Consider the following 140,847-nt stretch of genomic DNA (forward strand, 5'->3'; position numbering starts at 1 on the left):
TGTAGCTCGAAATTCTGAGGAAAACTGTATAAGTGCTTGCTTTGTAAACCAGAAACCACTTCTCCTCCACGATAAGTGTTCTGCATTCTGGTAAATTTGTCTTTGCTCAAACCAAAAAGTATTTACAATTTACCTAGTCTGTTTCCCTACGGTTTACTTATTGATAGTTTTTATAACTAACCACATGAATCTTTATTCAACAGAGCATTGCTGGACATATGAATGGTTTGTTACATTGCTGTATAAACTGTTTGTTTGGGGTGTTGGTGAATGCTATGGTGTCCTGGTATTTCATCATCGTGCTGATTCCCATGGCTCTGCTTTACTTCCTGCTCTTGAAAATCTTCATTCCCACATTCAGGTATGAGGAATTATGTATGATTTTTAAAAAATTATTTACAGGGTGACCGAGTCAAAAAGAAGTTGACCGGTGATTTTTTTAAAAACAAGCAAATGAAACTCAAAAGTTCAGTAAAACATATATTTAACGAGCACTCTCTCCTGTTTATTAGTAAATAAAGAATGAAAGGAATTAATCATTCCTAAGAGGAGTTATGTCTTATTTAATCAAGGTACTCATTTTGCAAGGTGTCCCCGGAAACTTGACAAAGCAAATGATTGACTTTTTTATACCCTTTGCTACTTACTCAGATGTTTAGATGCAGTCTAGCATTAACATTCCATGGACAGATACAAACATGAGTGCTTTCAGTTAAACACGCAACTTCTCTTAGAAATGATCTATTTGTTTCAATCTTTTTTTCAGATAAGTAGGAAAGAATGCTTGTATGTGCTTCACTTGGGTTTTGAGTGTCAGTTGTTGTTTTGTTTTTAAATCATAAATCTCGGCCAACTTCTTTATGCCTCACCCTGTATTATAAATCTTTAGACTTGTACACAAGAAATACAAGTTGAATATGGGCTGGCAAGGTTATACAAAAGTATAAAAACTGTCATCGAAAGATGTGAACAACTAGACCTCTGCCAACAATAAAATATGATATAAAAGATAATAAATTTGCATCGGGGATAAAGAATATATCGTTGCGGTACCCGCTGCCAAAACATAGGATTCGAACTGCCTCTATAGCTACCGGGCAACCTCGGTCGTCTAGTTGGTAAGACACTGCTCAGAATTGCAAGGGTCGTGGGTTCGAATCCCACCCGAGTAACATTCCTGTGATATTTTTTCACAGGACTCGGGAAAGTACTGAGTATACAGTGCTAACACACATCGGTGTATGGGTAAACACCAAAATGAATAATAAAATATGACTATATACGTACTAATGAAAAATGGGGGAGATTGCACACAAAAGGCTTTTAAAATCACACAACAGTCAAACATTAAAACAAAACAAAATCCAAAACCTGTCAGAAACAAAACACCAATTGAAAGACTCTTGAAGCAAAAATAATAGTAAACATAGAGGCGAGATGAACATTTTGAAAACCCAAACAAGACTAAGATCATAAGATCCTCCCAAAGCCTTAATAAAAACTTTAAAAACGCTTCAAATAAGAAATAACAATATCACAGAATTTCACAGTTTTTAGTCATTCCTAAAAATACAAAACAAGATTTTTTATAGCATTCCAAAAATCATTAAATTCAAAAGTGGTTAATTCAATTCAGCTCAAATAAATATTGGTAAATTATATACAAATACAACACCAAATAAAAAGTCAAAGACAAAGGGAAACGTACTTGGTTTACAATAAAATTACATTAATACTGTACTGAGGAGATTTAGCGAAACTTTCCAAAAATAGATTCTAGTTTTTATAATAGTATGCCTGTCTTCTTTTGTGTTTTATTCAGAGATATTCAACGCTTAGACAGCATCAGCAAGTCTCCAGTCTACGCTCATTTCTCAGAATCACTTGGAGGGTTGTCAACCATCAGGGCATATCAGTAAGTTGATAGTAAATTTCAGGACAGTATATCCATACAGTTTCATGACACTAAGGGTACCTTGGAATTATGTGTGGAATAGTTTGAACTCTTGAGCGGAATGTTATAACGGACATTTGGTATTTTAACTTGTTTTTAATGCATTTGTTCACCATTTAAATGTAATTTTGAAAGTGTAAACTTCTGAATTTTTCGTAATTAACGATTAAAAGAATCAGGCCCCATCCTCAAGGTTTTAAAATTGGAGCTCCCAACTATGACGTAACATGAGTGATTACGTAACAGAGCTTTTTGCAAAGCTTTTAGAAAAGCGCTGGATAAGTGTATTCAAAATGATTTTTTCTTTTTTTACACAATTAAAATCTATTTGTAGTCGTTTGACTCAATTTCCTTATTGATTGAAAACATTTTAAATAATATTCAGCAAAGTTTACGACATGCCTTTTTGTTTAAGCAGGACTCTTTAATAATATGTTTGCCAAAGGCTGGCAGGACATGTGAGCGATGCTTATTTTATCAGTTCTTGTCTCTTGTTCAATGAAAATTGGTAACTTAAAAAAAGATATCTGCAAATAACTTTTGGCTTAATTGTAAGTTGTACCCATTATATGACAGGGCCATGGAGCGATGTATAATGTATTTTTTTAAAGTAACTTTTCATACATTTTTCTGCTTTAGTCTTTTTATCAAGCTTTGTTTTATACATAGCACTTTGAGGCTGTTTTTTGCGGCAATACGGCGCTTTACAAATTTCTTTTAATCATTCTTACTAGTAGTGTTATTATGTCCTTTCTCTGTATAAAGGAATAATTTAGGTTTAAGGAATAATTATCAAAAATAGTAATGAGTCGATAGCTGCATGGTAATGACTGGGTTTGTGGCTGGTCGCTGTAACAAGCAAGGCTCATACACACAAAGAAAATATTTGATTTAATGGTTCCCCTACACAATAGCCACACCAGAGCGTACAGAACTTTTACACAACAATATGCTTGTATATTTTTTTCTGCTGATGTCAGCTCAGCTATTTGGCTTACGGCAAGCAGAGCCATGAATTTGACAACAGGTGGTGGTGGTATTTTTTGGCGACATAAACTTTTTAAAAGTCTCCATGTCTTAAGCCATTGGACACTTTCGGTAAACAGTATTGTCCAAGGCCCACACTTCGTGTACCACAACTTATATATAAAATAACAAACCTGTGAAAATTTAGGCTCAAACGGTCATCGGAGTCGGAAGAAAATAACAGAAAACCCACCCTTGTTTCCGCACGTTTCGCCGTGTCATGATATGTGTTTAAAATAAATCCGTAATTCTCGCTATCGAGAATTGATATTGTTTTAATGTTTTCTCAAAAAGTAAAGCATTTCATGGAATAATATTTCAAGAAAAGTCTTTCACCATTACCCTCTGTTAACCCTGTAAATTATTTGTATATCTGTGAACTTTTATTTTTGTTTCTGTACCGAAAGGGTATAATGGCTTTAATTCACTGCCAATTGGCAAGGCATTTTAAAACCACATGGTTTTCTTTCATTAATTATTAGTTGATAAACTGTCATTGAATTTTTTTCTGCTTCTTTTCAACACAGGCAACAAAACCATTTCCAAGACAGCATTATTGAGAAGATTGATTGTAACAATCTGACGCATGTTTATTTTGATACATGCTACATGTGGCTGCATTCAAGACTGGTAAGTGACATTAAAGGCACTGGACGTCACTATTGGTAATTAATCAAAATAATTGTTATCATAAAAACTAACTTGGGAACGAGCAATGCAGAGCTGTAGAACAGCTCCTTCTAAAGTAACAACATTTGTTGAGAAAGAGGTAATTTTTGACTGTCAAATATTAAAAGACTTATATATTTAAAGTTATTTGTGTAGGCCTGAAGCATTTTAAGCATCTGAATGTGTGCAACAAGGGAGTTTTTTACCCTGCATTATTCTCTTGCAACTTCGATTGACAGTTGAGGCAAAATTTTCCCAGGTTTGTTATTTTGTGCCTTCAAAGAATGATCAAATACAATAACAGCCTGGTTACAAGTTCTTTTTAAATATTGTTGTCATTATCATTATGATCCTAGGTGTTTATTTAAAATACTTGGCACATTTTGTTTTCATTGCACATGTTTGCAGGTTATTTTTTGGGCTAGGAAGTTGTCAATATAAAATAAAATATAATTGAGCATTTAAATTTACTAAACAAAATCTTTTGAAAATGTTGGCCTGTTTTGGCTTGTATCTCCATATCAGTATTCCCTGACAAAAGATTAATTTTGTTTGAGCGCATCACATTTAATGCTGCACACTGCTAATGTCTACAGCTAAAATTAAAATAAAAGTTATAATAACAGGTTAGAAACTCATCTTGATAAAAGATGATGTATTGTGTGACACAACGGATAACATTCGCTCTTTTCACTACAATTTACAAGTTATTGAATTTAATGATTATATTCACCCCATTTGTTTTATCCAATTTGTTTTCCTCTCAGAATTTGGTTAGTTCCATCATCGTGCTTCTCGCTGGAATGTCTGCCATGATCACTGCTTTGACCACCGGTACCCTGGCTCCAAGTCTGGTTGGCTTGGCCATAACCTACGCCCTAAGCGTAAGTCTGCAATTTACCATACTTTTAACCGCATGAGGGCGCTTTTATCAGGGAATTATGTTTCATCAGTGTTTTAAGAATTTCCTTTTCATTTAATTTTAATTGCCTGTTTGTAGTTGCATTGCATCAATGATAATAACATAATTTAATGATAACAACAATGAACAAGAAACAACCAGTTTATTACTTGTCACATGAACTTGCCAACTCAGTTCATGTCGACATTGATTTAATACTGCTCTTCTCGAAATATTGGATATAAATGAAATATTATATGCACAAAAGACCAAAACAAAAGTGTATGAATCTGTTGGATTGAGCCAAGACTTGTAGAAGAAAGCCAAACTAAGAATGTGAAGATAAAACAAACGTGGCCTAATGCAAAACAAAAATGGCTATAGTGAAAGTCATTTATTTTAACTACTCAATTACCAGAATGCAATAAGAAGTGAGAAATATACCTGAATAAAATGAAAACTTCCTATCACATATCATGCAGTAAAAGGTAAGTCAAAGATAATGTGTGGAACAATCTCCCTCCTTGCATTGACTACTTCACTTAGTGTGTTTAAATATAAGTTAAAACCCCATTATGTTGACTTCACCCATTTAATTCATTCTTGCTCTGTTTGTGTATTTGTGTATTTGTTTTTTCATTTTTTTCTCTGCACTTGTTGTGTTCCTTGGAATGCGCAGCAGAGTATAGTTATATAGGTCACTGCGCAATATAAACGTCCGTATTATTATTATTATAAAAAAAACATACTCCCACGAAACCTAGCTCAAAGTAGATTGACTGTAACTGCAGTTTGTCTCTGTGCAGTTCATGATTTTTTGTTTGCACCATTTATTTGTAGTTGTCATCAGAGTTGAGTTGGATGGTTCAAGTCTCTGCTTATGTAGAAGGAAACATGAATGCTGTGGAAAGAGTACACCATTATACTTCCATAGAAGTGGAGAATTCTGATGGTAGGTTTAAAGTTCTTTATTCAAAGTACCTACTGGCCCATAATTTTAAACAATTATATTGATTAAATAGACGTTAAATTGTATCGGAAGGAGTGTTTATGGTATTGTTTAAATTGGGTTTAAAGACAGTGGACACTATTGGTAATTGTCAAAGACCAGTCTTTTCACTCGGTGTATATCAACATATGCATAAAATAACAAACCTGTGAAAATTTGAGCTCAATTGGTCGTCGAAGTTCTGAGATAACTATGAAAGAAAAAAGATTCTAAACTTGAGGTCTCGAAATCAAATTCGTGGAAAATGACTTCTTTCTCAATGACTTCTTTCACAATGTTTTTTACTACCAACCTCTCCCCATTACTCATTACCAAGTTAAGTTTTATGCTAATAATTATTTTGAGTAATTACCAATGGTGTCCACTGCCTTTAAGAAACAGATGATTTTACTTGTAATATCACTTTGTTTCATATTAACCAGACAAGATACTGAACACATTATTTTAAACAGAAGAGCATGTTCAAAATAACAATGATAACGTTGGTAAAATGATGTAGCTTTTGAAAACAAAGCAGACTTGGACATAAATGAGAGAATTCCTTCTGTATGATTCTTATTATCATTTGATTTTCTTTTCGTTAACTAAAACAGGTATCGTTGATCCGGGTCCTACTTGGCCAGATAAGGGTGAGATCGTATACAGCGGTGTCTCGGCACGCTACGCCTCGGACCTGGAACCTGTGCTCCGTGATATCGATATTCGGTTCCAACCCGGGGAAAAGGTAACTTTAAACTTATAAGATTTTTAAACTACAAAATATAAATAGCTGTTAAAAACAACTTACCAACCAAAAAGACCGATGGTATACAGGCAAAAAATAGTTAATGGACCCTAGCAGAGTCTTTCTCAAAGCCTTCGAAAAAGACTCTGCTAAAGGGTCAAAAAATTAGGCCATTCAATATTTTTTTCATAGGTAAACTATGTCAGGTTTCTTGATAAAAAACATAAAAATGGGTGGCCGGGCACGGGTTGGTGTAGTGATATTTTTCCTTGCCTTCCATGTTTAGAGGCGGCCGGCTCGATTCACGCCGGGGGCACTTACCATGGATTTGGTTTTCAGTCCCTATCTGACTGTGTGTTGTTTTTTCCCAAAAATAATTCTCTTAGGTTTTCCTTCCACATCTAAAAAAGAATTTCCTTCCTTGTCTTTTCTCCATTTGTTTCTTGGCTAGTACAGTGATTAAGTTAAATTTTCTGAGAGTCCTTGAGTTCACAAACAGAATAAATAAAATTAAATTAAATTAAATTAAAAATAAATAGAAATTAAACAACTAAGGAAAAGATCGGGAATGTTCATGTAGCTTGCGTCCTCTCATTTTGCGCAGATTCTCCAGTGGATTATGCATTTCAACATATTCAATTAATGTTTTTTCTTATTAACAGATTGGTATTTGTGGTCGGACTGGCAGCGGTAAATCCTCCCTTACTTTGACTCTCTTCAGGATCATTCAGACATTCAAAGGTAACAATCATGGGGGGAATTTGTCCTTTTACTGTCTATACATTTTAAGGCAGTGGTGAATTTTGCAAACTGTATGGGATTTTTATGGGAAGAGCATATCAAATACCATTTTCAACATTCCTCCAATGTACCATTAAAATTATCTAAATTCTCTCTAATTGCGGCAAACTTTACTCTTAATAAAATGCAGCTTGTGTTGTACAGCAGAAATGTGTAAGTTAGTCATCGTCTTAGTTATCATGCCCCTATACTGTATTTCAAAAAGACTTTTTCAATAAACAATTGTTTATTTTGAGGGTCGATAAGGAAATGTTCAAACTGCAGATTTGTTTAAGATTTGTGTAAAAATGATCACCAAAGATTTTGCAACAACTTTGTGATTTGTTTTAAAGATTTAAAAATGTTCAGCAAGTGGTCCCCAGCCAAGAGTCTGTAGTGAGCAGTATTAATTAGAAATAGTATCAATCTTTCAAAATTGTATGTGCAAAATGTACACATAAGAAATAGTCTTATACCTTATAATTTAGATGGGGTAGTTTTTGTTTTTGGTTTTTTACCAAAGAATAGTTTTCTACTTTTGAAATGTATGCAATTGAATGTTTATCTTTTGTGTGTTAGGTACAAATCTGCCACCTATTTTTTAAGGTAGTGAATGTGTTCATTTCGTTGTTTTCAAGCCATTTGGCAGTAGCCTATACTTGCATTGTTTTAATAAACCAGAAATACTGATATTGAATCAACTTAATTCAATTGAACAGGAAAGATAACGGTGGACGGCGTAAGCATTGCAGATCTTCCCCTGGCAGAAGTCAGACGTCGCTTTACAATCATCCCCCAGGACCCTGTACTCTTCACTGGTACAATCAGGTATGTCTACATCAAGCCCTGGCAGCATTTACACTTTTGTATTAGGCAAAAAAAAAAAAAAATTACCAGTTGATCATCTGGATTTTTCAAAAAAGAGGAGATTGAGGGCCTTATTATTTATTATTTACTATTTTTTTTTCAAGATGGTCGCTTAGTATTCCAAATCAAACAGGCCACCAATTCTTCAGTTTGAATCAACCGCAAACTTATTTTATACCTATTAGTTGCATAAGGACTTGTGTTTTAGTTAACACTAACACTGACAGGGTCGGATAACACTAAAATGATTTGGTGGTAGGCATTCACTGTTATTGTTTTATGAAACAGATGGTTACAAGTGTTTGAGAGCATCACGTTAGATGATTTTTTTTTTAAATAAAAAAATAACAGATTGTAAAAAAAAGGATGCGGCCCCAAAAAGGATGCAGCGGGGACGATCAACTGGGATTTTGTTTATTTGGCCTTATACTACTGTATGAATCCACCCATAGACTGATGCTTTTATTATGAGCCATTCAGAATAGGCAATATGTTTTGGGGCTTTGGGTTTGTTTTTCTTTCGAAATTGTGTGTAGGTCAGAAAATCGAAATTCAGTTTTTATTTGAAAAATTCCTTGTATCAATTAGGCCACAGCCGGGTGATACGACAGCTTTATGAAACCAACTTTGTTTTTGTACAAGACCAGGACAAAATGATACTAAGGGCTGCCTTGCACAACATGCTCATCCAACATTTCCAGGTTTTTATTTGTTTTGTTATTTAATTTTTCAAGGTTTAATCTGGATGCGAGGGGTGAGCACGACAACGATGCGTTATGGGACGCTCTTGAGGTTGCTCAGCTGAAAAGCGTTGTGTCTGATCTGGATCTCAAACTGGGTAAGAAAAAGATGTCATGCCAATAATAACATTCCCAAAAGATGCCCTCTGAACTTCTGCTTTCAAAGATGTCAATGTTCAAATGACCCTTACACTAAAAATTGTATTTCTGTAACAGATGCCATGGTGACTGAAGGAGGAGAGAATTTCAGCGTTGGTCAGAGGCAGCTCTTCTGCTTGGCTCGTGCCTTCTTGAAGAAGACTCGCATCCTTGTCATGGACGAGGCCACTGCATCCATAGACTTGGAAACGGTAGGTTGGTCAGGTTTAGGGAATTCAAAAGTGGAATTAGTGGTTTATAAGAGAGTGTGATGTTTTCTTGTATCACTTTGAGAAAGTATTTTTTATCATCATTTTTGTTTTTTTGTTTTCAGGATGGTATTCTTCAAGATGTTGTAGCTAATGCCTTCAAAGAAAGGACGGTCCTTACTATCGCGGTAAGACATCTCTATAACTAATGCACAAAGGTGTATAGGGACCTTTTGGTTAAGGGGGGCAGAGGGATTGATTTACCCGAAATTTTACACAGATAAAAACGAAAGCACCCATTTCTAATACTGAGTAAAATTTGTCTTTGCTCTCTCTTTTATTTTGTTGCTGTTCCTGAGTTTCCCAACTGTTTTGCCCCAGAGGTTGAGAGAGCAGTTTTTACTTTTGAAAAATATATCTGGCTATCAGCTTTCACCTTTCTTTAAATTCCTGAACCTTTATCTACTTGTAAAACAGAGTGATCATTCTCAAAATGTAACTCTGACTGATTTGATTTGATGTTAACAGCATCGTGTGCAGACTATCCTGGACTCTGATCACATCCTGGTGCTGAATGAGGGTCGGATAGCGGAGTACGACACCCCACAGAACCTTCTAGCTCAAGAGGACAGCATCTTTGCCTCCCTGGTCAAGGCTGGTAGTTGAGAATCTCAAAGCATGCCACATCTTTCAGATCAAGAGGTTAACATTATTTTGCCTCCTTGGTCAAAAGCCGGTTAGTTAAAAACCTACGAGACACTTTGCTCTATCTTGTTGAAGAGAACAGCATTATTTGCCTCCTTTGTCAAGATGGGTATAGTCTTAAACAAAGACACTGTGTCTGTTCTTTGGATCCAGTTCTTTGTCAGGTTTGATAGTTATAATGAAAGCAATAAAACCTCCTTTTTTGTCACACCTTCTGCAGTCGCAACATGTTATTCTCCGTCTATTTACTGTAATTGGGAAGGACATGTACAGCCTCATAGAACTTTCTTGACACTAAAGGGCATGACCACCATCAAATTATGCAACTGTGGCAATTACAGGGTCGATGACTAATCTTATGTTTATTGTTTTCTGAAGCAAACTATAGTGGAAGCTACATTTGTAGTCGGAATCAATTTTATAAATAATACAATTTGATTGTATTATTATTTTGTTTGTGGGAAGTTTTTTAACCACAATTTGGCTGAAAATTAGTGTATTGATTTTGCGTATGAATAATTTTTCGGGCATGTATGGGAAGTTTATTATGCAAAATTATACCCTTTTTTTTATAAAAAAAGAGTTTTGTTAAAAGCCATCTGATTATTTATTATGTAAAATGTAAGCTTAGTAAAATGAGTATCATTTTATGAGGATAACTCTTTAGCATTATTTCAAACAATTATTCATTTTGACATAGTTAGACATTTACAGATGTCAGAAAGAAATTTATCATTCTTATATAGATAAGAGTTTAACTAAGTTTTGTCATTTTTGTATAAATCTGAATAAAATTTTGCTACAATTTAACAAACTTTTATAAAACTAACTACATATTTATTGTTTGAAAGATAAAAATATTCAGCTATTTTCTTTTTACTTTTGGAGCTCTATTACCATTGTGAAATAATGATTGTCTTGCAGTTTTTACCAATTTGCACCCTTTTGTGTAAAAATCTATTTTTTTAGTAGGCCTATTCTGTTATTATTACTGATGTACTACTTGAGTTAAATTCAGGTCAATTATGTAAAATTCATGGGTGAATTTTGCACTGTAATAAACAGCTCTAGTTTAATTTGCAGGGTTTTGAAAGTAACTTTTTAGCACGAAAAAATACTTTTTCTAAAAACAACATTCGTGCTTTTGCCCAAAAACAACAACTGCTTTCGCACTCGAACAGAAGCATATTATATTTATTTTTTAATTGTATAGTTTGAAAAGGGAACCATTCAGTCACATGGCTTAAAAACGAATTGCTAAGCAGTTTTAGACACACAAAAATACTTTGTAACTATATTGGAAATGTAAATCATTAACCTGAAAAATACATAATATTTTTGCAGCTATTTGAAGAAAATGTTTAAACCTGAAAGAATATGTAAGTTTGAAATTTATTGTACCCAGATTTATACCTTCAAACTTTAAAACTTAAAAATAATGTTTATCATAAAAGTGCTTGATGTGTGATTGTATTCCGAGAATAATATTTTCATTAAGAATAAATGTCACAAGCCTTAATTATTTTGTCTTGTCTTGTTGAGTGTGAAATGTCAAAATATTTGTTTTGGTGTTTGCATTATTTTTTTTAAACAAATTTATATTTAATAGGCAATTAGCACTTAGCTGATGGTGCCTTTCTGAAAGTGAAATTATTTAACTCAAAACGCACACCCCCCCCCCCAAAAAAAAAGAAGTTATTTGCCCATGCATGCAGGTCCATAAACAGTTCAGCAATCGGGAACATAGGGGTGTCAGAACATACAGGCATCGGATTAGGGCACACATTTTGCCTGTTTGATGGGTACAACCCAGCTCATCAAAGCCAGAGGCTTGACAACCAGTAATTTTTATTGAGAATGCATGTCTCTAATTTGTTCTTGCGGGATTTGAGGAAAGGACAAAACTATCGATATGAAGAAAGAATTCAAATGTGGTAATACATTAATTCGTAATCGTCTCAGTGTTTGGTCGTGAATTGATACACAACAATCACAAGGGCATTAAATGAAAAATGAGTATAAATTTAACAGATCAAAATCAGAAATAATGGCAAAACACATGTTGTTTTTATGCATGTGTTGTAAAAACAGTTATACTCTGGAAACCACTCTTATGTTTAAATTACAATTACACTACTCTCAGTAGGTTTGTTAGACCTACTGGGATTACAAGCATACCAACAAGTTATGTAGCACACTGCCACCATTTTAAGTTTTACACCCTGCCCCTGCTATTACCCCGGCCCCCCCCCTTGCATTGCAGATCCCCCATCCCCCCGCCCCCCCAAAAAAAAAAAATTCAATAGCGCCCTCTTTTGAACGTGTAATATCTATCTCCGGGGAAGGAGGAAGGGTCATGGAAAGTGGACGTGTGGACGTACGTGCGGCCCCTGTTGTATCTCAAAGTTTGTGAATTTTGGTAAGTGAAGTAGCTCATTCCATCGTTTATTTGCTATGTTTTAAACCATTGCATGGAAGGTGTGGATAATTTTCCGCGCGTCGCCACCAATTTATCCGCCGTTAATTAACTACTAATGAACAGTGACACCGCAACCGGGCGTGCGCTGTTGATGCAGACGACGAGTTACGTCGTATCGTAACCGCACTGAAGTGTTGCGGACTGCATGCTGGTATTCTAGCTGAGTGGTAAGTGTTTTAGCGTCCAACTTGGGTTGGGGCTACACTGAGACGACACAGTCGACAGTCACCCGCTCGAACCAAAATATCCCTCAGATCCTATCCGTCCATATAATTATAATTAATAAATCAAGGGGCAGAGCTTTTGCTTGAGATTGACGTTTCGTTGATCTGATTCTGACTGAGTCGACTTCTTCACCAAATGTTCTTGAAAGTTCAAAGTTGAATCTTGTGATTCTTGGTTTATTTTGTTGCAGCCCACTGGGCACTGCGGTGAAACTTGCATGAGTATTGAGTATTTAGTATCCTTTCATTGCCTGGCTGTACATGGATCCAACCAAGTAAGTACACTACATAATCATTGTTAATATGAGCCGAGACGAAAGTCAAACGAACGCCATAGTTCTAGGAGTAATGATTGTACAGTGTACATGTAGATCCAGTTACTGGGTCTGGGACACTGTGCTTTTTTAAAATTTGTTTTTAAACCTTGTCGTACTAGCTTCCCAGATACAATTAGTAAAAGTCACCCTCAAAACCACTATTTTCTATAATTGAAATATTAGTTGTCACGCAAAAAAAAATCCCAAAAATTACAAAAATAGTAAAATACCAAACAAAATAGTTTGGAACTGCCTACTGAAACTGTACTCACGGTAACTTTTTGTGCTAAGAAGGTATGTTTTTTAAGACAGTCGCTAATTAAGTCCATCCATGGAGGTTGAAACATGGTCTATCCATCAAGTTAAATGTTCTTAGATAACTCTCTGATTTAGAAGGATGCCCTGCCTGTTGCTGTGTAGCCCACCTTGTTGAGCTGTTAATGGCTCCGCTTTTAACATCGGTCTCATCACTGTAATGGCGAAAAGCTGAGCCATTAACAGCTCAACAAGGTGGGCTAGCAGGGATGATACTTCTCCAGAAATTCAGACCTCTGGGCCTCGTGTTAGGACTCCTCATTTTTGGCCTCCATAACGCTAGCAGTAATATGTTTTCAAAATGGTCATTGATGGTACAACATTTTCTGATTTGTAGCCAGCTCAAACTATACCGAAGAAACCCTTTACTTGTAATTTTGTATTTTTGTTGCCAACCTCGAGAGAAGATGTACACGCCTACCAAATGGCTTCGGCTGGTCCCCACAGCAGGCATCAAAATAACCGACGGCACCCAAACTAAATGTCATACTAGACCCAGTAACTGGGGCTCTCTACTCCTTTAAAAAGACATTCACATTTTTGTACTAGAATGCAAATGTCAACAAAATGTTAAATGAGTACCGAGCCCCAGTTACTGTATCTAGTGATGCCCTGTCCTTTTGCTGTGATGTCCTTTGCAAAGTTCCAATAAAAATTTACATTTTCCTCATAGGAGTGCCAATTGCTATCCTTCAGAGGGAAAATTGCTGTTCCCCTTTAAAGGCACTGCAGGACACTATTGGTATTTACTCAAAATAATTGTTAGCATAAAACTTTCTTGGTAACAAGCAGTGGAGAGCTGTTGATAGTATAAAACATTGTGAGACACGTCTCACTCTAAAGTAATGTAGCTTTTGAGAAAGAAGTAATTTTCCACTAAAATATTTGAATTTGATTTTGAGACCTCGGAATTAGATTTTGAGGTCCTGAAATCAAGCAGCTGAAAGCACACAACTTCGTGTGACAAGGGTGTTTTTTCTTTCATAGTTATCTCACAACTTCGACGACCAATTGAGCTCAAATTTTCACAGGTTTGTTATTGTGTACATATGTTGAGATACACCAAGTGAGAAGACTGGTCTTTGACAATTACCATTAGTGTCCAGTGTCTTTTTGAACGACATTCAAGGCCTTCAGTAAGGTAGAGGCTAATATAAAAATTTGTATTTGATGTTCTTTTCTCGCAGGCAATCTCTTGTAGTATACAATGGCCCAACAGCAGCTGATGGAGAAGTTCAACTGGTACTGCGGGGTGAACAACTCTGCAAACTTTGACAACTTCACTTGGGATCTGAAGCACACCCTCTACAATACCTGCTTCACCGATCTCGTCTACACCGTGCCGCATCTTCTCTTCATCCTCCTCTCCGTCTTGGTGCTGTTCATCCTCGGATGCTGCACAAGAATTCGCAAGGAGAAATACCAGTACCTCATCCAGTACCCAGGACACAATTTCAGATGGGTGGTCATTCTCTTGCTGATAACGCTTGCCGCGTGTTTGATCGGAGAAGGCATCTTGACTGACTTGACTAATTATGCTAAGGTGCCAACCAGACCCCACCTGTATGTCCCAGCAGGACTGTTTCTCATCTCGTCCCTACTGACTATAGTCTTCTATACCAAGATGGAGGTATGGAGTCGTCGACATATGACGTGGCTATTATTACTCTTCTGGATTGGAGCCCTTGGTGGTGAATGTACCCGTTTTTTAAATTTCTACTATGACTTCAACCAAGAGTTTAACTACCTTTTGTTGCGAGTGGACCTCAACATTGTGGCCATGGGGGTGTACTTTGTATTCTTGTTGCTTGAACTCAACGTCATCCGGATAAAGGTAAGCTCCTCAATGAATTTTCAATCATATTGATGAAGAAGAAAAGTATAACAGGGATAAGATGGTTCAGACTTTTGGCTGAACTCAGACTTTTTATGTCGGCCGGGTGAAGAAAATCAGACAATATTTGTTTCCACAAACAAAGAAATCCTTCTCATTGGTCTACTTCTGTAGTGCTTTGGATACTGTTTCCAAAAGCTCCTTGGAATCTATAACCCCAGGGGTTACATGTTCCAAAGGGTAAAAACAGCATTTCAACATATCTTTGAATTTGTATCCAAGTGTAAGTTTCAGACTCTTTCGCTAGTAATGACTCTCACCCCTGCTATAAATAAACACTTTTTTTAGTTAAACTTGCAGGTTCAACCATGTATTAAATTTCCTTTGTGGGAAAGCTGGCTCTGAAAAGATTTGGTGTGGTCTCGACGTTTCGAACAGTATACTCTGCTCAAAGATTCTCCTGAAGACGAGCAAAGTATACTGTTCAAATCCTCGAGTCCACACCATCTCTTTTTAGAGCCAAAACTCCCACAAAATAGATCTAATATACATGTGGTTGTACCCACAAGTTTACTCTTTATGTTTACACTTCTTATTTTTTACACCATGCAAAGCTTCAAACACCTACATTGGTGAATATTCTTTTAAATATCTCACTTAACTCCCTAAGTTGGAGACTTATAAAAAACAAGCAACCAAAGTAGAAAACCGAAAATAAAGTGATGTAGTAAGCCTTACCATCACTAGTCGAGCATAATGGTTTCAGGGAATACTCACAGAGACGATAGGCTCTGGAGTCCTGATGAGTCACCATGAGTAAGGTGATCAGCATTGGGGCACCTTCGAGTGAATGTTTGTACCTTTGAGTGAATGTTTTTACGTTTATCCGCAAATTTGGTTACATTTATGCGCGTTGATGATGCAGTAATCGCATTTCAAGTGTTTGAGCAAAAGTGATGTAATTAGTGCTAGTGCTATTGCCATCTGGTTATTTAAGATTGTCTTCCGTTGATTCTTTAAAGATCTTCTCGTGTTGTTCGGAGGAGGATGGCTTCCCTGAGGATCTGATGAAGGAAGACATGCATTACATGCAGGGCTACTCAAGTCTCCTCTCCTCGGCATCCTACTTGTGGATGAACTGGATCTTCAAGAAAGGATACAAGAGCACTCTAGAGATGGCTGATCTGGGGAGTCTGTCTGAGGTCCACACAACCAAATACCAGAGGGAGAATTTTACCAATGCCCTCCTTAAGGAACAGGTATGTGGAAAGTATGGCAGTAGTCTTGATTTTCCTTTTCTAACCTGCTACCCAAATGAATGACCTCACATCTGCTGCAAGCAATAAATCTGCTTAGCAAAGAAGGATCACGCTTAGCCTAAAAAGTATACAAGTTACCCTCGATTTCACAAAACCCTTCCTAACTTTAAGACTAATCTTAGGACTTAGGATGAGTCCTAACCCTGCGCTGTAGCATGCATTCCTTAAGATCAATCCTAAGTTATGAAGAGTTACTCGTCCTAACTCGAGATAAGACGAGTCCTAACTCTTTGTGAAATCCACCCAGTGGTGTACATGTATGTTGAAGAATGTCCAAGAAAACCTCAGGGTTTTACTGCTTATACCCTTACTCCAGAGCAGGGGTGGTTGTTCACCAGGGTTTCGCCAGGGTAGATCAGGGGTAAAGCGGTCCAAGTGTGAAAAGTCCGGCCGTTAATCCACGGGGGTTGCCCCCAGATAATAGAGTAGTGTGGAAAGGGCTTAACGAGCTTGGGTCTGGTACACCAGATCGCTCAGCCACGACACTCTGAATTTATCTAACTCTTTATTTTTCAGGCACTTGCCAAGTTGTACAAGAAGCCACTAAGCCTGTACCGAGTGTATGCGCGAGCATTCGGTGCTCGTATCGCACTAGGTGGGCTTGTAAAGATCCTTGGAGACTTATCTACCTTCATACCCCCCTTGGCCCTAGCTGGTGCCATTAAGTACGTCACAGGCATCTACTACGGGGACAGCACCCCAGATGAAACAAATGTAAGTTCAATTAATCACAGTTTATCTGTAGACATTGTCAGCATTTTGAAAGACCATCTTATACTTTACTGAAATAAGAAGATGAAGCTAAACATGTTGTTATAAACAGGTCAAATTTCTTTGCGCTTCCCGATTTAATGCACTGTTTTTTACTGGATCAAAAAATGTCGGTGGCTTTTACTACATGTGTTTGATTGATTATATATTCATCTTTTTACTTGTTCATGTATCTTTTTGTTTTATGATCATATTTTATGGATCTTAATTTTGGACCTGAATTAATTATTTAGTTTTTTGTGGTTAAAATTTTCTTGTTGTAAAGCACCTGGGAGCATTTTTAATGGATTTGGCGCTATATAAATGTTTATTATTATTATTATTATTATTATTATTATTATTATTATTATTATTATTATTATTATTATTATTATTATTATTATTATTATTATTATTATTATATTATTATTATTATTATTATTATTATTATTATTATTATTATTATTATTATTATTATTATTATTATTATTATTATTATTATTATTATTATTATTATTATTATTATTATTATTATTATTATTATTATTATTATTATTATTATTATTATTATTATTATTATTATTATTATTATTATTATTATTATTATTATTTTCAATGAATCTCAGTACTGGTATCTTTCCTTGTCTTCATTATCTAGGATACCCGGTTAGAATCCCACCGGGGGCACTATGTGAAATGGGTTTTCAGTCCAAATGTGAAAATGTGGAATAATTTTCTGGGGGTTTCCTGCCAAATGTAAAACTCAAGCTTCCTTCCTTGTTTTCTCTCCATGGGGTTCTTGACCAGTACAGTGATTAAACTCAGTCCTTGGCTTCACAACCAAAGTAAATGAAATGAAATGAAGTTTTGGCTAAAAGACTAAGACCCAAAATTTACCGAAAGAGACCATGACCCAAACCACAATGAACCCAAGCGTCAGTGAACACAAGTGCATTTTGATATAGCATTTCTTGTTTTCCATAGTACATTCACGAGAAAAATTCTGCAAAGATTTGCAAACTTTCAGCAGAAATAAAAAGTAAAAGAGATCATTTATATTTCTAGTTTGAAAAACAAAACAAATTGTATTACTCAGTCAAGTGCTGGTAGCATATATGAACAGTCAGGACACATGGTTGTTTGTGAACAAACACTCCCTATCAATATGCTATTCCCGTAATCAGTTATCACTGTTTGAAGAAGAATTACAATGTTGGGCAAAGGGCTAAGGTACAGATAAGGCTGTAAATAATTCCTGCAATCTGACCTTCTCCCCTTAAATAAAAAATAATAATAATAATAATAATAATTAAAAAATTACCATAGATATAAAATATAAATTAAAATAAAAACATATTCAGGATTCAAAAGGGCTTACTTTTGTTTTTATTTACCCTGAATAATTCTTGTGGAGTATGTTTTAACACTATAAACGTCAACATGTGAACGTACTGAAAAGATATAGTTTGATTTTTAAGTCAAGTTTCTAAAACATTGTTCTCGACCAAAACAAATTCTTACCGTGGATTTCTGATTTTTTCTTTCTTTTTTTTCTGCCTGAGTTTGATAGATTCCACTCTGCACACTCTGTCTCATCATTCCTCCCATATTTTATACTACAGACCAAGTACATCACAGCGTTAGATTTCCTTAGGAACGGTTTTGTGTTGGTCATAGTCATTTTCTGGTCCAATATCATCAAGCTGTTGGCCCAGCAGGGCCATTATCACATCGTCATCACGGAGTCCGCTCACATCAAGGCCGCCCTGCAGGTAAGCAACATGGATCAAATTTAGGAAGCGGCTAAAACATTATTTAAAGCAATCGCACAACAGCGGTAAACAGTATTGTCCAAAGGCCCACACTTCGTGTATCACAAGTTATATATAAAATAACAAACCTGTGAAAATTTAGGCTCATCATTTGGTCATCGGAGTCGGGAGAAAATAACGGGAAAACCCATCCTTGATTCCGCACGTGTCATGACATGTGTTTAAAATAAATCCGTTATTCTCGATATTGAGAATTGATAATTGTTTTAATGTTTTCTCAAAAAGTAAAGCATTTCATGGAATAATACTTCAAGGGAAGTCTTTCACCATTACCTTCTGTAAACCCTGTAAGTTATTTGTAAATCTGTGAACTTTTAATTTGTGTTCTGTTCAGAAAGTGTTCAATGGATTTTAATAAGAATATTTTTCAAATTTGGATAGTCAGTGGACAATCATGGAAGTTTCCTTTCTGCAAGCTAATTAGCAAGTACAAGCGCTTTTGAGATTGGAATAATATATTTGGTTTGCGGTAACACCGTGTGTGTATCTACTTGCCAGGTAGAGTTTGTTCTTAGAGAATTGTCTTTTTTCATTGGGAAATTGGAATTGTTATGAGGTCCTTACACCAAAAAGCTTGCAAGGCAATGTTCTAAAAATTGCAACTATATGTGTTCATCTGGCCACCCATCCAGTTGCCCTCCCATGGAGGGCAATAATGATTGACCATGAGCAGTAACCAGAAGGCACCCACAGAGATAAATTTTTTTCCTTCACATTTCAACTGTCAAAAATTTGGACTCTTCTTTTTTGGTCAACAGGCAGCTGTTTATGACAAGTCACTGCGTCTGTCCAGCTACACCATGACCGGTGGCGCCATGACGATGGGTCAAATCACCAATCATATGTCGGTAGATACAACCAACATCCTCAATTCAACGCAGTGGGTCCACTATGTCTGGTCAATACCCTTTGTGGTAAGTAAAAAAAAAAATTCAGGGGAGAGATGAAAAGGTAGCTCAGCAAAACAAAAATTATGCTTTACTAAAAAAGGGTACCGGTCAATGATGGCATGTCACATGTATCGTATGTGACTAGTATTCTGATGAAAGGCTCCAAAACAGAACACTTAAAAACATACAGTTAGGTATTGAGGTCATGACCTTTAACTTTGGCCTTTTGGGTTGAATCGAAGTAGGTCAGATCTTACAGCCGCTATGGGCATTTTGGTTGAAGCCGTTTTGGGCTGCTTTGACCTCCGAAGGGTTAGTAACTTGCCCTCTCCTCAAGAAGTGTCATGACTGAGCGGTAAAGAGCACTGAATTCAAACTCTTCAGATTAGCAGAGTGTGGGTTCGAGTCGCAGTTTGTGACACTTTTGCCCTTAAGCAAGACATTGTTTCGTCCTTCGGATGGGACGTAAAGCCATTGGTCCAGTTTGGTGTGTAACGCAGGTGTAAAAGAACCCAGTGCATCTATTAAAAAGAGAAGGGGATTTGCCCCAATGTTCCTGGCTGGATTTGCACTATATTGCGCCACAGCACCAAACCATTACATGTCGCAATGTAAAAGGAGTAGATCTCATAACAAAGTGGCACATACCTTGCAGGAAATACTGTAAGCGCCTTGAGCGTCAGTCACTGAATGACGAATATGCTTCTGTTCAGCAGAGTGTGGGTTCGAATCCCGGTCGTGACACTTGTGTCCATGAGCAAGACACTTAACAATAATTGCTTCTCTCCACCCAGGGGTAAATGGGTACCTGTGAGGGCAGAGATGGTAGCGCATATTAATGTTGCACAGGCTGCATACTCCCCACCTCAGATGGTTTAAGGAGTGATTTAAGGCCCAGTGACCAGGGGTAATAATGTGAAGCGCTTTGGGACGCCCTCTGGGTGTGAAAAGCGCTGATATAAAAACGGGTTATTATTATTATTATTATTATTATTATTATTATTATTATTATTATGCGCACTATATAAGAAGCCACTGTTATTATTATTATTATTATTATTATTATTAGTACGTCTTATTATTAAAAGTGACTTTTGTCTTCTTTTTTGTCCCTTCAGATTACAGGGTATCTAGTCATTCTGTACTTTGAGTTGGGGATAGCCGCCTTGATTGGTTCTTTAATCTTCTTCATTACCCTCCCAATTCAAGTTATTATCGCCAGACAGACAGCAAAGTATCAGAAGATATCCATGGTAAGATAGTATCCCAACCCCCAGTGATAACTCAAGAAGCTGTAATAATGCTGCAATTTTGCATGGAATTTAGGTGTAGTTTGCACCTTTGAACATCCTCTGATGGAAATGGTGCACAAGAAATGAAATAAATTATTATAACCAGAATGACTTTTGAAATCAACTCGGAACTTGGTTAATGTATTGGTCTTGGGATTCCCCCATATCTGAATTGGTGGCTGTGGCTTCGGCTTCGGCTAAGGATGTCCTATACTTCAATGCATGATGATGTGACGATCGAATCATAACCCTAGCCAATGATTGGTGCGCAGGATAACATCTACCTGATACTTGATGAATTAATCCCTTTACAGCTGGTGAAAGCCAAACTGGGATGATGCGCTGTGCATGACGCTGTGACCAATAAAAGTGTAGGACAAGACAAAATAAACATTATACACGGTACATTGGAGGGAGAGTCTGTCGTGGCTGTGGGTGTTTTTGAATGATTGATTTTTTCTTTGTTTTAGGGTTGGGCTGAATAAGGGAATCAATGTGTGGTGAAGAGGTTTTCAACTAGTGGTTTAAACCCAACGAGGCATGGTTTAAACCTCGGCAGGCCTCGGCGGGTTTAAACCACTAGTTGAAAACCGGTTCAACACCCTTGATTCCCATTCATAAATACCTTTTTTGGTCAAAAACATCAACACTTTTTGGTCAAAAAGTAAAATAAATGCAAAAATTATAATTGTTCAATGATTTCTTTCAACACAACACCCCTCCAGCTATGAAATGGTAAGGCCCTCGGGTAAACAACTCCTTATAAGGGAATGCTGTGTGCGTCGCGCGATGTGGTTTCAGCCGTTGCTCTCGACCAAAATGAATGAAGAAACTGTCTTATAAGCACGGGTGCAAGCTCGCGTGTCACGCCCATGTTTCAACACTTTTTACTGGTCATAAACAAAGGTTTATACACATCCATGGGACGCGCGCTCTCCACCAATAGGAATAGAGAAACTGTCTGAGGTATTTATGAATGGCGTGTCAAGGCATGAGTGGCCTAGTGCACTGAACTCAAGGTGGTCACAATGTGGGCTCGAATCTCGGTCCTGGCTCTTGTGTCCTTGAGCAATAATTGCGCCTTAGCATTTCTATTCTAATGTATGGACCCTGCCGAGTAACAAAGTACTGAAGTAGAAGTAGAATTACAAGTCATTGAATTTAAGTCACAGTTAGATGTAATAATTGTTTGTACCCATCCCTTTCCCACTCCCCCCCCCCCCCCCAAGGCCAAATCTGATGAGCGACTGAAGAGGACCAATGAGCTTCTTCAAGGCATCAAGTTGATCAAGCTGTACGGATGGGAAGACATGTTCTATACCTCCATCAGTAAAGTACGAGCTCTGGAGATTTTGACCATGATGAAGCAGATGGGATGGAGGGTGGTGCTCAGTAAGTCATGCTGTCTAGATACATTAAAATACTAAAAACAGACATTTACTATTAGACATTTTTAAAACCCAACTATCAACCCAACTTACCGGGGCTCAATTTCACACAGCTGCATAAACAAAACAATATTGCTTTAAAACAATGTCTGCTAAGTAGAAATGAGAAGGACACCAGTCACAAGTTGTACATGTGACATTGTAGTTTAACTGGGAAACTTATTCTGGAAAGCATAGTGTTTTTGTGCTTAGCTACTTTTTGTGCTTTTTAATATTAAGCAGCTCAATGAAATTGGGCCCTGATGTTATCCCCATAATACGTTATGCTTGTCAGCTAGTGGAGTTCTTCAGTTGCCCAGTTCGACCCGATTCCAAATTGAAAACGGTACTCGTGAGTCCACTCTTTCTGTGGAACCGAGTACCCGCTTTTGTCGATTCCGATTTCAAAAGACTGAGTGCCAATTATAAATGGCTCTGTAGAGCTGGTCCTAGGACCGAACTGACTTTAAAAGTTTAGGACTGAGTTTAGTTTAGGCAGAGACACTGCGTAGGCTTCAAGTCAACATCGGAAGTATGAAATATATGCAAATTAGGCATCGCACACAACCACACCGAGTGACAATGAAAATATAAGCTATTACAAACGCTTCGGGCCTTACATAATTTTCTAATGCTACAGTGAATTTGGTTTCATATCATTATACTGTTGAAACAAATTAATTTACAAAACAACTGTTATGTTAAAGGGTCTATGTACTTTTTGGGGGACAAAAATACCATGTCCACAGATTTACATTAAACTTGCACAGTTTGAAGATAATGATAGTAGAAAGCTTCCCTGAAAATATTACTAGCTGAGGTGCTGTAGTTTTTGAGAAATGAGTAAAACAATGTCATGAAAATAATTTTTGTCTCACTGATCATGAGACGAAAATTATTTTAGCATGTAAAAACGTATTTTCATGACATTGTTTTACTCATTTCTCAAAAACTACAGCACCTCAGCATCTAACATTTTCAGGGAAGCTTTCTACTATCATTGTCTTCAAACGGTGTAAGTTTAATGTAAATCTGTGGACATGGTATTTTGTGTTACAAAAAGTACCCAAATTCTTGAAATGATTAAAGGCAGTGGACACTTTTGGTAATTACTCAAAATAACTATTAGCATAAAACCTTACTTTGTAACAAGGAGAGGTTGATGGTACAAAACATTGTGAGAAACGGCTCCCTCTGAAGTGCCATGGTTTTCGAGAAAGAAGTAATTTGCCACAAATTTGATTTCGAGACCTCAAGTTTAGAACTTGAGGTTTCGAAATCAACTATCTGAACACACACAACTTCGTGTGACAAGGGTGTTTTTTTCTTTCATTATTATCTCACAATTTCGATGACCAATTGAGTTCAAATTTTCACCGGTTTGTTGTTTTATGCATATGTTGAGATACACCAAGTGAGAAGACTGGTCTTGGCTAATTACCAAAAGTGTCCAGTGTCTTTAAATGATTAAGTAAGTAAGTACAAGGCAGTTTAGGTGGGGAAATCACCTCTCAATCAAACACAACAGAAGTTATATGAGCTACTACAAACAGCATTACAAATGGTCGATGTGTGAATAATACGACACATTCTGTTTTCTCTGTTTCTAACAGTGTCCATCACTAATGCCAGTCCACTTTTGGTGACGCTAGTGGTAAGTAACAAACCGGGTACTACCCTATAAACCAGATTGAAAAACTGTGGCTGAGCGTCAAGCGTACTAAACTCCAGCTCTGGTGTTTCTGATCAGCAGAGTGTGGGTTTGAGTCTCGGTCTTGACAATGGTGTCCTTAATCAGAAAACTTAACAATGATTTATTCCTTCGTCCTTCATATGGGACGTAAAGCCATTGGTCCGGTGTGTTGTGCACTGCACATCAAATAACCCAGTGATCGTTGCAGAGGATTCAAACTCAGCTGCGAGACTTGTTTCAAGAACTAAATATCGAGATCACATACAGCCTGTGCTCTTCTGTCTGCACTGGTTGCCTGTGGCACATAGAATTAAATTCAAACTCCTGCTACTACGTAACATAAACTTCTCTATGAGCTCACTCCTGTTTATCTGAGTGAGATGATAACTCCATACCAACCGAATCGCACTCTTCGGTCTTCGTCCAAGAATCGTCTGTGCCAACCAGTAATGAGGATCAAGCGTTCTCACAGTCAGCCCCAAGTCTATGGAACTCTCTCCCGGAACACATACGAGCATCAAATTCACTGGATCATTTTAAGCCAATCCTGAAGACTTATCTTTTTAAACATGTTAAACTGGCTTTTATTTAAGTACATTGCCAACTCCTAACAGTATGTGAATATTTTCTTTTCTCCTGAGTGACATTTTTTATGTCATTGCTGTTGTAACTTTAACATGCTTTCATTTGTGAGATATTTTCATATCTTTTTAACTTGTTGGTGTGTTGTTTTAAATGATTAAGTTAATTGTTTCTCCTGGGGGTGGATGTCATAGAGAGTTAGGGCTAGTCTTATCTCAAACGAGGACAAGTTACTCGTCCTGATTTTTAAGACTGGCGATACATTTTAATATCTCTTTGGACTAGTCTTCAAAGGGCTGGTCCTGACTTTTTGCGGGATCGACCCCTGATATGATATAATTGCAATTGTCTTTTTAAAGTATTGTAAGTTTAACTAATCTTTTTATAGTAGTGCTTTTCCATAACTTTTAAAATTTTGAGGTTTGTGGTTTTATTATTGGTTTGGCCATTTTTGTGGTTTAAATTTTTTGAAATCTTTTATGCTCTTTGGTTTTTTGTTGCTCTTGTTTGCAGCTATTGTTTAATGTGTACAGCGCCTTGGGGTCCAGGCATGGATGTAAGGCGCTTTATAAGCATTATTTATTATTATTATTATTATTATTAAGAGGGGTCTACCCCGGTGTTTCTGGCAGAGACAGCTGAACATGCCACAGCACCTTGAAACCCTTACAACAAGGTCCTATGGACCTCACAATTCTGGAAATAAAGAAAAATAAGCTCTTTGAGACACCCGTAGATAAAGCGCTATACAAAAACTACTTATGATTATCATTAAACCACTTTTTGTTTTTTTGTCCCAGTCGTACAGTCTGTACACCAAGCTGACAGGCAAGCCTTTGACCCCCGACATCGCCTTCGCTGCCCTCTCGGTCTTCAACCAGATGTCAATCCCATTGTACCTGATGCCTAATGTCTTCATCTTCCACATCAATGCTGTAATCAGTACGGGTCGGCTCAGGTTGTTCTTCGAAGCCCCGGAGATTGAAGAGTCCGAAGCTGACAGTGGGAAAAGTGCTGCCAGATTGCGTGGAGAGAGAACTGTAAATCCGGAGGTAAGCAATGAAGTGGACTACACAGTCGACCAAGGACTTTGGCCATAGATTCTCAGAGTGTTTAACCTCCCCACTCTTGAGAACTGTAGGGAAAGCCTTAGGATTAATCTTAAGGTTTAAATGCAACAGATTAATCCTAAGTTAGGACTAGTTACTCATCCTAACTCGAGATAGGATTAATCCTAGCGATTAATCCCAACATATGCATAAAATAACAAACCTGTGAAAATTTGGGCTCAATTGGTCATCGCCATAATAAAAGGCTTCAGGCCTGAATGAGTGAGAAATTGCCTCTTTCTCAAAAACTATGTTACTTCAGAGGGAGATGCTTCTCACAATGTTTTATACTCATATCAACAGCTCTCAGTTGCTCATTTCCAAGTAAGTTTTTAATCAGTTGAATACATGATTTCCCCTCAATTTGTTCGTGTAGGTCGAGGTTCGTCAGCCAAGACGTCAGAAACGAGAGGACAGGCAAAGGTTGTTGTCCAGCAACAGCGACGACGCACACAGCACTGTTTCTCGCTCTCCGTTACATGAATCATTTGGGATATCTGACAATATAGCATTGAGGGTAAGAGAACACACTTCTAATCTATGTTATGATCTTGATGTATATAGCGTACCATAAACAAGCCCCTGGATTTATCACGGACATGCTCAAGTTGAGATCTCGACATTTGTCTACCTCGTTCCTTTTTAGTTGTTCCAAAGAACTCGCTATCTTGCAGAGAGATCATTCTCTGTATACAGCCCCAAAAGTTTGAAATAAGCTTACTGTACAAACAAGTAACCCCATCTCACTCACTCAAGATGCTCCTTAAAACTGTTCCAGCATTCATCTGTGCCTTGGCGCCTTTAGAGCAAAACTTTGATTTTGAAGCTCTATAAATGACGTTTGGAAGTCAATGGTTTAAACCACGAGTTGAAAACCGATTGAACACACTTTGATTCCCAATCATACTTTTCGGTCAAAAAACATCAACACTTTTTGGTCAAAAAGTAAAATAAATGCAAAAATTTTAATTGTTCAATGATTTCTTTCAACACAACACCCCTCCAGCTATGAAATGGTAAGGCCCTCCGCCGCCCTCGGGTAAACAACTCCTTATAAGGGAATGCTGTGCACGGCGTGCGTATCGCGTGATGTGGCACAACTGTCCCGGTCGTTGCTCTCGACCAATAGGAATGAAGAAACTGTCTTATAATCACAGGTGCAAGCACGCGTGTCTCGCCCATGTTTCAACACTTTTTACTGGTCATAAACAAAGGTTTATACACACCCACGTGACGCGCTCTCCACCAATAGGAATAGCGAAACTGTCTGAGGTATTTATGAATGATTGGTTAATCTAAATAAGGAAATGTTTGATTAGCACATAATGTAACAAGTGTTGCCTAGAAGGAAAGGGTTACCAGCTTGAATACCATGTTATGCATATTGCATAAATCACAGGTTCCCTGGAAATCGTAGCTTACCTAATCAAGTTTTGCTAATTTCTTTTTTTGCTAACTTATGCAATTGTACATAATCACATTCCAAGCAAAGTTTCCAAAGAGATTTTGACAAACCAAGCACTGGGCTAGAATTGTATACTGAACCACAGACCAGAGGCTAGTAATTTTAGCTTCGGGTCAGTAAACTTGTGATTGAACAAGTTTGTAGGTTTTGTGTTTATTCAAAATAAACAATAATATCTCATGGGAATGTAATTTTTCCCCAGTTTCTGTAATTATGATTATTGTTATAATTTCTTATATTGGAAATACACCCCAGGCAGACCAACAGCAAAGGGCTAGATATCTCCATTGGTAGAGCGCTAGTACATTCAACTGAATGTTGTTGGTTCAAATCCCGCTCTAGTAAATTTTTCTTTGTTCAACCACAATCAATTAACATTTACCCAGTCGGTTTCCCTAGTGACTATTTTATCATATGAATCGTTTTATTAGGTCAGAGGGAATTTCATCTGGGACGAATCAGCCAACACACCCACCCTGAGGAACATTGATCTAGACATCCCAAAAGGTAAGTCATCCACAGCATTGTAGCCACGGTGGGCAGCGTTGGGCGAGGCTCGCTCAGACTCAAAATTTCCACCCAGCACTCTGAGTAAAACGCCCTCTGCCGCCCAGCACAGATTTACAGAAGAACAAACCAAAATTATGTCTTTCAACTGTGCACTGTTTTACAACTTTGAAAAAATTGTTTTTGTATACATTGTAAATATTTTCTATCGTTAACCAATTATGTCTTAAATTTGTAATGGTGTAATTTTTTTCTAATTTTTAATCTCTGTATATTTTCCTGTAATTCGACCTCTGGTTGCCATGGAAATATTTTTTTAAAGAGTAAACCAAAAATGAATGACTGCATGAGATAATGCTAAGGTGATAATAAGAAGCTTAAAATATTCGAGAGAAAGAACACATTCCAAAGGCCATTCAACTTATGCCCCGATAACATTAATAGTTAGGAATTCTGACATCATGCCTACCTGAAGCTTCCACTTCAGGAATGATGGCCACATAATATTAATTATTTGGGTGCGTTCGTTTAGCTTCCCTGGGTCGACCCCAGTCTGCCCCAGTACATTCAAATAGCTTTGAAGGGGCTCACCTGGTCAGCCCCCAGTTCCCTGCTTGTGGAGTGGGTCACTTGGGGGTAACCTGAGGTGCATGCCGTCACCACGAGAGGGCGAGTGTGTTGTTCGTTTAGCTCTTGTCAGGGGCTCACCCGAGTGAGCACCGAGGGGTAGACCCAAGGGAAGCTAAACGAACGCACCCATTGTTACTCCACTTGCGCTTGGTCTGTTGGTGGACTTCAACAAATTTGGATTCAGATCCCATCACTCAAATTGGTGTAACTGAAACCCTGGTCTATCACTGTCCCACCCTCTGCATTATTGCATTTCAGTTTGTTTGATTTTAGTTATTGATATACCTCAAACATATTCATGACCGAGAACTGATTTCTCACTGGTCCATTCACCATCATGCGACAGATGCTGTTTTTGCCGTTTACCAAGCATTGCATGGACAACATGCACAGGGTAAATGATACGCTCGTGTAGTAAACTGTCCCTCCAGAGCGTTGTATTTCCAATGCGTTATAACAGTCAGAAAAAGGGAACCGATCGTCCTACATAAAAAAGGGGACCAGACTGCTCTTCCTTCCAGTCTCGTTTTAGAAACTTCAATTTAAGTGGATGGGTAGGCAGTGATGAAGGTCTATTCGCCAAGTTTCAAATCCTGAAACTCAACCTGGTGTTAATAGAGTACAGAGACCGTGCAAATTTAATAAACCATAGTTTAAAATGTATACCTTCATGTCACTACAGGAAAGCTGACCATGGTCATTGGTCAGGTTGGGTCTGGAAAGTCGTCCTTGCTGTCGGCCATTCTTGGTGAAATGACCACAGTGTCTGGTGGAGTACAATGGAATGAGTAAGTCAAGTTGCCCTCACACAGTGGGGCAGCACTCCCGCTAACTTTTAGAGCTCTCTCCGACCAAGCTTCTCCTTTCATCATCAGAGCAGTGACTGACTCTGTACTGAAACCTCTGCATCCCTTTAACCTCCAGTTAAAATGGTGTAAAATGCCGCCACTTTGTTTAATGTGCAATCCTATTAAAGCCATTATACACTTTCGGAACAGAAAAAAAAATAAAAGTTCACAGATTTACAAATAACTTACAGGGTTTACAGAAGGTAATGGTGAAAGACTTCTCTTGAAATATTATTCCATGAAATGCTTTACTTTTTGAGAAAACATTAGAACAATTATCAATTCTCGATATCGAGAATTACGGATTTATTTTAAACACATGTCATGACACGGCGAAATGTGCGGAAACAAGTGTGGGTTTTCCCATTATTTTCTCCCGACTCCGATGACCAATTGAGCCTATATTTTCACAGGTTTGTTATTTTATATAGAAGTTTTGATACACGAAGTGTGGGCCTTTGGACAATACTGTTTACCGGAAGTGTCCAATGGCTTTAAGTGCAATCTTAAAACCTTTCGAGGACGTCAAATTTAGGGTCTGTACTTTTTTGTACAGAGAATTTTCAGTTCATTCCTGAATTTTGAGTATATTCAATCAAAATGGCATTGAATTTGACCTTTTGACTGGCATAAAAGTTCCTTTACTTTGACAATTCTTCAGTTGAATCAATTGAATGGTTGACCAGCTCTTGCTGCTGGCTTGTACGAAATTGAATGAGTCTTGGGGCCGAATGAAATTGAATAATCCTATTTGGCCAGTGAATGCTATAATAATAATAATAATAAGAAGAAGAAGAAGAAGAAGAACGCTTATAGTGCGCTGGTATCCACCAGAAGTGATGCTCTTGGCGCAAGGAATAAAAAAAAAAATTAATGAAATGCTGCTGTGAAAAAAAAAGGGTTTTGAGGGCCTCTTAGAACTCATGAATAGAAGACATGCTAAGGATATTAAGAGTCAGATTATTCCAAAGTAAAGGACCAGCATGAGGAAAAGCCCTGTCACCCCAATTGTTGTGGGTTTGGGGAAAAAACCAGTAATGAAGAAGTGGATGATCTAAGGCGTCTAGAAGGATTGTAACAGGTAATTAATTGACAATTATACTGAGGAGCAGAACCATGTAAAGAATGAAAAACAAGCAGAAGTAATTTGTATTGAATGGAGCATTCATTTTCAATTGAATTTGAATGAGCCGGCTGTTAAAATGAATGAGTTTTTGTTGCAATTAGCCAGGAAAACCTATAATAAGTCTTCTACTTTGTATTTTTTGTTGTAGGAATAACCAAAGTATTGCCTATGGAGCTCAGAAAGCTTGGCTGCTGAACGCTTCCCTTAAAGATAATATCATATTTGACACGAAATATGACCACACAAGGTAATTCATTCATAGTAACAGTTTTATGAGATTGTCTTTTTTTTTAAATATGTAAACCACTTCACGTCGGATGACCTGTTTATCTGCAATGTTTTTGGCGGGCGGACGCTTTTAAACACCTGGAATATAACTTCAGATTTTGCTAAATTTTGTTGCCATCTTATGCCATAAACATGTAAAAGTACAACCCTGCTGCTTTGCAGACTAGATCGAACAACTTTTATTAGTTTAGGGGGTATACGCGATTCGTCCTCCGCAGAAAAATTTCAGTTCTGTCACTTTTGTTGCGCCATAGTTTTAAGTTGCTTTAGAGGTGGATTATAACGGCTCCTTTAAACGTCTTATTGTCCATGATAGATATGATGTGTGTGGTGGTAATGTGACATACCCCCGTAAGTGATACACATGTGTTTGAGAGCGTCCTGATGCGGTAAACAAATACGGCGCATTGGCATTGCAAGATGTATTTTCTTTCCCCATCCCCTTGGAACGGAAATCACGTCTTACTTTGAGGACACCTCTTTGAACAATTCAAGGGTCACTTAAAAACAGCAGTGCATCGCCAGCAGCATGAGCACAAGTTTGTCTTTGTTGCCTCCGTGAAAAGTATCGGGCCTATTTTTGACTGTAAAAAATCTCTCTCTCTCGTTCTGGTACAGATACAAGAGAGTGATAGCTGCGTGCTCCCTGCAGCCAGACATAGACATTCTCCCAGGAGGTGACCAGACTGAGATTGGAGAGAAAGGAATCAACTTGAGCGGTGGTCAGAAACAACGAGTCAGCGTCGGTAGAGCCATGTACAGCTACAATGATGTGGTAGTTCTGGTAGGTCACAATTAACATTTACTTTAGGAAGAAATTGTAGATAAATAGTAAACTCGCGGGTGCAACCATGTACTAATCTCTTTTTGGAAGTGTTGGATAAGTGGTCTTGACGTAACAGTATACTCTGCTTGTCTTCAGGAGAAGTCTTGGATTATGACTAAATTCTCCTTACCTCCATTCCTCCTCAGGATGATCCCCTCTCAGCTCTTGACATGCACGTTGGCGCTCACCTCTTCAAGGAAGGCATCGAGGGATTCTTGATGAGAAAAAGCAAACGTACCGTCGTCCTGGTCACTCACCAGATACAGTATGCAGAAAAAGCAGACAAGGTACGGGAATGTGATTTCTCTGTTTTCAATCGGAAATCCTTTTTTTTTTTAAATCCCCACTCGAAAAAAAAAAAAAAAAAAAAAAATTGTAGTTTTATTTTATAACTTAGTTCAAATCAATAGAAAAGGAATATAAAACCATATGGAACACCCCCAGATTGCAGAGTAGGGTTTTTAAAACCAAGAATAAATGTATGAAAAAGTAAGCATGGTTCATACCCACGAGCTTTCGCACTTGCAAGCTTCCACACTTTGTGCTCACAAGCTTTCACGCTTTGCGCTCATGGTTCAGGTTATTTTTTTCAACAGCCTATGGCATCCCTGAAAGTAAGATCATCAGAGAAAGCTACATCCTTGAATTATGGCGTGTTGTGGCCGAGCATTTAAGAGCACCTGACTTAAGCTCTGGTGTTTCTGACCAGCAGAGTGTGGGGGTCAAGTCCCGGTCTTGACACTTGTGTCCTTAAGCGAAACACCTAACCATTTTTGCTTTGTCATTCGGATGGGACATAAAGCCGCTGGTCCCGGAGGTTTTGTAACACATGTAAAAGAACCCAGTTACCACACTTATCACGAACAGAGCTGAATGCACCCCAACGCCTTATAAGGTGATACATAAATCGATCTCATAATCAAAAGAAATTCAAAATCCTATCTTAATGATTCGGTTCGTTCAAGCGCCTTTTAAAAGTACTTTGTTGGTAGATACTTGCGCTCAATAAGACAATATACTATTTTTAATCAACCCAGAGACTTTGATCTCTGCCATTATTCCTTTGACAACCAGTATGTATGGAATATATTTTGTGACATCACTCTCTGTTGTTTTAATACTCCCAAATTATTCTGAAAATTTCAAAAATAAATTCAACGTACTGGTTGTGGAAATCTCAGCGGTAAGTGATGCATGGTCTATATATTTGGCAAACATGGAGTCGTCTTAGCACTCTTTTTCCTTATTTCTCTCTCGTTCCTCTGAAGATTGTGTATATGAAAGACGGCTGCATCCTCCATCAGGGAACCCTGGAGGATATCCGAGATGAGAACCCAGAGCTCGTTGCCAACTGGAGAGCCACGATGAGGGAGATGACAGAGTCTGAGTCGGAGCTGTCCGCAGCGGAGGATGTCGAAGAGGAGAGGGCTAAACTGGTGCGACAAATCTCTTCTTCCAAGGTCATAGATGACAAGAAAATTGCCAAAGGTAGTTTTAGTTTTTGTCCACAAGAGGAGAAATTAGAAATAAGATTTGGTGCTAACTAGCGTAAATGTTTCCAAGTAAAAGCGTTATACTTAATTATTGTGATGTTGGGCCCAAATTCATAAAACTGCTTTGGCACAAAAAGTAGCTGAGAGCAACACAATTTATAAGGTTACCATTTATACACCTGGATTAAGAGAAGCAATTATGGTTAAGTGTCTGTACGCAGGCTGGAAAATACCCATGGCTGGTCAGGTTTGGATTAAAACCAGCATTCTGAAGACTCTTCCAAAAGAACCTGGTGGGCTAGACCTCGGCAGCAACATTCCATGATGTAGCCTTGTACTTTAAAGACACTGGACACCTTTGGTAATTGTCAAAGACCAGTCTTCTCTCTTGGTGTATCCCATATGCATAAAATATAAAATCTGTGAGCATTTGAACTTAATTGATTGTCGAAGTTGCGAGATAAAATCACCCTTGTCACACGAACTTGTGTGCTTTCAGAAACTTGATTTTGAGACCTCACAAATATCAATAATTAATTCAAATATTAAAGTGAGAAATTACTTCTTTCTCAAAAACTCTGTTACTTCAGAGGGAGCCTTTACTCACAACGTTTTATATTATCAACAGCTCTCCATTACTCGTAACCAAGTAAATTTTAATGCTAACAATTACCTTGAGTATCTACCAATAGTGTCCAGTCCACTGGCTTTATAAGGACTATACGGGAGCTTTATTGTAGTCTTTGCTCATCACTGTGTTTGTCTCAAGTTAAAATAAATAATAATAATAACAATTTATACCTCCTAAATATTTCTCCCCCCCCCCTTCCCACTTGACCACCCAGGTGACTCATCAACTGGTCGTCTTGTCGAGAAAGAAGAGCGAGCTGAGGGGTCAGTCTCTTGGAAAGTGTACCTGTCTTACATCAGAGCCCTAGGCTACTGGACATTTATCGCCTCGCTGGTGCTGGTATTTAGCCAGAACGGACTGGGTATTGGCACCAACTACTGGCTCTCGGCTTGGTCTGAGAAAGGGAATAATCTGACGCTGGAAAATGCAACACAGGTATTGCTGAAAAATAATATATACATGCACCCCTGACATGTAGTTATTAAAAATTGTTGCCTTATCCACTGGAATGTTCCAGTCACAAATGAGTTTCCGTGTCGGTGCAAAAACGGTTCTCCTAAAATTGCACTTTTGTTACATGCAAGAGTGAAATTGTCAAACATGTCAAAATAGTCTAGATGCACACGAAACAAGTACACGTCAAGATACAACGTTTTAGTGTGGACCATTTTCATGCAAGATACAACATTTTTTGCAAAATTTGCAAATATTACACAACGGAATGTTCCTGTAAGCATATGCTTACCTTTAGAACACTTACTTTTAGGCAATAAAGCTATGAATACAACAATTTTGTGATCATACTTATGTCTAATTTGTATCCTTTTGCGCGAAATGGTAGTTTAAAACATCACTTTACTTGTAATTCGTTTATCAGAAAAAATGATGTATTGGCTAATTTCAAACAGAAGTAACTCAGCAACGCGATACACCCCAAAGCTTAGATATAATATACTAAATTACTGCTGCTGATGTGTTCTTTCCAGCCATGCATAAAACTCAATCCTTGAGATTGTCAACATCTGACTCACGTAGCGGGTCACATTAGTGACCTTGCTGCATGCATCGAATGGGACATATAGCCGTTAGTCCTGTGTTTGGTGTAATGTGTATAAAAGCACCCAGTGCCCTTATGCTGCAAAGAGAAGAGGTTTGCCCCTGGCTAGATTGTGCGCCAAAGCACCTTGTAAACCATTTCATGGAGATATGTAAAGGAATAGACCGATCCAGTAGGGTCCGCCCACGACGCCATGTGAGCAAGAACACGTGACTGCTCTCCAATGCCTTTCTGCACAACTCTGCCGCGCACGCATGTCGGACCTTATTTGTTGGACCTTCATTGCGTTGTGATTGGTCAATACGCAATGGGGCGGAGCTTAATGGACCGGTCTATTGGTCTCATACTTAAAAAAGCTCCATAATAACGCTATTATTGTTTTTGTTATTAATAATTATTAATAAGTGTGATTTTTGTTTCTGATTTTTTCAGGAAGAGCTACTGGAATCTTTAGACTACTACCTCGGAGGTTACGCTGGTTTGTCAATCGCTAGCATCATCGCTGGGGCTGCTGGGATGACATTGATTTATATATCATCTCTCTTCGCTGCCAGACAACTTCATAATAGTATGCTCAATTCTGTCATGAGGGCACCAATGAGGTCAGTGTGACGTCTATCTCTCTTAAAGTGTGTTTGAAATGGGCAGCTAGAATTCCTCCTGCTTTCAGTATTTTGGAGCTAGTTCATTTGCTTACCATAAAGCAGCGCTGTCATGGAGCTGCTTAAGCACCAAAAATAGCTAAGCACAACAAAATTATGCTTACCAGAATAAGGTTACCAGCCAAACTACAATGTCAAATGTATAAACAAACTGTGACTGGAATCCTGCATCCGGTTTTCCTCCCTCGTGAAAAAAAAATCAAAACAAATCAAACACTTTCAGTCTTTGGCTGTGCTCTGTGGTCATAATGAGTTGATGTGGCTGGCAGCCAAAGGCTCCCTTGCGTGCCAGCTTCTCGAACACGTTGTAGCGCGTCCTTTGCTCTCAACTACTGGCTCTCGGCTTGGTCTGAGAAAGGGAATAATCTGACGCTGGAAAATGCAACACAGGTATTGCTGAAAAATAATATATACATGCACCCCTAACATGTAGTTATTAAAAATTGTTGCCTTATCCACTGGAATGTTCCAGTCACAAATGAGTTTCCGTGTCGGTGCAAAAACGGTTCTCCTAAAATTGCACTTTTGTTACATGCAAGAGTGAAATTGTCAAACATGTCAAAATAGTCTAGATGCACACGAAACAAGTACACGTCAAGATACAACGGTTTAGTGTGGACCATTTTCATGCAAGATACAACATTTTTTGCAAAATTTGCAAATATTGCACAACTGAATGTTCCTGTAAGCATATGCTTACCTTTAGAACACTTACTTTTAGGCAATAAAGCTATGAATACAACAATTTTGTGATCATACTTATGTCTAATTTGTATCCTTTTGCGCGAAATGGTAGTTTAAAACATCACTTTACTTGTAATTCGTTTATCAGAAAAAATGATGTATTGGCTAATTTCAAACAGAAGTAACTCAGCAACGCGATCAAAACAAATCAAACACTTTCAGTCTTTGGCTGTGCTCTGTGGTCATAATGAGTTGATGTGGCTGGCAGCCAAAGGCTCCCTTGCGTGCCAGCTTCTCGAACACGTTGTAGCGCGTCCTTCGCAGTTCAGCTCTTAGCTGCGAGCAAGGATGATTAGCCCCCCAAAAAACTATTATTTCTGCCCAGAAGCAGTTCCAAGAAATTGGGGCCTGGTCTAAAACAAGAAAGCTCATAATTTTGTCTCTTGCTTGGTCTCCTTTCTTCTCAGGTTCTTTGACACAACTCCAATCGGCCGAGTCTTGAATCGCTTCTCATCAGACACTGCTACAATCGATCAGGTAATGCTCCCAACTCTCTGATTCTGCAGAAAGTTTCCTGAAAGTCTTTCCATGTTCTAATGAACAAATTTAAAAGTCTCCCTGATTCATGATGTAAACTTTTTCACTATTACGTTGAATGTAATTCTAAATATTGCCTGCAATATGTTGTACAAATTGTAGAAATTTTAAAAGCTCTCTGATTATGAAAACTGTTTCCCTGTTATGTTGAATGTCATTTTAAATATCTCCCTGATGATGTACAAAATCTCCTAGATTGCAATATTGCAATAATGCACTATTGCCTATTATTAGAGGTGTTAAATTTGCATCGGGGATAAAGAATAACTTTGGTTTTACCCATACACCATAGTCCTTTGAACAAAATATCTCAGGCATATTACTCAGGTGGGATTCGACCCCACGGCTGCTCTAGAATTGCAAGGGTTGTGGGTTTGAATCCCACCCGAGTAACATGCCTGTGATATTTTTTCACAGGACTTGGGGGAAAGTACTGAGTATATACAATGCTAACACACATTGGTGTATGGGTTAAAAACCGAAATTGTTTGCTAATATTATAAGCTTTTTGCTTGAAAGTATTTGATTTATTCTCCTTCTCTCCAGAGGCTCGGGGCGACCCTGGGTGGCTTCTTGCGTTTCACAGTCAACTGCCTCTCTGCCATCCTGGTCAACGCTATCGTCACATGGTACTTCATTATTGCCTTGATCCCTGTCTTCTTTCTGTACCTCCTGCTTATGAAAGTCTTCATCACTACGTCAAGGTAAATAATAACCTAATAAGAAAACAATAACAACATATAGGATTTTATGCATTGCATGGTGATGTATCAACATGTATTTGGTTTGCGGTAACAACATGTGTTTATGTACTTGCCAGGTAGAGTTTGTTCTTAAGAGAACTGTCTTTCTATATTCTACTACCACAGTCTCCTGACGATGACTTGTCGAAACGTTGAGACCAATTCAAGAACTGTGCAGTTCTTTACAATCCTATAAGCTAAAGTAGTAGTTCCACTCAATGTTCTATACCTTCCGCCTGGGGTAGTAGTTAAAAAGCAGGACAGTTCTTTTCAGAACTGAGACGTCTCCTGAACAATCCGATTAATCTAGTAGAATATAGAAAGACAGTTCTGGCAAGCTGATACGCACGTGGTGTTACCGCACAAAACCGTAGTCTTACCGTGGTGTGACAGGACACACCCCTGTGGAGCTCCTGTATTGGTGTACTGAATGGATGAAATGGTGGAATTAACTTTGACCTGCTGGCCTTGACTTAAAGGGAAGGTACACGTTTGGTAATTACTCAAAACAAATATTAACTTAAAAACTGGCTTGGTAACGAGCATTGCAGAGCTGTTGATAATATAAAACATTGTGAGAAACAGCTCCCTCTACAGTAGCATAGATTTTGAGAAAGAGGTAATTTCTCACTAAAATAATGAAAGTCTTTTATTCCTATCTGAAAGCACACATCTTCGTCCAACAAGGGTGTTTTTTCTTTCACCATTTTCTCCCAACTCCGATGACCAATTGAGCTCAAATTTTCTCAGGTTTGTTGTTTAATGCATATATTGAGATACACCAAGTGAGAACACTGGTCTTTGACAATTACCAATAGTGTACCTTCCCATGCGATAATAGTAGGATTGACCTTTAAGTTGATAAACTTTGTAACAAGCAGATGTGGCTGGATGGCATTGGTAGCGCTGGAGAAATCAAAAACAAAAATTTAACGTATGTTCCTGCTTGCTCCAGATGCTCATAAATTGTTTTGCTTGAACGCATCACATATGCTTGGTTTGACGGTATTTGGCCATGATGTTTCGCATCTGATAATCTGTTACTGGTCTGTGTTTATCCCTGCAGAGATATTCAACGCTTAGACAGCATCAGTAAGTCTCCAGTCTACGCTCATTTCTCTGAATCACTTGGAGGGTTGTCAACCATCAGGGCTTATAAGTAAGTTAGTCTTAGTTAAAGGCACTGGACTCTTTTAGTAAAGTACTCAAAATACTTTGGAGCAATGGAGAGCTGTTGGTGGTATAAAACTATTGTGAGAAATGGCTTCCTCTGAAGTAATGCAGTTTTTTAGGAAGAGCTAATTTCTCACTCAAATATTAAAAGGCATCCAAAAGCACACAAATTTGTGCAGCAAGGGTGTTTTCTTTCATTATTCTCTTCGCTGACCAATTGAGTCCAAAATTTCACAGATTTGTTATTTTATGAATGTTGGAATACACCAAGTGAGAAGACTAGTCTTACCAAAGGTGTCCAGTGCCTTTAAAGAACCTTATAATTAGGTATGATCCCCTGTAGTTATCTGTGAATCTATGAGTGTGGGTTCGAATCCCGGTCGTGACACTTGTGTCCTTGAGCAAGATACTTTGCTATAATTGCTTCTCTGGGTATTTGCGAGGGTAGAGGGTAGAGGTTGATGTTGTGTATGAAAAAGCCACAAGCGCCTTACAGGCAGTTCAGGGCTGTAGACTCCCAAGGGAGCTGAGAAACATTACAGGGATGTTATTGGCCCCATGACCAGGGCACTAGTGTAAAGAGCATTGATACAGTTATTGTGAAATGTGCTATATAAGAATTTGTTATTATTATTATTATTTTGAGTAATATACATTGGTCAAGCTTGTGCAAGGACCGATGGTTGACTAGTGGTTTACTAGTGACAAACATTAAGCAAGCGTGTAGAGGTTGAAGTGCAAAAGACTCATCGGCGGCTCACGTGTGTTATCATTTTCTGATAACTGGTGATAATAATATCAAAGTCTTATACAGCGCACGTATCTACCAACAGGTACTCAAGGCGCCGAGTCTCTACATTTATACAGAAAGATAGGTTATTAAAGTTCTGAGTTCTGAGACCCAATATGTAGCACCTTCTAAGGGTTCTACGGTGCATTCAGCAGCAACAGCCAGGAACACCTGGGCAAACCCCGTCTCTTTTCGATTAGTGCACTGGGTTCTTTTACGTGCATTAAACAACACACGGGACCAACGGCTTTACGTCCCATCCACTCTCTGGCCCTCTCTGCACTGTGCTATGAAATCGGCTATTGATAACCAGCGATGCAACATCCCTGGTAAGCTGGTTCTGAATATTTGAATAGCGTAGTCCAACTATCGTCGACTAGACGGAGTTCGGGCTTACTTAGTCAAATTATAGTCAACAATAGTTGTTGCCCAAAGTAGGCCAATAATCGCACCAGACTTGTCCCCTTTCTTTATCTGTGAGTGTATAATTTTCAGCAAAAGTATGGTCTACATTAATCAGTTTTGCTGTTTTTTTTGTTCTTCCTGTCAGGCAACATCGGCGCTTCCAAAAGGCCTTAATCAAGAAGATCGAATGTAGTAACCTGACTTTCCTCTACCTGAACACAGGCAACAGATGGTTAGGGAGCAGACTGGTAAGTGCAGCGTCTGATACAATAACCACAAACCTTAAAAGTTTTAAAACTTCAAAGTTTTCAGGAGCAGCGAGTTCCTCATCCCAAATGCTGTCATGGCTGCCATAAGCCTTAGCCATTTTCAAAATTGCTTGATTCTGTTGTGAAGGCCATGGCCATGACACACAAGGCAATTAACAGGCAACCAGTTCTAGGCTACATGTATCAAGGCAAAGATTCATATTTTAGGTGTTTTTTTACATTTGTTGTTTTTGCTTATTTGTAATTGTATCTTTCTCTCTTTGTAATTGTTCTCTTTATGAGCTTACAGGCTTTTTGAATGAGGCGCTTTACAAAATGTCTTTGTTATTATTATTTTTACTTTTTTCCTAGGGAAAGTGAGTTCATTTTTCGTGTGCTGCCGCAGCGTTCCTTCTGCATATAGTGCTGTTGATTGGTTGCCAACAAGTTGGCAGAAAATGTTGCCCTGCGTCACATGGCGTTTTCTTTTAAACCGCAAAGTTTCAAATCGAATGTCTTTTTTTTCTAGGTGAATTTACTAGCCTGGTATTTTTATTCTTGTATATAAAAATAATTATAACTATGTTTGTAGTATTTTTGTTTGATGAACTTAAGAGTGAAATACCTAATATTGTGCTTTGTGTGTATAAACAATATTAGTGACTTAATTATCTTTGAACATTTGCTCTCTTGTAGAATGTTAATATTTTTTTATATATATTTTTTTTAGTATCTTCATATTTAAAAAAAGTTATTGCTATTGTGCAGTGTATTTTTATTCACTCTTTAATTTAATATTTGTAAGTACTTTTAGATGAAACATTTTTATTTGTAAAGTGCTTGATCCTTTGGAGAGGAGCTATATGAATGTTGAATAAAAATAATAATAATAATAGTAATTTGTGCCACATATTTAACTATCCTTATAAAGGCTTTGAGAAAGACTCTGCTAGGGTAAAACCTTAGGCCATTTTAAAACTATATATTTTGCATTTAACTATCCATAATTCTTATCATACACACAGGATATGATTGGAGCTACCATCGTGTTGCTGGCCGGCCTAGCTACAATGATCTCTGCCTTGACCCATAACTTGCAGCCCAGTCTCGTTGGCATTTAACTATCCATAATTCTTATCATACACACAGGATATGATTGGAGCTACCATCGTGTTGCTGGCCGGCCTAGCTACAATGATCTCTGCCTTGACCCATAACTTGCAGCCCAGTCTCGTCGGCCTTGCAATAACCTACGCTCTTAGTGTAAGTCTGAGTTTCCAACATTTTATTTTGATCTCGTCATCAAAATGTTTAATTACTTAGTCAGTTTCTCTTGTGGTAATTGTAATTTGAATTGTAAACACTGTCCATTTCCTTGGGGTATAATTGATTGGTTCTTTCTTGGGATCTCTTTGTGAAACCCACAATTTGTTGAAACTTGTCCTGGTTAAAGGTAGGGTCATAGCACTGCAGTTGTTGATATTATAAACTACTTGATGATTTTTTACCCTAAGTCATTTGAACCAAAAGTTTGGTGTCCATTTGCAAATGCTGCGGCCAAAGATGCGTTTGGTACCAGTTGTCACCTAAATGTGGATGGATTCCATGTTCCTTTCGAAATAATGTGACATTTGAAATAAACAAATTCTCAGCAAGTAGACCTGTATTCAGCTTAATCTTTCTCTTTTCAACCTCTCTTTCATTATTTTGCCTATAAATAAGTATTTTGTTGACAAAACCAATCTTTAAACCTTCCTTTAAAGGCAAAGTATACCTTTGGTTTTAGGAACCGTTTGATTGTATTAATCATGCATAAATGTAGATATACGTAATAAAACTGAAATGTGAACATTTCATTTCAAAAGGTGGTTGTATTTTTTAGATATCGCCAAAAATCTTTATACGAATTTGTCCACACAGGAATAATTATTTCTAATAGGAATACACAATGTAACACGTTCTAATTTAAATTTTGGGGCATACAAAAATAAATCTGTTTACATAAACATATTGCTCAGAAGTGAAATGTTTATTATAATTCTTTATACTGTCAATGGGAGACTTTTGGACACTAGGTGGCAGCAGACAAACCAGGTAAATGTCCATTGTTTACGTAGCTCTGAGCTTGTGCATATTTTTTAAGAACAATGGACTACCTGGTTAGTCTGCTGCCACCTATTGTCCAAAAAGTCTCCCATATTTGCTCTAAGCTAGTCTAACCAAAGGTTTTTATTGCCAATAATTGTAAGAGTGATTACCAAACCTATACCTTCCCATCAACCGAATGAAAATTTGTTACTTTTTTTCTGTAGATATCAAGTCAGTTGAACTGGGTGATTCGTCTGTCCGCTGATCTAGAGATGCAGATGAATGCAATGGAGAGAGTAGAGTATTATAAATCTATTGAGACAGAGAATTATGACGGTGAGTTTCTGTCCAGAACCTCTTACTTTAAGCTTTTTGTTCTCTGGAATGTTGAACTTGGTGATTCGTTTGTCCGCTGATCTAGAGATGCAGATGAATGCAATGGCGAGAGTAGAGTATTATAAATCTATTGAGACAGAGAGTTATGACGGTGAGTTTCTGTCCAAAACCTCTTACTTTAAGCTATTTGTTCTCTGGAATGTTGAACTGGGTGATTCGTATGTCCGCTGATCTAGAGATGCAGATGAATGCAATGGCGAGAGTAGAGTATTATAAATCTATTGAGACAGAGAGTTATGACGGTAGGTGACGCCTGTGTGCTTCAAATAATGCTGAAACCAGTGGTTCTTTTTATCAAAGCAATGCAGTAACAAGAGGCGAAAGGCACTGGACACGTTTGGTAATTGTCAAAGACCAGTATTCTCACATTGTGTATATCAACATATACATAAAATAACAAACCTGTGAAAATTTGGGCTCAATTGGTCATTGCAGTTGCAAGAAAAAAAAAAATAAAAACACCCTTGTTTTACCAATTAATTGTGTGCTTCAGGTCTGAAGTTAGAAATTCCCTTGTTCTCAAAAACTGTTATTTTAGTAAGAGCCGTTTCTCACAAAGTGTTTCTATCAACAGCTCTCCTATGCTCATTACCAAGTATTTATGCTAACAATTATTTTTGAGTAATAGATGTTAAAATAGATGTTTTTGAGTAGTTACCAATAGTGTCCAGTGCCTTTAATCTATTTGGGGTTTATATCGTTCGATATTTATTTTGTGAAAAGAGGTGAGTACATTTCCCCATTTTTTCATTTCATAGGTATCGTGGATCCCGGTCCTGATTGGCCAGATAAGGGTGAGATCGTATACAACGGTGTCTCGGCACGCTACGCTTCGGACCTGGACCCTGTCCTCCATGATATCGATATTCGGTTCCAACCCGGGGAAAAGGTAGGATTCAGGGATTCACTGGGTGAAGCGGGACAATTGATTGGATTTCTAACCCTTTAAACAATATGTAGATTGTGTTATTGTTTATTTCTATAATTGCGTGTCAGTTTTCACTCTTTTTTTTTGCTGATTTTAAACTTATTTGTATACCTCGTTGCTTTTCTGTTTATCGATAAAGGGTATTTGTTTTTAAATGTTTCTTTGTATTAAGTGCCATACAGCATTGCTGTTGATGGATTTGACGCTATATAAATTGTTACTATTATTATTATTATTATTATTAACAAAACTCATTTCTTATATAGCACACATCCTAGTAACTAGGTAAAGGCACTTGCCCGTTACATTACATTTTTTACAAAACCTGCCACACAGAGTCTGGAGGTACAATTCATAATTTGCAAAAGTGATATATTTGTTGGTATTCTGTTCGCACTTGTGTGATATTATAACCAATTTTATTACCCTACATTTTAAGCAGGTTCCAGCATCTGTTTTTTGGTCATTTGTGAATGGCTGGCCCCTCTCAAAGCTTGTCCAGATCACTGGCAAGGTGCTTTGCAAATACTACTTTGAAACTTTCTTAGAACACATTTTGTTATTTACAGATTGGTATTTGTGGTCGGACTGGCAGCGGTAAATCCTCCCTTACTCTGACTCTCTTCAGGATCATTCAGACATTCAAAGGTATATATATATATCAACAATTCTTTTACTCAAAATTAGTGTGACTTATGACTAAAGACTTGTGCTGTTTAATGAAAATGGATCATTTGTTAATAACTCATTGACCCTTTCTTTACTATAGGCAACTTCAGGCGACTGCACTCGTGGCAACCCCTCGTGGCAACTTTAGTTGACTCTACTCATAGTCATACCCACCTCTTATAAATTTTTAAATATAGGATTGCTATATTTATCAATATTTGACTCATATATTAACTTTGTGTGATCTATGTCTTCAGTATATATAGTAATTTATCTACTTTGGCAATATTTTCAGGGTGATCCTCAAAAAGTCTTCACTGGGAAATATTTTTATTGGTTGGTATAGTTTTTTAAATTGTTTTGTTATTATCATCATAGGGAGGATCATGGTGGATGGTATGAACATTGCTCATCTACCGTTAGGAGAAGTCAGACGTCGCTTTGCTATCATCCCACAGGACCCTGTACTCTTCACTGGTACAATCAGGTATGTCTGGGATGTCCAGTGTACTGTAGCAGAGCCACTTGAATGATGGTTCGAATCCCTGCCTGCCCCAGACCATGAGCAACCAATGGATCATTCAATAAAAAGGCAGTATTTTTGCAAGAAGACAGGTTGCTTTATGGGGTAACAAAGTCACCAGAATGAGGGTTTAAATCCCTTCCTGCCTGGGCCCATTTTCATAGAGCTGCTAATCACAAACATTTTCTGAACATGAAATTTCCTCCTTGATAAAATCCTTGATTACCAACAAAATCTTCATTTGTTGCATATTGCTTGATACTGGTATTCAGATGTTTGCTTTTCCTGAAAAGCATGTGGAAATTTGCTTGGTAATCCTGTTTTTATCAAGGAAGAAATTTGAATGCTAAGCAAAAGGTTGTGGTTAGCATCTCTATGAAACATTAGATCATTCTTAAAAGGCAATATTTCTGTGCATTAGACTTCTGTTAACCTGGTTGGAGAAGAGTTAGGATCTACACTACAACCTCTTTCTCACCGAAGGTCTGTAGCCAGCCTCTGTTGGTTTTACAGATATTTCCATGGTAATTGTTCCACCAGTCTATCCAACCTTGTTCCTCCTGTCAGGGTGTTTGAGCGCGAGACCAGGCTTTCTGCTTGTTCTCATCCTTATACTGTGGCTGTGCCGAGATGTAGAACAAAGAGCTACTCCAGTAGCTTTTTCCCTCGTACTGCATCTCTTTGGAACTCCTTGCCTGGTGCATGTTTCCCTTCATCCTATGATCTTCCATCTTTTAAGAGGAATATCAATTCCTACCTTCAGCTCCACTGAGTTACTACATTTCTATGTTTTCTTCCTTGTAGCCCTTAACCTAGAGTGGCTTTTAGCCTTGCTTTGGGCAAACTTCCATAAAAATTAAAAAAAACTTGTTTTCTCTTGTAGCAAAGTCACCAGAATGAGGGTTTGAATCCCTTCCTGCCAAACCATCTTCAATCGTTGGGTTATTCTTAAAAGAAAATATTTTTGTGCATAAGACAGCTTATTTTCTCTTGTAGCAGAGTCACCAGAATGAGGGTTCAAATCTCGTCCAAGCCAGCCATCATCGACCATTGTATCATTTAAAAAAAAGTAATGTTTCTGTGCAGAAGTAAGCTTATTTTCTCTTGTAGCAGAGTCACCAGAATGAGGGTTCGAATCTCGTCCAAGCCAGCCATCATTGACCATTGTATCATTTAAAAAAAAGTAATGTTTCTGTGCAGAAGTAAGCTTATTTTCTCTTGTAGCAGAGTCACCAGAATGAGGGTTCAAATCTCGTCCAAGCCAGCCATCATCGACCATTGTATCATTTAAAAAAAGTAATGTTTCTGTGCAGAAGTAAGCTTATTTTCTCTTGTAGCAGAGTCACCAGAATGAGGGTTCAAATCTCGTCCAAGCCAGCCATCATCGACCATTGTATCATTTAAAAAAAGTAATGTTTCTGTGCAGAAGTAAGCTTATTTTCTCTTGTAGCAGAGTCACCAGAATGAGGGTTCAAATCTCGTCCAAGCCAGCCATCATCGACCATTGTATCATTTAAAAAAAGTAATGTTTCTGTGCAGAAGTAAGCTTATTTTCTCTTGTAGCAGAGTCACCAGAATGAGGGTTCAAATCCCGTCCAAGCCAGCCATCATCGACCATTGTATCATTTAAAAAAAAGTAATGTTTCTGTGCAGAAGACAGCTTATTTTCTCTTGTAGCAGAGTCACCAGAATGAGGGTTCAAATCTCGTCCAAGCCAGCCATCATCGACCATTGTATCATTTAAAAAAAAGTAATGTTTCTGTGCAGAAGTAAGCTTGTTTTCTCTTGTAGCAGAGTCACCAGAATGAGGGTTCAAATCCCGTCCAAGCCAGCCATCATCAACCATTGGATCATTTTTAAAAAGTAATGTTTCTGTGCAGAAGACAGCTTATTTTCTCTTGTAGCAGAGTCACCAGAATGAGGGTTCGAATCCCCTCCAAGCCAGCCACGATCAAACATTACATCAAACATTCTTGAACTGCAATATTTCTGTGAGAAGGCAGCCTGTTCCTTCAGGAGTGGGGCGAATCGCCAAAGATTTTACTGTGCGCATTTTGTAAGCCTATAATAACATGTTTCAATTGATGCTTGTTGTCTTTTAAAGGTTTAATTTGGATGCGAGGGGTGAGCATGATGATGATGCATTATGGGAAGCTCTTGAGATCGCTCAGCTGAAAGGCGTTGTGTCGGATTTGGATCTCAAACTGGGTAAGAAAATAAGATCTTATAAGTCAAATGATAACCAGCCTGGAATTTTGTCAACATTTTGTGTATGTTTTTTTTGTATCAAGTTCTGATGGCTGGGTTCAATGCCTGACTATTTAATGTGTCCTTGTGCAAAGGTACTTCAACAAAATTGCCTCTCTTTTTTGTATAGATTAATAACAGCGCTTCTATAAATGAGATGTTTGCTTTTTGTAACAGATGCGATGGTGACTGAAGGAGGAGAGAATTTCAGCGTTGGTCAGAGGCAGCTCTTCTGCTTGGCTCGTGCCTTCTTGAGGAAGACTCGCATCCTTGTCATGGACGAGGCCACTGCATCCATCGACTTGGAAACGGTAGGTTTACGTCACAGGTTGTATGCCCCACCTGGGAGTTGAGAATTATTAAGGAATGATCCAAGTGAATAAATAAAATAACAAAATTCAAACCCCTGTAGGTAAAACTTTAATTTTGCTTAATTTTACAGGACGCTATTCTTCAAGACGTTGTGGCCCATGCCTTTAAGGAGAGGACAATCCTTACTATAGCGGTAAGTTACAGTGTAACCATAGACCTTTTCGCAAAGACCATTGCCCTCAGTGTTCAACTGTTGAATCCAACTTTGTGATTTACGTAATTCAAACTTAAAAGATTTTTGGGGTTGAACAAAGAATTGACTAGAGTGGGATTCGAACCAACGAGCTCCGGATTAACTTGCCGACGCTCTACCAACTGAGCTATCTAGCCCTTTATTGGTGGTGTCCCTATTTTTTCAATATCTTTGTTCGGGGTGCCAGTCAGAAGCCATGATCCCCTGGATGCCACTTCCCAGGCTGTATCGTAATTTGGGTGTGATCCCTGGCTACACGGCAGTTAACAGTTGTATGGCTTCTGACTGGCACCCCCGAACAAGGACACCGCCAATATAGGGCTAGCTAGCTCAGAGCCGGCACGTTAATCCGGAGGTCTTTGGTTCGAATCCCACTCTAGTCAATTCTTTGTTCATCCCCAAAAATTATTTCAAAATTTACCCAGTCAGATTGCCTTGTGGTTTATATTGAATATTGATATCATACTTAAAAGTTAACTTTGGGGTCGCGACCACCATTAGATTCACTCTTTGCCTTTTGTAGCTTAGAGCACGAGAGAGCACATAAATATTTTTCGCTCTGTATTTATTATTTTTTTTGTATGATGCATGGGATTGGCTCTGCAATACACTATTTATGTTGGAGGCATAAGTTCCTAGAATAGTCTGTGAGTTTTATCTTGTACTTGAACCCTCATTGAAATAATAATTTTTAGGGCTGGTATTTTGATCGGGTAATTGTAAATCTGTTTATTGCCAGCCTCGCGTGTGTGTGAAGCCAGCCTCGTGTTGTGCTGACCGTATGTGACCTTTCATTGACTGTGCATTGTGTAGTATTCAATTATTTGACTTCTTGTGTATTGGAGGTATAAAACCAGTACAGAGACCAGGGGTAATAATGTTGGAAGTGCTTACAGACACCTTCGGGTGTGAAAAAAACCCTGGTTATTACTGAAGATCATCTCATATTTAGACGTCATTGTATGGCTTATTTTGGCATTGATATGTATTTTGGTGAATGCTTGTCCTTTTTAATTAGAGAACCGGCCTCCTTCCCTTGTGTCTATCAAATGGTTTCATGCACAGGATTGAGTTTTGCAATTTTTCGCTATTTTATGATGCGTTATTTGCCGTGGATTAAAAACAGTACAGGAGATCACTTCGTATTGAGACGTCATTGTAGGGATTTTTTGGCATTGATTGTATTTTGGTTTAATCGGAACAATATCATAATTTTATTTTGATTGAATTTTGACAACTAGTTTTCTAGACCTAAGTTTACTTTGTCTTTCAGTATCTGTTTGTAAAACAAAGAGACCATTCTCAAAATCTAACTTTGGTTGATGTGATTTGATTTGATTTGATCTTAACAGCATCGTGTGCAGACTATCCTGGACTCTGATCACATCCTGGTGCTGAATGAGGGTCGGATAGCGGAGTACGACACCCCACAGAACCTTCTAGCTCAAGAGGACAGCATCTTTGCCTCCCTGGTCAAGGCTGGCAAATGAGAGTAGAAAAGAGTTTCATATTTGACCAAAACCTTGAAGGTGGGGGGGACTTCAAAAACTATCGCCATTGCTCGGGTCGTTATTTTTTAATATTCAAGATGATGGCAACATCTTGTGGTGTATTTTTGAGCTGCTTGTGTGTCAAAACTTACTGCCTGTAGAAGACAAAGTGTTGTTTGAAATGAGGCTTACACCTTTTGTTGTATTGTGAAGCGATTATAACTTAAGTTTTCTTCTATACAAGATGAATGACAAAAAGGCATGCCATTTTCAATTATCTTGGTAACCCACCTTTGTCATCACAATTAGGAGACTTTTTGTCAAAAATTTTTGTGTTTTTCTTGTGTAATACTTTAACTCTCATATACTTTTTTGTTTAATACTAATTCCCTTTGAGTGATTTACTAATATTCTTCCTAACTTCAAAAATATCCAGCGCCATACATTGTAGTTTAGGTTGTTTCCCTCCATGGGACAGACCTAGGGACCAATTTCATAGAGCTGATAAGCACACAAATTTGCTTAGCATGAAATGTCCTTGATAAAAACAGGATTACCAACCAAATTTCCATTTGTTGCATATTGCTTGTTACTGGTATTCAGCTGTTGTTTGCTTATCCTGAAAATCCATATTTGGTTGGTAATCCTGTTTTTATTAAGGCAAAAATTTCAAGCTAAGCAAATTTTTGTGCTTAGCAGCTCTACGAAATTGGGCCCTACTCCGCGGCAGGGAAGTTAATTACTCCCTCGTTCTACTACCTTCCGCCCATTAGTACAAAAGCTGGACAGTTCCTTTCAGAACTGCGAAGTCTCCTGAATTCCGTAAATCTACTGCGCGGTAGTAGAACATAATGCAAGACAAGCTCTCAAAAGAACCTAATCTGGCAAATAGACACACACATGGTGTTACCCCGAACCAAATAAGGGAATAAAAGGGTAGCCATGAGTTCTTACACGGCCGTTTAAAACCGGCAGGGTCGAATTGCAGTGTAATAAAAGCCTGAGCCAAAGACGAGGGCTTTTATCACACAGCAACGACCCTGCAAGGTTTTAATCGGACGTGTAAGAACGAGTCCCTACTCTCTTATTCCCATTCACAAATGCTCTTTCGTTACAAAAAGGTTAAAAAAATACAATTATGGACACTTTGACAGTTGGAAGTTTGAGGTTTGAAATATTTTGTTCAAAAAATTTGTGAAGAGTATGTTGCGCGTTGGTTGTGTGTATGGGGATATGCGCGCGCGCACTTAGGAATAGATTACACGCTGTTACATAGCTATGAATTGCGCGTTCCGCGTGATAATCTTGTGCGCCGACATGCGGAAGCCAGCCAGTTATAAACATTGGTCATTATCAACTGTTTAAACACCCCACGTGACGCGCCCTCCACCAATAGGAGTAAAGAAACTGTCTGGGGTATTTATGAATATATATTAAAGCGCTTTAAGTTGATTTTGTACAGTTAAAGAATTTGAAGTCTTTCAGCAAATTTAAATTTTGTGTAACACAATGTTTGCATAATTAATGGTAATAAAACAATTGTAATGAGGAGCAACAGTTTGGGATGGTTCTTTGTCCTTTTTTTTAGTCTTATAGTAAACGGAATGTTCCCCGTCGGGGCGATACGTCAGATTCAAAGTTTTGATTTTGTATGTAACGTTTCGTCGAGCGGTTTGGACTTATTTTAGACTAAGAAAGTTTGGGTTGCCTCTAAAACTTCAGCCGATAAGGGATCGTCCATAATCGTCAACCATGACTAGATCCACGAGTGGATGTTTTTAAATTCGTAGCTGCCGAGATCCAAACGAAACGCTCTTACTGTGTCACATGTACAGCTATACAATCTGGATTATTAAAATACGAAGAAAAAAAAATACACCCAAGTCCTGGTTATTCGTTTCGTAAGTCACACTTTAAAGTCACCTGGAAGTGGTATTTTGGCAAAATAGAGCTTTTGTCACTAAAATATGTGTTTTGATGAGTTGAATATGAATAAACAATTAACTAAGGTTTTGAATAATTAGTTTCCATGTTGTTTTCAAGTTTGAAAATAAGCCTGACTCGAGAGGGCGCTGTTCGTGACGTCAATCTAGGCGCGATGAATCGCATGCAGTGCCAACACAAGATAGTGACGCTTGGCGCAAGCTAAAAACATGCCCTTAAAGTTGAAACAATACCTGATTTTTCACGTTAGGCAGATCTCCTTTAGGTTCGTTACGTCTTTCAGGTACCTTCTTCGACTTCCCCACTAGCTGGAAAACTTGTTGGGATGGCCTCGTGTTTTAGAAAAGAACTTTTCTCTTCATGTCAAAATGTGTAGAGTATTCCGGATTCTCGAAGCCCGACGGCTGGAAGTGTTTGCTGCACAGTGGTGGAAAAGACGTCGGACCTGGCCACTTTGCAAACTGACCCCATCTTTAGTTGTTTTGCTGCATCCAGCAGCAATACACCTGGTCGACATTGCCGGAAAAATGCAAGAAAACCCCTTACTAGGACTTGAATGTACTTGCACGTACGTGTGTTCGATGTTCGATCGAGGCAAAGTCTGAGCATTGAGGAATAAATTAGTTTGTTTTCCTAATTTATTCCTCCATGGTCTGCCTCGATTGACGTCACAAAAGGGGTAGGCGGAGTCATCCCCCACACAACTTTGTTTATTTTGTTAAACATATAAATCGTTTAAAATAATTACTCAAAAAAATTATTTTATTGTTCAGAAACATTCACTGAAGAAAATAAACTCAATTTTAATGATTTTTCCAAAGCTGGTTCAAACAAAATTATCATCACTATAACATTTTTAAAAGCAAAAACTAAAATTACCGAGAATTACAGTAAGTTAATGTTATGTTTCAAATTAGAATGCTCTCCCTAGTATGTCCAATGGGACGTTGCGGTGACACTTGGCTTGCTCCATGCTTGGATAAAGCTTACGGATAATTATTGTGTTCTTCATTTTTCAGGGTGATCAGGGTCCGATATAAATTTATTGATCAGAAAATTATTGTTTGCCTGCTTAAACATTAAAGAGCGAGACAACATGGCCAAATTTCATAAAGCCTGTAAGCACAAAAACTTGTCAAGTATTGTCAGGTTTGCCAAGTACATTGATCCATGCTTAGTCAAGCGTAATGCACAGCCTTGAAAAAAATTGGGCCGAGTTGTACAAAATAATATTTTTTTTAGGCCGGTACTTTGTTTCAATGCGTAGCCTGTTACTACAAGCGTTATAAAAGTGTGCATTCTACAGTAGCCTACGTCCAAACTGAAATACGGAAAGAAGAAAACTCAAAGTAAATGGTGTTTGAAGCTTTGCATGAAATGGAGAATAAGAGAAACTATAATAAATATTAATAGTAAACTTGCGGGTACAACCATGGGTAAAAAAAAAAAAAAAAAAGAGCCACCACTCCTTCAAAAGAGTTTTTTACCCATGGTTGTACCCGCAAGTTTACTATTAATATTTACATTTTATAGTTGCTCTTAAAACTTATAGTGTTCTACATCTACATCTACATTTTGTATGTCGGTACTCATCAAAGCCTGTTGACATCTAGATTAGGAACGGTGTGTGGTGCTTCCAGCAGTGGACACTAACAATACAGATGTCCATTTACATACAGGAATATTTTTCCTCCACCTTTAACACACGGGACGGGAGAGCCTCTTCTGCCCCTTCTTGATTGTTGACCTCAGCAACCTTCAGGCCGTCCCCTTCACGGTGAAGGAGCATTATATATTGACGCCCTTCTTCAACCTTTGTGTCGGCACAGTCCCAGGACCCGCCAAAACCCTCCACTCCCTTCAACAGAAGAGGGAGCTCACTACCAGCACCATTGGTGTCCTTATAGACGCACATCACACTGAGGTCTGCAGTGTAGGGACCCCTGGCTCCATGGGGACCGGGGTAGACGGCATCGACGTAAGCAACGATGGCGAGATTGACCTCATCTAACTCGATCCGTTCCACGAGGCTCTTGGCGTGCCAGCCTTGGGGAGGCAAGCAGAATCCATAGGCGGTGCTTGTCAAAGTAGTGGCGATCAACACCAGAGAAACAATTGCGTTGGAGATCATTGTTGATTTATCGTTGACCACTGTGGCACCTGTTCATAGAGAAAAACAATGCAAAATAATGTTCTTTCAAAAAATGGAACCTGCCTGCGGCCGGACACCTTAGGTAATTGTCAAAGACCAGTATTCCCACTTGGTGTATCCAACATATGCTTTAAAAAAACTGTGAAAATTTGAACTCAATTGGTCGTCGAAGTTCGAGGGAACACGAAAACACCCGTGTCGCACGGTTGTGCGGCACCTGAATGTAGCCGAGCCCTGAATGTAGCCTAACCTAAATGCTACATTTAGGTCGGGCGACATTAGAAATGCAATCAACATTTGTGAGCGAAATAATATTGTGGAAAAATGTATAACAGGCGTCTCTATTTTGCCGTGCTTTGGATCTAGAAACTCTCTTTGGCCTACACGGCGTTTAACGTGGGGCCGAAAACGAACAGTTATCAAAAACAAACAAACTATTTAATCAAATTCTCCAATGTCAAAAAGAACATGCACGAAGTGTTTTTTTATTTGTTTACTGCCTCGCAAAACTTATGGCAATATCATATTACGTGATTGCGAAACAAAATCTGACGCGCATCTAACACCAACGTGAACGGATAATGATTATAAAAAAAAAACTATTCAATCAAATTCTCAAATGTAATAAAGAACATGCACAAAGTGTTTTTTTATTTGTTTTCTCGCAAAACTTATGGCAATATCATGCGTGTATACTGTTAACTGTGTGATTGCGAAACAAAAATCTGACGCGCATCTAACACCAACGTGAACGAATAATTATGGTTATCAAAGAAAAACTATTCAATCAAATTCTTCAATGTAAAAAAGAACATGCACAAAGTGTTTTTTAATTTGTTTTCTCGCAAAACTTTATGGCAATTTCACGTGTATACTGTTAACTGTGTGATTGCGAACAAAATCTAACGCACCAACGTGAGCGGATAATTATGGTTGAGCATCTGTGAATTTCCACAGCTCTGAACTAGTAAAAGAAGCCAAGACCAGAATGACATCAGCTGAAATTCTTGTTGAATGGATCTACTATACCATTTTAATTTAAATTCTAACAAACCCTCACGTTTCACAGTAAAAGTACGCGTGTGCATAAATGTATATTAGACCATGTTATGTAACCTTTGTACACTAAAAGTGTAAATTCCAGGGCCTTTCTGGTAGGCAAGATACACTGGTCACATTTAAGCTTTTTTTTTTTTTTTTTTTTTTGGTGTTAAAATTTCCATATAAATAAACCAGTTAGAAAAATAACAACAGCTGAAAAGGATTTATCTGAACCCCCTTAAATTTCTTCATGTGTACCGAAAAGATGATAAAAATTGCACTGAGGGCAACTTCCATACAAACAAAAACAAGATTTTATGGGTTTTTTCACTGAGCAGAGACAATTTGCCTGCAGGAAATCCAGGCTTTGTGGCTTTTTTGTAAACATGAAATGTTATGAAGTCATAGGTCGATTAGGTGGTCTATAAATAATTCTACACAGTTACGCGACGCAAAATACGAGTTTCTTAAAAAAAAAAAAAAAAAGGCTTGCTGCTAATTCGTGAACCTATAGTAGACTATCACACTGCAATAAACATTTTTTGTAGCCACACAAAATATATTTCGACACACGTATAGGCCTACTTACCACAAACGCTTTCCAGAGGAACCGATGATGTTGTCTGTGCAGATACAAACGGCAAAGCTGTTGTGTTATAGCAGAACAAATTTCCCCTATATTTATACTTTTTCAGAGTTATTTTTCAATCATAATCGATGTAATGAATACCTTTGGTCACTGACAGGTATTTGGGTTTTTTTCACCGGGGTTAAGGATTCACTTAGTGTTACGTAACGTGTATTTAATTACAACAACACAATTGTTTACAACATAGCCTTCGAAGTTAATTACAACACCTCAATGTTTGACAACTGGCCTTCAAATTTTCAAATAATTGTTTTAGCAAATTTGTTCTTGAATTTGAGATTCTCCATACGGAGTAGCCGATGGGGAAAAAGACATGGGCCTATTATTTGGGAAAATCATGACTAACAAGACTTTACTATCCTCTGCGCTGATGGGCAATCTTACCACTTAAGTTAATCGCACCCCACGCAGGGGCCGAATTCACGAAGAGCCAAGAATGATCTTAACTGCAAATTTATCGTAGCCTATTGCTAAAGTAAAGTGTGATGACACAATACAAAACACATGGTAAAACTGACAATTTGTATTGCGATGAATTTGACTGCTTTGTGCAATCGAGCCCACAGCTGGAACTTGCGTGTCTGGCACTGTAATGGGAAACATACTAATTATGAAAATGGATCTATGTTTGAAAATAATCCATTTCTAACTAAACCAGGCCTGCTTTCACATGTTTAACCCCTTAAGTACATAGAGAACTTTGACCTCGTTTCAAAATAGTCATCGGGACAGTGGAGAAAAAATAGAGGACGATACGCTTGGCTACTTGAGGCTTTTGTAACATCGAATTTCTGTGTGATGTGACACGTGGCACGATGCATGTTATGGTCGGATAAAATATTACAAATTAAAAGACACTGGACAACTTTGATAATTGTCAAAGGCCATTGTGTCACTTGTACCTAACATAAAATGCATAAAATAACAAACCTGTGAAAACTGGAACACAATTGGTCGTCGAAGTTGCGAGATAATAATGAACACCCTTGTCACACGAAGTTGTGTGCTTTCAGATGCTTGATTTCGAGACCTCAAAATCTAATCTGAGGTCTCGAAATCAAAATCAAATATTTTATTGGAAAATGACTTCGTTCTCTAAAACTACGTTACTTCAAAGAGAGCCGTTGCTCACAATGTTTAGTATAATTTTTTTTAAATAATTTTAAATTATGAATAATGTCGGCTATTTAACATCAAAAAGAAGTAAATTTGTAAAAAGACAATACACTGTAAACAAATTGGGTAAAACAATGCCCAACTAAGGGCGATTAGTCTACTCCTCCAACTTTTGGGCAAAATATTACCCATCAAAGATAGGCACTCTGATTGCCAAATAATTGAGTTATATTCTTATCAATAGTTGGGTTTATTTGGTAACCAATAGTTTGGTAACCCCCCCCCCACCCCGCCCCCATTTTCTGGGTATTTAACATCAATTACCCACTTGTTGGGCGATGATTTTATTCATGATCTAGTTAAAATGTTTAACCATTTTCGGTGTTATCCACACTCACAAAATTGTGAATGTATTTAACCCTTTGATTTACAGTTTCTCATGTGATACGTCATACAACCAGGCATAGAACATATCTTTTCCACGATGGCAAACGGTGGTGAACCTTGGCATCATAAAAATATAGATGGTACAGGTTAAGTGCACCCCTCCCCCTCCCAAATCGGATGATGATAAACAAAATTAGTGTGGACGGCTGTTGTCGCATGCAATTATGTCCTCGTTGCAATACTATCCGGAGGACATTATTGCACATGCAATAATGTTCGCCGGACGGTTTTGCATATGCAATCGTGTCCGCCCGGACGCTGCTGCATAATGCAATTGTGTCCGCCCGGACACAATTGCATATGCAGTTGTGTCCGCCCCGTGCAAAACCGTCATTGCAGTAACTTTAAACGCCCTTGGTCGCCGGAACACGTCCGACATTTTTGTACAAGCTAAGTGCATGTCATGAATAACATGGGAAGTGTTCGGCCGCTGCAATCATACAATTACGTGAATATTCATGCTGCATATACGTAGGTTCAGTGCATGCACGGTCGCTTACACGCGCACATGTACATACAGTCATGTACATGTCCGCCGAAGTTTTTTGCATAGACACGATTGCATATGCAAAAGTGTCCGGAGCAGACAGCATGGCGGACACAATTGCATCTGACACCGGTCTACAGGCATACTGTACTACATTGCTTTTCATAAAAACCCAATCTCAGCATGGTCGTTTTACTCGCCTGGTTGCCATCATTGAGCTGAGCTACTTTGTTGAGATCCAGGCTTTAACCAAGGCCTATATTCATGGCTCTGATTACCGTAAGCAATTATAATCAGCGCTTACGGAAGCAGGGATATCCTTGCTTACGTCAAGCATATTTCACGGGTTAGCAGGGAAATTTGGCTTCACGCACTATAGTATAGGTTTTCTCGGCCAATTTCGAAAAAAGAACAGCCAATTTAACCATCAAGGTATTCTATTTCGCGCGAAATCGAATGCTACTGAAAAGGGTAATTCGATTTCGTTTTATAATTAGTCAATTAATGTAATGTTGCGTCATTCGATTTGACAAAATTATCATTCATTTTAACAATTCATCAGAGCAGCATTCAAATTTGCAGTCGCTTCTTGAGGTGTGTGTGTGTCTCGAAGAAGAATAACGATCACACTAAATTGAACAATTTGACTCGACTTAAAACGAAATTGAATGGCCGAATTCTGAACTTGAAACACAGTAACAACTTGAGAGGCAAAACAGCTTTAATTCGAACGCATGGAATTGGCTCCTCATTTGCCGAATGTGACCGAGAAAACCTACACCGGGCATTCTAAACGCTTACACAGTCATAACTAGCGCAGAAATTCAGCGCTTGCACGTCCCGTAGTAAGCGGAGAATGGTGATCGCAGAACTCGGCGGAGCATGCAGAGCCATGATATTGGGCACAGATGATGGCACAAGCGTAACTTATGACGTTAAAATATCCCAATATTGAGTATGTGTTACCCAGTAACAGAAATGTATCCGGAAGCTAGTTTAAAATCACATAATGCATCAGAAAAAGAAGTTGCCGATTGGTTTGAAGTTGCATTAGCTTTTGGCTACCACCACTTACTAGCTCACCGTCGAATTATTGTACCAGCGCCCTCTATTCTGTTTCCTTGACGTTTGGGGAAGCTAAAAAATGCCCGCGCGTAAAAACTGCCCTGCTGGTGGTACACATTCCAATACTGTACTGTGCACGATCGTCAATCACAAAAAACACCACCTAGCACACCATGCCATTGCAATGCGCGTACACACATTGCACAACACACTAGCTGTACCTACCATGCCATAAAGTGTGTGATTCGGCGTACAATAGTTATTTAATTTTGTCGAATTGTTTAATTACTGCAAATATCCAGCGATGACTTGTTGAGTTGACCAAGCAAATGCAACAAGTATCATACTACAACAGTATGCAGTTGTTTAGAAAAATGTGAAACGTGATGCCAAGTCTGTGATGAAGATGATCGAATGCCTACCACCACCGTTGAAAAGTTATACTACCGGTGTTACGGACCGGGCTCGTGTTTGACAGATCAGTGGACCGGAATATTTCACCGCTGAACGGTAGAGCAAGGACGTGTGTGCTCGCTCTGTTCCCCGGTGACTTTTGTATACGTATGGCGCGGAGTGGGGACGACCTCATCAGCTGTAAACGCGATGCAAAACTGGAGAACTTTCTCAAGCAGAAGCTTGGGGACCATGTCTTCGAGAGGATCAGGGCATATGAGGCCTGCATTGCACAGTCCCGAAAAGTCAAGAGAGGTTACAAGTTTGTGGTTTTGAGCGATGAGAAGATTTATATCACAGACAACCCGCCCAAGGTAATCAGAGCCGAAGAGTCTGTTCATCTCGGAGATGTCACGTCCATCAATCTCGTAAGATTTTATTCTTGTTTTCTGTTCGGGGAATTCGGGAGGGCCGGTTGGGTGGAATGGGAAATGGTGTCAGTTTAAAATGACTGTCAATCTGAATCATGTCAAGTCGTCATGTCAAGTTGTATTGCCAGTTTTTTATTTGCTTGTTTATTTTATTCCTAAGCAGTGAGTACACAGTCTAGGACTAAAAATTATAATAATAGAAAGTATCATTAAAAAACACAATCATCACTCAGTATACACTGAGCAGGCTTACCATTTCCAAAGTTCATTTTATTTCTTGATGGTGTATCAATTTAAAGATGTTGGCATAAATAGTCAAACCACTCAAAAGTGAGAATAAACTGTTGCAAATGAAAGTTTGATATTGACTTGCCGGTGCACACACACCCACATAGGCCTATCGGATGACTTTATGAGAAACTTATCATGATGATACTGATGTGAAAGTGGGACTGAGACTGGAGAGTGTACATTTCTAACTAAATTGTTGATTTGAAAGTGTTCATAGACAGCTCTCTCGTGATACTGTCTGCATCTATGGAGAGACAGCTCTCACTCAAACATTGCTCCATGCTCAAACCAGACCATTCAGCACACAACAACATCAGATGGCTCTAGATATGAGGCACAATTACCGGTACTGATTAGTGATGGTAACACTAGTGTATGCCACCAAATATTCAAATTATCCCCACTCCACTCCCCTCGCTTAACTATTTCCAACAAATTGGTCGTATCCTATTGCCACTTAATCTCCTTCAATTGAGGTCAAATAATTTTACAAAGCAAGGCCCCATTGTCAGCCCATGAACAGACGCAAATAGCCTGCTTAGCTACACCACCAGAAAGGCGTGTCCATGTAAGGTGTGCATTAGTTACAAGCTGATCACACCCTGTGCTCGAATAATGTTTAAAAAATTGCGTGCAAATTATAAACTTTCTCTGCCGGGATTATTCTTACTAATTGTTAATAAGGCCCATTAGTTAAATTTTTTTTTACCCATATGGGATTAAAACAAACATATGTTTGTTAGCTCCAGTCAGTGCCTCACAATAGCTACTAACATACGTCCGAGACTGGTTCATTTGTCACTTATTCAAATTTTGAATAAGGCCCGAGACAATTGCTTCCATCCCCCCACTCCCACCCCAAGGCACTAGACTGCCTTGGTGCCCCTTAAAATGGTAACTGTGGACATTTCAGTTTTCCCAATAAAGTTGCCATTCCAATAATTCTGAAGAATAACTGCTTGGCCAATACAGGACTTGTGGACAGGTCATCAAGTGTTTGTTGTGGTGATAGCGTAAAAGCACAACCGCATCTCTCGTGATATTGTCTTGAGAGACAACTCTCGCGAGACTGCTCTGCCTAGAGATGGGGGCTCAAGGCCCGGAGAACCGAGAGCAGTTAGACTTGCAGGAGCCTGCAGTCTCGCAAGAACATCATGCATCGGTATGACTGTCGCAAGATTCGCGGAGAGAGTTGGTGCTATCAACGGGACAAACATTAAACTTGTCCATAAGTCTCGCTCTTTCAAGAATAAAGAGTTAATGCCGCTAAGCTTGTTCCATAAAAAAATACATTGATACAGTAAGCCTATTGTCTCATTTTGAACTAGACTCACCAAGTACAGAAGATGAACACCAAATGAAACTGCTAGGCATTATAAAATTATCAACCATACCATATAGATTTTAAAAGGCAAGTGTTGAAGTTTCAGTCGTGAAATATTTATGAATTGAGGATTATGATCATCACATTTATGGATTTACGCTGAATCAAATGTAAGAACACTGAATGTGTACAGTAATTTAATGTAACAATCATGCACACTTTGTTTTCCCTGTCATCTTTCTGTACTATTTAGAGATTGTTTTTTTTGTTATTATTTGGGTATTTAGCAGGCTGGTGTTTGTCAACATATTCCACCTGATTAGGTGTGTACATAGGGCCATTGACTCAATCTACCATGGTGCCCTTGGTGTTTATCAAACACAATGGAAAGGTCACTGTTGTTGGTAAAATTGAACTCCAATGCCCCATTTCTAGGCGCGCACACAAATACACTGCACCACGCCATGCAGGGAATGTGTGTATTACTGGCCCTGTGTCTAACCATGCATGAAGCAGTCAATAAAAGACTGTACATTGCTTGTGTACTGTTACCATGGAGACAGCAGCAAACCGGAACCTGTACTGCTACTGGTGTATTGTGACACAATAGTGAAAGCCTGTTGCAGTATTCATTTTGTGTATCCCATGCAGGCTGTGTAATGTGGTGTTGCCATCAGCATAAGCATTGCACTGTGTAGATTGCATTTTATTTAGAGCTTAAAGGCAGTGGACACTATTGGTAATTACTCAAAATAATTATTAGCATAAAACCTTTCTTGGTGACAAGTAATGGGGAGAGGTTGATGGTATAAAACATTGTGAGAAATGGCACCCTCTGAAGTGCCATAGTTTTCGAGAAAGAAGTAATTTTCCACGAATTTGATTGAGAGACCTCAGATTTAGAACTTGAGGCCTCGAAATCAACCATCTAAACACACACAACTTCGTGTGGCAAGGGTGTTTTCTTCTTTTATTATTATCTCGCAACTTTGATGACCGATTGAGCTCAAATTTTCACAGGTTTGTTATTTTATGCATGTGTTGAGATACACCAAGTGAGAAGACTGGTCTTTGACAATTACCAATAGTGTCCAGAGTCTTTAATGACTTAAATTGCCCTATTGTTGTGGTTGGTCAAACTGTTAATAACTGTCCACATCGTGGTTCAATGGGAGCCAACTACATTAAAACTGCCACATGCCCCTGCATAAATAATAATAATAACACTTGTAATGCGCACATATCCACCCTGCTGGGTGTTCAAGGCGCAGTAAAACCAAAAACAAAACACAACACAAAGAAAAACAGACACAACAAAATTAGTCATTGAAAACCTGTGACATAAGATAAGTTGCATGTGTTATTGGATTGGGTTTGTCACCTTGTACATTGGCAGAGTAAGAACGACATTGGATTGTTGGTACAATGTGAATTCCTTAAGAACGGATAATCTTGAATTTAAGCAACATTATGTAGGCATGGCTGTGGCGTGGGTCATAATGTATTCCCAATGGCACACTGGTAAATTGCAAACTCAACTCTACCGTATTGATTGTCAAGGCTTGACTGAATCATTTATTTACGAAGTACTCTATGCTGAACGCTGCGTAAAAGAGTCCACTGAGGTCTTTTCACACAACAACAAAACTCAGGGTTGGACACGGGTCTGATCCATCTTATCTGGACAGACCTTTTCATACTACCTCATTTCAACCATCAACACAGTTACTGTTGATCAGTGTAGAAGGCTCTGCTCGGGAGGTGGGTTGAGAACTCTCAATCTGTGTGGAAAATTTCTCCCCGACCCCCTTACTCAATTGTATGCACTTGTAAAAACATTTTTAGCATAAACTTTTTACTCTTTTCTAATATGTGCACTTATTTTGTAGACAATTCTTCATTTGAATCCGTCATATTATGATTCTGAATCCCCCGGTCCCCAGACCAAAGCAGTGCAAACATTGACGCTGGATGAGTTTGCCCCAGTGTATAGTAATGAAGTAGCTGTTTGTCCTGTTCACCAATACGCTTAGCACACTGGTGTTGACTTGTGGAATGTGGAAAAGAGTATTGCTTTGTGTGGCTGTGTGAACATCCCAGTGGAGTGTGTGTGTGCTCACAGTGTTATCTGTTGGTAACCATCAACAGTACACTGTGTACTAAGAAAATAAAAGGACTGGGGATTCAAAAAGGGTTTTAAAATACGCGATTGTTTTTGCAGAAATAAGTGTTAATTTAACATCCAAGGTGTAAATGTGGATACTTTGTCTGTAGAAGCTGACTACACCCATAATAAGGGAATAAAAGGGTAGCGACGAGTTCTTTAACCTGCCGTTTAAAACAGGCAGGGTCATTGCCTTGTGATAAAGGCCCGAGCCGTTATCGCACGGCAACGACCCTGCAAGGTTTTAAATGGCCGTTTAAGAACGAGTCACTACTCTTTTATTCCCATTCATAAATGCCTTTTTGGTTAAAAGGCGTGATAGAGTAAGAAATTGTGTAAAATGTATCCGTTTTCGACGTGCTTGAGCTCTGTACGTCTGTGTGTTGCACTGTTACGACTGAGACGCCTATTTCCGACAGTTTTCGGATTCGTTCGTGCGGCGTATAGTCTTGGTGCAAGACGCTCTCGTTTTCCTTTCACACACAGTGCGGCCAACTCACCAACAGCGCCCGCATCGCCCGTAACAAGAAACGTCTTACACTAAGACTAACAGGTTATAAACAGAGTCCAGCTGGTCATTATCAACCGTTTGAACACACCAACGCGACGCTAAGCTTGGGTGATATCGTTTACAATATATCGCGATATTCGATATAATCGCGATTAATTAAATTTGAAATCATCAGTCTTCAAACTCCCAGTGAAAGTTGTAGAAGAGACAGTCATAGCATAAGAGAGGTGTTCTAATGACCTATTTTTCTGGTTTTACTCCAAACCTATTGGGTGCAAGATGTCTCGGCTAGAAAATACATCGCGATACTTAATCGATATTGCAATATATTGATATTTTGATTAAAACCAAATCGATCCGATATCGAAATTGTTTCCAAATTAGTGTTACGATATTCGATAATATTGTGGTATCGCCCAAGCTTACGTGACACGCTCTCCACCAATAGGAATAGCGAAACTGTCTGAGGTATTTATGAATGCTCTTTCACACCCATTGCTGTTTAACCATTGCTGTTTTTATATGGCTCAGAGTCTGCTTTTTACACAGCACTGTACTTTCATTGCAGTTATACTCAATGTGTGCTCAAACTCCAGACTAAATCAGGATTTTCCCTGATTTCAAGAAACTCTCATTGAGTTTTTCCAGTTTTTGGGAAGCAAGTTAAACACATCAATAAAAGGGAGAATGTGTCCAAACCTGGGCCCAGTTTCATTGCGCAGCTTAACGGTACAAGCAAATTTGCGTGCTTACTGTAGCAGAAAAATTTGCTTAAGCCTTGGCCTATTTTACAGGTTAGCAGAAAAATTGGTCGACCATATTGCGTGTTAACCGTGGATTTGCATTGTTGCGTCATTTATTTTCGTGCGGTAAGCACCGGAAGGTTAGCATGCCTTTTCGTGTGCTTACGGTTAGCAGCGCTATGAAATTGAAATTGCACAGTAAGCACAAAATCGGCCGCTAAGCAGCGCTATGAAATTGAGCCCTGTAGTCTTGAAGGCTTGTGTTGCACAAAGTCTACTTGTTACCTGAACTGTATATCATGTTCATCTGCTAGGCCCAACTTCAAAGAGCAAGCACAAACTTTAGCTGAGAATATCAAAACTTTGCTAACCAGAATAAGATTATATATTTGGTTTGTGGTAACACCATCTACCTGCCAGGTAGAGTTTGTTCTTCGAGAACTGTCTTTCTTTATTCTACTGCCGCGGAGAAGATTTATCAGAGGTTTGAGAGACTTCTCAGTTCTGGAAAAGAACTGTCCTGTTTTTAACTATTACCCAGGCGGAAGGTATAGAAAATTGGCTGGGACTACTACTTTAGCTTAAAGAATCAAAATTAGCTGCACTACCGGCCACTAAAACATGGCACTAAGGTTACCAGCCACTGAAACATGTCACGTACAATTTGTGACCAGTACATGTATCATGCTCAATTAATTACTAAGCAGGTTTTTAAGCAGTATTTTCAGCTTAAACTGCTCTATGAATGTGGGCCTAAGGAGGTTCTGTGTCTTGAATAGGGTACCCTGAGACTGCAAGCCATTTTCCAGCTATTTTCACACTCAGCCGATCGTGTCCTTGAAACTTGCTCTGTGCATTTTTGACTAAATTTCTTTACTTACTGAGCTTATTGAATGATTGACAGGTCAGCATAGATCACAAGAGAGCTCTATCTTGCAGCTGGTGCCGTAATTTGCATTTTAATTGATGATCACTGAGTGTTTGGCTCGTTGTGATTGATTAATTTGATCAGTTCACATTTACCCTGTGAAATCTCATTAGACGTTCTCATGAAATTAACCCCTGAAGACATGTTGGTGTTAGTTGCCACATCTAATGGCATGCACGACATTAAAGATACATCACACTTGATTACGGTAGTTATTATAATAACAAAAACAAAAAAATTGGTTTTAAATTTACAAATTAATTCTTAAAGGCATTGGACACGTTGGTAATTGTCAAAGATCAGTCCTTACTCAGTGTGTCCCAACATATATTGTAATTGCATTTAAAGGCAGTGGACACTATTGGTAATATTGTCAAAGACTAGCCTTCACAGTTGGTGTATCTCAACATATGCACAAAATTACAAACCTGTGAAAATTTGAGCTCAGTCGGTCATCGAACTTGCGAGATAGTAATGAAAGAAAAAACACCCTTGTCAAACGAAGTTGTGTGCGTTTAGATGGTTGATTTCGAGACCTCAAGTTTTAAACTTGAGGTCTTGAAATCAAATTCGTGGAAAATTACTTCTTTCTCGAAAACTATGGCACTTCAGAGGGAGCGGTTTCTCACATTTTTTTATGTCTCTCCCCATTAATCGTCACCAAGAAAGGTTTTATGCTGATAAATATCTTGAGTAATTACCAATAGTGTCCACTGCCTTTAAAACCAAGGTTTGAATACCAAGTTGAAAACATTTCTTGGACCTCGTATCAATTCAGAATTATTTTACCAAACTTCAAAAACATGGGTCCAGAATGCCCAACAGTCCATTAAGGTATGATTGAACAATCCCTCTGAGAACCCCAAGAAAAGCACAGCAGGCAGTGCTGAATATACAGACAGGTACTAAAATATACCAAGGTACTTTCACCATAGCAGACCTGATCAATATTATGAGACACAATGTTTTGCTCAGTGACATGGTAGCCATTGTCCTTACCTGAATACACTCAACTCTCTGTATTCATTGAGGAAGAACCGTGGACAAAAGCCTCTCTAGTCAGGCCTTTTGTGAAGTGGTGTGGAGCCATTTTAGAAAAGGAAACTGTTAAGGTGATTATGAACACCCCTGTATATCGCATCTCCAACGATTTCCCCGAAATTTGGACTCTGTTTGATCAGTCAGACTGGCAAAGGGAAACTTGAAAATATTTCTATTAATGACGCAATATTGAGGAAGTTTTATATTAATATTTGTACTAATCTACATGCTATATGAATCTGTGTGCTGCAAAGGTTTGATAAGTATGAAGCTACAGAAAACTGTTCAATGTGAAAAGACCTTTCTCATAATTTAATAAAGTATACAGTTACACCTTGTTCAGATTTTATCCTTTTTTTTAGGGCAAATTTGATGCACTAATATTGCAAATTGAACATTTTGTATTTAAGGTAAGATAAGTTATCAATTTGTATGAACGTCATAAAAAGCTAGAGTCATTGTTTAGTTTTGGTTAACATAATGCTGATTTGTTGGCTAAATTATAAACAAAGATATAGTATAATAGTAAAGTGTGAATGTTTCAGTTAAAAAAGTGGTGAAAGTACCGTGGTCTATTTCTGTTCCTACTTTGCTAAGAAAAGCAGCAAGCACTGTCATAGGATTTCCACTTTTAGCAAGGTGACAGCGTATTCAGGAGTCATTCGGAAATGGACCCCAGCCCTCAGAAGTCTCAAAAATGATCATGCGCAAATCGTTTCTTGGTTCATTTAAAAAAAAAAAAATTTTATTTCTAAATGACATTTCAAAACTTTTGATTATTTCAGACAAAATAATTTCGTAGGATGCTTACTTCCAATACCATTTCCGGATCAAAATTACACAATTCTTTTTTGAGGTCATTTCCACAGTACAACAAAATGCAATGGCGAAAAAAGCAGTGTGAGTCTTGGAATGAACTCTTATCTTTAAAATTCATGAATCATGTATACATTTTCTATGTACTATGCACTGTGACAAGCTCAAGTACACCCAGTCAGGAAAGGATTTTAGATGACAGATCCAACGAATGTTTATTTTCATATTTCCCTACGGCGGAAACCATGCACAACCAACACTGTACCAAAGTACAGTACAGTATTTTAAAGTAACTGGCTGAAAGAAAATCTCGTGCAAAAAAAAGCACAATTATGGGGAAATCTAAAAAACTGTAGATTTTTCTCATGTTAATATTATATAGGCCTATATGTATTGTATAATATCTGCACCATCATGTTCATACTTAAAAAAAAATGTCATTCTACCCTTTAACTGCCATAAATATCCAAGGATCACACCCAAGTGTTACGATACAACAAGGAAAGTGACCAGCTGTCGATTTCACAAAACTGTTCCTAACTTAAGACTAAGGACGAGTCCCAACCCTACACTGTAGCATGCAGACCTTAAGATTAATCCTAAGTTGGGACGAGTTACTCGTCCTAACTCGAGATAAGACGAGTCCTAACTCTTTGTGAAATCGACGGCTGTACATTGGATATTTAAAATATTAATAAAATGAAAGCTATTGTCGGATTGAAAGAGCAATTTACGTCCATTTTATTTACACTGTAAAGGTGTATAGGTGAAATTTGGTTCATTTCAGTTAAAGGAACGTTACAGAATTGGTAAGAACAAAAATCGTGAATATCACAGATTTACATAAAACTTACACGGTCTAATGATGATGATAGTAGAAAACATCCCTTGAAATATTTCTGTCTGAAATTTCATATTTGATGAGAAATAAATCATCTAACTTCGCGTTCGGAGTTTATCGCTCAGGGAGCGTTTTATTAATTTTTGTTTTGGCATCGATGCTATGCAAAAAATCGGTTTTTCACTGTTCTCTCGTGACCCAGATGGGCGATCGATCTCAAATTTCTCCAGGTTTGTCAGTTTATGTATATGGTGGATTACATAAAGTGCTTACACTGCCAGCATCTTTTTTGATAGCAAAACCAATTCTGTAATGTTCCTTTAACTATTTCAGGGGTCAATATCCCCATGATAGCCCTTTTCTAGGGTTAACTCTACAGGTCATAATATTATATTCTTTCCCCCTGATGGACTTATAAACATCAATTACGTGTATAAAGCTAGCCATGTATATGATGTACTTAGTCTGTGATCGATTCAAACCATTTTGTTTTAAATGAATAATTTAAGTGAACACATTGTGGACCAAAGATACAGAGGGGTGTCATTTCAGTCATTTATTAAATGAAATGCCCCGATATCTTAAGCATCTATTGTGAAGAAAAATACACAAGTTACTGTTAAAAATTTCTAGTAAAGTAAAGACAAATATACTATACACACAGTGCGTGTCGGTACAGTATGGGGGGCTGTATTTGCTTAAGATTGACTATTTAAGAATGCACAGCGAGAGTTTGTCTCTGCAGTGCTGGACATTGTCATCTCTACTGCAGTCCAAAGGTCCTCGGGAAAAAAAAATGTAATCGAAGATTGAATAAATCCAGCATGAAGAGCGTAAGGAGACCCAGGATTTCTCTTGTGTCCCTTGATGACAAACATTAATTAGGGTTTTGCTGTAAAACGTTGAATGCATGTCTGTAAATGTTTAAACTTTGCAAATCTCTCGTTTATAACAAAATAGAAAATGGTAAAGAAATACTGTTGCTAAATGCTAATCATTATAAGATTGTCATTCTTGTCTGAAATGCAATATTTTTTTAGAAATCAGTACACTAATTGGTTTTAATCTCCCAAGTCCAGAATCTTGAGTTTACAGTGAAACCGGTGACAAGTTTTTATATTATTGTTCTTCTAATAGATGTTAAATACGCATCGGGATAAAGAATATTAATTTTGTTTTTTCCCCATACAACGAGGTGTGTTAGCACTTCCTTGTTGTTCTAACTCAGATGATCAGTTGAGCTTACACTTTGTTATTTCAAGTGCATGTTGAGTTGCATTGACAATGTCCAATGTTGTCCGTGCTTTAAGATGCTTGCTAATTTAATAGCTGCAAAAAATAGTTAATGGCCTGACGTTTCGACCCTAGCAGAGTCTTTCTCGAAGGCTAACAGACTTTTCTTTTACTTGATTTTGTTTCAGGTGAACGAATTTCCAGAATTTCTGAGTGGAGAAGTCCGAGACAACTCGCAGCACATCTGTGTGAAGTATAAAGCCATCGTGCCGGTAACTCGTAGTAGACTAAACCTCTTAAACAGACGAGCAGGAAAAACTGACAAGAAGACCGGCAGCGATGAGGATAGGGTTAAGAGCAACAGCAGCAGCAGTAACAGCTCACCGATACTTCGGCTCACCTCACCAAAGGGTGAAACAGGTGATGTCTCCGACGAAGGAAACCGTAGGGCCAGTTTGAACGGGAAGGCAGTGAGCTTGAGACTCAACCGCAGTCTTGACGAGTCTGACCTTTGCTTCTTGCGTAGTCAGAGCAGCCTGTTGGGCAGTGATGACGAGGAGCAGCATGACCGCCTGTCTTTATCGCTGCCTACAAGTGCCCTGAAAAAGCTTAGGGTGGGCAGCAGCTCTCAGGAGAGCAGTAGCGTGGATGACGATGAGGACTTAGAGGCACTCAACAACAACAAAGTCAAGAAAGTCGATACCTGTCGCCCGCTTCCGAAGAGGCCTCCAGGTAATCCTGGCGACACAATCCAGAACATTGACATTCCAGACACTCTGACCACAAACTTTGCAACAACTCTAGCAACACCCGATCAAACCTCCTCAAGGAAGAGCAGCCTTACATCACACCGCTCTCTTCCCTCGCCGGATGCTGGTGAACGGAAGAAATCTGAGCCGTTCCAGTTTCCGTCCTCGAAACCAGAAAGACCGGAACCAACCCGGAGGTCCAACTCCATAGATCAAGGCAGAAATGGCACGGAGAGGCAAAAGATGTTCAAGTCTAAGAGTCTAGACTCTTCCTCGTCGAAGAGCGACAGCAGCAGCGTTGGAGATGAAGGAGAACAAGAGGAGAGGATGGAAGAAGTAGAAGAGGAGCTGCATCTCTACTTGCTGACTATCTCCTCGCCATTCTTGATGCGTGTTAGAAGCTCCTGGAACAATTTCATTGTGGTAAGTTCACATGCCTAAAATTTCATCTTTGAAAGGGCAAGGGCATTTTCATTTTGCAAAGGGCTCTTCCATTGGAAAATCTTAAAGACAGTGGTAAACTTTTGAAGGGGCACCAAGAGCAGGCAGCACTGATCATGGCCTTGGCCCCCGTGGCCTGAGTTATTATGCCAAGCCCCTTGCATGTTCCCGCATGCCTTTGTACTATCACAACAATTCAGGCATGTATTTTTAGCTACATGTTTTAGCTGATTTCTCTGTGTGGTCCATTCCAGTGCACTAAAAACTAAAAAAGAAAAACACTACACAAAATTCTCTCCTTTACTTCTTCCATCCTCTCCTCTTATTTCCAGTGTTGTGATCAAGAGTAAAATCAAAATGTAACCTACACAATATTGTGTGTGATTGCAGATTTCTCTTGTTTTTCGGGGTATTTTTGTTTGTTTGTTTCTAAATTGATCCACACATTTGATAGGAAACCATTCTGATGTACGTACATTGTATACAATGTACCATCCAAAGCCTGGTGAGTATCAGATGTGGACAATTAGCAGCAGCGGCACTAGTTTTGTTTAACAAAATGGCTGAGCACTTCATAATTCACTGTCACAACACACTCCCTCGCACTCCAGAAAGCAGTGTGTGCAACGGCAAGAAATCTTGCATTATGTATATTATTACGTGCAAGAAATGGATAGGCTTTCATTTTAAGTGTTGATGTTAGTAGCATAAAAATACTTGCCGGTGAAGAAGCATTTAGTAAATATAATAATTACGATTAAGGCATTAATAAGGAGCTGTTTTTACTAAGCACCATTGGGACTTTTAAAGCATTCCGGCAGCCATCTTTAACTCCCTAGAAAGATGCAGCACATGTTGATATAACAGAGCTGTCTGCTCTCCCCTGATTCTGCAGAAAGTTCCCTTAAAATAAACCAATCGTTCCATGTGCCGATAAACAAATTAAAAAATCTCCTTGATAATGGACAACGGCTCGGTCTAAGAAATGAACGTCATAATGCATTGAAGTACATGTAGATATAAATTTGCATCGGGGATAAAGAATATTAATTTTGGTTTTTACCCATACACCGATGTGTGTCAGCACTGTATACTCAGTACTTCCCCGAGTCCTGTGAAAAAATATCACAGGCATGTTACTCAGGTGGGATTCAAAACCGAAACCCTTGCAATTCTAGCGCAGTGTCTTACCAACTAGACTACCGAGGTTGCCCGGTAGCTAGAGGCAGTTTGTAGTCTAGTTGGTAAGACACTGCTCTAGAATTGCAAGGGTCGTGGGTTCGAATCCCACCCGAGTAACATGCCTGTGATATTTGTTCACAGGACTCGGGAAAGTACTGAGTATACAGTGCTAACACACATCAGTACATGTACATGTACATGTAGATAGGCGTCCCTAGCTACAAAAACGTTTTTTTTTCCTAATAATGTAGTTGGCAAAAACAAACTGGAGGGTTTTCGTGTGGAAATTTGAAAATAATGTTAACAGGTGTCAGGCCCGGAATGACATGGAGGCCCTGGAGGCCATGGCCTGCGATGCCCCTGGTCTTGGCCTTGGTGCCCCTTTAAAAGTGTCCCATAGACTTTCAGATTTTACAATGAATGTGCCCTTTGCAAAACAAAAAAATTTCCTCGCCCTTTCTAAGATGAAATTCCAGAACTTGCCCTTTCTAAGATGAAATTCCAGTCCTGAGGTGTACATTATTGCATGGCAAGAAGTGGAAAAGAACGGGTACTTGTCTTGAATCCCATTTGTCAGCAGCAAGTATAGCAAAGATGCTGAATTTGCATCGGGGAAAAAAAGAATATTATTTTTTTCTGTTGCACATACACCGATGTGTGTTGATACGATCTGCAGATTTGCTTAGGTTGCTGAGCTCTGAAAATCCACTTTTTAAATAATTTATTACTTAGAATCCTAACTCCCTCGAGACCCCTTGAGCGTATTCTAAGTTAATCTTGTCATGTACATGTACATGTATGAAATCACTGTGAAAGGTGTGAAACTTACTAACCCCGACATCAAAAAGGCAGCTGGATTTGTCACATTCCCTGATTTGAAGGGGCCTGGTTTTTCTTTATAATATGCACCCGATGGAACCCCCAGGCACATGAATGATTCATTAATGAAAAGTGAAAAATCCTAAGTGAAGAATGATTAGGTTTTTTTTTTTGGGGGGGGGGTTGTTTCTCAGTTTTTGTTTTCCTGAATTCAGGGTTAAAACTAAATTCAGTCTTCAAATTTTCTTGTCTTTAAAGAATTAGTCTCTCTTTTGGAGAAAGAAATAGTGTCCAAGTCTTTAGTGTTGTAAGTCTAGTGATGCGCTGATTCTGACATGCACCTGAATTTTACATCTGGGAGGTTCAGAGTTTACGTATAATAAGGAGGTACCCATGGCAGGCGCCAGCAAGCCATTTCCCAGCAATGTTCATATTTGCCAAATCTCATTTCTGATTTTAAATAAGGGAATCAATGTGTGGTGAAGAGGTTTTCAACTAGTGGTTTAATCCCAACGAGGCCTGGTTCTTGATAATTTTACCGAGACGAAGTCGAGGTAAATTATCAAGAACCAGGCCTCGGCGGGTTTAAACCACTTAGTTGAAAACCGATTCAACACACTTTGATTCCCATTCATAAATACCTTTTCGGTCAAAACATCATAACTTTTTGGTCAAAAAGTAAAATAAATGCAAAAATTATAATTGTTAAATGATTTCTTTCAACACAACACCCCTCCAGCTATGAAATGGTAAAGCCCTCCGCCGCCCTCGGGTTAACAACTCCTTATAAGGGAATGCTGTGCGCGTCGCCCGTATCGCGTGATGTGGCACAACTGTTTCAGCCGTTGCTCTCGACCAATAGGAATGAAGAAACTGTTTTATAAGAACAGGTGCAAGGTCGCGTGTCACGCCGATGAATTAACACTTTTTACCTGTCATAAACAAAGGTTTATACACACCCACGTGACGCACTCTCCACCAATAGGAATAGCGAAACTGTTTGAGGTATTTATGAATAACCTTTTAGCCAACATGCAGGGAATGACTAAGTAGCAGACTTTGATCCCAGCCAGTGCAGACATTTTGCAAAAGATTGCAAGCGCAAAATTTGATAAAAGCAAAACCACGATGTGGGCTCAGGTCCTTAACACATAATTTTAAATGACGGTTGTTTATTTTTGCAGAAAAATTATATTTCTTTCTCTATTTTAATTTTGAGATGAGTTTTTGAAAACCATATGATCATCAGTCTAACTATTATTATTGGTTTACTGAAATATTGTAGGTTTTTTGTTGATTAACGAAATATCAATCCTCATACACACTACAGCCCTGCAAATCCCATGGGGATCATAGTATAAAAAAAAAAAGTGTTTTTCTCTTCCTTGTGGCTGTCGGCAACATCCACCCTGCAGATGATTAGTGTAATTTAATATCATTCTTCTCCCAGTTTTTTTATGCAATGTTTGGACAGTGCTAGACCTGCAGGCCATACTAGCTTGATTGTGATGTTATTAGCTGTATGCTAACATTCATGAACAAAGATCTGTCTAGATTCTGGACAAAGTCAGGCTAGTGATCCAGTGGGAAATCTTAAAGAAATTTAAAGTATTTTGAATGTTGAATTTTGTAATTTGTCGTATTTTTTACCGTGTGAGGGCGCTCTCAAACATTATTTGTATCACTTCCAGGGGTAGATTCATTCATGCCCAAAACGGTTATTAAAGACTGGAACACATTACCACCACAGACATTAATATCCAAAAATATGCCGCATTAGCCTACTGTAACCAGTTCAATAGAACGATCCATTAAGCTCCGCGACATTGCATATGGACCAATCACAACGCAACGAAGGTCCGACAAAAGGTCCGACATGCGTGCCTGTATGCTTGGCACTCGCGGCAGAGTTGTGCAGAAAGGCATTGCAGAGCCCCCTGTGTTCTTGCTCACACGTGCGTCGTGGGCGGAGCCTAATGGATCGGTCTATTGTTTTAACAATTGAACTGATACCTTTTTTTGAAATTTATTTTCAATGTAATTTTATGATTAATTAGAGAGCATTAAAATGTTATCACTTTGATACCAAAAAAACACACCCCAAAACCCTCCCAAAACAGTTGACTTTCAAAATGGGTGGGGGCTGATTTCATGTTTGCCTTTCTTTAAGAAGTTGATTTTGAGATTGTAAATTTAGTAGTTTAAGAAAGTAAAATCCTTCTGCTTATCTTTGACAGCGATCAACTTTACTGAAGGACCCCAAGGTGGCCAGCCGTATGGGTACTGGCAAGAGTAGCAGCAAGCAACGCTTACCCTCAAGGTTTGTATCTTGTCTGTTTTCGTAGAATTATTTTAATAATCCTTTAAAAAGGAATATTACAGAATTGGTGAGAAAAAACTTGTCTTAGATCACAGATTTACATCAAACTTACACGGTCTAATGATGATGAAAGTAGAAAAAGGTCCCTTGGAATATTTCTGTTCGAAATGTCATATTTTATCTCATTTGGAGTTTATCGCTCAGTGAGCATTTTTTTATTAATTTTTTTAATCGATGTCATGCAATAAGTGTTATTGGTTTTTCACCATTTTCTCATGACCCAGATGGCTGATCGATCTCAAACTTTTACTGGTTTGTCAGAAAGTGCTTAACTGCCAGCAACTGGTTTTGTTTTGCTAGCAAAAACCAATTCTGTAGCCTAATGTTCCCTGAAAGTTTTAAGAGAGGGGCTCCCAGATTTAAAGACTGAGTTTTGTGATGAACTCATTTTTCAATAGATTGAGTCCTCAATAAAGTAAGAAAAAAGTAAATATCTGTATACCTCACAAGAAAATTGTGTCAAAGTTATTCAGAGTGAAAGTTGAAACATGACGTCATCAAACATAACAAAAAAATGGGTCTGTTCATGTACATTCCAAGAGGATTTTTTGCACCACTCAAAAGGTCAAATTGCCGCTGTTATTCAATATCATCATCATTCATAAATAAACTGAAATTTCTCTGCTATAAAATGTACATACTTTATTAGAAATGTGACAAATAACCGACTGTTTTTGAATTATGACTAAAAGTGCACTAGAGACTTGTATTTTGTTTCAACATTTTATGAAGGACGCTTTATATCTAGTCTATACTTCTTTTTTCCAACCCCAAATTATTTTAGTTTTTCCCAGTCACTTTTCTTTGTGGTTTTTATTTCATTGAGATTTTGCTACCTTTTCCCTTTTTTTCTGGGGGAGGGGTGGTTGAAAAATGAAATTGATGAAACTGATGAAATTAGTTAAATGAAAAATGAGAATTGCAAGCAAGGAGTGATAGACATACATCATTAGGAGCATCTTTTGTTCCAGTGAAACCACAATTTCAGGCTTATTTTTCAGACCTGATGAGCTTGTAATATTTTTGGCACAGTTAGGGCCAACTGAAAACAAAATTTGGTTTCATGCATCATGCTGGAAAACAAATAGGGTTGGCAGGCTTCGGATTTCGTTCTTGAGGAGTCACAGCATTTTTCCTTTGGTAAGGGGCACTAATATGAGGAAAATTCATATTTGTGTTTGAATTGACTGGATTAACAGGCTTTCGAGCTACAGTTTTTAATTATACTTTTGTTGATCCTTGCCTTGCCATCATATTACGATTGTTTTGTAAATTTCTTTTGCCTTTGTTTTGTTGTGCTTTTTATCGATTTTTTTTATTTTTATTTATTTGTATATATTCATTTTACTTACTGACTGCTTGTGATCGTCCAAATAAAGAATACGAATAAGAATGAGAGTTCGTTAAAGCCATTGGACACTTTCTGGACAGAAAAACAAATTTAAAGTTCACATATTTACAAATAACTTACAGGGTTTACAGAAGGTAATGGTGAAAGACTTCCCTTGAATTATTACTCCATGAAATGCTTTTTATTTTTGAGAAAACATTAAAACAATTATCAATTCTCGATATCGAGAATAACAGATTTATTTTAAACACATGTCATGACAAGGCGAAACGTGCGGAAACAAGGCTGGGTTTTCCCGTTATTTTCTCCCGACTCCGATGGCCGATTGAGCCTAAATTTTCACAGGTTTGTTATTTTATATGTTGTGATACACAAAGTGTGGGCCTTTGGACAATACTGTTTACCAATGTTGTGCGATTGCTTTAAATTAACCAAGGAGAGCTACATGTAGACAATGTTAGACAAAAACTCATTAGGAGCATCTTATATTCTAGTGAAAACATAATTTCAGGCATAATTTTCAGACCTGACTGTGATATTTTTGGCACAATTATGTCTAACCAAAAACAACATTTTGTTTCTTGTCTCGCCTGGAAACGATACCTTAGTAGTTTATATAGTGACGTCACACATTGGTATAAAGTTAGTGTTCTTCCCAAGATTTTTTTTACATGCGGGGCATTCTGGACCCTTATTTCGGAGGTTTGGCCAAATGACGCTGAATCAAAAATGAGGTCTTCAAAATGTTTCCTACTTGGTGTTTATTTGGTTTAAAATGTGCTTTCTGGTTTCATTTTGATGATTATTTGTGAAACTGGTGATAACAATTGAAGAAAACTATGTTGGTTTACCTGTCGATCGAAATTAACGTGTATCGGCCCATACTTCGCGCGTGTTGGTCCCCTACGCTTTCTTGCAACATGGAGGAATACATTTTTTATTTCTCCATGCTTGCAAGGGGGAAAACCCTGAAAGTTAAGATCAATCACTGTGCTTTGTGAATGTGGCTCTTGATTTGATTATAAACTATTTACAATAGTATTTTTCACACGACTCAGGAAATTATACACAGAATATAGTGCTTTACATAATTTAATAATGTTGTGCTTAGCTACTTTGTGCATAAGAGCTCTGTGAATTGGGCCCAATTTTATGGCTCTGCTTAGCACTTACGTTAAATTCAGTACTTACATGTACGTCAATCACATTTCACGGGTGAGCACGAATTTATTGCTTGTGCACAGGCATACACCTCATTACTATTAAGCATTCTTCGCTTACACAGCTTGAGCAGAAATTTGCCGCTTGCACAATAAGGCAGAGAATGGTGAGTGTAAGTGCATAATTCAGGGGGGGGGGGAGGAGTAAACAGAACCATTAAATTTGGCCCTGTTCAATCTCTCGGCAATTCTGTTTGAATCCAAGATATGATGCTCTCACCCTAAACATGTACTCGCTTACTTTAAAAGAAATGAAAAAAAAACAAAATCTGAAAAGAAAAAAAGCCTTGTGGAGCCGTTTGTTTAGTAGAACTCCCTAAGCCTTCTGGAACCATTTTCTTCCAAATCTTTTCGGCTGCTTTCTTATTTCAGCGTATGCTCTGGGATTGCTCATTTTCTCTCTCTCTCTCTCTGTCTCTCTGCCCTCATGCTTAAATCAGTTCAGTCGAGTGGCGTCCCTCGACGACGAGACTGTGCTTGGCAATCAGCAAGATTTATTCCCTCTGTTTTTTATTGAAGATGTAGTGACCATGTTTTTGACCCTTTTTTCTCTCTTGAGAGGCAGACTTGTCGATGGCTATTATGAGGAGAGTGCGGCTTTGAGTTGCACTGTGTTGACAGTTGGATTTTTATTAAGACCAGCGACCTATTCCATTTTCAGAAAGTCTAATGCGGTGATGTGTACTTACCTGACATTTGGTAGCTGCTACATTTACATTTTTTCTTGGTATTTATTTGGAATATTCAATGTGGTAAATTCATGTTGAAATTTTTTTTTCTCATGTCATTAAAACACAGTGTTCAGTAACACAATGTTCATCTACGCTGTGGCTTTCTATGAAGGTATAGATTTTTAACTTTGAGCCTAAATTTTCACATGTTTGTTATTTTATATATAAGTTGTGATACACGAAGTGCGGGTCTTGGACAATACTGCTTACCAAAAGTGTCCAATGGCTTTAAAAGATACGAAGGCCTTTTTTTCGTACTGCACTTAAGCTCTGGCTTTTCAAAATTTCTGCTGCATTGATGTTTTTCATTGAAAGTTCTTTTTCAGTGACATTTGCATAAATAATTTGTTATGGGATGTTGAAGTTCAAGACCAGGGCAAAATTTCATAAAACATGTGAGCATAAACACTTGCAAAGCACAAACAAGTGTTAACTAACAGGAACAGGTTACCAGCCAAATTACTTTAAGTTTACACTGTTGTGGCTGGTGCCCCACTAAATTTTTGCTTAGCAAAGATATTTGTCAAGCAGAATTTTCTGCACAACAGCTTTATGAATTAAGGCCCATGTTCATGTGTGTAATGTACATTGCTGTGGAAGCAGAAAATCTCTACCCATTGCTACATTGTATACAGTTAGTAAAGTCTGCTGCCATTTAACACACAACCCATGCCTGATCAAAGTCCATTTTCTAGTTGATTTTTTCCCTTCATGTGATAATTATTCCTGTATTTCATGATACACTGTACCTTGTGAGTGAAAATAACGAGAAAGTCTGCAAAGAAACCTTCCTGATTGGGTTTGCTACGATGATTTTTTTAGAGAAAACCTACTTTTTGATATCTATTTCTTTTGAATGAGACCGTTTATTTTAAAATATCTTTCAAACATATTTCCTTATCACATCAAAGTCATGTACAATGATGAAGCCTATTCTCAAGTATCTTTTTCTTGCAACTTCGGTGACCAATTGAGCCAAAACTTTCCAAGATTTTTTATGTTATATGCGTAACCTGTATGTTTGGGCACACCAATTGAGAGTACTGTCTTTGACAATTAAAAAGATTAAAAATTAAAAGACTAAAAGGGTTAAATGTGATTAATAACTATTTTATAAAGATGGTGCTTTTTTAGTTGTATATCCCCCCCCCCCCAAGTTATGGTTACATTTAATTTCGGTGGGTATATACACACTTGATTGATTATAATTTCCACCATGATGCTTACATAATACGTGTGTCCGTTTGACAGCGACCCGGCTGATGAGTGGAAACAAAAAAATCATTGATTGATTTTTATGCAAGTGTGTCGTTGTCTCCCTGCAAGCAGCTGGTCGCCAACCACAAGATGAAGTACGGCTGGCCGCGTTGTCTGTCCTCTTGACCAGGAGGAAAAAAGCCAGATTTTGTAGTATGGGGATTTATTGATTGCTCTATTTCAACTTTCAAGCAAATAGTAAATGGTTGGTGGGCTGCACCTTGACTTTGTATCATTTTGCAAGTTTTCAAAGGGCAAGTACATGTCCAGCAATGTTTTCAAGGACGATTAAGTTCATTTCAGTTCAGGATTAAAACAAGCGAACCGGTTCCCCATACAGTATACAACAGAAATTGCCTTGGATATTGTGCTTCAAAAGACAGTAAAATACAGAAAATTATTGTTAAAAATTAAAGAATTATACCTACATATTAAGACATTAAAAAGATAATAGTTTATAATTACACCCAATAGTTATACAAATAGATGAATAAAGCATTCTAACATTAAAAAATAAAAATTAGCTCAATAAAAGATCTGACATTTTACTTAGTTCTGTTCAGTCCCCTGACTAGGGTTGGATAAAAACTTTGCCTGAGTCGTTCTGTATTGCACCAAGGTCACTCTATACATTTCCTTTAGTGTTTTGATCAAGCTGCAGCCACAGCCACAGCTGTTAATTTGTACGATGCTTAGGGGCCATTCATAATTGTCAATGTTAAAAAATAAAAAATTCTGACATTTCTTCAAAATTGTGGGTGGGTGGGTCAAAAGAAATAACTGAAAATCTATTTTTTATTTTTTATTTTTTACATGAGAAAATCAAGAAGGCTGATTGATCTGCTCGATGTTGGAGTCCTTTAACCTGATAAATCTGCATCATTTGAGGCATTACTTTGTTCTTTAGTTTATAGAGTATATTGTGAAGTAAATCAATATTTAAAAATCAAAATTTGGGGTAGGTGGGTGGGTCAAAACAATTTCGAAAAAAAACACACAAAAAAACATTGACTATTATGAATGGACCCTTTACTGTTCCAAAATAAAATGCCATCTTTCTCTTTAACTTAATACATAATGGACATGTACTCAGTTTCTATGTTTATTTGTATTGATCTGAGTAGGCGGTTGAAAGAATGCAATTTTGTTTCTGGAGTCGCTCTGCTGAGACCTAGTATTTTTTTCTTGGTCCGTCTCCTCCCGTGCCGATTGAGATAAGCCTCAGGAGATTGTACTTTTTTCCCTGTGCATTATTTAGTCAGTTTTGTGTGATTGTTTGTATAGGGCTGTGTTTCCCAGCCCCGGTGGAGGGATCTAAAGAAAGTGGTTGAGTCATAGTTGAAGAAGACCTTCTACTTCGGTGAAGCATTCACACAAAATTTTTAATTTGATTTTTAAAATTTTAGTCTTTGTGATGTAAGATACTCGTATTAGGGCAGACATGGAAAATATTCAATAATTCAAGTATTTAAGTTTGGCACACACTCAGCAGAGTACATTTCATGAAAAAGATATTTGCCTCTAGGGCCATTGCAGATTTGACCTTTGAAAAAATATGTTGGAATTTTTAATTTGATTGACTTAAAAATCTTTGTGATGAAAAATAAAATTTTGAAAATGAGTACTTACATTTGGGCAGTTCAGGAAAATATTAGGGGAACATTGTGCCTTTGATGATGCAAGTATTAAGTTTGACATTATTAAGTTAATTAATTAATTAATTTGTAAATTTGTCAAAGAATGTCATGAGAAATATATTTGGCTAAAGGGTCATCGCAGATTTGAAAAATATATAGGAAAAATATCAAGCAACAACTCGCACAAATCTTGAAAGTTTTGAACAAACTCTGACTGTGTTAAATTCCACATGCTTTTATTATTGCTAAATCTTATCACCTACCTGCCGCATTACAAGAGAAGAAAAAAAAACCCACCAAATCCAACCGTTCATCATAACTTGAGGAATTTTTTTTTACAAATTGCATTACAAATGATAGGCTGAAATTTTAAATTTTAAATTTTAAATCTTGTAACCAGACTACTATTTCATCAATCGACACAACCACTTCATATCCCTAATCAAGCAAAAGGTGCTTTATTGGTTTTCCACTTTGAATATTCAATGTAAAGTACAGTACTTTGAGTTATGCCGTCTGGTGTCTCTCTCCACCATACCGCGCTCACCTCAAGCCTGAATTATTCAGTGACTTGCAACAGAGCATCTGAAGTGCCACTTAGATGTCCCAGTTGTCTGTTCAAACACTTTTTTGATTAAGCGCAACACACTCCTTTCATTTATGATGCAGTGAATAAACAGAGGATAGGCAGGTACATTACTATCAATCAGTTAAACGCACTGAATCAGACATCAGTTTACAGGGTTAACATGTAGAACTTGCGCATTGTTGTAAAAGCCACACTATACATGTAGTCACAAACAACAATTCTGTGTTGCAATTTCTGAGCGGGCACTATTCAGTGCATATTTGGTCTTGTTGGTCCCTTTGGATTTTATGCATCAGAGGTATCTTCTACCAATGATGTTATGCAAAATTTGAAATATGTGAAGAGGCAACACTGTGCTGGAAACCTGTGCTTGAAGGAGTTTTCAGAAAGCCGGGTTCTCCCAAATACCAAAATCAAAACTAAAAAATACTGTTCCTCCAAGCACACCACAAAATTACAAATAAACACTGGCTTTTGAATTAGTGCGTCATATGCTTGCACTTATGTCTTGACGACTACTGCATAAATGTACATGAGTTTTGCTTTTGGCGTCCACCGCCCACTTTCTACAATATTAGTTCGTTTTACATCACCCAATCCTTCTCGTCATAAAGGCTTCGGGAGTCTCTCCCCTTCAGCCGGGTGTTCCGGGTGTTGCGATGTGTCCTCCCACGCAACCACTACTCATAAATAATATAGGTCCGGCTGAGTTACATTTTCTCACTTTACAATACAAAATTGATTCGGATCGGCCGCCCGTCAAACAAACATGCAAGTACTTATAAATACTCAACATCAAATTTACACTTGGTTTGCAACAATCTCCACTAGTGAGCTATTATACACATAATGAATGTTTATGAGTGCAATGGTGCGAATATGTTCATGAGTTGAAAGAGGGAATGTTCTATTCAACGAGGCGGAGCCGAGTTGAATGGAACATTCCAGCTTTCAACGAATGAACATATTCGCACCATTGCACGAATGAAAAACATTCATTATTTGTTTTATATAACATCCAAGTAGATCTTTGTCATTTTGATTGAAAGATACAACTTTCAAAACAAACAATTTCAACTGTAGAAGCCGAATGCTAGTAATTTTACTATGCCTTCTTGCAGTAACACCTGCTGCGTTACCAAAGACACGCGCACGCAGTGATGTTTTTACTCATTTTTTTGTTGTTCCATCCGAAAAGTACCATTGCACGCTGCCATCCAAAAAGTACCATTGCACGCTGCCAGCGTGCAATGGTACTTTTCAGATGGAACGAAAAAGCACGGTGAGTGACTCAGCGTGCAATGGTACTTTTATTTGCTATCACGTGACGGACAATCCTCCAATCAAATGGCAAGGATCTGCTTGGGTGTTATATAAAGTGATTTAGTTCACTTATGAGGCTTATGTGGGGATATTAATAATGTTCATTGAGGTTTTTTACCAGTATACAAAGATGTGTGTCTGTAAGCACTGTTGTCCAGTACCATCCGAGTTCTGTGAATAAAATCACAGGCATATTACTCGGGTGGGATTCGAACCCAAACCTTTGCAATTCTAGAGCAGTGTTACACCAAATAGACTGCCGATATTGCCCTGTGGCTTGAGGCAGTTCGAATCCTATGATTATCCTTGATTAATAATGTTAAGATCTACCTGACACCCATCACTTATTCTTCCCTATTTTGTTTGGTATAATTGTGTGTCATCTAGGGAGGTTCTCGAGAGACAATTCCAACAGCTGAAGTCAGAGATAACCAACTCTGCTAACTCCATGCCTGATGTGTTTCAACTGGTCCAAGAACTCTGTAACGCTGCAGAAAAATATTTTGTGCTGAAGAAACTCTTCTGGAAGGTTAGTTATTCGCCTTACTCCTGTGGCCCTTTTTGACTTGCTTGGGGTGGATTTCATGAGGAGTCTTATCTCGAGTTAGGACTAGCTTAAACCCCCTTATGTTGTTAATAACGCCTAGGATTATCACCCCAATTCTAAAACAACTTCACTGGCTCCCTATCTCTCAACAAATCATCTGGGAGGGGTCATGCGGATGCTAATTGTCCACAAAGCTCTTAATGGCAAGGCTCCCCACTATATTTCTGAACTACTTCAGGTTTACACTCCATAAAGGAATCTTTGATCAAGTTCTATGCTTCAACTCATTGAACTCAAGTCTCCACACTCATGGGGTGACAGGTCTTTTTCTTCAGCTGCTCCACGCATCAGGAACGATCTCTACCACTTAATCTTAGATCTTGTCTCTGTACCACAAAATTCAAATCTCTTCTCATAACCTATCTTATGTTACATGTTTTCAAGGACTAATTTTGTTGTGTCTGTTTTTCTTTCATTTGTTTTTGTTTTTGCTGCGCCCAGCAGGGTGGAGATTGCGCATTACAAATTATTTATAGTCCTAAATTAGGACAATCTTTGTGAAATTGACGGTTTTTAGGAGACTGATCTCTTTCATACCCCTGGGCCAAATTTCATAGAGCAACTTACAGTAGCACATAAATGACACAACAATATATGCATGTTTACCAGAATAAGGTTACCATCCCAAATCCCTGGTCACAAAGTGACTGGTCTCCTGCTCATCTTTGCTATGCAGAAAATGTGTAAGTAATATACGAGCACTGGACACGCTCGGTAATGTCAAAGACCAGAATTCTCAACGTGCATAAAATACAAAATCTGTGACAATTTTGAAGTGTTCCTGAGATTCAAAAAATTTGTTGAAAAAATTACCCCTTTCTCAAAACTATTTGTTTCTCACAATGTTTCATATTATCAACAACTCTCTGTTGCTCTTTAACATGTAAGTTTTTATGCAAACATATATTTTGAGTAATTACCAAACGTGTCCTGTTTTTTTTAAGAAGCTTTATGAAAATGGACCCTTAATGAAAGATCATCTGTTGAAACTTTGAGTTAACCTCTTTAAAACCTTTGATTATCCGTAGACCGAGGATCTGTTTGAGTTTATGATTGCTCAGCTCAATCGCTACCTGCCAAAGTCTGAACTGAACCTGCAGAACAATGAGCGGGGAAGACACCATCGAGCTGATGAGTTGGAGTAAGTTCAGATTGGGGGAATGTCCTTGACTCACTTTGCTCACCTGGGCCCTATTTCATATAGCTGCTAAGCACACAAATTTGCTCAGTATGAAATTTCTTCCTTGATAAAAACAGAATTACCAACCAAGTTTCCATTTGTTCAATATTGCTTGTTATTTGTATTCAGCTGTTGTTTTGCTTAAATCCTGAAAATCACGTTGGTAATTCTGTTTTTATCAAGGAAAACATTTCATGCTAAGCAAATTTGTGTGCTTAGCAGCTATATGAAATTGGGCCCAGTGCTCAAACTCAAGGCTCTGCTTTACTTTAAACGAAGAATCAGCGCTTATGGAAGCAGGGTATTCCGCGGTTTGCTTTTCATCAGCAAAGAATTGGCACTTTCGGAAGCAGGGAATTCTGCCCTTCCGGTCCAATTTATTTCATGGGTCAGCAGAAAATTCTTGCCTGTGTGCGTACTTCAAAATTTGTCCCCGTTATGTGGAATGTAGCTAAATATCTTCCTGGATGTTGTGCAAAATCTCCCTGATTTGCAAGCTGCAAATGTTTCACTTATGTTGTATGGAGAACCTAAAACAACCGTACTGGGTGTAGTTTTTCTTTATAGGGATTGAGAAATGTTTTTAACATCTGACTTTTTCGTTTTGTTTCTTTCTAGGTTGGCCATTTTGCTGATTGAGAGTTTGGGGTTGATGTTTCGAGAGACAGAGATGGCTCCCGGGAGGCTGAGTACTGTCAAAGCAAACAAGTAAGTTTAAATGTGTTCTGATTTTCACTGTGCTTCGTTCATTCTTTTTAATAATGATTATTTCTGGTACTAAACCAGGAAACCTTCAAAAGCAACAAGCTCTTAGGGCTATATATACCTTAGTAGGCTTGATGAAGAAATATTCAGTTTTAAATGTACAACCCAAAAATATTGGGTAGATTTGGGTGTGATTGCTGGGTAATCAGCAGTAACATGTTGAAGGGCTTCTGACTGGCGGCCCCGAATAACGATATTGACAAAATAGGGAGACTGCCAACCACCGGCACGTTAATCCGGAGGTCACAGGTTCAAGCCCCACATTGATAATTTATCTTTGTTCAACCTTAAGTTTTTCAACAATTTACCTTTAGTTTCTGATCTGGTTTATTTCTTGAAAATATATTTTAGCGATTTAGTTGTCAAGTTAAGTTCAAATAAATTTGCCGATTCAAAAAAAGTTTCTCCCAGATTCTGTGTGGGATTTGAGAACATACAATCTGTATAATTGCTGAAACTTTCTTGATGTCTTATTCTCCCGATGTGCAGTGGCAAAGCAGTGCTGGATTTAGTGGTTGTGCTGACCTGTTTACCGGAGGTACCCCAGCGATGGCGTCCGCCAAGAACCAAGGCCCACTCCTTGCTACTGGAGACCGATGCTGACAGCTGGGAAACGTATGGTGATGCTGAGGTTAGGATTGTAGCATAGCTCTTTGTTTTAGCTACTCCTCTTGATACCTCGTGCTCTTAAACCAACCTGATAATGTACCCCCACCCCTAAAAACCCTAAAACCCAAACAAATAGATATCAGGATTGCAACACAGCCCATGGCCCAATACATGTAGATAGAGCTGCTTAAGCAGAAAGTATTGCGTGGCAAATTAATGCCCGACCAATTTGAGCAGGATATCAGTTATAATTAGTACAAGTGACATGGTGTTTTGGCTGGTAACCTCAATCTGGTAATCATATTGTTTTTGTTCTGGGCTACTTTTTGTGCTGAAGATCAGCTTCATAAAATTGAGCCCTATTATTTATTTGCTTCTAAAAACCTCATGCTCTCAAAATATCCCCATTGTCCATTACTGAGAGAAAAGAAGAACAAAATATCCTCGTCTATTTGGAGTTCCACACCTGAGTATCCTATGTACTTTCTTTATACGTGGGCAAAATTTCATAAAGCTCTTTAGCAGAACATTTTGATAAGCAATATATAAACGGGCTACCTGTTAAATATAAAAAGGGCACCAGTTACACACCTTCACTTTGAATGGCAATATCTGTTTCTGCTAAGCAGAAAATTTGTCTATGTGCCCAACAGCTATATGAGATTGCGGCACCCTTTAAATCTTCACCGTTCAAACTTGACATTTGGTATTCCTTAATTTCTTTCATTTTGGTTTTCACTTTGTATGACCATCTTCTTGAATAATCCTTTTCAATTTTCTGGATCTCTGGAAGGGCAAGTTTCATTATAACAAAGACAAAATGAAGAGAATGAACAATTATTGTGTTAGCAAGAAAGCTTTTTTTCCCTTTTTTAAAAAGAGCCCTAGATTTGATCAGGTGTAAGTTGATTGTAGCTAAACCACAGCATAGAGACCATAAGATGTTTTCTTTTGGTTTGTTCAGTACCTTCATTAATGCGGCAAGTTTTAAGTGCAAAAAAATGACCTGGCGCTCTGTACAAATGATTATGTTTGAATAAAAACAGCAGAAGGGGGGTCATGGCCAAGCAGTCTAAGGCATTGAACTCAAGTACGATGGCTGAGTCATCAGGGTGCAGGTTGGAATCCCGGATGTGATGATTTCTTGTGTGGGTTTGATTCCTGGTCGTGATGATTGTGTTCTTGATGCGCATGATGTGTCTTGGCCGAGCTGTCAAAGCTCACTGGATTAAAGCTCTGGCTTCAGTATTTGTGCTATTGGACTTTGATAAAATAAATAACTTTAAAGATATCTATTGTATTAACGTTCAAAATTCTTACAGCCACACCAACGGGTGGTCATACTTGTAGTCACTCATCATCGGACTTCAGTAACATGGAGATATTCACAACAAAGCTAATGCGGACTGTGGCCTATTTCTAATACGTTGCAGCGCTCACATTACCCTCTTTAATCCCAGAATTCTCCAAGGGAACACTTTTTTTTTCATTTGAGAGCATTTTGGCTGATGTGCTAATGTGTAGTGTATGTAGACACGAAGAGCCAAGGGTCATGTTTCATATTTCACAAATTTGGTCCTTGAAGCTGCTTCTGTCTGCTTTTTAAAAAAAGGATTTTTGTCTTCCTCTAACTGATCAATTTCAGAGCCCCGGGTCATATTTGGTTTTAAGCAAATTTGTTTCTCTCTGTTGGTTCCTTCTATCGCTTACAGCCTCGGGATTCTTGGTCAGGTTGCAAATGAAAATAAATGAGAGCCAACGGTCGTGTCTGATATTTTTTAGTGAGTTATGTTCCCTGGCTGTAGGGGTAGTCTTTTCTTATTGATCTAATGTTTGCAGAGTCTCTACATACAACCATAATTTATACAGAGTTGATAGCCATGGGCTTGGAATTTCACTGAGAACACTGAATATTTTACTGTCCAGATAGCTGCACTCACTTCCAAGGCTAGAATTAAACGGAAGCCTTGGCCTTTCTTGTCTTGGCCTTTGTGCCCCATTAAAGATTTCCAATGAAAGTGCCCTTTGCAAAGTGAAAGTGCCCTTGCCTTGGAAAATGATGGTCAAGGCCTGCCTTGACTATTTCATGTGCCAAGTGTTTGCTAGCGACTGGTTTAAATCCCTTTAAAAAAAAATTGTTTAACACAATACATACAAATTGCACGGCCCTATATTGTGTACATTGTGTACAGTTCTCAGAATGTGTGTGAAAGAGGACTCTCAAGAGTGCTATTGTGACCCCCCTTTTTTTGGGGGGGGGGTGGGGGGAGTCTCGTATTTCATAAACTTATCATTCATGTAGCTGTCTTTAAAAAATAATAAGCACTTTAAGATGCCTGTATATAAAAAATAAGAACTGGTGATTGTTTTTAATATTATTTCTTGATTTGTTTTACTATTTTTAGAGATACTTTGAATTAACACCTCTGTAAATCAAGAAATATTTAAAAATATGTCTTGATTTACAGAGGTATTTATTAAGTATCTCTTTTCCAACCTTACATTACCTTACATTATTTGAGAATTTAAATTCTTCATCATCCTGTTCTCTTTTCCTGCCTTGGAATTCCTGCCTCGGAACCAATATCAATCTGGTGCTGACCAATCAGCTCAGGGAGGTAATGTCAGAAATCCACCGAGCCGCAATTCTGCATCGGAATCGTTCTAAGTATCAACAGCATGTCTCTTATTGGTTCCATGACTGTGTCTGGACTGCCCCACATGTACGCTCTGACACCCTCTCATGTTCAAACATCCCAAATGTTTCAACACCCATTTGTTTTTTCCTTATCCTAACCCTAATTATAACCCTTACCCGAACCCTATCGTTTCATTTCATTTCATTTTGTTCTGGCTGTAAAGCCAAGGACTCTCAGAAAAGCCAACTTAATCGCAACTCAATTCAATTCAAATAAACATTTTATTCCCATACTTCCATGAAAAATACCGACAAATACTACTGTTAACTGTACTAGCCTAGAACCCAATGGAGACCCAAGGGAGCGAGAAGACAAGGAAGAAAGTTTCAGTTTTAGCAAAACCCCTGAGACTTATAAATTCCAGGGAAGTCCACACAGTCAGGTAGGGACTTAAAATCCAATCCACATACCACCTGTAGTGTCCCATGTGTGATTCGAACCGGGGTGCTCGAGGTGGAAGGCAAGGAAATATACCACTACGCTGACCCGACCCCACTAAACATCGGAACATAGGGGTGGTGGACCATAGGGCAGTCACCATCTCATTTCCATCAGGCACATGGTTGGTTGTAATGTGACATCTGCATGCTAGTCAGGGTCCATGTTACTCATTTTCTCATAATATCAGATATTTTTGGCATGTTGGACTTGTGCTATTGATGGTATGTATGTACATGTACAAAACATGTAGTTGAACTTTTTTGTATAACTTCAGCTTAAAAGGCAATGGGTACCATTTGTTTTTGGGAACATTCCATTGTAGATGTAAAATAAAACTAATATGTACAAATTTAATTTTAAAAAGTGGCCATGTTTAGATATCATCGAAAATCCGGAGCGGCTAATCCCTAGTCAGGAATACAATCTGAGAAGCGTTACCACAGTAATGCTTCTCAGATTCATATTGTGATACAAAAAAACTGGTATCATTTTACCTAACTACATTAGGCCTAAGTGAAATGTTTCTCAAAATGCTTTTTACTACCAAGAGCTGCTGTAGGCTTCTCACAAACAGTTTTTAATTATTGCCATTAATTTTGAGTGATAATGAAACGTCCTTTTGTTTAAAGCCATTATACACTTTCGGTTAACAGTATTGTCCAAGGCCTACACTTCGTGTATCACAACTTATATATAAAATAACAATCCTGTGGAAATTTAGGCTCAATCGGACATGTGTTTATAACAAATCCGTAATTCTCGCTAACGAGAATTTATATTGTTTTACCGTTTTCTCAAAAAGTTAAGCATTTCATGGACTGATATTTCAAGAGAAGTCTTTCACCAAACCCTGTAAATTATTTGTAAATCTGTGAACGTTTTTTTTTTTTTCTGTACCGAAAGGGTCCAATGGCTTTAACCTAAAATCTTTTTCTTGTTATCTCAAAAACTAGAGCTTCTGATTTTCTATCACAACAAGTTTATTGAAAAGTTGTTATTGTGTTTCCAAAAGCAGTCGTATTTGTAATATTTGTTATAATGACCATGGATTAGCTATGAAATGGTTTCCTTTATTCAGTTATTAGAGAAAACATTCAGATGGGAGGCTGTTTGGTGTATTTTAGGACTCTATGTGCGTGTTTATGCACATCAATAACTTCCTTTCCTTGTTTGTTTGCTAAGATGATCTACCAGTCAAAGGAACTTGACAAACTCCCACAAGGGGATACAAATACCAAGCTGGCCAACAGCCAATCTATTTTAAACAAACATTGGTTTGTCTATAATTATGAATTGCACAAATCACGAAATTGTGATTCTGAAGCCACAATACTTTATTATTCTAGTCATTGTGAAATCTGCGGTTAACTTGATTGGGTTCGAACAAATAACCTTGTGATTGCAATTACTGCAGTCTAACCATGGACCACGGTGACAAGTACTTTTACACAAAACCGATAAAGTTGGTGAGACCTGATGGGGACACTTTCAGAGAGCTGTTTCATGGCTAAGTTTGTGCTAAGTGCCTGATTTCCATTTCACAATGCTGCTTCACAGTATGCACTGGGAAAGGGCATTGGGTTTCTGTTTTAAAGACACTGGACACCTTTGGTAACTGTCAAAGACAAGTAAAAATAAAATACCTGTGAAAATTTGAACTCAATTGGTTTTCGAAGTTGGGAGATAATAATGGAAGAAAAAACACCTTTGCCACTCAAAGTTGTGCGCTTTCATATTCTGGATTTCGGGACCTCAAAATCTAATTCTGAGGTCTCAAAATCAAATTTGTGGAAAATTACTTCTTTCTCAAAAACTATGTTTTTCAGAGGGAGCCGTTTCTCATTAACAGCTCTCCAATGCTTTTTACCAAGTAAGTTTTTATGCTACAATTATTTTGAATAACTACCAATAGTGTCCAGTGCCTTTAAAAACAAAAATATTGGCAAAAGATTTTTCCTCTTCAGATGGCGTTGAATATTTTGTATGATGATTGTTGATTGTACCTACAGCAAGTTCGTTTGTGACCATACAATTCTGACATTAACAGATCTTTTAGGGATGAGAAATGTCTGACTTTCATTTGATTTCAGACTTTTTTACGTCTGCTTTGTGATCAAAGTAGCTGTTAACTTCTTTGCATTTAAATATCTCTTGCTCTTTGATCAACTTCTTTCATGCTAAGGATTCTGTTCCAAGAAGCTTATTGAATTCTTTAGGCTAGTTGTTATCCAAAATTGCTATAATCTCAATATATGTCTCCTAAAATTTAAAATCTCCTTGAAACGTTTCATTTGTGTACAGCTTGGCATCATCATGACCATTGGTGTTCTCTGACTTATTCTTTTTGTTGGCTTAAAGCCATTGGACACTTTTGGTACAGGAAAAAAAATTAAAACAGATTTACAAATAACTTACAGGGTTTACAGAAGGTAATGGTGAAAGACTTCTCTTGAAATGTTATTCCATGAAATGCTTTACTTTTTGAGAAACCATTAAAACAATATCAATTCTCGATATCAAGAATTATGAATTTATTTTAAACACATGTCATGACACGGCGAAACGTGCGGAAACAAGGGTGGGTTTTCCCCATTATTTTCTCCCTGCCCCGATGACCGATTGAGCCCAAATTTTCACAGGTTTGTTATTTTATATAGAAGTTGTGATACACGAAGTGTGGGCCTTGGACATTACTGTTTACCGAAAGTGTCCAACGGCTTTAAGTCTCTCTGTTTATTGATTGACATTTTCCATCCATAAAGTCTGTCAACATTCACCAATATTCAGATCATCAGGCTCAGGACCCACTGACATCAAAAAACTTCATCACGACACTGGCATGCTGACCGTATTGTGTCTATCATTGTGAATGTAGATGTACATGTATCATACTCGTTGTGATTATTGGGTTTAGAAAACATAAACACAAAGCTTTGCTACAGACTGGATGGTCTGTAATATTTATAGGGATTAATTATGTTCTGTCAATTTTATATGATTCCCGTCAGTTAGATGACAAACATGTAAAAATAAACTTGTGAACTCATTCAGATGACTCAGGTGCAACCCCTTGTAAATGGTGTTTGAAGCTTTGCTTGGTGTGAAGAACAAGAAGTAACTTTAATGACCAAATAGTAAACTTGCAGGTCCGGCCATGTATAATATCTCTTTTGAAGGAGTGATGGCTCGGAAACAAGCCGGTGTGGTCTCAACATTTCAAACAGTATACTCTGCTCGTCATCATTCCTTAAGACTAGCAGAGTATACTGTTTGAAACGTCGTGACCACACCGACTCTTTTCAGAGTCAACACTGCATAAAATGAGGTATTATACACATGGTTGTACCCGCAAGTTTACTATTAAGTATTTATAGTTATTCATAAATCCCATGTAGATGTGGATGTAAACATGTGTCAATGGTTGAAAGGGACACCTTTTTAAGACCAACAGTTGTTAGAGGATTAGAAAATGAGAACGTGTTTTTGGAAGATGGGAGGTTGAGGATCAATGTTTGATGACAATATAGTAATAGAACAATATACACTGTAGCAAGCCCCAACAGACAAGATTTGTATGTGTCACACATAACTCTTAACCAATGATTATGTCCGATACATTCAACTATTTGATGGTGGTGTTTGGCTTCCATGTATGTGATAAACACATGCAAAGGGTGTATTGTAGGTTCTCTTGTAAATATATGTCAAAAGTCATGGGATCTGTCTTGTAGCCATAGCGATGATGGTATGGTTTCTTTATGCCATGGCTACATTTCCAGTTGCCATGGCAATGAATGCTTGTTGTTCCTGTACTTGTAACCATGGTTGCATCAAGTTGTTAGCGTAACCATGGGTACTCACAACACTGTTTCCGTATCTATGGTCACATGTAATGGAGACTTGCATGATAACTGGATGTTGGGTTTGGATGTGTTTTCATCAAAAATTTAGATTTGTCTTCAGATGAGATATACTGTAGATAGTGAATCAATATTACTTTTCTTCTATTCATCATGATTTATATGTTCACAAACTTACAATAAACTAAACAATATTTTCACCAGTACAAATGGAGTAGCATTAAATAAATGAAAATGTACTGGCACAATTTTTTAGTGCACGTATTACATTAAAATGAATACCGTATCTATACAAAGTTATGAAGGAAATCCAAAAGTCTTGAAGACTTCTAAGTCAGTAGGCCTATAGGAATCATTACTTAGCATTATGAAAATTCTATGACGATTTCGTGAAATCTGGCTTCAAATGTTGACAAAGCACAGATGCATTATATTTTCGGCATCACCATGAGGTTTTTTGCTTGTGTAATTTCATTAATAGGAGAATTGTTTGTTTTACATGCCATCCAAACCAATTTTACAATGCAAAAACTTATCATGCAGAAATAAATCTTGCTTTGTGCAAAAATGAGCTACCAGCCAATGTCATGTACTGTCAGTTACCTGTGACTGGTACTCAACCTGTTTTGGGTAAGCAAATTAATTTGTTGGGCACAATTTCAATTGTTTTGTTCTCTTTTGACACGGCAGGTTTTTAATCTGGTGAAGGAGTTGACGGACGCGTCCATCGCCGTCCTGTTTGAATTGATTCTCATCGCTCATCAGTCTAACTGGGGTAACTCCGAGGGGCGATTCTTCAATATCTGCTGGCTCATCAAAGTGCTGGAGTCGCTCCAGACCACCACGGTAAGAATGTTGCACTAATAGCAGAGGTAGAGTGTGTCACGTGTCACTCTCACTTTCTTTTTATTTCATTTTATTCGTTCTGGTTGTAAGGCCAAGGACTCTCAGCAAAGTGAACTTACATGTACAATCACTGTACTAGCAAAGAAGAGAAGGGAAGACAAGGAAGGAAGTTTCAGTTTTAGATTGTGGAGGAAAAATCTTACAGAATTATTCCAGAAAAAAAAACCCCGATCCACATTGTGCCCCTGGCGTGATTTGAACAGGGGGTCCTACAGCTGGAAAGTGAGGAAAGATATTCTTCACCAACTTGACCACTCCTTCGGAAAGGTCAACGAGATCAAGGGCCACAGAGCCTGGAATAATTTATAAGAAGGTCCATTCTGTGAAAAGTCCAACTATAAATGTCTTCCGTAAATGTCTTTCATAAATGCCTTACCAAACATGTGTAAGGCATGCACTGTCTTTGGATTTTGTTCACAGGTACAGGTACAAGTACATGTACCTGGAGTAGTACAGTGTAAAACCAAATAAATTATTCTTTATCCCTGATGCAAATTTAACATCTATAAAGGTATCTCCAAAACGATACCACCTTTTGAAATTTACACAGCTTATTAATTATGTTGCATATATCTACATTTATATATCTGTAATCTAATTTGTGTAAGCTTCCAGGTTGAGAGAAGGGGTAAACAATGGCACTGAAAGCTACTTTCAGGTTTTTTTCACATTCCTCAAATCCCAACTCTGTCATCACAGTTTTTACTTAGTTTTACTCCCAAAACGACGAGTGTGGCCGGCAGTTTGTGACAATTGTGCAAAAGGTCAACTCTAATACTACTGGGGTTGCTGTTACTGCTGCTGCAGAACCACCGCCTGCACTGGACACCGCCCCTATTGTCACTGTGGCATTCTATTCCCCCCGGACTCCACCTTTGCTCCTCATCTTCTGTCTTCTCCATCTTCTTCATTCACTTCTTCCTCTTTCCAATCCTGTTCTTATTAAGTAATTGTTAAATCTTCAGAAGTTTTATGAATTAACCCCTTGATAGTACCCTCTTGTCGTTGCTGTATTCTAAATATTACTGTACTTTTTAAGTAGTGTTTAATTCTTCAGAAGTTTTATGAAGTAACATCTTGATTGTATCATGTTATCTTTGCTTGTATTTTACATACATGTACATGTACTGTACTTTTTAAGTTGTAAGTAAGTCTTCTGTTGTTTTATGATGTAAACACTTGATAGTATCCCCTTTTCAATGCTTGTACTTTATTTCTCATTTCTTTTTTAGTAGGCCTAACGATTATTTTCTTCAGTATGGTTTTATTCATACATCCTGCATTTTTAACTTCTAACTTTTTACTGTTTGTGTGTAGCGCCCAGGGCGCCTTTTTTAGCTGGATTCTGCGCTATATTTGTGATCTAGAGACAGATATTTTTTATTATTATATTATTATCATTATGTCAAATTGAACTTATTATTATTATGTCCATTTTGACTTATTATAACTATGTCTAATTTGACTTTCCTCTGGCAGTACAAGTTTGTGGAGAGGCTGATATCCCGTGCCATGCGTTTCCTGATGCCATCCAGCACAGAGACGTTAACCCCGGTCCAGGCTGTCCTCCTCTTTCAGCAGTTCTTCGTGCTGCAGACTCTGATCCAGTACAGCAGTCCCATAGCGGCCCACGTACGCAGTAACTACACAGAGGAGTTCAGGTGGGTGTTTTTGTTTCTGGTTTCTGGTTTCATTCGGGGTTTGTTTCTCCTTGAGGGGGAGAAAGCGATCAGGCTACGGTTTCATACTTGAGTTTAGGTCGGCCAGCAATCTTGGCCTGTGAAAGTGTCTCAAGTGTTTGTAATTATGCACAAGCTAATTGTGACAAAGTGGGAAGAGTCTGAGGTGGGTCCTGCAGTCAGAATGTAAGATTGCGTTGCGAGACAGACAAAAAGAGACTTTTACCAACTGCACAAGGACTGTGTGGATTTTGCACTTTAAAATAAGCCCAGAGTATTGTCTTGAAGATCCCTAGAGAGGTGTCTGATCTAGAGACGGGTGTTTTTGTGACCATATGTGCACACATTATGTACAAAAAGTGTTTTAGTTGATCATCATTTAAACAAAAGAGATCAACAAGATAGGAAAGGTTTATTTCTTTTTTCGAAACTTCCTAAAGGTGCCTGTGAAAACATTTCTCATGGAACTTATACTTTGCAACTTCGATGACCAATTGAGACCAAACTCACACAGATTTGTTAATTTATGCATATGTTGGGATAAACCAAGTGAAATTAAGTAAGCAACTACCTACGTTCCTTCCAAGGTTGCTGTAAAATTGAAAACAATCTGTGAAGAACATTTACCTGCACTAGCCAAAAGTGTAACACAACATCAGCTTTAAATTGATATATTTATAGCCGAAAGTACCCTGCTGTCTGAAGCGGATTTCTCTTTTGGACGATCCCCGTTTACGCCAGGGGGCCGGCGAATAATTGACCGCATTAAATCTGTGTTTCTTGACGCCTCATGGACAAAATGATGAGAGGAATTTAGTTAACGTGTCATCGCTGGTTTGTCTCACTTGAGGTTGGATCAATTTGACTTAAAGGATGAAATTTGACAAACTCAATTTAAACAAATTTTGTGTTCGCCACCTCGCTGAAGTGTTGGGAGGCTGTCGTTGAAAATGAGCTCGGGGAAGATTTAATATTGTGGGTCAAGTGGATGGAATTTAGCCAGTGAATTTAGTCGTTCTAACAAACTCGGTGAATCAAGAGGGAAGTTTGTGGAAGGATTTGCTTTGCAGGTGTATGCATGTACATGTACTCTGTCATACACTTAAAGACAAAACAAACACATGAGTATTAATTAGAACAAATTTATTAATTAGTTTCAATTAGAAGACTCACTGTATTATTAAGTATGGATCCTCTAGAGGTAAAAATTCGCCTGATGAAGTCCATCAAAGTCGAGATATTATAGCATTTGAAGAAGCCAGAATCTTCTTTGCTTATCAAGATTGCCTCAATAGAAATAAACGTATATTGAACAAAAAAAACGGATATGAAGTAAATGTAATTTTCACTGGCGCCGGATCACTTACCTTAAAAGCCATTATACACTTTCGGAACAGAAAAAAAAAGAAGTTCACAGATTTACAAATAACTTACAGGGTTTACAGAAGGTAATGGTGAAAGACTTCTCTTGAAATATTATTCCATGAAATGCTTTACTTTTTGAGAAAACATTAAAACAATTATCAATTCTCGATATCGAGAATTACAGATTTGTTTCAAACACACGGTGAAATGTGCGGAAACAAGGGCGGGTTTTCCCGTTATTTTCTCCTGACTCAGATGACCAATTGATCTGAAATTTTCACAGGTTTGATATTTATGTTATAAGTTGTGATACACAAAATGTGGGCCTTTGGACAATACTGTTTACTGAAAGTGTCCAATGGCTTTAAGGAAATGTTCACTCGATAGATGATTGATGTTTTTTTTATTATTGAAAACTACATAGAGCCCAAATGAACGGAAATGAACTCACTTAGTCCAAAAACCAATAATGTAATTAGACATCAGTTAAGAGTGTACAAAAATGTATTGGTACAGACCTACATGTAATGTACGTTCACATGTATGGCACTGGCCTTCGTAAGATCTATCGGCCAAAATATGTCAATATGTACTGCTCGAAACAGGTTTCCTGATTAGTTTTGCTTAGCAGAAATAATTATGTTAAGCGCTGTCGTCTTCTGGATTATCGCTATGAAATCAGGCTCTGCTCTGTCTAGTCTTGATTCAAGACCCTCCTGGCATTGATATCTTCAATTGGTAGCGGTTCTAGGTAGAAGCACCCATTATGGGTGAGGGAAATAATCAAGAGCAGTATAGAGCTTTCCTAGATAATAAACAACAGGAGCGTCTTGAACGAAGACTGTTCTCTGTCTTGCTGGTAATTAGTTTCCTCGAAGCTTCCCTCCCCTTCCGTGTAATTTATCTTCCAGTAAGGCTTCTCCTGGTTCGTTTGTTTTGAAAAGAAGTCATAAATCTACCTCCCTCCCTGATTACCTGTGTTGTGCATCCCAGCCGCATGCACCAAACTAACATGGAAATTTTGTTTCTGTTCATCATTTGTAATCAAGACTTTCCTATAAAGTGTGGGAATTTGAAACAATCAAAGGATATAAAATCGTGGCTGAATTATGGAGCCGACTATGTGGGCACTGTGAAGTACACATATCACTGCCAATTCTCTGGAAACATAAATTCTCTCTAGAGAAATACTCATCATCAGTTGGCTGCGAAGAAATAAAAGCCAGCTGAAATATTGTTGCAGCCGAGAAAATTGACACAGCATTTTGCAGAAATGCTTTGACCTCATTTTGGATTGCGGTGATTGATACAAGCCTATACATGTATAAATGAGCAAAATGAATCGTGTAAATCCATGTGAAAAAACATTTACACTGTACAATCATGATAATTGTTTTCACTCATTTTTCACTGGTTTGTTGGATGTATATATGATGACCAGCATTGTTACTGTAAAACAAAGCAACAAGGCTGGATTGCTTGTCTATTATTTGTTTTTTCGGACGTGGATTCACTTGCGGATCAGAATTTCTTTAGTCCTCGGGGTTGAAATTTTAACAAGCAATTAATTTCATCATAGTGCACTAGCGGATGTTAATGCAGAATTAATTGACTGATTAGCGCTTACCCTTTAGCTCGACTTTTCCTGGGGCCCGAGAGAATAACCTAAATCAAAACAATCTGCTACGTTTCCCCACTGATTGTTATAGACCCTTTCGCACGAGACAGTTGTTTTTTTACAAGAGACCTTGACTGAAATCACATGGATGTTAAAAAATAGCAAACTCCAGTGGTGTGAAAGCTATCCTTGTTTTTTTTTTTAAAACTTGGTTTCAACAACCTGAGGAAAACATGAAAAAGAAGAAAAACAGCCCATACCAAAGGCTAGCTATCACGTTGCATAAAAGACCTTAAAAAAAAAGAATCAATACAACAATTCAATGAAACAGCAACAGACTCGGAAAGTGTTATAAAACAAAGGATCCATGTTATTTTTGAACAGAGATCGGGACCAAAATAAAACAATAGCACCACAACATTGCGTGAAACTGTGTCATAACCAGGAATCCTTTTTTTGTTTTAATAAAGAGCATGTGAAGTAGATCGTACTGTAATTTTCTTTGTTCCATTAAAATCATTTAGGACTGTGGATATCATGGTGGAGTGGTTTAGAGCATCATTTAAAGCGTCAAGTTCTGGTGGTTAAGTCATTACAGTGTGGGTTCGAATCCCTGTCATGACACTTGTGTCTTTGAGCAAGATACTTTACTATAATTGCTTCTCTCCACCCAGGGGTATAAATGGGTACCTGTGTGAGGGTTGTGTTTGAAAATGCCTTTGAAGCACCATAGCATCCCGGGCTGTATACTCTGCAAGGAGCTGAGAAAGGTTAAAGGGAAGGTACACATTTGGTAATTACTCAAAACAAATATTAACTTAAAAACTGACTTGGTAATGAGCATTGGAGAGCTGTTGATAGTATAAAACAATGTGAGAAACGGCTCCCTCTGAAGTAGCATAGATTTTGAAATTGAGGTAATTTCTCACTAAAATAATAAAAGCCTTCTAGCTAGAAGTCTTTTATTCCTATCTGAAAACACACAAATTCGTCCAACAAGGGTGTTTTTTCTTTCATCATTTTCTCCCAGCTCCGATGACCAATTGAGCTCAAATATTCACAGGTTTGTTATTTTATGCTTATGTTGAGATACACAAAGTGAGAACACTGGTCTTTGACAATTATGAATAGTGTACTTTCCCTTTAAATGAATATAATTGGCCCAATGACCAGGGCACTAATGTAAAGTGCATTGAGACATTATTGTGAAATACGCTAAATAGAAACTACTTATTGCTTTTATATTATATGTTTTTATTACTAGATGTACATGTAGTAGGCCTAACATAATATGTTTTGACTATAGTTAGTTATACAAATTTGAACATATCGTTATGGAACTTAATACATAATTTAGTTATTTTTGAAACCCCAAAACTCCAAGCAGGTGTATAACAGGTGCGTTGTTTTGTTCATCTTCTTCCTGAATACACAGGTACTACGTACGATCCCCGCACATCGTGAATAAACTCCCGACCGACTACCCGATTACCAAGATAACCCTACGGCTGATCAGTGAGGTTCTGAGTCACGTCCTGCAAGAACGCACGACGCTGCAGGCTGCTAAATAAAGCCAGCGAGTACCAGCAACATACGCCATGAATGGTGGTGAGTTGGATACTTCAAGGTGGCACCACTCCTGGGTATTACTCCTGGGCCACTTTTCACACTTCTCACAGGGCTGCTGAGCACAACAATTTGCTTAGCATGAAATTTCTTCCTTGATAAAAACAGGATTACCATTCAAATTTAAGTTTGTTGCATATTGCGTGTTACTGGTATTCAGCTGTTGTTTGCTTATCCTGAAAATCACATGGAAATTTGGTTTGTAATCCTGTTTTTATTAATGCATAAATTTCATGCTTAGCAAATTTGTGTAATTAACAAAATATAGTCTCCGACTATTTTGTAAGCCCTAATAATCCTGTATAATACCTTTAAGCCGGCAGGTGCATACATGAATTGTGGAAGCGAAATGAATTCACTTCACTGCAACACAAACTCTCAATTTTAATCACTGTCGCGTGAACATAAAGGGCTCTATTATCACGAACTTACTGTTGGATGAAAGTTTTGTTCACTTGAACAGAATTACTCGCCTCTTCAGACTTCTGTTCTTTGGATGAACACCAATGAGATGAACTTTCGTTTTGCAATACAAGCTGCTAACCATTATGGGTGCATTCGTTTAGCTTCCCTGGGTCAACCCCGGTGGGTGGCGTTTTTTTCCCCATGATGAACTCGGGTAATTATCTGCACACGTTTGTCCTGGGAAAAAAACACGTCACACACCGGGGTCGACCCAGGGGAGCTAAACGAACGCACCCACAGTGACATCAATGGGATGTTGCTGTTATTTTTTACAGTATTACACTGCCTTTTTATTCAGGGATATCTTTAGTTACAATGAACTCCTTAAATCCACCGGATAAATGAATCAATTATGGTTTAACCAGAAGTGCCCTTTTCTTTATGGAAAAACTCTCGTTGGAATTAATTTTAAATTGAGTGTAATTTGATACTATATGAATTTCTGAATTTGGCAAGATCAACATTGACTGTCACAAGTCTGAAATATCAATGTCAACTGACTCGGAGGAAAATGCAGAAAAATTAATGGTAAAGGTTATTGTGAACTGGGTTCACAGTATTAAAGGGCCACGTTGCCTTCTGATTGCACACTTTGGGCTATAAAACAGTTTGGTTATCCATGGTTGGAAAGTAAAAAAAAAAGAACAGATTATAGGCCAAAATGATTCACACAAATATCCTGTGAAATTGTGTGGTTTTCCATTTACTTTGTGAACTAACACCACACGGTCTGCCATTTTTGTGTAGAATCGAAGTTTTTGCTCCACAAAAATACAGAGGCTTTGTTTAGCCCAAAGCGACCAATCCGAAAGCACTGGTCATTTTAAAACTGAGTTGTTTATGTCACAGAAAATGAAAAGAAATATGAATACATGTTATGTTTTATCTATATTATCTGCAAGGTTTCTGTCTTTTATTTATTTATTTATTTATTTATTTTTTTTTTTTTGGGGGGGGGGGTACCAGACGAGAGTGAAGGATTTAGAAATTCAGATTGATTATTAACCCAGTGAGATATGTCAACATATATTTTATAAATATATGCACGTTTTGTTTGTATATTAGTCGAACTGTTAAAAGTAAAAACAATTTTTTTTTTTTTAAGATTGTACATATTCAAAAAACAAAAAGTTATATTTTTCATGATTAATTGTAGACCAATGAATATAAAATGGCAATAAATAAATCAGAATGAAATAATTATTCGCTCTTTGTACCAACTTAAGAAGGACAAACAAACATTCCCCTTTTGGGGGCAAATTTTGTTGGTATCTATTTTGCTGTGCCTTCACATAAACAAATATTATTATAAATTAAAAAATCAACATTATTTTTTACAATGAGTTGTGCCTTAATCAAAGTGATTTAAGATTTACTTCTTTTTTTCTACATCAGGCATTGTCACATGAGTTGCACAGACAGCTTGGAGGCAACCGTTGCCAATTTCATAGAGCTGCTTAAGCAAAAAATGTGCTTAAGCGCTAAAACAGCTTGCTTATTTTACACATGTTACTGGTCAATGTCATGCCATATATATTGCTTGTGACTGGTATTAAGCTGTTGTTTACTTAGCATAACAATTGAGTTGAGTCTTGGCCGCTAATCTAATTTTACTAAGCAAGGATGTTTCTGCTTAAGCAATGTTTTTGTTGCTTAAGCAGCTCTATGAAATTGGGCCCAGTTGGGCTCAATTTCATGGAGCTGCTTAAGCACACAAACTATGCTTACGAGAATATGGTCACCAGCCAAATTTCGATCTCTCTAATCAAATCTTTGACTGGTATTCAGCTCATGTTTGCTTTGCAGATTTTTTTTCCCAGCTCAATTTGCTGCTGAAGCAATTCTATGAAATCGGGCGTGGCTCTGGCTGTAAAAACGAAAACACAAGTGACTCTTTACTAACAGCGTTTTACAATCATAAAGAAAATTATATATTGAAACTTTAAAATGCTAATTTTGTTTTCTACGTTGAGGATTGTCAGGAACTCTGTAAGATACCTTGAGAGACATTTCAGTCTTAATTCAACCTATTGTGCCTGATGATTCAAAGAGTTCATTAAACAAATTTTATAATGCCTTACATCATTATTTGTTGTATTAGTTTGTTTGTATGATTTATTTATGATGTTCATTTTTCATTCGAATTATAATTATTATTGTTTGATTTATTGATATTCAGTAATAACTTTGAATGATCCTTCTATCAGTGCCTGATGTTTTCTAACTTTGACTCAAAATAATACAATCTGATTTGTTGAACTCAGTGGCTTATTAAATTATCCATTCGAACAGTATTTTTTCTAATATATTAACAGAAAAGTACTTATTCCAGTTATGCATAGCTTTCAATCTTTAATTGCGTACCTTAAAGATACTGGACACTATTGGTAAATTTCAAAGACCAGTCTTCTCACTTGGTGTATCTCAACATATGCATAAAATAACAACCCTGAGAAAATTTGAGCGTAGTTGGTAGTCGAAGTTGCGAGATAATAACGAAAGAAGAAAACAATACCCTTGTCACACGAAGTTGTATGCTTTCAGATGGTTTATTTCGAGACCTCAAATTCTAAATCTGAGGTCTCAAAATCAAATTCGTGGAAAGTTACTTCTTTCTCGAAAACTACAACTTCAGAGGGAGCCGTTTCTCACAATGTTTTATACTACCAACTTCTCCCCATTACTTGATTCTAAGTAAGGTTTTACGCTAATAACTATTTTGAGTAATTACCAAATAGTGTCCACTGCCTTTAAGAAGATCAAAGTAAATTGAAGAAAACATTCCTCTCAAAGTTAAATCTTTTTCAAAAAAGAATCTTTTTGTAAATGTAAATTAATGTTGTGTTCTGAGGGCCCGAAAGTGTACACATTGTTAATTGGTGTATATTGTGTGATTTCATAAAGCTTGTTGTACACGGAAAGTCTTAACAAAAGACAATTTTTGCTAAGCAGAAACAGGTTACACAAAAAGAGCATGTCATTCACATTGTTATGACTGGTGCCTTGTTATTTCCTTGCTTAGCAAAATAACATGCATTGGGGTTCTTCTTGACGGCTTTAACACTAAGTTAAATTTCATAAAGAATGTAGTAAGCACACAATTGAATAGCAAAATCATGCTTAGCTGGAGAGAGTTTATCAGCTAAAAACTACATACAGTTTACATTGCTGTGACTGGTATCTCACTCATTTCTTGCTAAGCTTTTAATTTTGCTTGGAAGAATTATGTGGTTATTAGGTTTATGAAATTGATGCCTGGTCGAATGAGAAGATGGGGAAAATGTATTTGTATTGTATTCAGAATTGATGTAATTATTGCATCTCGGACAAATTGATATTAAACCTGGTTTTACCCTTACGCATATTTGTTTGATCTGTGGGTGAAATCAAAATTTCACGACTATCGTCTGAATCCTTTGTGTTTATTTTTCCGAATCCCACTTTTGTTTATTGCATTTAAGACCAATGTATTGATAACTGTTTCCATGAAAATAAAAAATAAAGGTCTACATTAATAGCTAAGAGTGCAGGAAACGGTTGACGGAATGATTTTTCAAAATGTTGATTGACCACAATGAGATGTTCAGCCAAAGTAATCACGGGAAGAAAATATAACGTAGTGAGCATCAAGGAAGACTGACGGTTAACTGTTTTGGTTGACTGGAGCGGGGTTCGAACCTGGGACCTCGGGGTGTGCCCGACAAACTGAGCTATCTATTGGCCCATATTTAATCTATTGTTTGCGGTGTTGTTGTAGCCAGGGATCACGCAGGCCTTTTCACACTACCTCAATTTCTACCCGGGTCCTCTCCGGTTCAGCTTCGTTCCTGTTCGACATGGATCAGAGATAAGCAACATTCACACTGGTCTTTACGAGAACCGGCTACCGCGTGAACCGTATAACTTTCAAACCGTAGGCCTATAATATGCAATTTCAATCCGGATTGTGATTTTCAACCCTGGCCTATTGTTGATTTCTATCCAGGCAAAAGCATGCTACCCGGATCGGAGGCGGGTTGAAATTTTTACAGTGTGAAACGGAGTGAACAAAATCTCCAGTTCGGAACCGGTTCCGACCATGAGATCTGGATAGTGTGTAATACAATGTACCCAGTTGTATCCCCGTATAGGTGACCCTTCTCCTGCCGCTTTCCAGATTGAACGCCCCGGTAACTTTGGTCGCCCCTCTTTCCTCTCCCCCCGATGCATCAGGGATAGATTTTTGTTATGCCGTCAGACTGATGTGTATAATTTTTTAAACCCACTGTAGTTAAATTTATACACATCAGTGTAAAGGGCAAAGACCAAACAACAAAACAACAAATAAAATGCCAATTGAGCATTGTCTTTTATTTATAATAATAATAATAATAATAAGATCCATCCAAACGTTTCTAGAATACTGTCATTACAATATCTCCAAGAAACAACACAGTTAGGGGCCCATGGGCTGGGCCCAAATTTTGGTTAAAATAATATATAATTTTTACTTTACTTGTTAGTTAATGAACCATTAGTCCCAACAAAATGGGGCACTCCATACAAAACGTCAGTGTTTAAAAGAATAGACTTAACTCAAGACGTTACTCGGGTGGGGGGGGGGTGGTTCTTTCATAGTGCGTCGGTTCTATATTCAGACACCCCTTTGGTTCGACAACCCTATGTCCCGACATTTCAAATAAACACCCATTAGGTAATTACAAGGGGTCTCAGAACAAAGGCGTTCAAACATAAGTATCCAACCCTTTCAGTCGGAGAATTAAACGAACCGGAGACAAGTTAGTGTCCTTAAAAAAAACGGTCACCGGAAAGTCAGCCGCCACTTATGGGAATTATGGGCTGAATTGAAGGAGCATGAATCAAGAGAGGGCGCTATCAGAAGACGTGTGTGCCAACCTGTTTGTGCACAGTTCGCCGTATTGGGGGTGGGGGGGGGCATCAGGGGCAGATTCCCTTGCCACACTATTGTAGTGTTTTTTATTTAGTTTTATGAGTCCACCTGGAAAGAAATATAACACCAAACAGTGAAGTTCAAGATTTTAAAATCGAGAATAAAATGAGAATGTGTTTACAAAAACACTTCTTCAAAATAGTTCAAACTGGTTTTCACTAAATCAACATTAAACACAATATAACACAACACATGGATATGTTAAGACGATAATTAAATAAGGATAGATAAATAATTTTGTAAGATATATCGAATATCACATAATCACTGTACACTATGTATTTATATACGACCCCTGTACATTAATAAAAAATAACAATATACTTAAACAAATACAAATCATTAATGTGAGATTAATATACTGAAACTACTGTGCATAACAACCAATTATGGGCCTACCTGGGACAACATGAAATGTTGTAAATGTTGCTACGGGTTGCAAAGCAATACCGGGTAATGCGTTCGGCTTCGATGTGGGCACATAAATTAATGGGAGAAAACAATGACTACTCAATAGTTTAAAAAAATATCTAACTGTTTGCAGAACTAAACGTAAATCTCACATAACTACAATCCTACTGGTTATAAAGAACAGTCATAAACATTTTCCACATAAATACATATTATATAGGCTGTGTGGATATTTGTAGTTGTGTATTATCCTTTCTTGTAATTGACGGCGCGTCCGCTGTTGGTTTGGTCAATATGAATGTTCTAGTTCCATTGGTGTAGGTAACAAAAGGAACGGTACCATTAAAGACCCTATGATTAGCCCATCTCATTCAGCCATCACAATCTAGTTTAGTTTTTAGCAGCGCATGACGTCATTTTAAGAAGGGCGGCCTCGGCTAGAGGTCATTTTTTTGAAGAAAAACTTCACCTTTTGCTTGACCTTTGGTATCGAGATTTTACGTTTCTGCTATAAACAAACTACATGTACACCTGCACTCTATTTTTGTGGACGGCAGCATGTTAGCATCACATTCAATTGTGCTATCACGGATATGATGTGACCAAATTCAACATTTCTGCAAACTTTCACTTGAAAGAAAGTACGAAATGTTTGGTCGCTTTGTTTTCAACAACCATTTTGTGAGTATGTTTGTGTATTACACATTGTTACAAAGTGTGGCAGAGTTAGGAAGAGTTTGGTGAAATCGACGGGTGGACACTCACGCCAAAAAAAGAAAGCGTTCCGGCAATTTTCAAATTGGTTCTCCGTATACAGAGTAACGTTTCGGGCGGAAATTACAAGCGAATGTTTTTTTTTCGTGTTTCAATCAGGGCTTGGCTGAGCCCAGTGTTCCCATGGTTTGGCAACCTCTCAGTGAGCTCATCCCGAGGGTCACTATAAACTAACTTAAAAGGGAGGGGAGAGGGGTCCCTGAAGTTATAAAACAAATCAGTGGAGACGACCCATAATGATGTAACATAATTACGAAACGTGTTCCCCGTCCCCTTGAGGATTTACATTATGTGCGGAAAAACACCAACCACTTTTTTAGCATAATTATACATTCGACATTATAACATAATTACAATAATCCATTAATATAATATTTTGTTTGCCTAGAATATGAACTTAGATTATCTTGTTTTTATGTCCAGAGCTTGATTTCACAGAGCACCAATATTCACTTGAAAGTATTATAAGTATTACTAGTGATTTGTACTGTGAGATCACACTTTACTTAGCAACTACGATTGATATGCAGCAAAGATCAGTCTTATTATAGCTCTTTGTGGTTGGCCAAAGGATACACGGAAATGGATTTGAATGGATTCCGTTGTCATAAAACTTCCTATACATTTGAGTCTCCAAACCGGACTTGAAACGGGTTTGAATTTTCACATTCCGTTGTCCTAAAACTTCCGTTTTAACCTTTGAGTCTTCAAACCGGACTTGAAACGGATTTGAATAATTATTCACATTCCGTTGTCATAAAACTTCCATTTTTACATTTGAGTCTCCAACCGGACTTGAAACTAATTTGAATATTCACATTCCGTTGCCAGGTTTTCGTTTTTATATTTGAGTCTCCAAACCGGACTTGAAACGGATTTGAATATTCACATTCCGTTGTCAGTTTTTCGTTTTTACATTAATTGAGTCTCCAAACCGGACTTGAAACGGATTATATTCACATTCCGTTGTCATGAAACTTCCATTTTTACATTTGAGTCTCCAAACAGGACTTGAAACGGGTTTGAATATTCACATTCCGTTGTCATAAAACTTCCGTTTTAACATTTTGAGTCTCCAAACCGGACTTGAAACGGATTTGAACTTTCACATTCCGTTGTCATAAAACTTCCGTTTTAACATTTGAGTCTCCAAACCGGACTTGAAACGGATTTGAATATTCACATTCCGTTGTCATAAAACTTCCATTTTTACATTTGAGTCTCCAAACCGGACTTGAAACGGGTTTGAATATTCACATTCTGTTGTCATAAAACTTCCATTTTACATTTGAGTCTCCAAACAGGACTTGACTTTAACTCGATCATCTGAAGGCCCCCTCGGAATAGCATCCGACGGCCGTTCCTTGCGTCTCAGCTTATCTCTCCACATCGCCCTCACACGACCAGAGAAGGCGAATGCCAGAAAAACATAAACGCCTTGGAGAGAACTCAGTACAGCAAAGATGTACCACACTAAGTCAATATCTGTTACCATGCCAACAAAACAAAGGATCCAAGTGAAACTCATCACAGTTGACATCTGGGTAAAAAAACACACAGCAAAAATGAGTTATTTTCCCCACTAAACTGTACATATTGATGTGATATATTTTCGGCTTCGAGTAGACTAAAACAGAGAACCGATGAGCACGGCCAATGAATGATTGAACATAATAATGAAAATAGCTTGATAACAAGATAATGTTTTTAATTCATAAAAAACTGCAACGTCATCTCTATGGTAGTTTAAACATGGCTTAAATGTTCTTACGAAAAATAATTAATGTTAGTAAAGTAAGGTCCTAAAAGTGATCATTGTATTATACTGTTCATAAAGGTTTGACTCAAAAATACACCCACTAACAATTGATATCAAATTTATATACCGTCCACAAGGTCAAAGAATTTAAATTTGTGATTGTGATTTTGTATTGATTGGTTGAAAATGATTATTACTATTTGGGGGGAGGGGTGCATCGTGGCACATACCTTGACGTAGATAAGAAGCTCTCCCCACATTTCTTTGGATTTATTCTTCCTAACCATTGACGAGGCTTCATGTGACGATCGGATGCATCTAACGGTCCAGGCAAAGCAAGCAACGTTGAAGCAAATACAGAGTATGACTGGTGTACAGAACATGATGTAGATCGCCTCCCTGCCAGCGATCCAACAGGAAACCTCGCTGCCGTAGCTAAAATTAAGCCCTGTGCACTCGCAGAAATGCAAGACAAGATGAGGAATGATCACCAGCAGCGGTGAGCACCAGGCTACCACAAACAGGCGACGGAACCTCCTGAGGCTGCAGTTGGTCTTGGCTGACGACATGTCGGAGAAGGTGCGCATGAAATCCCACGAGATGGTCGCCATCCACGCAAATGCCGACAACCAGAAATAATGCGTGATGGCAGCAATAGCAGTACAAAGACCTCGAATTGAAAAAGTGATCACAACTTGGGAAAGGATTGACGATAGTTGGGCTACCAAGATGGCAAAGGACAGGCTCATGACAGCTAAGCCATGGGCGTTTCTCAGAGTAGAGAAGACAGAGTAGGTGATCAGGGTAGCTGTGAGGCCAGCCAAGGAGAAACCGCAACAAACAAGGTTCACTATTTGCTCCGGTCTGGAGAAAAATTCCAACTCGGGCTTGGCATAACACACTAAGGTTTCCCCGTTGGGCAATGTAGCCACCGATTCCTGATTGGGTACATTCGCAGATAATTTACTGTGGAAAACACTGAGGGTTTCGCATGTTAAAGTCTTCTCTATGTCTCCACAAAAAAGAAAAGCTTCTCCTTTCTTACCACTTCTCCTCCCTAACTCGTACTCAGTAAGTGCAGACGTGCTTGCGGGAATGATGAGTGTGCCATTGTCAATCACGTAGGCAACCAACTTACCGCTGATGTTCATAGATATCCAAGCGCCCTCAGACAATAAGAAACATTCAGTGCTGTTGTGGCTACCACTGGTTCCATTTTGTGGCGGTTGTAGTACACATTCATCGATCAGTGATATATTCAGGAGGCCACATACATCTGGCCAGTCCGTCATCTTGATATCAAAGCTAGATGACTGAATAAGATCCAACATGTTTTCCAATTCATCCACATCCGACAGAGAAGAAGTTGCTATGGACACCGTTGTACCCGACACAGAGTCTTGGGTGTGTGAGTTTAGCAGATATTGGAGAGCTTCGATGAATGCCAAAGCCATATTGATATTTGAGTAGCCAATGGCATAGACCAGACACTCCATACCTCCAACACCAGGGTAATCAAACCTACTTGTAGTTTTGAGTATGGTCTGTTTGTGCATGCATTTGATTGGTACATCAAGGGTAATGGTTTGATAGATTTGCGACAGGTCGAAGGAAAGTGACACAAGGTCGTGACTGATACTTCGAAACTCTGGATCCGTGTCTCTTTCTATGGGACCGTCCAACTTGTCACAAACATTGACGACGTCTATATCATTGCATAAAGCACAGTGTGGGTTTTTGAACTGGTTACCAGAGGGGGCTATATAAGCACCGCAAGACTCGGTGAGGATATCCCTGTCACAAGAACTCGACAGGTTACTACATAATCGGAACATAGTCACCTCTGGATTCAGCTCAAGTGTATGAACGGTACCGTTTGTAACCTCGTTCCCATTCGTTGACATCTGCACAACTTCGTGGCAATAAGCACACAAGACATTTTTGAAGGAGATATTCAACGGTGAATACAGAACTGGCTGAGGAGCTGACGGTGATTCGCATAAGTGTCTCATGACGTCATCATGCCAACTCTCCGGGCAGCTACTGATCATGTGATAAGTCGGATACTCATCGGAATCTAACGGTAGACATTGGTAACTTTCAGAGTCCTGCAGAGTGTGTCCAAACCCTAGACCTGAATGACTTGCGTTTGTCCCCGGACAGACAGAATCAAAATCATAACAACACTCGTGAAATACGCGGCACATGTCATCACAGCCGCACTGGTGCTGAGTTGGTAGGTCACCACAGCGACCGAGGCATGTCTGCTCCGGCGAAATGTGAACCGTCACTCCATTTAGTGAAATATCTATAATGAATACAGAGTGAACAAAACAATGTGAATCACTCTGACTTTACGCACGAGTTATTTCAGCTGTGAAATTGTGAATGAATGATGCAAATAAAACAGTGAATAAATAAACATATATGCTAAATAAATAGAAACAAACTCATTGTGACAAAAATGATGGCTCGCGTAGTTTATTAGAAAGAGGTGGTTTCTCACTCGATGTTAAAGACCAGGCATGAAGCATTTTATTTGGCATCTGTGAGAGCAAATTTGTGCAGAAGTATGTGTTTTTTCGTTCATTATTCTCTGGGGCCAAATTTTCCACAGATTTGCTATTTCCGGCATAACCGATACACAAAGTGAAAAAATAGTCTTTGACAATATAATAGCCAAAGTCGTCCAGTGACTTTGAAACGAACCTCACAGCCTTCCTATAAGTTCAATGATTGCCTTTTAGCCCGGTTTATACCTCTTGTGAATATAAATGTTTACACCACAGGGCTGTTTTCGCTGAGAATGTTTTTCAGGAGTTGAGCACAAATCAACTTTACGCGATTTATTCATTGCGAATTTGTGACGTCAAAATTCGTATCGCCTTCGAATTCGCAGGAAATGCGGTTTTAGTCTTCCGCCGTGTTCAGTTCTCCGAATGACCAAATCGGCACTACCAATTTGACTACTTTCGCTTGCTGTGCGCATGCGTCGCATGACGTAATGTTACCGTATTTGGTCATTCGAAAAACTGAACACGGCGGAAAGTTGAAACCGCCACACAGGGCTTTAGGTCATAAAATGCACAAGTCTCTCCAATGTTTCTGCTTATCTACTACATGCACTGAACATGTTTCTAACCTGTTGTGCAGATGATTTCCATGTTGTAACCACCGTGTCGGTGACAGCGGTTTTCCACTCCAAGCCAAGTGATATTTCCAAGGTAATCTTGTCGAAAAAGATACTCCAAGTTACGGGTGTTTTTCTGCAAGATTAAATTGACGTCGACCACGCAACTCTGACTCAGCTCGTGGCAGACTTGTTCCGCAACTTCTATATTACCCGTTTCGTCGTAGAAACAAGCTGGTGCCCAGCTTGACCCGTTGCGTCTTATCTCCAGAATACCAGCTGACTGCGACGAGCCGTTGACAAGTCGAACGTCGAATAAGTCGGTCACATTGACGTTAGTTGCGATGACGTCATCATCTGTGTGGTAAACATTGGATACAAAAAGGAAAAAAAGCTATATAAACAGCGCGTATAGATCATAATCATAGTTTCTCCCACAAGAACTAAATGTTTGACTCTGAAACAAACAGTCTGGCTACAGATCAACGTAAACGGACCGTGTTCATATCACATTCGTTCTTTTTGCCTCGAATCGATAATACCAATCCATTGCACTGATGATGCCTTCTGAGATCTTAAGAAAAAGGGAAGGGTGGACCTGCTAAGAAAAGTGGTCCACACTGTGTAGGGACTTGAAACACTTTGTGGAAGGTCCACACATAACCCCGAACCTTGCTAAACTTATAAACTGATCATTGAGTTTATCAGTTAATTAATCTTACCTGTTGCGCAAACCACGCCCCAATAATTGTCTTGCGGAAGGTTGTCGTACGGTCGGACATCACCGTCAGAATAATAATCTCCACAGTATTTTAGCGAATCTCTGATGCAATCTAAAAAACTGCCGTGTTTTGGACGGCAGAGGGTGGGTATCGGAAAGGCATCGACGTCGAAATCTTGTCGATCACTGTCAAGGCACGGGTTGTTGTCGGCCAAGGCTAATGGGAAACCGAAATGGCGACACGCTAAATCAGCTCCCCCCACTTTGTTCTTGTATTTCTGTTCATTCACCTTTGCTAGATTGGCGGTGTGTATGAGCCTTGCCCAGCCGGCGCTGCCCACGTCCACCTGGACTACACCCTCACGGGATGAACAACCGCCAGATAGGCGGGTTTTGTCTGCAGGATCGTAAAACAAAACGAATCATAGAGATGTATTATTGCTGATGATGATCCTTCATAAACGAGAGCTTATTTTAATAAGAGTTGCTTAATATTTAAAGGCACTGGACATCTTTGTTAAATGTCAACGACAATTGAACTTTGTGTAATCTGTGAAAATGTTGACTCAATTGGTCGTCGAACTTGAGTTGTATTGTGGTTCTGAGAAGAACCGGGGGTTAAACAAAATCACCAGCAGTAGAGACAATGGTATTCACCTGTGACGCAGCGTACTGCTACATCTTGGTTGTGGTCGCAGCTTGCTTCCTGTAGGGTCCACTCCGCGAACATACACGGGTCAGCGTCAATGGCCGTACCCAAGACACACTCCAGGCCATAGAACCGTATTGGACCATTTGTTGTCCCGTATCTGTCCCCGGCAAGACCGTACTCGTAATGACCCGGAAAACCGAGTTGAAGGCAGGCGTTCATTTTCCCGCTCAAGTGGCAGAAGTGCTTTAAATTCCCTTCAAAGAACACCGAAGAATCACAAACAGTTCCCCATGGCTGGTCCGGGTTGCGGCGATACTCAATGCGTCCTTCGTTTTCATATGAAGATCCGGCTAGTCGGAATTCACCATCAAATTCTGTAAAAGGAATGTGGTCAGACGGACTACCCGTTTAAAGGCGCGTTTGGTTATTCCATAAAGCCTAGTTTTCTCATTCTGAATGATATAATCATCAAACTGGTCATCGGAAGTTGCAAAATAACAAAAAACAATAAATAATGTATAAAGCAAACTGCCAGTGCGAACGAAAAGTGTCATTGCACATGCATGAATGGAATCAGCTAAAAACTTAATAAAAGTTGCCCAAAAAATATCTGCAATGACAACACTTATGCTACAGCTTCAATAACAGAACGATCAATGGTTAGTTTTGGGACGCTAGGTGGCAGCAGACTTTCCTCAGGTAAATTTCCATTGTTTACGTAGTTCTGAGCATGCGCACATTACCGAGAACGATGGATCTATACCTGGTAAGTCCGCTGCCCGCTCTGTCACATTATAGGGTCCTAAAATACCCACAACTGGCAAAGACCAGGATCTTCACTCGGTGTATCCCGCACAAAATAACATACCTTTAAAAAGTTGGTATCCATTGGGCGTCGAAGCTGCTAGAAAAATGAATGACAAACTCAATTGCCTATACCCTTTCTCAGATTAATTTGTGTGTGTTGAAAGTAACCCCTCTAAAGCTACACCACTTTAAAAGAGGTTATTTCTTACAATGTCAACAGCTCTCTGGTGCTCATTAACGAGTAACTTTTATTGCGAAAACAGTGTGCAGTGTGCGCACTTTTCACACACAGACACTCATACATTCTCAAATATGCATTCCCTGGGGAGACAGCTTTTGTTATTTCCATTGTCACTGTCTTAAAAACATTCCCATAAACTTCGTACAGAACATTCCTTGTGGAGCACCCAGGTCTTTAGAATTTCCCTCTGGAGTCCTTTTATTTTCCCTTATTGTTTTGTTTTGTCCAATTGTTCTCCAGAAGGTTTAGAATAATGAGAGCTACGTCTTTTTGAGTTCGTGCAACTCACAGTGTGCACAGTACGTGCCGTGCATAACACTGATGGTACCTACGATTCAGCTACTGAAAACGAAAACTATTCCCAATACTGCAAATGAATAATAATTATATAATCAAACATGTAAACAAATTATAAACAATAGTTAAAGGCACTGGACACATTTTGTTCAACGACCAGTATTCTCATTTGGTGTATCCCAACATTTAAAAAAAGATAATAAATCGGTGAAAATGTGGCCTCAATTGGTAATTGAAGTTGCAAAAGAATAATGAAAGAAAAAATATTCTTGGTGCACAGTGCTTCGAATGGCTTCAGGCCTGAAGTATTGTATTATTTGAGTGAGAAAATTACCCCTTTCTCAAAAGAAAAATATACAATACTAAATACTAGCAGCCGTTTCTGACAAAGATTTATACTTATCAACAGCTCTCCTTGCTCGTTACCAAGTAAGTTTTTATGCTAAAAATTATTTTTGGGTAATCCAGTAGTGTCCAGTGCCTTTAAACTGGTGAAACACATGTCAACAGAATGCCAGAATACGTCTGATTTACCAACCCAGACTTCCCAAATTTGATAATTATTAATGGTAGGCTAATCATAAATCAATCATAGAGTCTAATATAATTATTTTCATCAAACAAAATAGACCAAAGTACATACCTTTGTCAACAACGAAGGACTTCCCGTTTGATGATTCTAAAAAGGAAGTAATTGTGAACTATTAATAATAAAGACATTTGTAAAGCGCCTATGATGCAAAAGCTTCTAAGCGCATAAAGAAAACAATACAATGGATGAAAGGAACATTACAAGTCAACATGTTACAAATGAGTTTATTACAAAGAATTTAACAGTTTAAAGAGCTAGCCTGACGAATATGCACAAACAGACTATTCCAAGGAAATTGAGCAGCGTAAGCAAATTATATTTGACCATAAAAAACGGAACAAGCTCTTGTAGTTATGGTAAGTATTATGGCTGTTGAGATCGTAGAGTCCGAGTAGAGGTTATGACGAACAAATTCAGATAAATAAGCTGGAGATTGACATGATTGAGCTTTAAAAATTAACATAGAATTCAAAGACAGTCAAGAACTAGTCAAGAAAAAGGAAGGTGCAGTTAACAACGATGAGAAATGCGTTTTGAAGAGGGTAGACATGAATATTAAATAACTCCTCAGACAAAGCATGAATGCATAACAGAAACAAAGTTAAGCCGAGTATTGGGAAACCAATTTTTTCAAAAGAGGCCTTACTGACCCACATACGGCTGAGTTTTTAAAGACACCGGACAGTGGACACTATTAGTAATTGTCAAAGACCCGTCTTTTCACTTGGTGCATCTCAACATATGCATGAAATAATAAACCTGTGAAAATTTGAACTCAATTGGTCGTCGAAGTTGCGAGATAATAAAGAAAGAAAAACCACCCTTGTCACACTAAAGTTGTGTGCTTTCAGATGCTTGATTTCGAGACCTCAAAATCTAATTCTGATTAGGTCTCGAAAACAAACTCGTGGAAAATTACTTCTTCCTCAAAAACTACGTCACTTTTTTAATAGAGGGAGCCGTTCCTCACAATATTGTATACTACCAACCTCTCACAATTACTCATTACCAAGGTTTTATGCTTATAATTACTTTGAGTAATTACCAATAGTGTCTACTCTCTTTAATATCTTGTCTAGACCATTCCTGCGAATCCGAATACGATGCGAATGTTAATCGTCAATTTTGACGTCAAGTCCGGTTCATGCGGAATGCAAATGCAGTGCGAATGTAGTGTTATACAGAAGTGAAAGACAGGGCTAGCCTTAGTCTTGATTAGCAACCCTGTTTAATAATTACCCGTAGTAGAGGGCGTATTGACTGTTTATACGGCCCGACTCAGAAGGAATGTAGCAAGTCGAACACATCTGGATAGAACGTTGTTTGTGTGTGATACAGATATCTCTTCGCCAGTAATTCGTGACGTGGACCGTATTCGTGACCACCCTAACGTTAACAAAGTGAACTTTGCCAATCAAGACCATAAACTAGCCCAGACTACACGTGCCAAGTTATACCCAGTCACATTCTCGCTAAAACGATCAACAAATACATACCTTCTGATTCATCGGACGTGTCTTTTTCAAGAAAGAAGTCATGTAAAAAAAACCACACAAGAACAACAAAAACAGCAAAATAATAGTTAATAGAGAAATCGCTGATACAAATAACATCAAGAGAAATACATTGTTACCCACCACTTCACAAATTGACAATAATTGTATAATTTGCATTTCACTCATTGAGCTTCAAACAACTTGCCATCAAACCAGCATGAATAAAATGTCCTACCTGATGAAAAGTCCGAGGGATTGTCTGAAATAAAAACAAAAGAAGAAATTAGTGTTAGTTTTAATCATGGTTGTGCTAAGGTACTTTGTGTGTTTAAAGGCATTGGAGACTAATGGTAATTACTAAAAATAATTATTAGCATAAAACCTTACTTGGTGACGAGTAAAGAGGAGAGGTTGATAGTATAAAACTGTGAGGAACGGCATCCTCTGAAGTGACATAGTTTTCAAGAAAGAAGTAATTTTCCACGAATTTGATTTCGCGACCTCAGATTTAGAACTTGTGGTCTCGAAATCAAGCATCTAAAAGCACACAACTTTGTGTGACAAGGGTGTTTTTTCTTTCATTATTTTCTCGCAACTTCGACGACCAATTGAGCTCAAATTTTCACAGGTTTGTTATTTTATGCATATATGTTGAGATACACCAAGTGAGAAGACTGGTCTTTGACAATTACCAATAGTGTCCAGTGTCTTTAATGTAGAGCAGCTTCATGAAACTGTGTCCAGATTAACACATTGTGTGTGTATTAATGCTTATCAAAAATAAGAGGATCGAAGGTACATGAATCATGTTTTATTGAGGCTGGTATCTGGTATCACGAGCTTGGTCGTGTGACCTCAAAAAACATATAGGGGCCTACCCCGAATATCTGACGTCACAATTCGATGCTCGTGAATAGCCCCAGATACCATGAATAGACCCAGATATCATTTTGTTCCCCCCTTTTTTTTTTAAGAACAAGGCGGTTCTGCCAGAATGACATTGCATTTAACAGGACTGTGTGTGTGAACCGTATGCACAAACACACAAGTTTGTGTACGCCTGCAACCGTGGACCTCCTTTTGTACCTCTTCTGTTTTTACCCTAACCTTTTTGGCAACAGCTCCCATTGGTTGTGTACATGTTTTCCAACCTATTGTTTACTTTTGTTATAGGTCCCCGGTTTTAAGGTGTGTACTATGCATCATTATGCATATTTATAATTTTCAATTTTATGCATATCATTCAAATGAAACTGCGTTTGTATACGATTAGTCCTTGTCAATACCTTTCGGATAAAGACAGGGAACCACATTATTTTTACAAAACATCGAGACACTAACGTTTGGTGGCAGTAGGCCTATAGGTACCAGGTAACTTTCCTTTGTTCTGAGCATGCGCACATTCCCGGAATAATGGATTTACCTCGCATGTCTACACCCACCTAGTGTCCTAAAACAAATCTACAAGTTTTGGCTGTAAAAGTTGTTTAACAAAATGTTAGGCTTATTATAGGCATGCACCAAAAAGAAGAATACGCCTTGTTCACCACTGCATTCTCTTCCGGAATAGTATAACGCAAATCCTTTGCTTTTTCCTTTTTTTGGTTCACCTGCAGGGTATTATTCTCAAAATATCAATACACAAATCATGAACTTAATGCTTACCAAAGTACGGAAATGACTGTGATGACGAGGACCATGAATCTGGGGATGGAAAAGTGAGATACACTGGTTTAATTCCCTCAAAACTAAAAAAAAGTTTTCTGAATGTATTTGTTTTTGCAATGACTCGTAATGCATGTACTGGATAGTTCAAAGAGATGAGCATACGTCTTATGGAACCCATGTGTCATTGTTCCACGCAGCTATACTCTCTACCAATCGTTGCTTATGCAGTGTAGATCATATAGTTTAAGAAATAACCACCGATGGGCTGGACGACAATTTTAAATTTGTGTACCTTAATCCCTTTTTTGTGGGTTGGTTGGTTGTTTTGGTGCTCCTGAATGGGCCTCATTATTGTTAAAGGGAAGGTACACGTTTGGTAATTACTCAAAACAAATATTAACTTAAAAACTGATTTGGTAACGAGCATTGGAGAGCTGTTGATAGTATAAAACATTGTCGAAAACGACTCCCTCTGAAGTAACGTAGTTTTTGAGAAAGAGGTAATTTCTCACTAAAATAATAAAAGACTTCTAGCTAGAAGTCGTTTCTAGAAGTCGTTTCTTTCTTATCTGAAAGCACACAAATTCATCCAATTGAGCCAAATTTTTCACTCGACGTTTCGATCAGTATGCTCTGATCGTCTTCTGGAGAAAGCAGCAGAAGACGATCAGAGCATACTGATCGAAACGTCGAGTTGAAACCAACGGTTCTTTTCAGAACCTTCCCAATTCATTAGAGATAGTCATAACATGGTGTTACCGCAAACCTTTCTATATTGCTTTCAGATGCATGATTTCGTGACCAATAAATACTAAATCTGAGGTCTCGAAATGAAATATATGGAAAGTTACTCTCGAAAACTTTTGTGGCTTCTTCAGAGGGAGCCGTTTCTCACAATGTTTTGTACTACCAACCTCTCACCATTACTCGTTACCAAGTAAGTTTTTATCTGAGGTCTCGAAATCAAATATATGGAAAGTTACTCTCGTAAAACTTTTGTGGCTTCTTCAGAGGGAGCCGTTTCTCACAATGTTTTGTACTACCAACCTCTCACCATTACTCGTTACCAAGTAAGTTTTTTAGGCTAAAAATTATTTTGAGTAATTACCAATAGTGTCCACTGCCTTTAATATGCGGACATATTCACCCTGCTGTGTATTGTGTATTTTAATGTAGGCTTTGTATCCAAAGCTGTCAGGCCAGGGAAGCAGTTATTCTAGATTAGATTAGATTAGGTTAGATTAGATTAGATTAGATTAGATGAGATGAGATGAGATTAGATTAGATTAGATTAGATTACATTAGAATAGACTAAATTAAAAATAGTAAAAAATATCCATCAATACACAAAATACAGTAAAACCCCACAACATTGCAACTACACACAATAAAACAAACCTAACCAAACCAAAACAATCCAGCAACATTAAAAACGTGCATGAGAAGATTGTAAACTTATCCATTCCCCAACAAAAATACAAGATTTATTATATCATCTTGTTGCGCCACTGACAACATCATGGTGATGATGATAAAGTTTTGACTAGAAAGATGCTCGCCAACTTGGATGAACCTTTTGGTGAATATTGACATGAATATTCACCTCCAATATAAGAGAAAACGTAATAATCATTATTCGTGTAACGTTTGGGACCAACTCAACGGTGGCATTTCAAATGAAAAAACTCATTTTTTGTTTATTGTTGCCCCTTCTCCTGTTGTTATATGGCGTTTTATGGGTGCTGTTTTTGCAATAATCTGGATTTGGATTGTTATAATATTTTCTTATGTGTGATATGGTTATATACTTATATTTGTATCGTAGGCAGGGGTCTGGTTTTACACATCAGTCTCTTGATGACTAGTATTTGTAATTTTGTTTTAACCGTGACAGCCCCATGTCCAGTCATCATTGTGTAGGTCAGTCTAAAGATTTAAAATAAACAAGTAAATAAAACAAGTAAATAAATAACAGTTTATACTTACTGATCGCAAAACTTGATGTCGACATCGAACCAGCAAGACCTATCGATGAAAAAATTACATGTTCCATTCTAAAAAACTCACTGATTGTAAATAATAACTGTCATACAAACAGAATTTGTCGGAGATTGATTCCATCTACGACAATAAATAAATCTGCTATTTAATCGCGAAAACGCCCTATGCGTGCACAACAAGTCACGGCTACCTAATAGAGGTTTTCTCGGTCAAATTCGGCAAATGAGCAGTCAGTTTCATTTTCATGCATTCGAATTAAAGTTGTTTTGCCTTTCCAGTTGTTACTGCGTTTCAAAATTCAGAATTCAGCCATTCAATTTCGTTTTGAGTCGAGTCAAATTCCTTTAGCACTCTGTTAAATTAAGCTTGCCGTCGCTCTTTTTCGTGACACACACGCCTCAAGAAGCGTCTGTGAATTTGAATGCTGATTTGATGAATTGTTAAATTGAATGATTATTTTGTTAAATTGAACGACGCAACATTACATTTTACTAATCATAAAACGAAATCGAATGACCCTGTTTAGTAGCATTCGATTTCGCGCGAAATAGAAAAGCTGCTCATTTGCCGAAATTAACCGAGAGAACCTATAATATGGAAAACGTGGGGGGAAAACACCATTTTTTATTTTTGTTTTACAACTTATTGATCGTACGGTATGTTTATTGAATTTACTCGGCTCAAAACAATGATACGCTTCAAAAAGGAAAATTAGAGAGAGAAGGAAATGATTTAGACAAATAAGTCACAAATACTCTAACGTCTCATTTGTTTTGTAATCCATACTGGGGCTAGCCTTTGTCCAATGCTCTTTACGCAAGCAGCGGCCGTTTTGAATTCACGAACAAACTGCACGGCGCATAACAGTACTAAATACCGTGGGGTCGAAGCATGGCTTTTCGAGGTATGAACGAGGTTACAAAACAAAGCAGGATCAGTTCGTTTTGTAACCTCGTCGATACCTCGAAAAGCCATGCTTCGACCCCACGGTATTTAGTACTGTTATGTGCCGTGCGATGTATGCGGTTCGTGAATTCAGAGCGGGCCGGTGCTTGCGTAAAGAGCCTTGGACAAGGCTAATAACACTGGGGACTGACGTCCGATTGTCTACCATGCTTTTTAATAACCCTTTACTAATTACCAATTTCAGCCTGTATTATTCCATTTGAATAACGATCCCGTGGAGACTATGGCATTATAATTATCTAGTCAACAATCTGACCAAAACAATGACAGCCTAAAACCTAAATTTGAAGCAATTCTCACTTGGGATTCATTTTGTGACAGTTTTAATTATTTTTTTCGAGGGCGTCAGATGTTGTTTTTCATTTGAGATAGTTCTTATTAATTTAGGTGTTTGGCCAACAGCCAAAACCTATTAGTAGTATTATGTTTTTATTTAAAGGTGTACCGCAATATGAGCACAAACAACTCTTGTTTTTGATCTCCTTTTGATCGCCTTTATCCCACTTTATCTTAAAGGAACATTACAGAATTGGTGGGGGAAAAAAATCGTCTAAAATCACAGATTTACATAAAACTTACACGGTTTGATGATGATGATAGTAGAAAGCTACCCTTGAAAAATATTTTTGTCAATCTTGATGATAAATAAATAACACTAATCTCCCGTTTGGGTGTTTCGCTCAGTGACCGTTTTATAAATTAAACAACTGATGTCATGCAAAAAGTATAATCTGTGTTTCGCTATATTATCGTGACCCAGAATGACCGACCGATCTCAAACCTCTATCAGGTTTGTAGTTTATGTAAGGAGGGGTTATACATGCGCTCATTAGAATGCATTTGTACGTATTTTACGTGAATCCACTTCTAAGACAGTTTTCTGTCTCGGTTGAGCAGATATAACCCTTTTCCCGTACCCCGCCCATCCCCGCAAAGCATTGATGTTCAGAGCAATCAGGCTGATGTTGGGCTCAAAGAAGTCTACCTTTGCATTGAGTTACACCCCCACCCCACCCCTGCCAACCCATCTTTGAAGCCATTCCACTTAGATTGACTAAATAGTCAATTGGTTCTATCGAACCTTGCGACTGTGAATCGCATTGAATTGCCGGGCCTTGAGCTCCGCATCAGCCGCAATCAGCTGGGGCCGCACAGTTTCTTAGCCGGTATTCCATCTCCCAAAGATTAGTGAAAACGCCCCACAAGGCTACCGGAGATTACCCCAAAGAGAAAACAGTTAGTGACACCTGAGATAATGACAAACTTGTACATTGCTCACAGACATTCCGAGGCAGGCTAGGCCTAGATGATCTGCGCATAATATTGTTTGCGTGATTTGTTTGCTACACCGGTTTTTATACATAACAGCGACATTAGCCAACGTAACAAGAGAGGATGGCTCTATTTCAGAAGATAGGTTAAGATGCATGCCTCACCAAATCAAAAAAAGACCAAATATCACCATCGCCAGAACATTTAAACCAACATGACCTGTCGTTATTACCAAACGGTACTTCCATGCATTGGGCATCCACCTAATAGACCCTTCCCATGAAATATGTAAATTGCACATAGCGCTTGCGCACTAACGTTTTGGTTGGCAAAATGAGGGAACATCGCGCTGTTTTGTACACGGCTAATGGGTGCGTGAAGCAGACGCGATTGCGCGTCTGCTTAGTGCACAACTCTATGGTGTTTGCCAACCAACAGGGTCTGTACGCATGCGTAAATGTAATTAGCATAATTTCATGGGAAGGGTCCATTCATCCCTACCTGTACTTCGCAGATTAGTGCGTACAACAAGTGGCCTTATCGTAACAACTCAATGGACCAGTTATACTAGAACTAGAGAAATGGTACTTAAAGGGAAGGTACACATTTGGTAATTACTCAAAACAAATTAAACTTAAAAACTGACTTGGTAACGAGCATTGGAGAGAGCTGTTGATAGTATAAAACATTGTGAGAAACGGCGCCATCTGAAGTAGCATAGATTTTGAGAAAGAGGTAATTTCTCACTTAAATAATAAAAGACTTGTAGCTACACAAATTCGTCCGACAAGGGTGTTTTTTCTGTCATATTTTTCGTGCAACTCCGATGACCAATTGAGCTAAAATTTTCACAAGCTTGTTATTTTATGCTTATGTTGAGATACACCAAGTGAGAAGACTAGTCTTCGACAATATTACCAAAGGTGTACCTTCCCAAAGCTCTAAAGCCCTTTGTCCTAGGCATCCGCCGCCTCCAACGCCAACATTTCATCTCACCTAATATCTAAGCACGGAATGTGGAAACTGACAAATAAGGCTTAGGGCCTTCATCAAAAGTAATCTCAAGACAAGTATGCTCCCCTCAAGGGTGCTGGGAATTTTAATTGTGTAAAATTACAGCCCAAGCAACGTCCTATTACTATTTGTTTTTATTATTGTTAAAATTTGAGGCACTGTGAACTTATATTTCAAACTGTAATGTTCTTCCAGAGCGAAGTTGGCTTCTACATCAGCCGAACGAAGAAATGAATACAAGCGCACAAGCCAAAATTTCCCGCAACCGTGAAATACGTTTGAAGTGCCACATCAGGGCCGAATTCCGCACTTACGATCACAATTCCCCGCTTACGTGCAAGCGCCGAATTTCTGCGCTAGCCTTGTAAGCGTAAAATGCCTAGTAACGTTGAGTAAGCACGCGCAGAAGCCAACATTTGCCGCTAACCCGTGAAATACACTTGCCGTAAGCACAGAATTCCCTGCTTCCGTAAGCGCCGATTCTGTGCTTACGGTAAGCAGAGCCATGAAATTTGGCCCAGAATAGCCGTAACCATTGCTTGGTATCGCAAACCACAGCCATTTTACAATCAACACGCATTACACGCCATCACCTAGCCATGTTTAAACGTGTGATTTAAACAGGTAAATGTAAGCCATAACTGGTCACGTTGTACGGAAAACGACGCCAAAAGTGTCTTATACTTTCGGAGATAATTGTAACCTATCGTTCAAATCGGGAAAACCAAACAAAAAAGCAATGGTTTGGCAATCTTCATTTGATGATATTTCTTCGACTGGACAATATTTCAGACTGTAAGATTGTCACTGTTTTCATATGAAATTTTTAATGAGTGAGGTTATTTTCAATTTGATAATTTTGTTTTGCTATACGTTACAGAGTGACCAATAACTCCCCTTTTCGTATACTATTAGGAAACTTATGGTGCGCCGTGTCTGTCACAGGTGACACGTCCGGGGCAGGAACCCTAACAAAGCTTACATTTAGGAAGGACTAATTAAACAAAATAAACAGAAGGAGAAGCAGCTGATTAGAAGAGATGGCTCAAAGACTCATACAATTTTTAAAGTTTTGAGTTTGACATTTAGGACCACACCTCCATATCTACAAAGAGAAGTAGTTACATTGCTATTAACAGTTCATATTCTGTGATGTGATGGGCCGGTCCGTGGGTGTTGCCGGCACTCTGGGGGAAAATGCATAAAAAGGGACCACCCTAGAAATTAACTCAAATCTAGTATTGGACTGTTTAAACTCTTTTTTTTGAGTGGCCTGTAACTTTCGTACTTATCGTATGGTGGAAATCAGCTACTGTCTTGAAAACTAGCCTTTCCCTTTTCGAGTTTAAAACTTAGTATGCAGAAAGCAATATCTTACCTCGATCTGCTACATGCATCAAAACAAGAAGAGTCAAGAAGACCAGCTTGGTGAGGGGTTCCATCTTGGTTCCGGAGTCTCCGTCAAAAGATCATTATAGACAATAACCCACCCGTGAAATCGGCCACAATCACCCACCATGAATCTGAAAGTTTTCACCTCTCGTGATACACAACGCTATACTTTAACATGTCAAGAAAACAATCAAGAAAACAATCAAGAAAACGATCAAGTGCGACTGGTTTTATTGCCTCGTCCAGCAGAGGTGGTAAGTGATTTATTATCCAATCATAGACGCGTTATGGTTTACGTAATAATTTATGGGCGGGGCGAGGGGGAGGGGAGGTGGTAAAAATCAATTAGCTAACAGATTACGAAAACATTTCTCATGGGGTTATTGTACCAAGAAGTGATGTTCACACATCTTGCTTAGTGCCAAATTAACAACGACGAAGTATAAATGTATAGTTTCACTGCTGTGGAGTATAGTTCTACAGATAACTTTTTGGGTTCTTTCGGTAGATTAGCAATAGGTGGCTTGAATTTGATAGAAGCAATTTGCGAGGAAGATTTGAACCATGTACAATATTGGACGATCATTATAGGCCCCTACCAATTAGCTATTTTTAGTGGCTGTACCGTTTTTATCAATCATGTCTGTGGGGACTGTTAAACCCCATGACAAAAATCATGGGAGGTATTCTATTGAATTGGCAGGCACGCAAATACTTACCTGATATGATGAATAGTAATATAGGGTTCTTTACCGCTTTGTCACACCCTCATGTATCAAAACGCTCAGCATTATGTCATGTAGGTGTGCGAAGGTAATTGCTTTAATATCCAATATGCTGCATGTGTGTCGCAATGCTGCCGAACAAATAAAAAAACACCCGGGCGAAACCCTTCTCTTAACGACTAGTGCTGTGTTCTTACGTGCAATACACAACACACGGGGCCCACGGCTTTACGTTCCACCCGCAGTACGCAGCAATACTGGTTTTAACAAAGACACTATGCAGGGATGACCAGGACTCGAACACATACCCATGCTGCTCGGAAACACCAGAGCTTGAGAACAGTGCTCCCAACTACTTTAGGCCACGACAAGACATATATTACTGTACCCAATTACATCAATGAAGAAAACCAAGTCGAATGATAGATGAATCAATAACAACCTATTAGTAATACATTAATCTCAGAAGAAATACTTTACAAGTTATATTTTCTTCGAAACTAGAATGAAAACTGTCAGATCGATTGGTCAGATTGATTACTAGATAATTATAACGCCACAGTCTCCACGGGATCGTTCAAATGGAATAATACAAGCCGAAATTGGTCATTAGTAAAGGGTTATTAAAGAGGATGGTAGACAATCGGACGTCAGTCCCCAGTGTGGATTACAAAACTGATGAGACGTTAACAGTTCTTGATTTATCCATGGAGCTATAAAAATCAATCTTTCACTCCTTTCCACCTCTTCCCTTCTTGTGCCCCCCCCCCCGATCGAGCTGATGAGGCTAGCAATTGGGACCGAAAATGACGATACGTCTGTGTAGCTGTGGTAAAAGACACTATATGGACACCTTGATAAAATAACAAACCTGTGAAAATTTGAACTCATTTGGTCGTCTTAGTTGCGGGTAATATGGAAGAAAAACACCCTGGTCGCATGAAGTTGTGTGCTTTCAGATGCTTGATTTCGAGACCTCAAAACCTAATTCTGAGGTCTCGAAATCAAATTCGTGAAAAATTACTTCTTTCTCAAAAACTTCCATATTCATTATGTTCTCTTTTTCTTGGTGCTGGCCTCACCCCCTATGATTCTTTCGAATTTCGGCAAATAAAAGGATGCCGTTCGTACTATACGTCACGCGCATGCATATCGAGCAAGGCATGCTGGGAAAAAATGGCGCGGCGAGATCGATCACCCATGGGAACGAGGTGTTTACACCCCTTTACTCCGTAGTATGGTTCCCAGACCCAAAAATCTCCGACTAGGCTCTGTCGAATTTAGCAAGAAACTTTAGCTAAGATTTTTAACAAGAGACGTCAAGGAATCTTTGGTCAGGGGAACAGACTATTTACTCCGATCCCCGCAGCCATTTTCTTTCTGAGCGCGGGCATCGTGTGTTCAGCTCCACGTGTGTGGTGAAAAAGAAGATTTTCTGCAACATTTTACATCGAAAACCAACATTAAAATTCAACAACTTCCACGATGATAACTGCACGGATGTTCATAGAATCTTCTTAATCAGGTAAGTGATTCATGTGTTGATGCAAAAGAGGAAATTTGAGGGCGTTTCTAAAGATTGTCTTGGCAATACAGTCAACTCAAATATTGTCAGCTTATGATATAACACAAGACAAATCGAAGAAACGTATATTGTGTTAAAATTTATTAAACCATGCTGAATTCTCGGTCAATACAAGGGATAACTTTCCCGTTTTTACGGCGCCACCGCCTACACTCATTTTTACAAAAAGGGATATCTCATTGAGGTAAATTAGATACTATATTATTTCATATCGAATGAAAAAGTGGTGGCGCCATACGAAAACTTTTCCAATACAAGTGAGGAAAATATTTTTAGGGACAGATAGACCCACATCGATTTTTCTGATGAATTCTAACGCTTTGCACTACACGTTTTTTTGTTTCTCCAATTCCTTCAATGCAAGTGTTTTAGAGTAAAATCACAAGGCGCACATATTTTTCTTTGAATTTTTTCTTGTGTGTTGGGAATTAGATTTGACGACATGAAGTACTGTACATGTCATGTATATGTGGAGACAATTTAAAGGCCCCTGAACATGCTGTCCTGAAGTAAAATTTCCCAATGCCTTATACTTTCTATATCCCCTCATTATGTACAATGTATGAACACTAATTTACATCTATACTCTAAATATAATTTTGTTCTTTTTCAGAGTTTGTGGGATCTGAATGTTTCCCTTTCATCAGAAGTGTATGCTGCCTCTCCCTGCATCTTAGCATCCAGCCACAACAGCAGCCACTGAGGTACACAGCCTCGACCGTTCTGTAAGGCAACCAAAATGTATATTTCTATTACTAGATGTAGGGCCATAATAATTTATACCAACACATTTGCCCAAAATTTCTCTCATACTTTTTTTTTTCCTCCTAATACCCACATTATTTACGACTTCTTCTTTTTTGTGAGGCCTCCGAAGAATCGGTTAAATTTCTATTAAAAACTTTCATTTAGGTTAGCCCTTCTTCTCAAAATTTTTTTCATACTTTTCCCTCAAGAGCCAAACATCCTGCCTGTAATACGGGCTAAGCATTGTCAATTCGATACTATCCTTGAGGTCATTACCTAAGACTGTGAATGATCATTTTTTTAGTTTTGCAGTGCACCTGATTCTACATGTAGTTCACCAAAAGGAACGATTACAATGTATTTCTGTACTTGCAAACATGGAATTACTGTTCATGAATAATATGTAACTCTACCATCCCCCACCCCCCCCCCCCCCCAAGGATTTTGAAAATAAATTAGCTTTAAAATTTTGAATGCATCCTATTAAATAGCAACACAGAGTACATTTTGAGTATTCCAAGGCAGGGTGTACTTGGTAGTTTCTCCAAAAATTAATTACCATTAAAACGTTAGAGCACTGGTCATGTTGATGTAAAACAATGTTGTTGTAAAACAATGTTGTTGGAAAAACACCCTTTAAAGTAAAATGTAGTTTTAGGGAAAGTGGTAAGTTCTTTTTCACCCCCAAACAATTGAATCTGAGAAAGGCTTCAGAAAGCACACAATTTTATGCATGGAACATTGGGTTTTCTTTCATAATTTGTTTTCAACTTTGATGACCATTCGAGCCAAAACTTTCACTGGTTTGTTATTTATGCATTTATTGAGGCACACCAAGTGAGGAGACTGGTGTTTGATAATTACCAAAAGTATCCCCAACCTTCTAAAAGTTACTTTTAATTAGTTCAACAACACCAAGAAGGGGAATTGGGGATGATCAAAGTTATAAGCTGTTTATAGAACTAATAATTGTCCAAATATTAGGATTCATCAGAAAATAACAAGCAAACCAGACTAGACTGTCTATTTGAATTTTCAAGACTTTATTTGAACAAACATTTTCCAAAGAAAGAAAACAATAACACCACTTAGTGCATTCACACTGTTAGACATTAACCCCCACCCACCCAACCTCAAGAACTTGATTATGACTATGTTGTATATAATGTTTCCTGAATGTTTTAATTAAAACAATTTTTATTTCAGGGGTGCTTTGCCACTCCTATTGTTTCCTTACTATTCATTTTGATAGTTGCTTAAATTGATGGTTCGAAATATGCCAGTTGATGTAAGATTACTTTTTGAAAACCTCATTGAAATTATTTCAAAATGTCTTTTTTTTTTAGCGCACTATTCAAAAATTGTATTTGTAAAATCAAATACAGCTTTCAATTTTTACTTGTTTTTAATAAAAAGTATTAAAAATGTGCACAATTTCAAAATTCAACTTAAACCCCCCAAATCAGTTAATAATTTATCAGAGAAAAAATATCAGCTGGCAAATGACAATCATAGCTAAGAAATATAAATGATCAACCAAGGAAGAAATGTAACCTGTTTTTTCCAAAAAGGAGTCCACATGGCTAGCAAAAAACTAGTCTCATGAAAACATGAATTAACTATTTATGATTTCTGCAAACTTGTAAAATAATTGTTTGTGCTTTTTCTTCATCTTACAAGAACTCTGAATATTTACAGAATCAAAGCGTTTTTTTTTGTTTCTTTTCAAACAAATCTAATTAAATTTGACTCCTTTATGGTTTACAGGCTGCATTTCTTACTTATAAAGAAGGTACAACATTGGTATTCATATACTGCATATAGAGTGCACAAATTTTGACACAAAAAAACGTTATCTCAGACTTGCAGCGTTTCAAAACAAATTTCTTTATTTATTGTTTACCTCAATACAGTTTTTACATCGAGTGGACATGTAGATGAATTTTTCCTTGCATGCTTACCAAAATTTAAGGTTACTAATGCATGTTCACTAACTTTCCGCATTAAACTAATGAGTTCAATTCACAATAGCATAACTACCAATGTTGTATCTTCTGTAAAGGCCGCATCTTATAGCTTGTTCTGTGACTTTATAATCTCAATCTTGGAAAGTCAAAAATGGCTAAGTCCATGCAGGGAGTCAAAAATTACTAAGTGTTTTTGTCAAAAAATTACTAAGTCCAAAAAAAGACTAAGTACAAACATTGACTATGAGTTTCTGCTCAAAAATTACTAAGTCCACAAAAGGACACAGATAGTCAATAATTACTAAGTGTTTTTGTCAAAAAATGACTAAGTCCAAAAAAAGACTAAGTACAAACATTGACTATGAGTTTCTGCTCAAAAAATTACTAAGTACAAACAATGGCTAGTGTTTTGATCAAAAAAATTACTAAGTCCACAAAAGGACACAGAAAGTCAATAATTACCAAGTGTTTTTGTCAAAAAATGACTGAGTACAAATAAAGACTTAAGTACAAACATTGACTATGAGTTTCTGCTAAAAAAATTACTAAGTACAAACAATGGCTAGTGTTTGGTCAAAAAATGACTAAGTCCACAATGGGACTCCATTTTATTGTTATTTAAAGTCACAACAAGCTATAAGACGATACCTTTAATAAGGGGCTGCATTCCATTTTGATGTACCTAGCAATATAATCTTATGGTAATTTGAATTTGACGCCTTGTGTAGTAAGTGTCATATACAAATTTCTAGTCGATTACTTTGTTGGTGTACATTACTATGGGATACAGTCTCTTCTGCACCCCTATAGGGGGTGCACTTGGTTGATCATGATTTTGATAATAGGGGGGGTAGGGCCAAAGTTTTTACGCAGTTAATTTCGAATTGTACAACGGAACGAAAAAAATATTTGGCTGACTTAGTCTATATAAAAAAGGCGATTTTTAAGGGATTTTTTTTTGATTTTTTTTTAAGCACCACTGAACTGCAGAAGCAGCAGAGTTGCGCAAACATGTGTGCCGGTCGGTGTGGCCAACTACTATCTAGAAAGTGAAGCGACTTAATGATCTAAGTATTAATGGAAGGAAAGCATTTTATTAAGTTAAATCAAGTTAATGTTTCATTGATAGTCTATTTTACCAAAGTCCTGCCTTACATGATTGACAAACTAAAATGATTGTTTTTTTTAAAAGTCCGAAGCCAAAAATCAAACTAAAGATTTTCTTTTTAAAGTCTAAAACATAAGTCGAAAGGATTCTGTTGCCCGTTAAAATGTTTGATGAATCTGTATCGAGTGTACCATCGGACGTCTCCCCCTGTTCGGGCAAACATGTCGCTAAGTTCTTGGAGTAAAGTTTCAAGTTTGAATTTAGTTTAAGTGAAAAAGGACGCTTCCACTCCGTCACCAATTGAGTCCTGTACCATCAGAATAACGAAGACTTCAACCAAGATGATGATGCGCTGATCAGAGAAACAAGATTCTAACATGGCGGCTGAACTTTAACAACTTTCTGAATTTTTGTGACAAGCACAAAAAACAGAAATAAAATACGCATGTTCTTTTCAATATTAACAGCATACTCGGGAATGTATTGGTTTCACTTGCATTAGAAGAACTACACTTCTCCATAAATTTTGCTTCAAATCAATCATAAGTTTTGGATTTGTTAAAACATCGCAACATTTTAACAGTGTGTGTGATGTGATGTTCAAACAAAGTCAAATAATTTCAAAGTCAAATTTCACAGTTAAAAGTGAGGTTGTATGAAAACATCAGATTTGCATCTTCATTGCATTGAGTATCATTACAGGATATATTGTAGATGACATTGGGTTTATGGAGGATAACTAGACCGAGAAAAAAAACCCTAACCTATCTCTAAACAAATTCTAAACTCCTAAGTACAACCAAGTTTCAAATCCTACGGTACTACAAACTGCTGATACTGTCCCAATAAAGTATTGAACATCTAGGATCAACAACTATTCCTACTGATTAACTTCATGTAAATCTGCAAACCAACCTCTGCATGCTAATGATTTCGTACCAATTATAAATTACAATGTTTTGCATAAAAATGAGTCTGACGTCGATGTCGGACAATTAAAGTTTTATCAGTGACGATAAAATCACTGATAACTTCATGTATTTTCCATCTAGAAAGACACCTGTGATTCTGCAAACAGTTAAACAGTGCATGACTAAAGTAACAAAGTGACGTCTTAATTAGAATAACTATTCCTGCTGCGTCTTTTTGGCATAATATTCATAACAAAATCAATCTAACAAGCGAATTGAGAAATAACTAATTTAGTTTTGAAGTTATTTATTTAATAATTCTACACTAATACTGGACTAGTGTGTATGCTCCCTTTTCCTATAACTACCTAGCCATGTGACAAATTACTATCTTTGCGATAAGATCATTTAACTGAATAAGTCTACACTAATACTACTAATACGCTAGAAAAAAACACCTAGTTTGATCCATTGTACACTTCGCTGTTTACATGTTAAAACATTCTCATGTTTACCATCAAATAATTAAAATAATTGATGGACATCGCACAAAGTGTGTTTTGTTTCAAAGAGATCTTAACAAACACAAAATACAATTGTCATACTGACAAAAACTAGTAGCCTATATTTGTTCCCAACAGTTCTACGGGTTTAATATCATAAACTTGCCTACTCTGTTTAGAACCTGTCAAAATAATTAATGACCAAGTGTCTTTGTCACTTTAACAGCCTGACTAACTAAGACTTCAACCCAGATGATGATGTGCTGATCAGAGAAACAAGATTCCAACATTGCGGCTGAACTTTACAAATTTTGTGAGTTTTTGTAAAACCGCCTGAGTGTCGTCACCATGTTCAGCTGGAAAAGGGTTAACTTGTTATAAAAATTGTTCACAATTATCAATAATTAATACCCTAAAGGATTGAAAACACCTACTGCAGCTAAATTACCACGCTTATGAAAAATGTATACAAATCATGCACAGTGGCATTATTTGTTAAAAAAGCAGTCTATTGGTCAACATCATTTGTAAATCATTTCCTCAACTGATTGTCGTTAACATACCTACTATAGAATCTGTCATAGAGCTGACCACTCAAAACCTACAATGAACAACCTAGTTAATTGGTCACTGAAATAAACCAATAGTTAACATCATAGACTGAATAACGTCAACCAGTTCAGTGGGGTTTTTAACTAAATCTTGACACTATTCTAACTTACGAAGGAGGGTAAGTACTACCTACTGTGGCTGAGAATTAAACCGGTCACAAGTACATAATGCACACCAGCATCTTTCTAAGCGACGATGTTTCTTCTACATTAAAGCACCCTGTTTACTTCCTACACAATCCCAATGTCATCTTTGATGTCTCCTTTTGATACAGTCAAAAATTCTGAACGCAAGTGAAACCAATGTAAAAGCCTGAGTACCTGATTGAAATGTGAATAGCCATGTTCAGAATCTTGTTTCTCCGACCCTCGCACCAACATCTGGGTAGAAGTCTCCGCCATCCGTCAGGTTCACAGGCTCCCTCAGATCAGAAGAGGATGTCCGTTGTAGAAAAGTTGCTCAAAAAGTAGACCCGTTTACACAGGAACAGTATAGAGAGACGGGTACCAACTTAGGATAACAAAATGATCAGGTAAAAAAAGTGAAAAAAAGTGCACTGGTCCTCAGTCCTTGACACTTTTGATACACGCCCCCAAATCCTTTCTTTCGTAGGTTTCGTTTTTTTTGTCGGAGATCACGAAGTTGAAATAGTTTGTCAATCATGTAAGGTAGGACACCGGTAAGACAGACTACCAGCGCCACATTAACAAGATTTCACTTAATAAAATGCTTACCCAACCATTAAGTCTTGGATCATTAGGTCGCCACACATTCCAGATAGTAGTAGGCCACACCAACCAGCACACACGTTTGCACAACTCTGCTGCTTCTACAGTTCAGTGGTGCTTTCTATAGCATTTAATGAATGGTAACCAAATAATTTAAGACATAATTTAAATTTTTTTTAAAACAGCCAAGTACAACATTTACTATCCTTGAGTGAGTTAAAATGAAAGTTATCTCTGATATTAGATTTTTTTTTTCATCAGCTGATGCCCCAAAAAACCTCAATGAAATTTAGAACTGTTATTACTGTCACAGCAATGCAAAGAAGAAAAACAACATTTTCAAATGAAGTTTGTGACAGTTTCGTAAAAGGTATTGTACTTATAATCAATTTCATTTTGAGTTTGGACAGGTGTGCATCACACTTATCCAAACATGTCATGCCTAAAATGATTAAATTTGGTTAAATTGATGATGTACTTGTATGTCATGAAGATTGGTCCCAAGAATACAACTTTAGGATGTGTTTCGCTTGCATTAATTGTCTTGGGTGCAAGTTGTACTTGGCTTCACAATCATCAAAGTATCAATATAGAACCAGAGGCACTCCCACAATTTGAGTCACAACAAATTTTACAGAAATTTTTGTTTTCCTAAACCGATTTAAGATATTCCAACTCTGTGAAAATCTAGAAAAGAAGAGTTTTTAAAGCGAGCAAAGTATTAAAAGTAGTATGGAAAAAAAACATTTGCCAAGAGAGTTTTGAAGAAAAAAGTTAGTAAAATTCTGTATTTTGGAAAGTAAAGTCAAACGTTCTATATACAAAATGTATGCATTTTGTACCAAGTAATGTGAACTCGTTTCGTGGGAATGTCTTAATAACACTGGACACTAATGGTAATTGTCGAAGACTAGTCTTCACAGTTGATGTATCTCAACATATGCATAAAATAACAAACTTGTGAAAATTTGAGCTCAATTGGTCATCGAAGTTGCGAGATAATAATGAAAGAAAAAACACCCTTGTCACACAGAGTTCTGTGCTTTCAGATGCTTGACTTCGAGACCTCAAATTCTAAATCTGAGGTCTCAAAATCAAATTCGTGGAAAATTCCTTCTTTCTCGAAAACTACGTCACTTCAGAGGGAGCCGTTTCTCAAAATGTTTTATACAATCAACCTCTCCCAATAACTCGTTACCAAGAAAGGTTTTGTGATAATAATTATTTTGAGTAATTACCATTAGTGTCCACTGCCTTTAAGACAATTTATGTAAAATACACAAATATTATGCAGTTGTGACCCAAACTACCAAAAAGGACAAACCTTTTTGCAATGTCCCATTTCCTGTCCCAAAATAAAGTTTAAAGCCAAAATTAAGAATAGCTTTGACAACAATTTATTTTGCATGTGTGGCCAACACAAAGAATGATGAGCGAAATGTTTTCACGTAATGATTTGTCTTCTTCTTTTTGTCAAGTTGGATCACAGATGTAGTTAAAATGCACAATCATGAATAAGTCTACAGAAACAATTCAAAATGCATGATTCAAGATTTATCATTGTGTTTTTTTCAACAAATACCCCAGGTGGGAAGGGGGCAGAGGTAAAATGACTGGTTCCCATTTCTGACATACAGCCGCCAAGGTTTACAGTAACCTTACCTCACAGAGGAAGGGTCAGAGGTCACATGGCAGGTGGCTTAACATAGGGTGTGTTCGTTTAGCTTCCCTGGGTCGACCCCGGTCTGCCCCGGTACGTTCGAATAGCTTTGACGGGGCTCACCCGGGTCAGCCCCCAGTGCCCTGCTTGTGGAATAGGTCACTTTGGGGTGACCTGAGGTGCATGCTGTCACCACGAGAGGGCGAGTGTGCTCGTTCGATTAGCTCTTGTCAGGGGCTCACCCGAGTGAGCACTGCGCGGTCAACCCAGGGAAGCTAATCGAACGCACACAATATAAAGTACCAGTCATTTCCCCAGGTAGGAAGGGGCAAAGGTCATGTGTGTGCATATGAACCTCAACATTGCAGTTTGCTGTGACCCAATCCTCTAGCAAAAAGGGATGAAAGTCATGCACCATGGTAGTGGCACAACAGTAAGCCACTGCTAGAGAAAACGTTGATAGGTTCCCAGGGCTGTATGCTTCGTTTTTGAAAGGGCAAGGGCACCAAGGCATTTTCTTTCTTCTTGGTAAAGGGCACCCTATGAGGAAATTGCAAATATATACTGGAGCATTTCAAGGGCACCAAGGCAATGACCAGGGGACAGTATCAGTCCTGCTGGGTTCCTAGTTTGCTATGACACAAACCCCTAGCAGAAAAGGGCAGCTCGGTCACTTAAACAGGGCAAGTGCACCAAGGCGTTTTCTCCTTGGTAAAGGGCACCTCTATGGAATATATGCAAGAACATTTCAAGGGGCACCCAGGCAATGACCAGGGGCAACGTTGCCTCTGTAATGCATCAGGCGTGTCGTAGTAACAGTTTTGAGGATGACGTTTGTGCAATGACCAACTCTCAGGATAAAGAGGATTTAAGTCTTGTCATGACCCATAAGTTACAAAGTATGCCATGATCCTAACCAGAGCTGGGCCCAATTTCATGGCTCTGCTTACCGTAAGCACAGAATCAGCACTTACGGAAGCGGAGAATTCTGTGCTTACGGCAAGCATATTTCCATGTTAGCAGCAAATTTTGGCTTCTGCGCGTGCGTACTCCACGTTGCTAGGCATTCCAAGCTTACAAGGCTAGTGCAGAAATTTGGCGCTTGCAAGTAAGCGAGGAATCGTGATCGTAAGTGCAGAATTCGGCGGTAAGCAGAGCCATGAAAATGGGCCCTAGAAGGCTTTCATCATAGAATGTGTGCATTCAAGTGTCTTGTTCATTCTTTCAATCGATCAACCCACCCCAGGGGTAAGGGGAGGATCCATCAATAACAACAATTCATGAAGGTAAACAATTCAATTTTAGATACTCGTTTTTTGAAACTAGCTATATACAGCTAATGTAAGCAACACTGACAGTTTAAACAGTGGACACTATTGGTAATTGTCAAAGACTAGTCTTCTCACTTGGTGTATCTCAACATATGCATAAAATAACAAACCTGTGAAAATTTGAGCTCAATTGGTCGTCAAAGTTGCGAGATATGAATGAAATAATGAAGTTGTGTGCTTTCTGATGCTTGATTTCGAGACCTCAAGTTCTAAACTTGAGGTCTCGAAATCAAATTCGTGGAAAATTACCCCTTTCTCGAAAACTATGGTACTTCAGAGGGAGCCGTTTCTCACAATGTTTTATACCATCAACCTCTCCCCATTACTCGTCACCAAGAAAGGTTTTGTGCTAATAATTATTTTGAGTAATTACCAATAGTGTCCACTGCCTTTAAAAACACCTTTACCACAGTTCGGCCATTTTGTCTGGTTCCCGTGTACCGATCAAAGCCCGCTCTAAACTCTCAAAGTTTGAAAAAAGGAACCAGACTAAATTTGGATGTCAAGCCTCAGTTTGTTTCTTGAGACAATCCTGATGGCACTGTGAGTGATAAAGGATCCTGATCTTATTTATAAGTACCCATACTGGGATGGATGCTCGGCCTCCTCATCAGTAAGACATCTCTCTGGCATCAGGTAGTCGTCGTCGTTGTCGTCGTCGTCAGTGGTGATTTCATCTCCTTGTTCCAGTGAGCTCTTGCCTTGAGTTCCTCTCAGTGTCGACCGGTCCGAAGATGTTGATACTCTTCAGGAGTACTCAATCTCTTGATGCCTGTCAATAAAAAACAAACAAACAATAAAAAAAAAAAAATTACTTTTACATAAAAAAACTGAACCTTTGACCCTAACCATCCTGAGGTCCATTTCACAAAGAGTTAGAAAGATGAAATAAAACAGTGAAAGTTTCAGCAAAATAGGTCTACATGGTTCTACTTGCTGAGAAAACAGAAAGAACACACCCTGTCACAGTAGCGATGAATCCATCCGAGGTAAAGATTTCGATACATCAACAAATTGTTTGCTCTTTTTCCCGCACATTTAAAAAAAAATTGGCCAGGGGTTTCCTTACGGGTGGCGAACCCTTTGTCACTGATTTTTACTCCTCTGTTTTCACAGGTAAAATATAAAACTTCTGAAATAAAACAAACCTTGTATATCAAAATATTTGGAGGGCGTTTAAGTTATTTTTCAACATTTACCAATGTCAACTTTTAATTCGAAGTGGCGCAGTTTTCAATTAAACACAGTTAAAAAATTGGCCAGGGGTTTTCTTACGGGTGGCGAACCCTTTGTCACTGAATTTTTGCTGTTCTGTTTTCAGAGTTAAAAATATAAAACCAAATATTTGGGGGCTTCATTTTCAAAACTTACCAAATGATAAATCACCTTGTATGAAGTGGCGCATTTTTCAATTAATAAATGCAGTTGAAAAATCGCCCTCCTCATCAGTAAGACATCTCTCTGGCATCAGGTGGTTGTCGTTGTTTTCGTCGTCGTCAGTGTTGATTTCATCTCCTTGTTCCAGTGAGCTCTTGTCTTGAGTTCCTCTCAGTGTAGACTGATCCGAAGATGTTGATTTTCTTCAGGAGTACTCAATCTCTTGATGCCTGTAAATAAAAAATAAATAAATAAAAAATTACTTTTACATAAAAAATTTACCTTTGAACCTAACCATCCTGGGGTCGATTTCACAAAGAGTAAGGACTGGTCCTAACTTAGGACTAGTCCCAGGAGATATTAAAAGTTTAAGGCTAGTCCTAAGTTAGACGAGTAACTTGTCCTAACTTGAGATAAGACTAGTCTTAACTCTTTGTATAGTCCACCGCAGATCCTTCAAGATCCAATTGCATGTTTTGTTCGTTTCTGTTTTGCTGAATGCTGCACTTGTAACCATATTGTACTTTACACACATGTCATGTTAACAGTGAATTTCTGCTTGCACTATAAACCCGCCTATAGCACTGAAATCCGTCATTCAGTGACGCTCGTGGCTCTTCAACAATGTTACCCCTGATCACTAGGCCATTTATTTCATTCATCAAACCAACTCAGCTCCCTTGGGAATAAACTGCCTGTGTGGCCAAATATGAAGCGACCAAGCTAAATAAATCACAAGAACCATCTCTACCCTCACAGGTTCCTACTAACCCTTTTGCAATCTATGGAAACTGTATGATAAACATAAAAGGGTCTACAAGCCTAAAGCCAGGTTCATACGTCCTGCGAATGCGAAGCAAATTTTGTTGTCACAAACTCGCAATGAATAACTCGCAACAGTTGAACTGTGTTCAACCCCTTCGAAACATTCGCTAACTAAACAGGGCTGTGTCGCCAAAATTCACTTTGCATTTGCAGGAAGTATGAACTAGGCTTTAGTAGTGATTGACTTACTTGCATGATGGACAGAAATAGAAGACGGTTTGTCCTTCATCAGCTGATCGTGTTTGTCTGGTGTGGAAATGAAGTCCATCGTGACCACACTTGGCACATGCCCTGTCAATCTGAAACCAAACCAGATACAAAAATGAAATTAATCAATGATTAATTGACAAAATATAGATTGAAAGATGAAACAAAACAGTGAAAGTTTCATCAAAATAGGTCTACTGGTTCTACTTGCTGATAAAACAGAAAGAAGCACAACCCTGTCACAGTAGCGATGAATCCATCCGGGTAAAGATTTCGATACATCAACAAATTGTTTGCTCTTTTTCCCAAACATTTAAAAAAAAATTGGCCAGGGGTTTCCTTACGGGTGGCGAACCCTTTTTCACTGATTTTTACTCCTCTGTTTTCACAGGTAAAATATAAAACCTCTGAAATAAAACAAACTTTTGTATATCAAAATAATTGGAGGGGGTTTACGTTATTTTTCAAAATTTACCAAATGTCAACTTTGAATTCGAAGTGGCGCAATTTTCAATCAAACACAGTTAAAATCATGGCCAGGGGTTTTCTTACGGGTGGCGAACCCTTTGTCACTGAATTTTTGCTCTTCTGTTTTCAGAGTTAAAAACATAAAACCAAATATTTGGGGGCTTAATTTTCAAAACTTACCAAATGATAAATCACCTTGTATGAAGTGGCGCATTTTTCAATTAATAAATACAGTTGAAAAATCGCCCTCATCATCAGTAAGACATCTCTCTGGCATCAGGTGGTTGTCTTTGTTTTCGTCGTCGTCGGTGTTGATTTCATCTCCTTGTTCCAGTGAGCTCTTGTCTTGAGTTCCTCTCAGTGTAGACCGATCCGAAAATGATGATTTTCTTCAGGAATACTCAATCTCTTGATGCCTGTAAATAAAAAATAAATAAATAAAAAATTACTTTTACATAAAAAATTTACCTTTGAACCTAACCATCCTGGGGTCGATTTCACAAAGAGTCAGGACTGGCCCTAACTTAGGACTAGTCCCAGGAGATATTAAAAGTTTAAGGCTAGTCCTAAGTTAGACGAGTAACTTGTCCTAACTTGAGATAAGACTAGTCTTAACTCTTTGTAAAGTCCACCGCAGATCCTTCAAGATCCAATTGCATGTTTTGTTTGTTTCTGTTTTGCCGATTGCTGCACTTGTAACCATATTGTACTTTACACACATGTCATGTTAACAGTGAATTTCTGCTTGCACTATAAACCCGCCTATAGCACTGAAATCCGTCTTTCAGTGACGCTCGTGGCTCTTCAACAATGTTACCCCTGATCACTAGGCCATTTATTTCATTCATCAACCAACTCAGCTCCCTTGGGAATAAACTGCCTGTGCGGCCAAATATGTAGTGACCAAGCTAAATAAATCACAAGAACCATCTCTGCCCTCACAGGTTCCTACTAACCCTTTTGCAATCTATGGAAACTGTATGATAAACATAAAAGGGTCTACAAGCCTAAAGCCAGGTTCATACGTCCTGCGAATGCGAAGCAAATTTTGTTGTCACAAACTCGCAATGAATAACTCGCAACAGTTGAACTGTGTTCAACCCCTTCGAAACATTCGCTAACTAAACAGGGCTGTGTTGCCAAAATTCACTTTGCATTTGCAGGAAGTATGAACTAGGCTTTAGTAGTGATTGACTTACTTGCATGATGGGCAGAAATAGAAGACGGTTTGTCCTTCACCAGCTGATCGTGTTTGTCTGGTGTGGAAATGAAGTCCGTCGTGACCACACGAGGCACATGCCCTGTCAATCTGAAACCAGACCAGATACAACAATGAAATTAATCAATGATTAATTGACAAAATATAGATTGAATAATGAAATAAAACTGTGAAAGTTTCAGCAAAATAGGTCTAATGGTTCTACTTGCTGAGAAAACAGAAAGAAGCAAAACCCTGTCACAATAGCGATGAATCCATCCGAGGTAAAGATTTCGATACATCAACAAATTTTGTTTGCTTTTTTTTCAAACATTTGATTAAAAAAAAAATTGCCAGGGGTTTCCTTACGGGTGGCAAACCCTTTATCACTGATTTTTGCTCCTCTGTTTTCACAGGTAAATATAAAACCTCTGAAATGAAACGAACCTATTGTATAACGAAATATTTGGGGGGACTTAAGTTATTTTTAAAAATTTACCAAATGTCAACTTTTGATTTGAAGAGGCGCTATTTTCAATTAAACACAGTTACAAAATTGGCAAGGGGTTTCCTTACGGGTGGCGAACCCTTTGTCACTGAATTTTTGCTCTTCTGTTTTCAGAGTTAAAAATATAAAACCAAATATTTGGGGGCTTATTTTTAAAAACTGACCGAACGATAAATCACCTAATATGAAGTGGCAATTTTTTCAATTAATAAACACAGTTTAAAAAGAATTTAAAAAAAATTTGCCAAATTTCCTATTGGGTG

General features: G+C 38.2%; 4 protein-coding genes across 4 annotated transcripts in view; 3 read left to right on the forward strand and 1 right to left on the reverse strand.

The window, feature by feature from the left end:
- The window catches only part of LOC117305767 (ATP-binding cassette sub-family C member 9-like), a 27,505-nt gene extending 17,822 nt beyond the window's left edge, over window positions 1–9,683 (forward strand). The window contains exons 20-31 of the mRNA XM_033790644.1: window positions 204–361; window positions 1,823–1,915; window positions 3,508–3,610; window positions 4,417–4,533; window positions 5,391–5,502; window positions 6,153–6,283; window positions 6,946–7,024; window positions 7,783–7,891; window positions 8,665–8,768; window positions 8,887–9,020; window positions 9,143–9,205; window positions 9,546–9,683. Coding sequence (XP_033646535.1) covers window positions 204–361; window positions 1,823–1,915; window positions 3,508–3,610; window positions 4,417–4,533; window positions 5,391–5,502; window positions 6,153–6,283; window positions 6,946–7,024; window positions 7,783–7,891; window positions 8,665–8,768; window positions 8,887–9,020; window positions 9,143–9,205; window positions 9,546–9,683 — 1,341 coding nt within the window. The remainder of the gene's footprint in view (window positions 1–203; window positions 362–1,822; window positions 1,916–3,507; window positions 3,611–4,416; window positions 4,534–5,390; window positions 5,503–6,152; window positions 6,284–6,945; window positions 7,025–7,782; window positions 7,892–8,664; window positions 8,769–8,886; window positions 9,021–9,142; window positions 9,206–9,545) is intronic.
- A 2,373-nt stretch (window positions 9,684–12,056) lies between these two features.
- On the forward strand, window positions 12,057–49,417 carry LOC117305776 (ATP-binding cassette sub-family C member 8-like). Its single transcript, XM_033790655.1, has 33 exons — window positions 12,057–12,141; window positions 12,617–12,700; window positions 14,245–14,891; window positions 15,914–16,150; window positions 16,727–16,924; window positions 18,583–18,732; window positions 19,551–19,706; window positions 20,801–20,935; window positions 22,204–22,366; window positions 24,015–24,055; window positions 25,477–25,728; window positions 26,162–26,302; window positions 27,682–27,757; window positions 29,070–29,175; window positions 30,510–30,608; window positions 31,268–31,433; window positions 31,622–31,762; window positions 32,744–32,963; window positions 33,814–34,034; window positions 35,089–35,258; window positions 36,470–36,539; window positions 37,146–37,303; window positions 38,409–38,501; window positions 39,856–39,958; window positions 41,108–41,221; window positions 42,271–42,382; window positions 43,201–43,331; window positions 43,940–44,018; window positions 44,418–44,526; window positions 46,667–46,770; window positions 46,987–47,120; window positions 47,252–47,314; window positions 48,727–49,417. Exons 3-33 carry the CDS (start codon window positions 14,265–14,267, stop codon window positions 48,862–48,864), a joined length of 4,707 nt encoding a protein of 1,568 aa, XP_033646546.1. The 5' UTR covers window positions 12,057–12,141; window positions 12,617–12,700; window positions 14,245–14,264; the 3' UTR covers window positions 48,865–49,417.
- Window positions 49,418–52,323: 2,906 nt separating this feature from the next.
- LOC117307456 lies at window positions 52,324–54,641 on the reverse strand. Its single transcript, XM_033792215.1, has 2 exons — window positions 54,591–54,641; window positions 52,324–52,968 (listed from the first exon to the last, which is right to left on the reverse strand). Exon 2 carries the CDS (start codon window positions 52,937–52,939, stop codon window positions 52,478–52,480), a length of 462 nt encoding a protein of 153 aa, XP_033648106.1. The 5' UTR covers window positions 52,940–52,968; window positions 54,591–54,641; the 3' UTR covers window positions 52,324–52,477.
- Window positions 54,642–57,964: 3,323 nt separating this feature from the next.
- Window positions 57,965–99,615, forward strand: LOC117302664 (uncharacterized protein C12orf56 homolog). The gene is made up of 10 exons (XM_033786650.1): window positions 57,965–58,586; window positions 68,670–69,653; window positions 73,910–73,992; window positions 82,548–82,689; window positions 83,796–83,908; window positions 84,566–84,655; window positions 85,202–85,343; window positions 93,012–93,167; window positions 94,707–94,888; window positions 99,325–99,615. Exons 1-10 carry the CDS (start codon window positions 58,329–58,331, stop codon window positions 99,458–99,460), a joined length of 2,286 nt encoding a protein of 761 aa, XP_033642541.1. The 5' UTR covers window positions 57,965–58,328; the 3' UTR covers window positions 99,461–99,615.
- Window positions 99,616–140,847: the final 41,232 nt, after the last annotated feature.

This window comes from Asterias rubens, chromosome 2 (genome assembly GCF_902459465.1).
Source record: "Asterias rubens chromosome 2, eAstRub1.3, whole genome shotgun sequence".
Lineage (NCBI taxonomy): Eukaryota > Metazoa > Echinodermata > Asteroidea > Forcipulatida > Asteriidae > Asterias > Asterias rubens.

Coding starts and splice junctions, on each gene's coding strand:
- LOC117305776 (XM_033790655.1), top strand. CDS start 14,265: ATGGCCCAACAGCAGCTGATGGAGAAGTTCAACTGGTACTGCGGGGTG. Junction 16,925..18,582: donor GCACCCCAGATGAAACAAAT/GTAAGTTCAATT, acceptor TTTATACTACAG/ACCAAGTACATCACAGCGTT. Junction 31,434..31,621: donor ACAATGATGTGGTAGTTCTG/GTAGGTCACAAT, acceptor ATTCCTCCTCAG/GATGATCCCCTCTCAGCTCT.
- LOC117302664 (XM_033786650.1), top strand. CDS start 58,329: ATGGCGCGGAGTGGGGACGACCTCATCAGCTGTAAACGCGATGCAAAA. Junction 83,909..84,565: donor CATCGAGCTGATGAGTTGGA/GTAAGTTCAGAT, acceptor GTTTCTTTCTAG/GTTGGCCATTTTGCTGATTG. Junction 94,889..99,324: donor AACTACACAGAGGAGTTCAG/GTGGGTGTTTTT, acceptor CTGAATACACAG/GTACTACGTACGATCCCCGC.
- LOC117307456 (XM_033792215.1), bottom strand. CDS start 52,939: ATGATCTCCAACGCAATTGTTTCTCTGGTGTTGATCGCCACTACTTTG.